This window comes from Bactrocera tryoni, chromosome 4 (assembly GCF_016617805.1).
Source record: "Bactrocera tryoni isolate S06 chromosome 4, CSIRO_BtryS06_freeze2, whole genome shotgun sequence".
NCBI classification, from domain to species: domain Eukaryota; kingdom Metazoa; phylum Arthropoda; class Insecta; order Diptera; family Tephritidae; genus Bactrocera; species Bactrocera tryoni.
Window position 1 is genome coordinate 11,958,385 of NC_052502.1, and position 144,179 is coordinate 12,102,563.

At 35.9% G+C, this 144,179-nt stretch overlaps 1 protein-coding gene, 4 non-coding genes and 1 pseudogene across 10 annotated transcripts; 4 read left to right on the forward strand and 2 right to left on the reverse strand.

Moving 5' to 3' along the window:
- Positions 1 to 4,521: 4,521 nt before the first annotated feature.
- Positions 4,522 to 103,698, reverse strand: LOC120773792 (cytosolic purine 5'-nucleotidase). Of its 6 annotated transcripts, none has more exons than XM_040102892.1 (10): positions 103,162 to 103,250; positions 100,452 to 100,776; positions 97,019 to 97,104; positions 11,906 to 11,979; positions 9,795 to 10,008; positions 9,566 to 9,712; positions 7,036 to 7,156; positions 6,412 to 6,965; positions 5,900 to 6,344; positions 4,522 to 5,044 (listed from the first exon to the last, which is right to left on the reverse strand). In XM_040102892.1, the coding sequence occupies exons 2-10, from the start codon at positions 100,494 to 100,496 to the stop codon at positions 4,886 to 4,888; spliced, it is 1,845 nt and encodes a 614-aa protein (XP_039958826.1). In that variant the 5' UTR covers positions 100,497 to 100,776; positions 103,162 to 103,250; the 3' UTR covers positions 4,522 to 4,885. The 6 variants fall into 6 exon arrangements, with proteins under 6 accessions (XP_039958826.1, XP_039958827.1, XP_039958825.1 ...); XM_040102893.1 differs by having other exon boundaries at positions 100,452 to 100,827; positions 103,162 to 103,249; XM_040102891.1 differs by lacking the exon at positions 100,452 to 100,776 and having other exon boundaries at positions 103,162 to 103,698.
- Positions 93,465 to 96,342, reverse strand: LOC120773517 (annotated as a pseudogene).
- Positions 103,699 to 120,535: 16,837 nt separating the features above from the next.
- Positions 120,536 to 120,607, forward strand: Trnae-uuc. The gene has a single exon. It is a non-coding gene; the product is annotated as a tRNA-Glu (tRNA).
- A 383-nt stretch (positions 120,608 to 120,990) lies between these two features.
- Trnae-uuc lies at positions 120,991 to 121,062 on the forward strand. The gene has a single exon. It is a non-coding gene; the product is annotated as a tRNA-Glu (tRNA).
- Positions 121,063 to 121,442: 380 nt separating this feature from the next.
- Positions 121,443 to 121,514, forward strand: Trnae-uuc. Its single transcript has one exon. It is a non-coding gene; the product is annotated as a tRNA-Glu (tRNA).
- Positions 121,515 to 121,862: 348 nt separating this feature from the next.
- On the forward strand, positions 121,863 to 121,934 carry Trnae-uuc. The gene has a single exon. It is a non-coding gene; the product is annotated as a tRNA-Glu (tRNA).
- Positions 121,935 to 144,179: the final 22,245 nt, after the last annotated feature.

Here is a 144,179-nt window from a genome sequence, read left to right on the forward strand (position 1 = left end):
ATGTTTCCACCTCGTCTTCCTCCGTACAGTTTCTGCAGCTGACGTTCGGTAAAGTTTTTCAACCTTACAGCATGGACGCCGATAGGGCAATGACCTGTTAGAATCCCGACAAACAAGGAGAGGCTAGCCTTACAGAGAGCAAAAGCTCGCAGGATCTCTTACGATCGATTTAGGGCGAAAAACTAGGGAGAGGCTAGCTCTAAAGAGTGAAAGAGCTCGTTGGATCTCTTACGAACGATCTTGGCACAGCGTATGGTCCGACGGTAGCCCAGTCCTGATCAAGCAGTCGCGAAGCCCTACTATCCGGTAGTCGAACACACGAGGAGAGAGGTGCACCGAACCGTTCCCATTCTATTGATAGCGAAGCTAGGATAACTTTCTTTGACAGCTCGTCAGCTTAACAGTTACCTACGATCCGCTGTTGTCTGGCACCCATACTAGTCTTATCATAAAAACTGGCTCGATGCTATTGTTAACGAGGTTAAGCATTCCTTAACCAGCCCTACACCCACGGTTAGTAAGCTCAATGCTAGTATCGCCGTCCTGCTATCAGAAAAGATAGTGAAAGAGACTGCACTCCGGAGCAGTAAATCTACCGCTACCTTAATGACCGCAACCTCCGCTTGAAACTACGAAGTTTTGTTTTGTTATTAATAATCTCAAAAAAACTACGAGATATTTTTAGGAAATTTTTCGAGTCTTTATTTTTAATATTTTCTTATAAATTAGTATATGAAGTAAAGTTAATTGATTATAGCATTGTGAATCAAATTTATACTTATGTATATCACATACAAGTAAGAACGCTTAACTCATTCTAACGACTAAAAAGCAGCAAATTGCTTTAATATTTTATAACAATTTGTTTTTTTTTTCTAAATAATGAGAAAAAAGCAAGTATTATTGAGCTTTTTCATCTATGAGCAAAATATAGTAAGACTTTTTAATTTGCATTTCGCGTGAAAAACATTCATCGAAATTGTTTTTTTCTAGGTTGGTATAACTATCAGCGATATCTGTGCCAAATTTGACTTCAAAATAATCACTAGTGTTGGGTATACGCTTGTGTTTCTGAAGTACATAAAGTACCTTCGACGACTTTTCGATGAGTGAAATTATTCAACACAGATAACAGAAGTTCCATTAAATTTTGTATGCGGAACCAAATTTCTGGTGACGAAACATTCAGAATGTTGGAGAAGCCCTTCGGTAATAATTGTTTGTCGCGAGCAAGTGGTTTTGATTGGTACAAACTATTCACAGAAGGTCGAGAACGCGTTGACGACGAACCACGTTCAGGACGGCCATCAACATCAGCTGATGAGCAACAAGTCAATAAAATAAAGCAATTCTTACTTGAGAATCGACCATTAGCAGTCAGAGATCTTACTGGCAACGTTGGAATATCGAAAGGATCAGTGAAAACCATTTTGAAAGATCATTTCGGTCTAAAAAAATTTGAAGCAAGATGTGTTCCAAAACCACCCAATTTTTTCGAAAAATAGCGTCACGTTAACGTCTGTGAAACATTGCTTTCCGGTTACCAGGATGTCATGAAACGTTTTATTACTGGCGTTGAGTCTTGGAACTATACCTACGACCCAGAAACAGATGATAAAACGGCCAAATATCGTGGCAAAGGTGAGCCGAAGCCGAAAAAAACACGTTAAAGCGGGTCAAAAACCAAGGTTATGTTGACAGTTTTCTGGGATTATCGAGATCCGGTGCACTCCGAATTCCTTCTGACCGACCAAACTGTCAACAAGGAACACTTTTTGAGTGTTATGCGTCAGTTGCGCAAAGATAATCGTAAAAAGAGTGCGGTGTTATGAGCCAACAACTCATGGTTTTTGCACCACGATAATGCACCGTCGCATACTGCATTGAGACTTCGTGAGTTTTTCGTCAAATTTTCAATCAAAATCGTGCCGCAACCACCGTATGCGCCTGATTTAGCTCCGTGTGACTTCTGACTATCCAGCAAACTCAAATGACCGCTCTGGGGAAACAGTTTTGAATCAATTGAAGACATTAAACGTGAATCCCTACGCGCATTGAAGACTATTCCGGAAATTGACTTTAATAACTGTTTCGAGAATTGGAAAAAAATGTTGGCACAAGCGTATTGGGGCCAAGGGAGGATTACATTGAAGGGAAAGACATAGATTTTGAAGAATGAACTAAGAATTTTAAAATTATGAACACAGTCTTACTATTTTTTGCTCATAGTAATATTTAGTATATGTGACCTGGTCTACGGAAAGGGGGCTTAGGTGTCAAAAAATCAATTTTCACGTTTTAGTTGATTCGGATGGAAGGTCGGCGGTTCGACGGTTTCCCAGAAAACTAGTTTTCGCACGTTAGCTCCCTTTTCGTAGACCAGGTCGCATATAGGGAACTCTTTTAATTATATGAGAACAGTATAATTTATTTTAAACACCAACGCACCTAGTATTATACAATTATATGGATAAATCCAAATGGCTAATTATTAATTTTTTGATTATTTTCTTTGTTTTCGAAAGAAATAACGTCGACTTGTTTGTATGAAAGTTTTTTGAAAAATTCGTACGACTCTAATTACTACCAAATATATAAAATATACGTACACATGCATACATACAAGTATGTACATATTTCTTATGTTAACCTCTATATCATATGCAAATTTTTTATGCACTAATTTATTTAAATATGTATGCTCTGTGAGAAAACATTTTTATTTTTTCTTTAATTGCTTAGGAATGAAAAAAAAGTTGAATGAACAAATTTTTTAGTTTGGTTATGTCATTTTCGAAATATCGTCATATAATAGTTCTTAATTAAGGAAATAACTGAATTAAAAAATTTTACTATGTTGCTTTTGTTGTTGTAACGTTTATCAAGTCCCTGTTAACGTAGTAAGGTTCAGGTAAGTTGTCATTGTGGGAGGCCCAGGAAACTGGCTGTTTCGACGGGGTCGGACCATAGTGAGGGTTAGTTGGGCATGCAAAGAGTTAGTTAGAGTCAAGCGAGGACTCGTTGCATGCTGGATATACTTATATTTGGTATGTCGGGATCGATGCTGGATAAATAGGAGGCGCACATTTTAAACTTAAACATGGCTCACTCTCAATTCTCGCGGCAACTCCAGCTCTTCGTCTGCAATGGGTGATGGTTTGACTCTAAGTACGCCAGTCATTTAGAGGGAGTCGGTGAAGGCTTTTACGTCTCCACTGTGCATGGCGGTTAGTGCATGTCCGAAGTTGGTTGTGTCGCCAATGTAGTTGAGGAAGGACCTCTTGTTGCCCTTAGGAGGCGATTCCGTTTCAAGCACCGCAGCAGAAAATGCTTGGAGAGAAGTTCATTATGCCCTTTAACTGGGAGCATACGGGCCTCATCGTGCAGATGTTCGATGGGAGACATCAAGAGGCATACCGTTGTAGGCGGTTAGCGGCTTGAGGATTTTGTTGCGGTTCTGTACTTTGGCAAAAATCGCGCTGGTCTAAGGAGTGAAGAAGCACAGGCTGTCGAGTGTCACACCTAAAACCTTTGGGTTATTGACAGTCAGAATTTATTATTGTTATTTTTCGTGCAGCGAGGAAATTCGGCGAGATAACCGTTCACTTTTGAGCGCATATCATCGATTCCATTGCTCGACGTCATTATCGTGCAATCATCAGCATACGAGGTGAAAGAAGTTCCCTCTGGTGGTTGAGGGAGTTTCAAAATGTAGAAGTTAAACAGTAGTGGGTGAGGACATCACCCTGCGGAAGCCCCTGTTTAATTCTTATCAATTTAGAATTTTTCCTCGCAACAATACTGATGATTGTCGACCACTCAGGTAGTCCTCTTTAACCCTGGAGAGAGTTCCTTTTTCCTAACGGTGCATTGAGCTAACGGCATTTTATATTCTTTTGCTTTTGGAATGTAGAGTTTACAATTTTAAACCCCTTTAACCTGCCATGATTGAAAAAAAGAAAATTTGATAATGTAATCATGTGATTAAGTGTCGGTTTGAACATAGTATTAGACTAAAATCTGTGGAGATTTAACTATGTTGGCATTGACATGTTCCAAACTTCGATCTGATGAAAATTCACTAAAACTAAATTGAACACTGGAACCCGATTTTACAACCGACTAACGTTATTTGGTCCCTAAAATGAAATCCTAAAAAACTTTTTCTTTTTTTTTTGTTTTACTTTCTAAGCCGAATCGGAATATATAAAATGCCTGAGCAAGAATTTCTTTAAATTCGATTATGAAAAATATAACCGAAACGTTCTAACCTGCAAGGAATTACTATAATTGACGCGATGTTGGCTTCTCATATGTAGGACCTAAAAAGGTATATATGAACTATAACGGGTGATCCAAGTAGGGGTACTTTTTTCAATAGCCTTTTTTGGCAGATTTATTAACATTTGGAAGCCAAACATTTCTGAAAGTTCCTATGAAATTTTGTTTTTTTAGTTCAAATTTGTGTTTATTGAAATTCGTTGTCGCAGAAACTACTTCAAATCGAATTAAAAATGAGTGTGAAATGTGTTAAATGTTGTTTATTTTATTTTATCCAATTATGGTTTATCTAAAACAATATAATTAACATAAAAAAATGGTTTTGCGTACGAAACTAAAACAAAGGTACATTAGTTATACTAAATAAACAATTACAAATTAAATTCTCAGGTTGTGTAAAAAAGGAAAATCATTTATAAAATCGTCGCATTGAATGAAAAATCTCTGTCATATGTAACAATGGATCGCAGAAATGCGTTCAAAGCTGCAGCATTTGTCATCACCCTAAATATATATATTTTTTATTTTTTTCTTTTTGCTTCACTGCAGCGTCCAAACTGTCAATATTGAATTAGTGTTATGCCAGCCAAATACATTTCCGACTCTAGTCGGTGTCGTCCTGCTGTCGCTGGCACGAACACTTTGGATACTGATCGGATTCTTCCTCCGAGTAGTCTTCGTCGTGTGTGTGCGTCACCGTTTGCGGCGTTGGCGGACGTGTATGTGGCACTGTGGAGTTGGTTGAACCGGCTGAATTCATGGACTGCAAGAGAGAGTATGGATTAGTGAAATATATGCAATAGGTGGCTGATGTGTTTTTTTTGTGACGAAAATGTTATGTTATAACTGCTTTTAAATGTCACTTTGGCAACCAATTTCAACGTTTTTAGACAGTTGGCAACTCTCCTTAAAAATTTTTCAATTGCAATCCTTTTAAATATCTTCATTTTGATACTAACATAGTATTGTTTCTTTATCTTATACTTGTGTTACTTAAATATTTCACACAAGTGGCAACACCGCTTAAAAATATTTTCCACAGTTATTTTCAAAGACGTATTTATTTTGATGTTTTTATTGTAATAAATAATAAATTTACTTACTAATTTTATTTTTATTTCATTCAATTAAAATTTTTCATGATATGGCAATGTTGTTCAATGTATGAACATATGCAAATATGTATGTATGTTCAGTTGCTAGTATGTATTCCAGAAATTTCTTTAGTTTGTTACAAATATTGTAATCATTATTTCATTTTATCTATTTCAATATATTAAAAAATATTAATCAGCTGGCAACCCTTCTGGAAAAATATTTTAATTTTAAGCTTTCCCAACCTTATTCATTTTGACATTCGTATAGTAACTTTTTTTATTCAATATTTTTCGTCAACCCAAAATTGCAAACAGGTGGCAACCCTATTACTTTTGTCTTCTACGAATCCGATTTAACACCGAAAAATCCGGAAATATTAATCAAATTGGTTTAGTCCTTAGAACGGTGGCGTAGTAAAAGTTATGAGCGTGACGGATTTCCGTTGCGTAACACAATTTCGTTGCAGTCATTTGTTTTAATCACTTAAATTAATTTCGCTTTGAAAAAATAGTTAGCTCACCTTAATTTCCTCGGTTAATTTTTCGATTTCCTCTTCCTTGCCCTCGCTGCGCTCAATGTTCGCTATGGCCTCCTGCGCCTTCTCGGTCGGCGATGAAATCGTACTTAACGCGCCATCTACGCTTTCATTCTTGCTGCGCGAGCGCTGTATTGACGGGGTCTCCATGTGGAAGCGTTGTTCGTGTGTCACCGTCGATTCGTGCGGCAGCAGCATGGCCGGTGCACGGAACATATACGAGAAGGGATAATAGTAGAGGTTGAGGAAGGTGGCCGCATACAAATCGGCATAACGGGATACTTGACTGGAGAAGAATGTCTGCCGTGAACCGGAACGGAAGAGCGAACCCATCATGCCGTAGGCCATGTCCATTTTATGTGTGACATCACGTATGCTGGAGCGTAATTTTGAGATATCTGGTTTCTCCTTGGCGCTCGAGTCCAAATTTCTAACGTGTAAATATTAACGGTTAATCATATGGACGTACATTTTGGTATGAAATATGATTTACTTACTTATACATATCACCGAGCATCACATCCAAATGCTGCAACTCTGCAAAATACTGACACTTGTCCGTCCACACATGCAGCTCCTGCACGAGTTCGGGCACAATCAGGAATGTACGCCAACCACGTATCTTTTTCGACTTCAATATATCACCGAATATGTGATCACCAACGTAGAGCACATCCTTGCCTTTGGCATTGATGAAGTTGGTGAAGACCTCACACGAACCACCCGAGTACACTTTGCCCGGTTGCAGTGGTCCCATGTGTGTGCCGATCTTCAAGGCGCCCGTCTTTGTATCGACTTGGCGGAGTATGGTACCTTCACCGAAGAACAGTGGCTTCGCCGCATCCACCACAATCACATCGAAGTAGGTCTTCCAATTGCGGTGTGGCTCGTCGGGTCGCGCGCCATGCTCGAAATCGAACAAATACGACATCAATATGTCGGTGTATTTGTATTCGCTGTTGGTGAGCAAAAAGACTTTAGCGCCGGATTCACGTATACGCGACAGCACCATAGGCAGGCGTGGGTCCTTCTTGACGTAGTAATCCAAGTTCTAGAGAGTTTTGAAGGAATCAGTGAATTTTCGAACAGAAATGTTTTGGAATGAAAAAGTTTTGAAATACCTCGATTGTCTTCTGTTTAAGATTGCCCTTTATGTGTACGAAGTCGATGGCACGTCGCACGTCCTGGAAAATCGACCTGAAGGACATGAAGAGCTCGCCCGCCTTGACACCAGTCTTTTCGCTAAAAGGGATGAAGAAAAAAAGTTGATAATGTTTGCAAGTTGTAGTTGTTTGTGTCAAAAAATACTATGCAAATGTAAACAAAGAAAACATTTTTCGCGCTTTAACAGCGTAAAGCTCGCCAGTTGGAAAAGTGCTATATTTCGTCGTTAAACTTTTGAACTAAAACAGTTAACAGTTTTCAAGCTGGCGAAGATTTACGTTTGCCACCTGCAGTTCGCAGCACTTTTCTCTTACAGATTTTTAATGTGATTTATTATACTTTTTGATTAATTAAGCAGCGCAGAGCTTCGTTTGGTGGAAGCTCGTTTGTGAGCTTTAGCTCATTTCGCTTACGAAGGTTTTACTTCGTTTAGTATACTTCAGCTTAGCTAGTGTCTTATTGAATATTTAATTAACGCTATAAATTATTTACGATTTTAGCGATTCCACCTCTGAAAACAAGTATTGAATAAAAACTCAAAAGGTTTTATTAACTTTACAAAAACTTAATTGAGCCAATTAGTAATTGTTGGAAAATGTACCTATTTGGATAATTATATAGTTGGTGACATTAAGTGGTAGTCGGGAACGTATATCATTTAACAAAAAATATATATATGTATGTATGTATATTTAGAGTTTTTAAGAATCGGAATGCAAAAGTTCATAAACTCGAGTTTAATATTGTGGGTTTAAGAACCTCGAAAATTCATTTCATATTTCCTGTATATTTTAAAAATAAATGTATAGAGTTTGTATGAATTGGAATGTAATAGTTCATAAACTCGAGTTTAATATATTGAGTTTAAGAAACTCTGAAATTAATTTCACATTTGTTGCATATTTTTCAACACAAAAAATAAATATGTGTTATTTTAAATGCAATAATACATAAACTCGAGTTTAAGATTGTGAGTTTAAGAAACTCCGAAATTAATTTCACATTTGTTGTATACTTTTCAAAACAAAAAATGGATATGTCTTACTCTGAATGTAATAATCCATAACTCGAGTTTAAGAAACTCCGAAATTAATTTCACATTTTTGGTGTACTGTAAAAAGTTTATATAAATCGGAATTTATAAGTTTATAACCTCGAGTTTACGAAAAAGGATCTAAAATGTATTATTTTTTAATAAAATTGCACACGTATTGTTCTCAATATAATAAGGTTTTGAGATTAAGAAATGCCAAAAATGAAAATGTTTTCTGAATGTAATAATTCATAAACTCAAGTTTAAGATTGTGAGTTTAAGAAACTCTAATATTAATTTAATTTTTTTTTGCATATTTTCAAAAAGAATTGTATATAAATTGGAATTTACTAGTTCATAAACTCGAGTTTGGGAATAGAATCTAAAATTTATTTGAAAAATTTACTATTTTTCAATTGTTGTTGCTATATTGTTCTCAATATAATAGGATTTTGAGGTTAAGAAACTCTAGAACTAAACTCACATTTTTTGTATACTTCTAAAAAAATTTTTAGAGTTATGGACTATAAACTCGAGTTTAATAATTTGAGTTCAATCCTAAAACCCTAAAATCAATTTCACTTCTTCTATGTACTTTAAAAACGAAGAAGAGGGGTTTGTATAATTAGAATGCATCAGTTTCTAAGCTCTAGCTTAAGTATTTGAGTCTTATTCAAACATTATTTTTCAAAAAAAAAACAGTGTTTGATTTTAATCTTTAGTGCTAAACACCAAAATAGTTAATAAACTCGAGTTTAAGTATTTCCGTTTTAAATTAATTTAATTTATTGCATATAGTATGCACATTACGTCAAGTTTTTTGCATGTCAGGGCATAAACTCTAAATAAAAATGGTGTTTAAGACGAGTTAAAGGAAAAGTTTAGTGCTAAACACCAAAGTAGTTAATAAACTCGAGTTTTCGGCGTATCATGAACAATGTAGTCAAGCTTTAGATAATGTCGAAAGTATATACATATTATTCCTTTAAATCTTGGAAGAATGTCGGAATGTCTAATAACACTTTGTCTAATGCGCTGTAGACAAAATCACAGCAGTAACTACATTCGAGACTATACTCTTTTGTAATTTATTTATTAGATGCATGTGTATATACATACTTATATGCAGATGATAATTACAATAAATGTATTTAGTTTTACAACGCCGCCATTCATCAATAAAAGTTGTTTTGTCGCTTTGATTTTATTGTGCAATAAACATTTTTTACTGCCACCGTCATGTAGTTAATAATTGTTGAAGCAATGCAGTTGGAATGTAAGTACATATGTAACTCATATATAGAAGTAAATAGTAAATAAAAGCAACACACTCAAGATACTTAAGAAAAAATTTTAAATTTATTTAAAAAAACGAAACTTTAGCTTCAATTTAACTATTCCCAAAAAAAATCTAAAATTTAAATCTTTAATCCCCAAATATGTAAAAAACTCACCTTATATACTCCGAGCTGTTGGTGAAGAAATCAACGAGGCATGCCAACAAATAGGTCTCAGGCAGATTGAACAAAGTGTTCAACACATAGACGCGCTTCTCGTCCAATTTCAAAAATTTGTTGGGATACAATTCATATACTTGATGGCTAAACGTTGAAGAAAAGGAAGTAAGATGAAAATAAATTGAATATTTTAGTATATTGTGGAGTTTATATGGTATTTACTTACTGTTTGAGAAATTCGAAGCCACGCACGCACACCAAGATGTTGCCGTAGGCGTCCACTTTCAGGAGATTACCGTAGAGTGTGTCAAACCACAGGCCACGCACCGGAAACGAGGGATCATATTCGAATTGTAAAATCTCTTTGGGATAACCGTCATTGACAAGGCACTCCTTGGCCAAATCGAAGCCGAGTTGTTCATATTGTGGCGATTTGTATTCTAAAAAGTTGAAAGTTACCAAATTAGTTGAAAGAATTTAAGAGTCTATTTATTCACTAAACGGGGTATATCAAGTTTGCCAAGATGTTTGGAATATTCAAAAGGAACTTTTGGAGAATCTATAAAGAATATATATAAATGATAAGTGGGACGAGCTGAGTCGATGCCGGTCTGTCTACCCGTCAGTTTGTCTGTATATGGTATACGCGAACTATTTTCTCAGTTTTGGAGATCGATCGGAAATTTTGTACATGTTCTTTTATTTTCAAGAAGCTGCAATGTCGGAACTGTCATATTCAAACCATTATACGGTATGGCTGCCTTACCTACTGATCGATCAAATTCAAGTCCTTGTAAGAAAAACTGAACATAAATCTTTACGAAATTTGACACATTTAGAAAACTAAAGCATATATCTGTCATAGGAACTGAACGATGAATAACAAGTCCATGTATGGATAGTATACTGAGCTCTATTAGAATAGATTTGTAACGACAATGAGGTTAGCAATGATTTTTTCGGAAAATCATCGCATTTTCATCTCGCAAAAGAAAAATTAAAAGTGATCGTCAAGCAACCAAGTAATTCTCATTGCGTTATACTTGTACACTAGAACTTGGTCCATGTTTCGTCAAAAATGCTACTAGAGAAGATATTTCAGTCAATGGTGAGAGCTAAAGAAATAGGTTAAGCCATAAATAGTTTGATTGGACTTTGTTTTTAAGAGGATGGTATCTAGTTCAGTAATCGGGTTACTATTAGCCTTTGCGAGGTTAATTTGGTTTTGACTTCTCGACTTCGGCGAATGATCGAAAAAAGCATCAAATATCTGGACTCCAAACGTGAATATAGAGCAAGCCATACTTGAGATGGAGCTAGCAAGTGAATTAAAAGGTCACTGTAAAACCGGCTGAGCTGTGTTGCATAAATGACAATAGGTTCCAAAAAAGATGGAACGAGAAACCACTGCAAGGACGAGCTTGTAGCACTATATAAATACTTAGAATAGAATGTAAGTCAGCGAAAGAACAAAGAGCTCTTCTCTATATTAAAATTTTTCAGGGTTTTAGGATAATTCTCTTCTACTTATATTACTTGAATAAAAATATTTCTAGGATTTCTAGGTTAGGTCTCTTTCTTACTATGAAAAAATGTTTTTTAGAATAGCTCCCACCAAATTTTGCCAGCGATACCTTACACTAAATTGACTGAAAGGAATTCTGCCGCTACAACAACAACTACTAAATTGCCTTTAAGCGATGGTGGTCAAAAGAAGAGTTCTTTGGCTTCTATAGGATGGACCAGGTTATGATTTAAGCAATTTGTTTTTTGAATTTAAGGAAAATATTAATTTCTTCAATCTATAACACTTCAGATTATTTGTCTGAGATTTGGTTTATTTAAATCTTTAAGTCTGTATCAGGTCTTCCGATTTTCATTTAAGAATTCTTGAGTTTAAATAGAAGATGAAATTTTCAATCTGTACCAGTTCAGATTATTGGTCCGAGACTAGGTGTATCGAAGTCAGTAGAAAGACCTGCCGTTCATTTAAGTATTTTTGAGGTTCAGGAGAGTTTTTTTTTAATTTTGTTCCACTTTAGATTATTGGTCAAAGGATAGGTTTATCATTTTAATTATATACAATTATTTTAAATTTATTACTCCGTGATTTCTCTCTAATATTAAACTAGTTTAGAACTGCCTTTTTTCATTTTTTATTTTTGTGTTCGAAATACACTCGGGAAATTAGGCGGTAAGGTTGAGTTGTCGAGTTCAACCCCTACTGTTAATTTCTTAGTAATTTCGCTTACAATAATGAAGACAAAATTCCGCTTATTTCCGCGCGAGCAACACTCTGCATGCAATTAAGAACTAATTAATAGCGGAGACACTTACCCGCCAAAGTGTAGTCCATATCGAAGCCATAGAATTTAATATTCTCCAAGTGCAGCGATCTGTTCACGAAAATTCTGCAAATAGAAGCGCAAAAAGCGAGCAAAAATTAGTGATGTATTATTATAATAAATGATTAGCTGTCTTTTAATTAAGTTGTGGTCATTTTTTGCAATTAACTGTGCATTCACAATTTTCCACACTCACAATGAATTCAATTAGCAAGCTTAATAGGGAGCTCCGTCGCGTCAAATTGCTTTTTTTAGCATACGAGTGTGTGTGGGCATGTGTGAGTTTGCAAAATTAGTAAAAATAATTTTGGGCACATTGGGAGCCGGACCATATGTGTTGCATCCGAGCAAATAAGCCGAGCGTGGGCATGAGGAAAAATGTGTAAAAATAAATGAAAGTGGTGGTGAGGCTCGAAGGCATGCTGCCCAGTGGTATACTCGTGTCTCTTAAAATAAAATTAAATAATTTGTTAACAAAGTATTTTCGCATGGACACTCTGCGGCAGCTCAAACGCGTGAATGACCAACATTTATTTGGCTGAAAATATTGGGAGACCGGCGCTCAAGTGGAAGAGTGACGCCAAATTGGTCACTCAACACGTGCGTCAGCTAAGCTGCTTTATACGAAGAGTTCGTGAAATAATTCGCGATTTATAAATATCTCGGAAAATTTTCCCTTTCGATTTTTTGCGATAAAAAAATCTTCAGATATAAAATGTAAGCCCATCAGAGGCAGCTTTAAACTGATATATCTACTATAAACAAGCGAGAATTTTAACTTCGTTACACTGAAGCTAAAATACCCTCCACAGGTGCATTTTTATTGTATAAAAATGTATTTATTCCGAGTTTGATCGTTCACTTTGTATGACAGCTATTTGATATAGTAGCTCGATCTAGAAAACTTATTCAGATATTATAGCATTGTCTTAGACAATAATCCCTTCCAAATTTCCTGACGATATCTTTTCAGATAAAAATGTTTTAAAACAAGAGCTTGATTTTGATTGTTCAGTTAGTATTGCAGCTATATGTTATAGTTGTGGAATTTTTAGCAGTATCTTGAAAATAATATAAGCGTAAGGCTTTATTCATTCCTCGTCAATTCATTGATAGTTAATGAGCTGTTCACAGTATATGTAGATGTCACTGAGTTCTCTCAGCCTAGTACAATTTACGACTCGTTCCTGGAATCTTCTTATGTAGTAAAAACTTGAGATCAAACAGTTTTCTAGTAGTCAACCGACAGTTTATGTTATCGGTTATCCAAATTCGATACCTTGGAAACTACCGATTACACCCCAGCGGGTCACTGGAGATAAGAGTTTACGCCGAATAAAATTCACTATGTCTTATATCAGGGCTTTACTTTCAGGGATAGTTTAGTCAGAAAAGAGTGTTACATATATTATTCAGCTTGAACTGAAATGATAACACTTAGAGTGAGATTCTTACTAACGAAATGACATTAAAGCTAAAATGTCACCAGTCATGAGCCGAATGTGGGCTCAACAGGAAGTAGCTCCCGTTACGAGGTCACATCAGCGATTTAATTCTGGTATGACGGAGAACAGTAGGCCCTTGGAGTTTGCTTTAATCTGCTGCTCAATGCGCTCTTTCCTTAGGGGAGAATCGTGGTGTTTGGGGTTTAAACCCAAATATGGAGAGAGCTGATCTTGGCACAGTTCAATGTGAAGTCTCATTGTGGCCGGCTGCTGAACCCAGCGTTCGGCAGAGATTTTAGGTGGACCACGAACCCGACCACAGCGGAATAGGTATTGATTACACCTTACCAATAACCACATGATGCTCTCCATGTTTGGTGCGCTGATGAAGGCATTGTTTTGATCCGATGTGTTTTTAAGCATCGTGGCGTTAGACTGTAACACGACAGGTACTCACGTAAAACACGACAGATGTTAGCCATCAAGTCAGTCAGTGCCTCAGATAGGGCAGTGATACGCCAAGAACAACTCCAAGTATTCTACTTTCTCACTTACTGGTTCAAATAGGGTAAGATAATTGATATAACAGTTCTTGGGCGGAAAAAATTCGGGTAACTTTGAATTGGCTGTTGTGGGAACTGAGTTTATAATTCTCTGTAGATCCGGTAGAATAATATCGGCTTAATACAAAACATGTTTTAAGGTTGACGAAACGTTAGCGAATTATCCTTTTTTGTTCCCAATTTTTAGCCTCTGATGATATAGGTATATAATTTAAAAATTTCTAGTCATGAAAGTTAAAATTTGAAGTGGAAACATCAGAAATTATCTTTGATATGTTTTCTACTGATTAGGTGGAATTTTATCAGATGAACAAGGAGCTAATGAGTTCAGTGCCTTATACTCTAATAAGATTTCTTCTAAGGTTTTGATACTCTTTTTCATCCCATAGGCAATAGCTTGAGATATTTAATAGAACTAGTTGCAATGGAAGGTACATTGGTACGTATGAGAAAGGTCCTTTATTTTACCTGCGCGCTGAAATGTAGGCAATTAATTTATTTATCTAAGTGCAGGTAAGTGTATAGAATATATGTTCATATATATAAACAATTTTTTTTTTTGGTTGGACCATTTTACTCCCTCAAATCTTTCTTTGTTTTCAATTAATGGAAATCGCTGCGTGAAAACTATCAGGTCCGTCGTAAATCTTGCCACAAAAGACTTTGACTTAACCAAAAATATTTTGGTAGAGTGGCACGTGCCTTCTTAGCGTCTATACCCGCAGTTTATAAATATTTTTTGGCTGCGCAAAAAAGCTACAATCTAACAAAGTAGACCTTAAAAGCAGTAAAGATTGGAGCCAACGCACCCAACTGAAGCAAGTTGTGCGCCGATGACGTCCTTTATATTATTATTATTGTTGTTGTCGCTTACGGATGGCTGAATATTGTTAAAATGTAAACAATTTTGAGTTTTGTCTACGCCGCGTCAACCGTGTTTTTTCGTTTTGCAAAAACAACACATTTACCACACAAATACAAATCCCAGCCATGGAAATTATATTTAGCAGCGCGTGTGTGTAAGTAAAACGTTGGAGCCGGGTTGACAGTATTGCTGTTCGATGCGTATGACGTGTGTCGATTTCAATATTTCAATATTTGGTATTTGCATTCAATATTTTGCGCAATATTTATAGATGCTAGTGGGCCAGACGTGCAGCAAGGGTGAGAGGTGCATTTAAAGTTGATTAAAATTGTTATTAAGTGAATAACAGCAAATCTTAAACACGTGTGTGACTATGTATGCATGTATTTGTGTATGTATAGATTCATGTATGTATGTGTGTATGTATGTGAGTACATGAATTGTTTTTGAGCCTATATATAGAATTGCAAATGTGATGGGGTTATCAGCTACCGTTATCTATTACTAAATTAGATGCATATGAAATGTGTTACAACACTAACAACAACATGCATACACATTTATGTAATGATTGTAACTAGTTTGCGCCACAACCAGCAATTTTCAATTTCCTTCGAGCTTTACTCAATAAATTAGTTCTAAAAAAGTTGCACGAAGGCAAGTTTCTTAGATGCCGCCCTATTAAAAAATCATCAATTATTATTAAATGAAAATTGCCACCTTCAGCACACATACTTGCCACATTACACGAAAAACTTGCGCCAAACTATTTAGGCAAAAGGCCCAGCAAAAAAAAAGGACGGTAACTTCGGTTGCAAAGAAGCTATGCCCTTCACAAATGAAAAAGTATAACTTGATTGTGATCGATCAGTTTTTATGGCAGCTATATGATATAGTGATCCGATCTTAAACATTTTTTCAGAGATTGTAACGGTGACTGAAATAATTATTTACGTAAAATGTCGTGAGGATACCTTGTCATATATAAAATTTTTCCTATAAGGACTCGATGTTGTTCGTCAGTTTGTATGGCAGCTATATGTTATAGTGATCCGATCTCAAACACTTTTTCAGAGATTATAACGCTGACTGGAATAATAATCTATGTCAAATTTCGTGACGATACCTTGTCAAATAAAAAAAATTTTCATACATGGATTTGATGTTGTTCGTCAGTTTGTATGGCAGCTATATAACATAGTAATCCGATCAGTAAAGTTTGTTGAGATGTTATAGTGTAGTACTTGAAAATATTCTATGCCAAATTTCGTGAAGATATCTCGTCATATAAAAAAGTTTTCCATACAAGGACTTGATATTGTTCGTCAGTTTGTATGGCAGCTATATGATATAGTGATCTGATCTCAAACATCTTTTCGGAGATTGTAACGGTGACTGAAATAATAATTTACGTAAAATGTCGTGACGATATCTTGTCATATATAAAATTTTTCCTATAAGGACTCGATGTTGTTCGTCAGTTTGTATGGCAGCTATATGATATAGTCGTCCGATAAGAACAATTTCTTCGGATATTATTCCGTGGCCTTGTAGAATAATCCATACCAAATTTCGTGAAGATACCTTGTCAAATGAAAAAGTTTTTCATACAAAGATTTGGTGTTGTTCGTCAGTTTGTATGGCAGCTATATAACATAGTAATCCGATCAGAAAAATGTGTTAAGAAATTTTAGTGTTTGTAGTTGAAAATATTCTACGCCGAATTTCGTGAAGATATCTTGTCAAATAAAAAAGTTTTCCATACAACGATTTGATTCTGATCGTTCTGTTTGTAAGGAATCTATATGCTAAAGTGGTCCGATCTAAAAAATTTTCTCGGATATAGTAGCTTTGCTTAAGACAATGATCTACGCTAAATTTCGTAAAAATATCTTGTCATATGAAAAAGTTTTCCATACAAGGACTTCAGTTTGATCGGTTAGTTTATTTGGTAGCTATGTGTTATGGTAGTCCGATCCGAATAGTTTCCTTGAGAATTGTAGCGATGCTTTGAAAAATGATCTGTGCTGAATTTCGTAAAAATATCTCGTCAAATAAAAAAGTTTTTCTTACAAAGATTTCAGTTGAATCGGTCCGTTTCTAAGACAGCTATAAGCTAAAGTTGTTCGATATCGGCGATTCCGACAAATGAGCAGACTCGTGATGAGTAAAGGACGTAAACAAAATTTTTGATCATCAGCTATAAAACTGAGGGACCAGTTCACCTATATACGGACAGGTGAGCATGGCTTCCGTTGATCAATTACGCTGATCATTTATATATTTACTTTATAAGATCTCAATTTGGGTATTACAAACGTTGTGCCTGTTAAGGGCATAAAAAACCGAAAAATAAGCACAAAACTATCGAAAAATTACCAGCAGCGCGCACAAAAAGGTTAGAGAACTCTTCAATTGCCGTTTAGGTTAGGTGCTGCCACCGACGCCGCCATTATAACGGACCGTTGGGTAGTTGCCTCTAGCGCCTTGTTAGAGTGGCCACTGATTTGTTGCTGGCAGCACGCCAAATATTGATTCTCGAGCAAACTCGCAAAGCTTTAAAATTTGGCAGCTAACTCACTGCCATGAAGCCATGAATATCCTGCTGATGCCGAGCGTTTGAAAGTGTCATGAATTTTTATTTGGAAGCTTACCGAAAAAGGGTTTGGCTTTGAGACATTGCTGAGGAAAGCGAAAATTGTGCAAGAATATGAGAATTGTTGTATGTGCTTTTTGCTTTTGCAAATGCAAAATAGATTGCTTACACATTTAATTTATATTAAAGAGTGCACTGATGTGGGGCAGTTTATAAATTGATTGAATTTGGCTTTGGTATACATAGTTAATACCAAAAGTGAGTTCACGTGCTTAGAAATTTAAGGATGTAATCAGTTTTTAGTGGGTGCACAGGTTTTCGGGGTTTCGGATTAGTTTCGTCAGCCCAGCCAAATATTGGATAAGAATATATAAACAAATAACAGTACAACTGAACTCTATTCGAAGAGCAAATTTTGTACTGATATCAAAACGTCTTTCTTTTAAAGCTTACCTTCGCCTTAAATAAATTATTTTTGTTATTGTTTGAACTTACGGTTTTTGGTAAATTTCGACCTGGGCCTTATTGGACTATCCGGCTCCTAGAAGTCTGACCAATATTTTCCCAATCATTCCCTTATGTTGGACTGCTTTGTATGCATCCTCAGAAGTAGGTGAATGGGTAATACAACGGACATTGCTAATGAAGTACCTGGCGGTAGGTATAAAACGCTAAGGGTAGAGACTACCGAATCAAAAATTCAACATGGAGAACAAGAAAGCAACGAAACGAATTGGGATACCAGTCCAAACGTAGGTGGGAGACGAGGCTGCTTCTTCCACTCCACTGCAACGGGAGCAGGTTGCTGTGGTTGTAGTACTAATACCAAACCAGCTTTACAGCGCACGGACGCCTCGGTTCATGAAGTCTCGTACCCAGAAAGCGCTGTAAGCATTAACGAAAAAAAGTAGGAAGAGCTTCTTCACTCTTCTGTGCAGGCGAGAAAGAGTTCCAACTATGGCAACAAGAGAGGGCTCCGGAAAAAGCCAAAAAAGAAGGGGTTGAATGCAAAAGCGAGGTGCAAGGCGGCGGTCGGAATATGCAACCATCCCGAGTCACAGTTCGCCACTCGAAACTGGTGTAATGCTTCGGATCCAGCGTATACTAATCGCATGCTGGAGCATATCGCTGGAAAGAGACAGCGTTTGACGGAGAGCGAATATTAGTAATATTTTTTTTTTTCGATAGGTGGCAACTCTCATACAAAAACGTTTCTAATCTAATTTTTTTCGGGAAGACTTGCTTAAACGTTCTTGTTAAAATTTATTTTTGGTTTTACTTTCATGGATAGGTGGCAACCTTTTTAAAAGAAATATGTCCAAAACGAAGATGCCAGTATACTTTTCATTTGCTATACATGCCGTAATTGTTTGTTTTGCTTACTTCTTTCGGATATGACAGTTTTACTTGGTCATATATATGTAGATCTAAAGTTAGGCCACCGACAGAGAACTCCCAAATTAAAAAAATAGCACCTTTAAGGAATTTTATTATATTTAAATATGAAAAAACCGCCAAAAAGTTTTGTGTTATCATAGAAGTTACCAAATATTACACATAAAACAATAAGAACAACAATTGCAGGAAGCTCTCAAGGCTCTAAAGAGTCTTCTAAATGATATACAAAATATATAATATTGTTCAATTTCAGTAAAAGTCAATATTTAAGACTTCACCTGCTTCATTAAATATTAATAAAACTTTAAACTCCAATCAAAAGTAGCACACAAGCCACACAACCAGCCGCGCAAATTACCAAACTTTAGTGATTTCTAAAACAATATTGAGAATATTTCTATTATTTTGTGAAAAGCACTCCGCAGCACCATCATAGCAGCATCTTTAAGTTCTAGCTAACATATTAAAGTATGTTAGTAGTTAAGTTTTCATTAAGTCCTGTCGCACACTTTCTTTTGTCGGTCCATTTCGAATTCTTTCATTAAATTGTTCGGCGGCAGCATGTGCGTTTGATGGCAACTCCGGCAGGATTTTACATACCGAATTGCTATGTACCAAGTGGCGAATGGAGGCGAGACATACTCACATGCTAGTTAGTAATGTTCTCTGCCAAAAGTGCGTAACTACATTTTAGTAAGTTTTGAGTTTAAACTACTTATTAGTGAAGGTTTGACAAACATATAAACAGATGATCCGATGTTCTTTTTAATTTTAGATTAAGTGTGCGTAACTACAATAAGTTCTCGCTGTTTGTTAATAGTTGGCTCCAGCAGTTAATGGTGATCGATTTTGATATATCCAAAACGTGATAAACTTAAGGTAGATATCAGAAAAAGAAACTTCATTTTCACATTAGTGACTATGTGTCGTATACTTTTGGTATATGTTGGATTTTTTGCACAATAATCGTCATTTGCGGAAAATGCTGATTTTCTTATTTAGTCAAAGAAATCGGCGGCTAAAGTCATCATCAGGAACTTCATAAAGTTTACGGAGAATTCATGATTAGGAATCACCCACCAAAGCATTTCAAAGCGATTAAATGTGCTGGAAATGATTCAGAAACAAGAAACTTTGAGAGGCACGAAAAAGTGATTCCGGAACTCCACAAAATTTACGTAGGATTCAGGATTGGGTCAAACCCGTTAAAACCGACTTGGACCGACTATTGCACCGTCCGATTATTATTTGTTCCGTTTGATGAAGCATCGTCTGAAGCAGTTCTATTTAAAAGAAGGCATCGAAAAATGCATCACAAGATGAACACTTTTACCGTAATGGTATTTGAGCTTTGCCCGTAAGCTGGCAAAAGTTGCGGTTAGCTATGGTCAATACTGTGAATAATTCATTTATAAGCATTTTCTTACAATATCGAGAACTTAGTAGCGCACTTAATACCTACATATTTGTGGGTGCTAACATTCATTGGGGGATCTTTCGTTCGATGCTGAATCTCAGGTATCATATGGTGAAAATTTCGCTTTATCTGTCTATAAGCACAAATGGTATCAATCTTAGTGAAACGCTTCCGATCGAGGTCTTTTCTATGTGGGACTGGCGATCTCGCTTGAGTGGACTCAATATTGTTATTAATCGAAGGACTAGTCAAAATTTTGTTTTTTGACAAATGACGATTCCCAAAAAAAGGCGTTTTCTGTGAAAAATTTGCTCTGCACTTGAGTGAATAAAAAAATCGAAATTATTTTCAAAGATATTCCTTCGTTTATTTTTTGACAAATATACTTTGTCTTGTCTAATCTTCTGAAAATTTCAAGTCGGTGGGTCCAGAAGTTTTGCAGAAATTTTCTTCACCGGCTCTGGAAACAGCGTTCTGAGAAAAATGCGCCTAAAGATTTGGAAGGCGATTACATTTTTTACAAATACGCGCACATCTCCTAAACTATTTGGCGGATAAGCTTAAAATTTTCGGAGTATATACTCAAATATTCCATATATATGCGATAAAAAATTTATTTTTTGAAATTCACAAATATATATAGCGTTTTAAGAGTTAACCTCCACAAATCTCGTTATCTATGTTTGCGAAAGACTCGATAAAAATATGCATCTATGAAGTTTAATTTCAAAACCAGCCCTAATGAACTTATGTACTTATTCGTATAAACACGATAGTTTGGAGGCAACATATGCACACCATTTACAGCTTATTTTGAGGCAGCTTGACTGGAACCAGCTTATTGCAAATATCACAAATTTCTTTCTCAACGAAACAGTGGCAAATTAGGCTACAGAAAACTTTAATAAACACCGACTGCCTGCTTAATGTCTGCTGTCTAGAGCGGCAAAGTGCGTAACTAGGCTGCCACAATTGCAACACACTTAAACTACTCTTATATATATTTGTATGTATGTATTTGGGTTTATATAAATGAAGATATCTCCGAAAATCTCCGCACCTAATGCTATACTTAATTCAACTCCACTGCCCATTAAGGGGAGCGATCCATGTAGCATATAACAGCATGACAACAAATGATATGTTGTCATTTGGCATTTTTATAGGCGCCATACAAACACATGCGCACTCACACACACAAGCTCAGCAGCTAAGTTGTCACAACGCGCCGCAAAACACTCGTTAATGGCCGTCCTTTGCAGAGGTGGTCAAGGCGATTTACTTAAGCACTTATACACGTGTAGAGTTGGTGGTTGATGGTGTGCGCTGGTGTGAAGTGCTACTGGAGACTTTGTATCATTTGAAATTATGCCAAAAATTGGGCTTGCCACACGGAACGCGTACTTCTTCGACATTGGTGGACAGTAAAAAGCTGTCACAGTTAGGCTTTCCGCCGATTTTTTTAATATAATTTTTTGTTATTTTTGTTATCTGTCTTCTTATGAGAAAAAGTAGCGTTATTGTTGCCACCGAAATTGCAGGCACTTGCGTTTATTTCTCAATTTGCAACTTTTAACTGCTTACACAGAAATGTTTAATATATATGCATGTAAAGGAATAGTAGGGTGGTCCCTAAGCATAAAAAAAACATTTTTTAGAGTATATTCTTCAGTCAGCAGTATGATGTCCTAAGATCTTGACAACTCGTTTCAGTTAAATTGAAATTGAAAAATAACTCGTTTCAGTTGAGTTGAAATTGAAACAACTGAAATTTAAAACAGAAATTTGACATAACCAGCGGAAATAGAAAAATTGTCAAAAAAAGTTGAGTTGTCAACGTCGTACAAATTTTTTTATGTATTTGTTTACAACTCTTGTCAAAAAAGTTGAGTTGTCAACGTCGTACAAATTTGTTTATATATTTGCTTACAACTCTTGTTAAAAAAGTTTAGTTGTCATCATCGTACAACGTTTTTTTCTATCCCCGCTTACAAGTCTTGTCAAAAAAATTGATTTGCCAACGTTGTACAACCTTTTTTCTAACTTCGTTTACAACTTTTGTCAAAAAAGTTGAATTGTCAACGTCGTACAAATTTTTTTATGGATTTGCTTACAACTCTTGTCAAAAAAGTTGAGTTGTCAACGTCGTACAACAATTTTCTCAATATTCGCTCACAACTTTTGACAAAAAAGGTGAGTCGTCAACGTCGTACAACTTTTTTTTATATATTTGCTTACAACTCTTGTCAAAAAAGTTGAGTTGCCACTGTCGTACAACTATTTTCTCTATATTCGTTTACAACTCTTGTCAAAAAAGTTGAGTTGTCAACGTCGTACAACATATTTTCTAACTTCGTTTACAAGTCTTGTCAAAAAAGGTGAGTTGTCAACGTCGTACAAGTTTTTTTATTTATTTGCTTACAACTCTTGTCAAAAAAGTTGAGTTGTTACCGCTAATATGAAATTCTAATATTTCAACTGAAATGCAGTTGAGTGCTAAACCTTAAAAGGCAGGTGAAGTTGTGTTATTGCCTATTGCACTAGTATATTAAAAAAAAAAGCTACTAGTAATGTTACTTCAAATTTGACAGCTAGAAGTTAATCTTCACTCTTTTGAAATGAGCACCGAGATGTAGGTATGCTATCTTCATCTAAGGCTTTATTTCACTTCACAATTGAGAATTACAAAATCAGTTTAAAATCCTTTCCCTAAGCACCACCCTAACGCGTTTATAGCATATTGTACTTTTGATCCTTTGCTATTTGCCCTGCTGGCAGCGGAATTACTCGCTCTTCTTTACTCTGGTAACAACTCATCTCGCAGAATCCCGTTTGGCTCGTTCAGCGCTTTGTATTGTTGTTTATGCTATTACTTTCTATCGTCTGGCACAAAGTGTTTTTTCGCCAAAAAAAAGGAAAATGTAAATATAAAAAATAACGGTAAAATCATAAATTGCTATTAATTTGAATTTCCTCCGTTTTCCGACCTGCCTCACAATTCCCACGCACAAATTCTCTACAAATATGTTTGTTGCAAAGCGCTTCTGGGTATAATGCGTCGCTGGAGAACGGTAGATATTTATATGCCATTAGCGGTGGCTTTTATGTGATTTAATAATGGGAATTGAATATTTGAACAACCGCTAAAGCAGTCAGATATTATTATTTAATTATGCTACTCGTATAAATTTGCCATTAGAAAATTTTAATCTTCCTCTGCAGATGGTGGTGGTGGTGTAGATATGTATTTGTCAACCTGCATCTGTTTGTAATGGGCAATAATTTGAAAATTTAATAATTTGGATGTTTAAAGATTTTAATTTTTAAGTTAGAGTTGTATTTAAATTGTTTAAAGAACTAATACCAGAAAAATTTCAAAACTCAAAGTTGGTGAATGTGTTGAAAAAGGCACCTTAATAAATAAATTTCATGAAATCTATGCCGCTATGTCTGAATTTGGTATCTCTGCAAAGCTAATATGGCTGTGTAAGCTGACGTTGAGCAACACCAAAAGCTCCGTCAGGATCGGGAAGGACCTTTCCGAGCCATTTGATACCAAACGAGGTTTCAGACAAGGCGACTCCCTATCGTGCGACTTCTTCAATCACTTGCTGGAGAAAATAATTCAAGCTGCAGAGCTAAATAGAGAGGGTACGATCTTCCATAAGATCATATCATCTTGGAACCAGCCCTAACACCAATTACAATATCAGCCTTGAAATACAAGGCAGAATCACACTTCCCAACAGTACTACATTGGACTGAGTACGTAATTGAGAAGTAAAGTCCCCTCCTGACAAACACAGACTAAACTCGATAAGTCACTCATCATTTCCGCCCTGCCATATGTTGCAGAGGAATGGACAATGACATCAACTCATGAGTCGGCCTTAGCAGTGTTCGAGAGAAAAGTTTTGTGAAAGATTTATGGTCTTTTGCGTATTGGCAACGAGTACCGCAGTCGATGGAACGATGAGCTGTAAATGGACATAGTTCAACGAATCAAAAGACAGCGGATGCGCTGGCTAGGTCATGTCGTCCGAATGGATGAAAACACTCCAGCTTTGAGAGTATTCAACGCAGTACCCGCCGGTAGGAGCAGAGGAAGAGGAGGACTTCCACACCGTTGGAGAGATCAGGTGGAGAAGGAGCTGGCTACACTTGGTGAAGAAGAAGTGAAATCTTTTTGAATAGGATAACTCCCAACATTTATTTGTTAGGAAAACTTTAAAAGACCTGTTATAATAAATGGATATATAAGCTTTGGTTATTTGGAAGAACCATTAGTTCGAGTTCAGGAAGATCTGTGAGAAATATGTGTCTGTAAATGCGATACTGTGGTATGAGAAACCAAAACCCTAGGGAATATCTTTATAAGTTCAAACCTCTCAAAACACAATTGAGTCAACTGAGATATTACAAGTTTTTTAGACACTTTCAGGAAGAATTGATTCGAGTTGAGTGTTCTTTTGACACTCGCTTACAAATTTAAGAGGCAATGTAAAAATGGGATATAAGATTCGTTAGAGAATAAATACATTTGGACCCATACTGATACACCTAACCGAAACAGTTCCAGAAGATGTAATGCTGAAGAACACTTTTTTAGAAAAATATAAAAAATATCTACTTAGTAATATAGTACATTCTCTTACTTGATAATCTATATATCTTACTCGAAATTTGAAACAGTTATCGGATCGGAAACCTTATAGTAACCATTAACCAATATTTGGGTAGAACTATATCAGTTTGGACCTAAGAGTGAGTATATTATTTAGCTAGTCACACTAACAATCTAGGCTCATATTTTTTGAAAATACCAATGTTACAGAAATGTTTGGCAAATCTGCTTTATCACGAACAGAAGTATTTGAGTGGAACAAAGCAGTCAGTGATAACATCGACAAAGTTCAAAATACAGGACTTGAAAATCGTCATGTGGGCATCAAAAAGATAGCAGAAGATCTCAAAATTTCTTATGAATCGAGTCAATACATTTTGGTTAATATTTTGGATATGAAGCGTGTCATTGCTACACTCGTATTAAAAGAACTGAATCTTTTGCAAAAATGATGTCGAGTAGAGGTTGCAAAACAGCCGTAACACCGTAGCTAAGAACCCTAAATTCTTCAAACGAATCATTACTGGTAACGGAACATGGGCTTATGAATATGAGGTCGAAATTGCTCAACAATATAGCGAATGGTGAAGTAGCAAAAACCAAACATTCGATGTAAGCACTGAAGGTTATCTCAGCCGAGGCTTATAACAAGTGTATGGAAAATTGGATTTGGCGTTGGCTTAGGAGCTTATTATGAGGTCGATCAATTTTTTTTTATTATTATAAAATACGTGAAAATATACTTTTTTGTCAATCCGGGATAAATTTTGATCACACGGAATTAGTGAAAGTTTACTTACTCCAGAAACTATACGTAACAATCAATAAAATTCTCCAAGCATGTTCTTGGAAATGTGGCGTTAGATTAGGTATATGGAAAGTACAAGTTCGAATAGTGGTGTGTACTATATACTACATTAGCAAATCCAATATTTGTTTCGAAATAGAGATGCCAAAAATTATTAACAACGCAATTTATTAGAAACCGCACAAAATGACACAATTAATTGAAAATTTATTGGGCGAAAATTAAAAATTTTCAAATACAAAATCGTGTTTAATTTATGTAAATAATTTGTAAAACTTGTGCACCGAAATGGAAAACTAATGTAACAGTTTACAAAAATAAACACATAAATTTGTAGAAATAACAAATAAATTAAAATGTATGGCACTATACGGGTCGTGACGAGCGCCGAGTACACAAATGACAGTCAAATGAGTGGAACGCGTCATTGCTGGCGGAGAAAATGTGCCGTCAGAGTTGTGTACAGTGGCTTTTAGGGAGGTCCTTAAATATACATGTATGAAAGTAGTTTTTAAAGTAAATTTTCTAAACGCAAAACTGATACAGTCGGAGATATCAAATATAAAATTTGCTCCCAATTGAGTTAGTTAAATTCTACCGAAATGCGACAGTCTAAAACGGCGAAAAACAAAAGAAAATGTATAAAGAATAGTTGGTAGGTAGTTAGGTAAGAGCGCAGCCCCTTCCGGCTCAATTAGCGCTGGTTGTGGCATTTTAAAACACTATCGTAGAACCTTGTAGCTTGATACCACGTTTCATTGTTCTGTTCAAATCATTTGGAGCTCCCAATTTTGCTATCTGTCGTTTGGTTATTCCCAACTGTTGTGATGTATTTGTTCAAATTGCGATTTTGGCTCTTCTTCTTGAACGTTCCTCACAGGCTCGGCATTGCTTCTGCCTCAGATTCGTCCAGAGATCCTTTCTCGCGGCATTGTCTCTGCCTCAGATTCGTTTAGACAGACTCCTGACTTGGCAAATTCGTCTACTTTTTCGTTGCTGAAAATATTCATAAATTCGGGAACCAAAAATTTGACCTGCCAGTGAGCTGAAAGCGTTTCTAAATTCGCTGGTCACACTGAAATTTATCTTCGACGACGACAACCGCCTAGCAATGCCGCCTATCTGTGTATATGGCAGCTTTTTGTATTCTCCATTATTTAGTAGAACTAACTGAGTTTGCTAGACGAATTGAGAGAGGGGGATATCAACATCGTAGGAGTATAGTATACCCACATTCCTACTCTGTCGTCCTTTTTTGAATCTGTCGGTATAGATTGAGCTAGTATTTTCTTCCTCTACTAAAACTCTTCACCATTTAAGTCCAAAGGGTATTTTCCCTTGGAAGTCACTATTGAAATCCAACCTTGGAAGGGTATAGTCTGATTTGTTAAGATTAGTTTCGAGCTGGTGCAAAATTTCGTTATGTCCACAACTTTTTCTACTAATCTACTTAATTCTTATAGCAGAAAGTGTTGCCATTTTCCATATGAAAATATTTATAGACAGTTGGTAGCGAAGTATTTTTGCCCAGAATTTCGATCGTTTTCGGCCTGGCAAAATTTGATTTTTGATCAGATCAAAACACTGGCAGGTGATTTAATGGAGAACTGTATAAAGAACTTGCAGAATATTTGATAGTGATCGGATCTTTTGCTACACGTAATCCTTGCAGCAAATTTGAAAAATACATTTTTGACAAAATGATTTTTGAAGGTATAGATCTATCGATATACCGATATATACTACTGTGCCGAAAAAATAAGGTGACATTGTATTTATTTTGAAAATTCTTTATTTATTCTTCCAAATCAATTTCATCCCCTTCAAAGTAATCCCCTCCCGATGCAATGCACTTATGCCAACGGATTTTTCAATCTTCGAAACTTTGTTGTAGTCTCTTTCCGGGATGGCCTTCAGTTCCGTCTTCGCTGCGGCTTGAATCTCCTCTATCGTATAAAAACGGTGTCCCCGGAGCGGTCTTTTGAGCTTGGTGAACAGCCAGAAGTCGTACGGCGCCAGATCAGGTGAATACGGTGGTTGCGGAACCATATGGGTTGAGTTTTTGGTGAAATTATCTGATGGTGCATTATCGTGGTGTAAAAACCAAGAGATGTCTTTCCACAATTCCGGCCTTTTTAGGCGGATAGCGTTACGCAAACGACGCATAACGTTCAAATAATATTCCTTGTTGACTGTTTCACCGGTTGGAAGGAATTCATAATGCACAACACCTCGATAATCGAAGAAAACAGTCAACATGACCTTGATTTTTGAGCGACTTTGGCGCGATTTTTTTGGTCTCGGCTCTCTTTTGGCACGACATTCGCTCGATTGATCGGTTGTTTCGGGGTCGTAAGCATAGATCCGAGTCTCATCGCCAGTTATAATGCGTTTCATGACACCCTGGTGGTCAGAAAGCATCGTTTCACACACTTCAACGCGACGCCTTTTTCCAAAAAATTCAATGTTTTCGGTACCAGTCGAGATTTGACGCGCTTGAGGCCCAAAACATCCTTCAAAATGGTATTGGCTGAGTCTTTCGATATGCCAACTTCATCAGCAAGGTTTCTAATTGTTAATCGACGGGTTTTCAACACCAAATCTTTGATTTGTTGAACGTGAGCTTCGTCGGTTGAGGTTGATGGTCGCCCTGGACGCTCTTCGTCTTCGACACGTACTTGTAAACATTTTTTTAGACATAGCCTCATCACCAAAGGCTCTCTGCACCATCCTCAACGTATCCGCAGCAGAAAATTGATTCCGTAAATAAAATTTAATGCAAATTCGTTGCTCAACAAACACTAATGAATATTTTGACATGAAATTTGACATATGTAAATGTGACTGACAGTACTACCAACCTAAAAAAAAAATAATTCTCCAAATCCTTCGATGCGCGCAGTTTAAATTCAAATGTCACCTTATTTTTTGGGCACAGTAGTATATAGAATAAAAATTTATTAGAATTTTTCAAAATTTCACATTAGGAATGATCCCTGAAAAAACTTTTCCATGGGCTTTCGACAATTATTTGAGAAGAAAATCTGCTGTTTGGAAATAAATTTTAATTTAGTTCAGTGACCAAAAAAGTGTAATAATAATAATTAAAATTTGTTAGTTGCTCTATAGAAAAACTTGAACTCTGAACCAGTGTGACAAGGATAAATCGTAATGAATTCAGAACAATATTCATAATTAATATTGTTATTCCTAGTTTTACCCATTAAAGAGTATCTGAAAAAATTTATTCGGTTTCTAAGTACCAACCTAGTTTTTTTGAACAGCTATATGCATATTATATGTATTTTTAGTTAATTATACATACATATATACATAAACAGCACATCTGTGAGTACTATAATTTGCCTCACCGCAAAATTGAAAAACATTTCGTGAACACACGAAAATAATCGCAATAAAAACTATAAATATCCACACTAAAAACACGTCAATGATATTTCAGACCAATGGCAGCCCAAAGGCTTGAAAAGAACAACAAAAAACACGGCATGTTGTAATAATTTTTCAATTAAGGGCGGTTGGCAAGCTTTTCGTGCAGCCAAAAACGCGTGTCTGAAAACACAATTATTCAATTGGCAAATGCGGATGGCATTTTGTGAATTTTAAAAGCCAAAAGAAAAACGGAAAAGGGAAATTTTCTAAATTGTTAAGCTGGCAATAAAATAAACGACAATCCACTCTTGTCAGCAGCAACAATTGTCGGCAATTCAGCCGTGCGCCGCGCTAATCGCCGCCAACAGCTGCAGTTGCCAAACTTTTTTAGCGCTGCTGGCGATGTGAAGCTGCTTAAAATTAAACAAAAAAGCAAAAAAATGAAAATTTTAATTTATAATATTCTTTTTGCTGTGTGAACTTCACAGACATAAAATAAAAACGTTTTCAAATCACTTAGCAGCACGAACGCCACGCGTTCCCCCAAATGCCGCTCACCTGCATTATTTATGTGGAAAATAGATTTTAATTTATTCAAATTTATTTCATTTTTTTTTCGTAAAGTCAAATGAATAAATGTAGCATAGTCGGCGCTTGTTAAAAATACTTTGAATTTTATGTGCTCACATTTGGGCATTTAATGGTTTCTACGCTATTGCCTCGGCGATGTTCGGTGCTGGTGGATATACATATAGTAGTATTCTAATAACGGGTGATCCAAAGAAAGGTACTTTTTTCAATAACCTTTTTTTGACAAATCACTCGTGAGTCGTTGCAGCCTTAGCTGAAAGAGTACACGAAGACCGTGGAGAGTCGATTCGGCGCCATTCGCACCAACTCGGCATGACGTATGGAACGACTTGGCGCATTTTACGTCGAAATCTTAAATGGAAAGCGTGCCAAATACAGCTTGTGCAAGAACTGCAGTCGCTCTACCTTCCCAAGCGTCATCACTCCGCGCTATGAGCACTTGAAAAGTTCCAAGAAGATTCGACGTTCTGGAGCCAAATTTGTTCAGCGAAGAGGCCCAATTCTGGCTTAATGGGTATGTAAGGAAGCGAAATTGCCACATTTGAGACAAAGAGCAACCTGAAAAGATTCAAGAGCTACCATTTCATTCAGAAAAAAACAACGGTTTGGTGTGGTTTGTGGGCCGATGAGTTCATTGGTCCATATTTTTTCAAAAATTATGTCGTTGAGAGTGCAACCGTCAATGGTGACCATTATCGCGTCATGTTAACCGACTATTTGATGCCTGAAATTGAAGCTCGGGAACTCGGCGACCTTTGGCTTCAACAAGTCGGTACCACCTCCCACACATCGCATCAAACAATGGATTTATTGAGAGAATACTCCCGTGAGCAGATAATTTCACGTTTTGGGCCAGTCGATTGGCCACCAAGATCGTGTGATATCACACTGTACTCCTGTGAGAATATGTAAAGTCTAAAGTGCGGACGATCTCGTTTCGATTCAAGCCTTGGAGCAAAACTTCACGCGTGTCATTCGCCATTACCAGTCGAAATGCCCGAACGAGTCATCGAAAATAGGACTCAACGGAAGGACCATCTGAGATGTAGCCGCGGCCAACATTTGAAAGAGATAATCTTCAAAAAATAAATGCCAAAGAATGTTCTTTCAAATGATAATAAACATTCCTTATTAAATTTGAAGTTTCAGTGTTTTTTCTTTAAAAAAGTAAGGAACCTCAAAATGTATCACCCTTTGATAGCATTCTAATATTAATAGATATAAATATGTCAATATGTATATCCATTAAAATTCGCTTATAATTGCAACGAGTTAATTTAATAATTTCACATTTAGTTTGTAGGGTAATTTCGAATATTTCGTTGGCAATTCATGATCAAGGTGAGTCAGTTGTTTTTGGCCTTAGTCCAAGGCTGAATGAAATTTGCAACGTTTTCACAAAAATTTTACAGCCAATTATTGCAATTTTGTTTATTTAAAAATACACTTTTAATTGCATTCAACAAACATATTTTTGTGTAATGAATGCTTTAAGTCACGCCAAATGTGTTCGAAAATATTTTGAATTCAAAAATACTCAAGTCAAATGCATCTACATAAATTTAAGGAATATTATGCATTTTTGACAGTTAATTACAGTTATGTGCTTGTACTGTGACAGTTTCATATTCAGAATTTATTTGGCTAAAAATAATGACAGTTTATTATTGGTTTTAGACGCGCAAAAAACGGAGAAAGTGGCGAAACGAACATGCAACTGGCATATGACACATAAAATGGCATAAATTTAATAAAGATGTTATGAATAGAAATTATAGCACTACAATTAGATAAAATTTAGTAGTCAAACCAACTGGATAACTGTAAGATGTAGTTTTTGTGAGAAGAGAGCAGATAAGGAGTATATTGAAGCAAGCAATGGCGAATCGAACACGACTATTGTTTGTTTTATGAGCATTATGAGGTTTGAAAATTACCGTACAAGATAGAAATTCATAAATTTTGATATCGTAAACAAAAGAAGTAATGAGACGCAATTATTAAGAGGATACTTTTAATGATTGCAAAAATGCTAGATATGAGTGATGTTTAAAGATGGCAAGACGGAGATTTTTCAGAGTAGGTTTCAGAATAGGTCGGTAGATAATATCAGTAACTCACAAGACGATGTTGTTTGGAAAGAAACGGATTTAGAAAAAGCGAAAGTTCGAGTTGAAAAGGAAGTCCTTGTTAAAACTTTTGGAAAATACTGATTCACAAGCAAACCCGCAAGTTTATCAGTAAGATTGGAAGAGCTCCGTCAAATTCTGAGTCTAAGTTGGCGCTGGAAAAGTGTTTAGAAAGTAGTGATATGAATACAACTAACTTTTCTAGTTTCTTAGCCAGTTATAAAAGCAACAGAAATTATGTATGTTTAATTTAAGCCAAGTTAGGTTTCGCCATACATATACTTATATGATCTGAAGTGTTCGTCATTCAGTACCACAACGTTTTTTGTGAAGTTTAAGGGAGACTTGATATCTAATTCTGATACTTCATTTAGGCTCTTGAACTGCGAAGCTCCGCGATATCTACGGCGAGTTCTAGATAATGCTGGACGGAAGCATAGGAGGTATTTCAGCGTCTCTGTCATGTTTATTTTCCCGAACTTTCTGTAGGATTAGGTTAGGTTAGATGGCTGATAAAAAATCGCGCAATCCTTTGTGAAGCCATAGAAAAGTAGAACTCCTCTGTTCGAACTTATAAATTCGCTAAAGCTTAGTAGCCAATACAAATTTGCACAGGCGTTTAATTTCCACTCCCGAAAGGTCGTTGGGATGTTTGAAAGTATGCGCTCCCAAATGTCTAAGTATTGACGTCCCAAACGTAGGACAGTCAAGAAGGAAATGTTGAGTTGTTTCCACCGAACTCTATACAACTTCCGAGATGGCGTCTGGTAAGATTGCCGACCATACAGCATGGATGACAAGAGGTCCTACCACACAACTAGGAGAGGGATCACTAGAACTCTTGCAATCGATCTTGGGTCAAAAGAATTTTGCGGCAGCGCATGTACCGATGGTGGCACAGCGCTGGCCAAGTTTCCCTGAAGCAAAGCTATCTAGTAGTAGAACACAAGAGGATACGGGAGCACCGACCCGCTCCCATTCCATTGATAGCGGTTCTGAAGCTGGAGTTGATAGAGAGCTGCTGACAGTAAACTCCTCCACCAACTTTGCCCACAAGCTTTGACCCATCCGTAAAGAAGTTCACTACTCTTCTGCTCCAACGGCTTCTTCCCACCCACGACTCCCTCGCCGGTATATGGGCAGAGTAGTAGCCGCCAGAGTTCGGTTTGGCGCCTCCATGATTCAAGTGATCCTGTACGAAGTCAAAGTGTGTGAGGCTTTCCGAGTGTTCAGTTACATGTTCTTTTGGGAACCCAGATTATCTGAGTCTGATAGCAACTTTCGCAGCCATACAACTTCCGACTATGTCTACGGGCAATATGTGCAGGATAGCGTTAAGTGCCATGGCTGGAGCGGACTTTAGTGCACCGCCGCCTATGTAACGCTTTCGGGTTGCTTTGCAAATGTGGTCTTTTCTAAAGCCCTTCATCAATCCAAAGAATACAATGGGCTTGACTATGGTGTCGTAGAACCAGTGGACTACTTTCGGTGTGAGACTCCATCTTTTATCAATGGCTCTTCTATAGTAGTTCAAGACTCTCTCTTCGATATACGGCTTTCGTGAAAGCTTCCTATACAGGATGAGACCTAGATATTTCCCTATATCGGACGGTTGTAGATGGATTTAATAAAATAAAACCATACACCCCTTGACTACAAGACAAAAAATTCTTCCTATTTTTTAGAAATTTTTACTATCATTGTCATATGAATAAGCATACAAAGCACTTCCGGCATCAATAATGGAAAATCCTTGCTAGATAATATATTCCAATTTTGGTTATCAAAATTCATCGAAACAAAACTCGCTTGAAATAATCAGCAATGTGGTTCTAACACCTGCAACGGCACACGGCTGCATCATGGCTTGTTATTTAAACCTTCAATCGAACTCAATCGGCGGCGACCTTGCGCGTATCCTTGTAGCAGACACGGGTGAATGGCAAAACACCTGCATTGAGAAACACAACAACACAGCCACAGCAGCCGCATTAATCAGAACAAAACAAAATAATTAAAAGTTATTCAAACGAGCTGCGAGCTCCGAGCGGCGATGTTGTAGGTCAGACACCGCAAACAATAATAGACTTTATTGGCCAGACATTGTTTACAACGAACGCCAGCTGAAACACACACATTCACATACAAACACACCAGCGGGTAATACAACACCATTTTGGCGGCGGACAAATGTATGACTTTCAATACCGAAGGCACTCAACAGCCACGACATGTGAGTTTAGACATTCGAGTGTGTCATTCATTTTCAGGCATTGTCTCTGCCACGCACCCACACACCCACACACACACACGCACGAGTACCTGCAACCCTATGTACACCCCCAACTTCCACACAGATCAATTGAACTTACTCATTCTGCGCTGCCGGTGGCGTCCGCAGCAAAAAGCAGTCATCATCGAAACTCGAAACCTGCGTGACGTCGTCTAACGGCGTGGATGTGTCAATGTCTGCGCTGGCAGTTGGTTGCTGCGGCTCAGCGGTCAATGCTGTTAGCAGGCGGCTGTCATTGGCCCTGGCAACAGCCTGCAGACCGATGTCGGCTTCATCACTGTCTGATGCTGAGCTGTGGCAACTGTGGCTGCTGCGGTAGCTGCTGTGGTCCATATTATGTTTTTGTTGTTGCTGTTGTGGATGGCAGCCGTGCTGCTGGAGGCTGCAGTGCCCTTCATCATCATCATTCATCTCATCATCACTCGCATCCTCTTCCTCATCGCTCAAATGCAGCGGTGGCGCAAGTGGCAGCTGCAACTGCAACGCTGGTCTCATATTAAGGCTGCAGGCGAGTGGTGTGTGTATGTGTGTTGTTGCAGTGGCTGGTGCGCTCTTATGACTTGGGCTGCTTGCCTGTAGCCTCGTTGTCAATTCGACATTCTGCCCGTCATTGCATGTCGCGCTGCTTGCTGCTGTTGTTACTGCAGCTGTTGTTGTTGCTTTTGCAGCTGTTGTTGTTGCTTTTGCTGCTGTTGTTGGTGCTTTTGCTGCTGCAGTGTCTATCCGTGCATTTGCGGCACAATCAAGGCTTTGTCTTCGCCCATAACAAGGACATTGTGCGTCAATCTCCGCCGGCATTGGGCAAATATTGGCGGTTGGCGCATCTTTGTATGCGGCGTACGCCGTGACGTATGAGCAACGTCGCGCCTCATTTCGCACATTCATTTTGTGTCAAGCGGCGGTTCACACACTTGTTCTGGCGCTGGCGGGTGGCGCGTTAATTGCTCTTTCAATTGACGTTTATTAGGGCACTTTTGATTTCGTGTTTGTTTTTGTTTTATTTATTTCACCTTTTTTTCAGTCACAATTTCATTAATCAGCGCGCGCGCCTATTTGTTGCATTAATTATGACTTTAATTGTTTGCGGCGATTTAATTGCTTTAATGTGCTTTTTTGTTGTTATTGTACATACGTACTTATGTGAGTGTATGTGTACGTTGGTTAAAGGCGATTATTTTGGCATATTTGTTTTGATTTCTATTGGAGATAAATATTTCTAAACGATAGCGTTGAGTATTCTAGGAATTTATCACCGTTGAAAGCAAATGTGCGGCTAATCAACCGAAATTAATTTTAAATTGAACAAAGAATTTCTCTCAAATTTGTTTTTCTAACAAAATTTCGTGTGCGGAATCACTGCGAACGTTGAAGAAGACTTACAGTGACTCAGTTTTATCAAAAACGCAAGCCAAAGAGTGGTACAAAGCCTTCAAAGACTGTCGAGGGATTGTTGAAGACATGCCTCGTTCAGGGCGACCTTCGACCTCTTCATCCAATGAAAATAATAAAAAAGTGAAAGATATCGTGCTTGAAAACTGTCAATCGAGAAACGATAAGAGAGCTCGACACCACTCGCTTGTCCGTTCGAATGATATTTGTGGATATTTTGGGTATGAAACGCGTTCTTGCTCGACTAGAAATTATTTTCAAAAAGTGTACCATAAACAGATCTCTTTGGACATGCTTGATCGTATGAATTCCGATCCCACATTAAGGGAGAGGAAGAAAGTGCCAATGAGACACGTGTTTATGAGTTTGACAGGCAAACAAGTCAACAGTCACCGGAATGGATGGAAAAAAGAGCAAAACCAAAAAAAAACACTCCAAAGTCGCTCAAAAGTCATGCTGAGGCTGATTGTTTTTTTCGATATTTATGGTTTGGTGTATCATGAATATGTCCCGGATGGACAGATGGTTAGTAAGAAGTTCTATTTGGCCGTATTGCGGCGTTTACGTGAGAACATCCGTCGAAAACGGCGGAAATTGTGGCAGAACTATTCATGGATATACGATGATAATGCATCATCGCATGGTGCCGCGATTGTGATCGAATTTAAAGACAAAAACGCAATGAATACGATCGACTAACTACCGTATTTACCAAATTTTGCTTGTTCCACAAACTGAAATTGCCGTGGTACACGTTTTCAGTCGAGTGAAGAGATAAAACAAAATTCGCTGAAGGAGCTGAAGGTCATACGAAAAAGTGTTTCGAGGACTGGAAAAATCGCTGGCATAAGAGTATAACATCTACTTTGAAGACGGCAAAATAAATATTGTTACTTTCAAAATATATACATATATACATATATATACAAGCACTAAACTAATAGAAACAAGAAAAAACGGCTGCACCGAAGCTAATATACCCTTCACAGGTGCATTTCTTTTAGTAACTATGTGTTCAGTTTGTATGGAAGCTATATGCTATAGTTAACCGATCTGAACAATTTCTTCGGAGATTACATTGTTGCCTTAGAAAATAATGTATATCAAATTTCGTGAATATATCTTGTCAAATGTGAAAGTTTTCCATACATGCATTTGATTCCGATCGTTCAGTTTATATGGCAGCCATATGTTATAGTGATCCGATATCGGCCGTTCCGACAAATGAGCAGCTTCTTGAACAGAAAATTACGTTTGCAAAATTTCAAAAGGATATCTTAAAAACTGAGGGACTAGTTCGTATATATACAGACGGACGGACGGACGGACGGACGGACAGACGGACATGGTTACATCGACTCAGCTCAACATATTGATCATTTATATATATACTCTATAGAGTCTCCGACGCTTCTTTCTGGGTGTTACAAACATCGTGACAAACTTAATATACCCTGTTCAGGGTATAGAAATAGTAATCTAAACTAAAAAGCTTAAATGCATACAAACATTTTTGAATAAAAATGTATGCAATCACTCACATAAATATATAAACCCATTCACTGCATATGTACATAAAAAATGTATATGTATGTACATACATATATACAATGCAGTTATATGTGTGTGTGCACACAAAAAAATTTTAAAGCTTTCATTTATTGCAGATTTGGTCGCTTACTTAACTGTGACATAGTAAAATGCTGCACAATTTGTATGCTCTCACACACACATCCCTGCATGTTTGTTTGTCTGTATTTGTGCGTATTTATGCGCACTTGGAATCGATATTCTCGATTGCCAAACAAACTGTCATTTCGCTGTCACATTGTGTTGCTGTTGCCGATGCTTGGTGCCGATAGCTGCTGCTCAAACATTCTGCCATAAAACGCAATTGTTGCGACAAGCATCAACACTAACACGAACAACAACAACGCTAGTTGTGATAACAACAAAAAACGTGTACTAAGTGATTTTGTTTGCCTTTATGCGTTCGCCGCGCCGTTTCTTTGTGAGCTTATTCGTCTTTTTCCACAGCTTTCGCCAATTTCTGGTGAGCTTCTGAGCTGCCATTTCTGCGAAATCTGACTCAATTCGATTTGCTTATCGGCCGATACCAATTTTTATGACTTCTCTCACTCGCCTTTGTCGCAGTCAGTTTTGCTTTATCAAATTGATTTTAAAAGCGCATAGCTTTGACTTTAATGCCTGCAAATGCTCCTTATTCCACTGCTGAAAAGCTATTCGTTTTTCATTGTGTATTATTGTATGGATGTACAAGGCACTTTCTAAAGTAAACAGGATTTATTGAATCTAGCGCAACCTGGTGGCGCCATCTATATGTCCACTGGTTCGTTAGAGTTTGCTACTTTATCGATTGTCCAGTGAGAATTTCAAGACATTTCATGGATTGGAAGTGAAGTTATTTGTTTTAAGTGTCAGTATGTTTGTGTTATCGGTGCGAAAATGAGCTTCGAACAATAAGCCAACATGAAATTTTGTTTTAAAATTGGTAACACTTTTACCGAAACGTTTCAATTGATGAAACAAGTTTATGGCGATGATTGCCTATCCCGTAGCAGAGTGCACGAGTAGTTTCAACGTTTTCAAAGTGATCGTGAGCACACAAATGACGATCTACATGTGGACCAATAAAAATCCATGATCACCGGAAATTCCAGCGAAACTGTGCATGAATTGAACAAAAATTAGACGAAATCTTCATTGAAATTCATGGAAATGGAATTGAACATCTCCAAAACATCGATTTATCGCATTTTGACCGAACAATTGGGCTTACGAAAGGTGTGTGTAGGGTTTGTTCCGCACAAATTGACTGACGACCAAAAATTGCTTGGAATCCAAAATTCGAAAGACCAAATATTTGACCAAAAATCACATTTTAACCATCAACCACTCCCCGTATTCACCTGATATGGCCAACGAGCTAAAACACTCGTTCGACATGCTTTTGGACCGTGCAAAAAGCTGTATTGAAGCAGACGGAGACTATTTGGAATAAAATAAATTAATTTTGCCGAAAAAACCATTTGTTCTGTTTTTTTTTTTATAAGTCCTGTTTACTTTGGAATACACCTTGTGTGTACTATATCTATTGTGCGAGCTTAAATTAAATGGAGTCCAATGAAATGTACTTAGTTTAAGAATGGAAAATATAAGGTAGAAACACACGTCTGTAGTTGGATAGCATATACAGGACGATTTTGGAAATTAAAACAAAGCTAATATATAATTTTTTTTGTAATTAAGAGGGTATATTTATACAGAAAAAAATGTAATATTTCCTGAGTTACATGAGATCTGCGACGACGCTAAAAAATAGTGTTATTTGTTATAGTAGTAATCGTTACAAAAGAAAATCCTTCGTTAAAGATCCTTTAAATTATATTTCAAAGATCTGTGTAAAATTTCATTAAGATCGGTTGAGTAGTTAGCGAGAAATCTTGACAACCGACTTTGAAAAGATGGTTTCTAGAAACACGCTTCTAAAGTTTTGAATGGCTATACTATAGCTGACCTCAAGCACGAAACTTTTCAATGCTGTATCTCAAAAACTATTCACAGATCACCTTGAGCATTTAGAACAATATTCTAGAGATGTTAAAGAATTAAAATAGCCAATATCATTTCTTTAAGCCATGAAGCCCATGTAACCCATTAAGGGGGGAGCCTGCTTTAGAGGCTAAAAAAATTGAATTTTTTTCAGGAGTTTTTTGGGAAGGAAAGAAATAATTGATTAAAGCGAAATTTCTAGGCTTTATATTTATATGTTTAAACATCATTCATAAATTTTTTTGATACGAAATCTTTGATATTCTGCCTTTGGGAAGCAATTGCCCGAAGCAACTCGCATGTGCATTTGTCGGACGGCGGGCAGGATGCAGGTCGCAATTTCTGTCGGAAACAAAAAATGCAAAGAGATTCATATTTTTTAATAATTTATGTTTTAGTTAAAATAAAAAAAATTCCAAAAAAATTGTACAATTTTAAAATTTTTTTCTAAATTGAAAAAAAGTGGTTTTTGACCAAAAAAATTTGACTTTATGTTGTTTAAAAATATGTTCAAACTTGACTTTTCTTTTAGTTTAAATAGAAGATAATTTAATGCCAAAGATAATAGTTTTTGCTCCAATTCCATGCGACGTTTAGTTTTTTTTCTATTCTGCCCACCAATTAAGAAACATCGTAAAAATTAAAACCCGAGATATCGGGCGTCAAAGTTTTCGCTTCCTGCCCAATCGCTCATATACATATGTATGTATCTGCTAGACGCTCGGTCACTATTTATCTTCTAACTTCGAAAATATTTCGAATTTCCATCTATAACTTTGGGGCCATATTCTTAGCTTATTTCTAAAGAGATTTAAGCAAAAAAAGAAATTCTATTTAATATATTGAATTTAAATTTTTTTTGCAGAAAGTGAATTTTTTCAAGAAATGCTGAGTTACAAAACAAACAATTTTCAGAATGTAATTTTGGTATTAAAAAGAATAAGTTCTTGCTATATTTGTTGTTTTTGTTACCAATATTTTTACTAATATTTGTAATATAAAATATTTAAATTTATATTTAAATTCTAAAATATTTAAAATTCTTCTTCAAAAAGTTTCAAAACAACGTGTTTTGAAAATAAGAAGAAAATATCGATTTTTCCCAGCTCCCACAAGCACACAAAGGCGAACACCCATAAATGTTAACTTTATCGAAACACAAACAGGTAATTAAGCAAGTGACGTGGTTACATAATGAATGTACTGTCGAGTGTGGAAATGCTTTTCAAAACAGAAACGTAGTAAATTTAAAATAAATAAGCAAATTCGCAACATTTTGTAGCAAAGCCATAAAATTACGTTTTATTTGTGTAAATAAATAAATATGCGCACTTGACACACACACACACATACATATAAGTTCATGTAAATATGTCAACGGAAATTTATTTAACTGACAGCTATGACAGACCATGTGCGCCATATAATACCCGACAGCCAAAAGCTAAAAAGCTCACACAGACACAAACAAACATAAAATTATTGACATTTGAGCGCTTGCCGGACCCCGCGCGGCGATGTCATTGCACGTTCATATACAAGTAAGTATGCCATGTTAAGCTATGCTATGTACATAAGTGATGTGTGTGTTACATACATATTTACAAGTAACATAAACAAATTAGTTGTGGTGTGTCGAATGTGTGGCTCTAAAATGGAATTTGCATTTGACTTCATTAGCTTCGGACCTCATATTGAGCTCCCTCCACCCCGTTCAAACAGCAAGTGTCAACTGGCAACTGGCACTCGCTGCGCGTTGCTAGCAACAACAAAGTGTGTTATCTAAATTGCAGTGATATACTCTACAAACATAAATATTAAAGTTAGTCCGCAAACGCCCAACACTCTGACCTCCCACGCATACATAAACACACACACCCACACATCCCACCCAGTTGGCAGCGATGAACTCGCAGAAGTACGTAGTAAGTCAGCAAGTTGGCAAAATAATGTTTGGCCTCAAATGCAACCATGCCAACGGTAATAAAAGTAACGGTTTTGTTTTTTTCACCTATGTGTGGACATACATACATATTTATGTTACAGGAAAACAAAAGCAAAGTGCGATTCAAAAGAATTTACAATGGATGGTGAGGCATTTCGCGGTTCCCTACTTTTTTAAAGCAAAACCACAGAAACTTCAAATTTACTTGGGAATGTTTCTTAACATCTGAAGCTTATCTTTCTTAAATGTTGGCCGCAGCTACGTCTCAGATGGTCAATTCGTTAAATCCAATTTTCCATCACTCCACTACATCAGCATTTCGATTGGAAACTGGCGTATGACACGCGTGATTTTTTGCTCCAAGGCCTGAACCGAAGCGGAATTGTCCGCATAGACTTTAGACTTTATAATGGGTTGTCAAAAAAGTCTTGCGGTATTTTTATTGATTTTTTTTTTTATTGAAATTGAAATGAATTTTTGATGACTCATGCCCAGCTCTTGACCGATGCTACGGCTGCTACTATGCCGGTCTCTTTCGATCAATTCAGCGATTTTATCGCAATTTTCGACGACAGGCCTTCCGGAGCGTGGGGCATCTTCGACCACCTCTACACCAGAACGAAAACTTTGAAACCATCGTTGTGCGGTGGAAATGGAAACTGTATCGGATCAATAAACTGCACAAATTTTATTGGCGGCTTGAGATGCATTTTTGCCTTTATCGTAGTAGTACTGTAAAATATGCCGTATTTTCTCTTTATTTTGCTCCATGTTTGCGACGCTATAACTCACGAACGATTTAAAAGAAACGACAATCAATCAAACACGTGTTAGTGCGTGAAATGAGCTTTCCAAAAAGGTATAGCATGACCCGATGCGACGAATAAAACTTTCAGCGCCAACTAACGAAAATACCGCAAAACTTTTTTGACAACCTATTACATGTATACCCACCCAAGGAAAAAGTCTAACGATTTGATATCACACGATCTTGATGACCAATCGTGAAATTATTTACTCACTGAAGTGTTCTTTAAACCATTGATTTATGCGATGTGTGGTAAGTGGCGCCGTGTTGTTGAAACCAAATGTCGCCGAGATCACGAGCTTCAATTTCAGTGATCAAATAGTCGGTTATCATGGCGCGACAACGGTCGTCACTGACGTTTAAGACCTCACCGGCATTATTTTTGAAGAAATATGGACCGACGACTTCACCGGCCCACAAACCACACCAAACCGTTTTTTTCTAGTTGAAATCGCAGCTTTTGAATCTCTTCGGGTTTTTCTTCGGCAAATGCGGCAATTTTGCTTTTTGACATACTCATTGAGCCAGAACGGGCTTCATGGCTAAACAAAATTTGGCTCGAAAATGTCGGATCTTCTTGGAACTTTTCAAGAGCACATAGAGCAAAGCGATGTCGCTTGAGGAGGTCGAGCGGCTTCAATTCTAACACAAGCTGTATTTTGTACGCCTTTACGCTTTCCATTTAAGATAATGACGTAAAATACGCCAAGTCGTTCCATATGTCAGTCCGATCTGCAGCGAACGGCGCCGAATGATCACTACCTACTTGGATCACCCGCATATATATATATTATAATTATATTGAACTAAAAAAAAAATTATTTTTTCAAAAAAGGTCGCTTTCATGCAAAAAGCCTGCGTATTAACTAACCACCTTGGTAAGTAAAACATCAAGAGTGTCGGGCTCAGCTCGTAATAAAATTATCATTATAATGTAATGACAATAAAATCAAACCATTCAAGCTTAATGCCAATTATCGATTTTATTGGACTATATATTAAACAAATAGGCTCTGTCACACTTATACATATATGTATGTTCATACATACATATACTCGTCCGTGTGTCTAAGCATGAATGGCTGCCACTCAAGCATTTTGTTAGCATGAAGTAGATTTCTGCCAGAGCTTTAATTTTTTTCACTGCCGCTACTCGCTGGAGATTAACACTATCAGATGCCGCTGGCAGTTACTGCCATAAAAATTAAGACACACAACATAGTAGGTTCATACATACATACTTATATACATACATACTTATATACTACTTTATTCTATCTTTCTTGGATTTGACTGAGCTGGCTTGTCGCTGCCGGCGAATGCAAACGGCAAATTGACAAGCAAACAACTTTTTTGTTGTTATTGTTGCTTTAGCTGCTGCTGTCATTCCTAGAACGGGTGTTGTAACTGTAATTGTCATCACTTGCGGCTGTATTCGGAATGAACTAATGAATGTCAAGGTTCTACTTTTTCGCCAGCGCTACTACTGCCCTCACCGGGCTACTCACGCATTTGTATGGCTGAAGCAAACGCGGCGAGATAGCGATAAAGAGCATAAAAAACAGTAACAAAATTTTTTTGAATAAGGGCTAAGTTAACTTCAACGCCATTGTTAGTGGGCCAAGTTTGCGCGTGATTGCCACCAAAGGGGCGTGTTAATGCAAATGTGTTTCAGTTGCAGAAAAGACTGTCTTCGCAGTGGCGACTGGCTGTTGTTGCCACAAAAAGTGTACAATTGCACTTGACTGGCGTTAAAAGCGAGAGAAATGAAAACGCATTATTTTTTTCTTCCGATTATGGCCAAACAGGCTATTGTTTATCATTTTGTATAACCTCATTATGGTCGCTGGACTTATTATCGAGTGCACAGCTGGTTGCAAGGACAATGTTGTGGCTAAGTTTTGTAGTCGACGTAAAATATAAATATTGCTTTCTGTTTTTTGTTTACAAAATGGAGTTAAGGTGCCACCTGCTTGCGACAAGCTTATGATAATGACAAATAAAACAATGGCTGCAAGTAACAAAGCCTTCAACGTGCTGATTGTGGTCGAAAACAGATGAATTTCCGTTATTTTTGTCTCAAAAATAGTATGCACAAAAAATTGAAGTTTTAAATGAAGTTTCATTGTTAAATAGACTGTAAAGATGTATATTGACTGTCAATGCTTGCCACAGTCTAGGCTATAAAAAGAGATTTCCTTAAACAAAATCATTTATCTTTGTTTTAAATCTTTGAAAAGATATTTTTTACACTTTTTAATCATTAATTTTTTTATAGTTTTTTAAATCTTTGAAAATAATATTTTTTTATAATTTTTTTTTTTTAAATCTTTGAAATTAATTTTTTTTTGATTTTTTATAAATCTTTGAAAATGTTTTTGTTTAAAAAGAGTTGAGTGACAAAATTTCTGATTGTTCGGTTCGTTAACAGTTTTGAGTAAAAAAATTTTAAGACAAAAATCGCTATGTCTATTAGAGTGAAGATGTTTAAAAAATTTGTAGGTGAAAAATTTTTTTTAGATTAGAGTTGCCATATGATTTAAAATTTTAGTTTAATAGAATTGAAAATCAAGTAATGTTTGTAATATAAACATCAATATAATAAGTGTTGAGAAATTTTTGATGGCAAAACTTTTTTGTTGAGGGTTGCCACCTATTATGAAATTTTAATCAATTAAATTGAAAAGCAACAATGATCAACAGTCTGATGAGTTTTTAGAATTGTTGGAGCTTTTAATATTTTTGATTAGGGTTGCCACCTTTTAAGAAATTTTAATAAATTAAATTGAAAATCAACAAATTTTCGAAATATGATCAACAGTCTATTGAGTTTTTTGAATTTTTGGTTTTTTTAATATTTTTGATTAGAGTTGCCAATTAAAAAAAAAATATTAAATGAACGTACAAACATCAATCTAATGAATTGCAAGAAATTTTTGATAGCAAAATTATTTTTTTGAAGGTTGCCGCTTATTAAGAAATTTTTTTAATTTGCTATTTTTGATAGGGTTGCCAACTGGTTAAAGAATTTCAGTTAATAAAATTAAAAATCAGCGAATTTTCGTAATATGAACACAAAACTAAAGAGTTCTTAGAAATTTTGGAGCATATAATATTTTCGACTAGGGTTGCCAATTTTATTAAAATAAAATAAAATGGTTTGATAAATTGGATTGATTTTTTTACTATGGATATAAAACAGATGATATTTAGGAGGTTCGATTAAGTTTACGCTTGTAAATATTCTTTTCGAGGGTTGCCACCTGAAATTTGTATTTTAATAAAACTGAAAGTGAATAAAATTTTACAATATGTAAATTTACACTTGAAACCAATGGTTAAGAGTTGCCACCTGTCATTTTAATTTGAATAAAATTTAAAACCAATAAATTTTTAATGTGTAAATTTACACTTGAAAATATTTTTTAAAGGTTGCCACCTGAAATTTTTATTTCAATAAAATTGAATATCAATAAATTTCCACAATGTTTAAATCCACCTAAGGAGGCTTCAGACATTTTTTTCAAAGGTTACCACCTGCTTGAAAATGTTATTCCAAAAAAATTAACAATCAGGAGGTTTCAAAAAGTTTGAATATTATAAAATTATTTGAAAATATTTTTCGCAGTGTTTCTACCGTTTTAAAAAGCGATTTCCATTAAAATCTAAAATAAATAAAATGTGGCAATGCGAATACATTTAGTGAATTTATCAATTATGTGAAAAAGCCACCATTTGAAACTAGAAAATACGCTGCCAATTCGCTGCAATTTAAATTTATTTGAGGAATTAATTTTTGAATTCTCAAGTGTTTTCGGAATTTTTACTTCCACATTTTTAAACTTTTCTCGAATTGTTATTATTATTTTTAGGAAAAATTATATATTTTCAAATTCAAATAAATTCATCATTTTATATACATACATATCTATTATTTAATTCATATTTATTAATTTATCATTTGATAGCCTGCGATTTTCCTTAAACAGCTCTTTCCATCTTAACCTGCCTGCAGTTTTCGAACCCCTGGAGTTTGAATAAACAAACTATTAGTCAAACATAACTGTAAGACTCTAAGATAAACACGATTTAACATGATTTATGAAGTCAACAGTTACAGTGCTTACATATGCTGCTTCTTTCCACTGCAAGTCACTGTATCTAGTAAAAGTTGCTCATACGCCAAGTATAACCACAACGCAAGACAAATGAACTGAGCGAAGATTTTTCATTCATGATTTTTTGTACACAGCAGCTATATTATATACAAGAAACATTTAAGATGTATAACAAAATGAATTTAAATTTCAAAAATTCAATGCGAAAGCAAGCGCAAATTGCAAAAATTGCTGCAGGTCAAGTAGTAAGCAAGGCACCTGAGATTACGAGCACAACTATTGATATGTAAGAAGGCAAGTTGAAAGTGTTTGTTGTAATAGAGTATGCTTAGCAAATATTTTTTGTAACAATATTGACTTATTACGCCTGCGTGTGAAGCTACATACATAAATACATATATATACACACAAACATATTGAAAGGTAGATATTTTTATTCTTTGAAGATAAATATACGTTAGAACAACTAAGTATTTGTGTGTCTGTGCATACTTTATGAGAAAATTTGCTAACTCACTTTTATTTGCTTCGAGTTATATGCAATTTAAAGTAAATTTACTTATAGATTAAGTGCTTCGGTATTGATTTTAGTAATATGGAAAGTGTGTATAGCAGCTGTTTATACGCAAATATGCAAAAAAGACTAGGGACATACAAAAAAATGCACAAAAACAATATTGAAAATAAATTAAAAAAATGTTCGATATATGATTTTTATCATCAGAGGTGTATTAAAACCCTTTAGAAACTGCCATAGAAATCATTCCAACAATAACCACCACATAATACTGAAAGGACCTTGACGCAAAATTTCTGCTTTGATGACTGACGATAAATCGTTGAAAGGAAATCAATAAACGTGGAAAATTCAAAGCAAAATTGTTTGCTACAAACGAAGAAAGCACCGAGCACACATACACATAAAAAATAGTTGTGGAAAGGTTATGTAATTAAATTCAGCAACACAAAATATATTAAGAGAAATATTTAAATTTTTTTTGTAATTCTTGCAAGGACCAAACACTACACTGCACTACGCTGTCAAAACATTTTCGATTGGAAATTTTGAATTACATTTTTTTTTTTAAATACATTTTTTTACATTTTTTTGTCTTAAATTGTTTATATTTTTTTTTTAATTTTTTAATAATATTTCTTCACTTTCAAAACATTTTCAATTACAATTTTTTATTTACATATATATTTTTTAAATATTAATTTTTTAGTATTTTTTTCATAAATTTTTTTCAATGTTTTTATAATATTTTTTTGCTGTCAAAATTTTTATTTAAATTTTTTTTTTTAATAATTTTTTAATTATTTTTTTTATGATTTTCTAACCATATTTTAACACTCTGAAACTTTCACTTCACACTACTCACACACAAATCTCACTTATCGCTCCGTTATCGTTTAAGTGCGTCTGTTTGTCACTTCGTCTCGAGACAGACTAACACGCCCGTTTGCTGTGTTGAGGCGCTAATCTTCAATAAAATTTGTTCTAAGCCATTCATTTGAGAATTTTCGAATAATTTGCATTGACTGCCGCTGGTGTGAGCGCCGCTTTAATTCACTTAAATTGCCACCGTTGTTGTGCCGCAAATAAAGTGATTTTATTAATTTACAAACATTATAAACGGAAAACTAAGGCACTCGAAGGATACGTTGCGGAAATATCATCTCTTGTACTAATTATCGATTTTACGGTGTGTTTAAAAAATTAACATAACCTCAAAGAAGATATGTGTGGACTAAAATGATAAAACACTTAGAAATAGATGGTGTATTGGGTTTTTAAGTAAAAATGAAAAGAAAAGGTTTTATCTTGTAAAAATAAAAAAAAAATTTCATATAAGTACTTCTAAGGGATAGCTGAATTTGTATGGCAGCTATGTATGTATGTATATGTTATAGTGATCCGATCTGCACAATTTGTTCGCATATTGTAGCGCCATCTCTGATAACACTTCATGCCAAATTTAGTGAAGATATCTCGTCAAATAAAAAGTTTTCCATACAAGGACTTCATTTTGGTCGGTTAGTTTGTATGGTAGCTATATGCTATAGTTGTCCGATCTGAACAATTTCTTCGGAGATTATTCCGTTGCTTTGTAGAATAACCCGTGTAAAATTTCCTGAAGATATCTCGTCAAATAAAAAAGTTTTCCATACAAGGACTTTATTTGGGTCCTTCAGTTTGTATGGCAGCTATATGATATAGTGATCCGATCTGAACAATTCGTTGGGAGATTGTAGCGTTACTTTAGTCGATAATCCATGCTAAATTTTGTGAAGATATTTCGTCAAATTAAAAAGTTTCCATATAAGTACTTCATTTGGCTCGTTGGGTTTGTATGGCATCTATATGCTATAGTGGTTCGATCTGAACAATTTTTACAAAGCTTGTAGCGCTGCCTTGGATAATAAACCATTTAAATTTTCGTGAAGATATATCGTCAAATAAAAAAGTTTTCCAAACAAGAACTTGATTTTGATAGGTCAGTTTGTATGACAGCTATACGATATAGTGGTCTGATAACGTCAATTCCTACAAATGAGCAGATGCTTGATGAGGAAAGGACGTGTACAAAATTTTAGATCGATATGTCAAAAACTGAGCTTACCTAGCTACTTTAGCTAAAGTCGACTTATGCTTTTTTTTAACACATTTTCATCTAAGACAACCTCAAAACTGCTTTACGGGCAAGAAAGTTGATCGAAATTGAAAATCGCACGCAAAGCAAAGAAATAATCAATTTATGCCTTTTCAGCGATATTTTTCTGCGAATTATGTCTCGTAATTTAAATTACAACAAAAACCAACATAGTTGAAAAGTTGTTTCTTGACGTGTAGGCTTCGAACAAAAAATTGTTGTTGTAATTGCAAGGCGCTTGGCTGTAGGACTCAAGTGATTTGTGCTGTGAAAGCATGCGAAATGAAAACAAGTCTACTTACATACATACATCGATATGTGCGTACTTATAAATATGTATGTTGCTGTAGCATGTCTGTCACTTTAATAAATGTCTAATTATCAGTAAATGTGGGCAGTATGAAGTGCGTTTTCATATACTTGTAATGCTATATTTTCATGCTTTAGCAATTTAGCGAAAATACAGTGAAGCCTGGATATGTGAACTTTTCGAATTTTTTTAATTTTTGGCTTGTTATATAAAAAATACTTTTTTTATGATAATATAAAAGTACATTTTAGCAATCTAGAAAGATACAGTGAAGCATGGATATATAAATTTTTAGAATTTTTTTTTCACTTACTGCTTGAAATATTAAAAAATATTTTTTGTTAGCTCAACAAATCCGCATATGATAAGCTAAAACTACATTTTAGCAATTTTTCCAAAACACAGTGAAGCCTGAATATATAAATTTTTAGAAAATTTATTTTTTTTAATATTTTCTGCTTGAAATAATAAAAAAATATTTTTTTTTTATGATAATATAAGACTATATTTTAGGAATCTGGAAAAATACAGTGAAACCTGGATATACTGATTTTAAAAAAATATTATTTTTTCACTTACTGCTTGAACTATTAAAAAATATTTTTTAGCTCAAAAAAGCCGCATATGATAAGCTAAAACTATATTTTAGCAATTTTTCCAAAATACAGTGAAGCCTGGATATATACATTTTTAGAAAACTTTTTTTTTTTTAATTTTCGGTTTGAAATATAAATTTTATTTTTCTGTCCAACAAAGCCGCATGTGATAAGCTAAGACAGCGCAACTAGGCCGCAAAGCGACGGGAGGTGACTTAAAAAGCGCTTATTAAATGTTGTATATATTTAAGTTACTTGCTCCAGATTAATACCAAAAATTAGAACAATGACTCTAAAGTGAGCAAAAAATGAAATTCATTATCTCACAATCATAATTTAAAGACTCGCTTCCTTATATCCGCGTTGTTAAAAATAGCTTGTGACAAAATTTCTTATCTAAGCAGCAGACGCATGAAGCTGAAACGGTCAAGCGCATGAATTTCAAAAAAAAAAAAAAATTATTTCGAGCAAGTCAAGTCATTAGTGTTGTGGCAGCGCCGCTTGTGCCTTATCAGCGCTGTGGATGCCCGTTAACTAGCAGGGTTGGAAACTAAAAGTGGTTGCTGTTGTTGTAATGACAACAAAATATGCGCGCATTTGCTCGTTGTTGTTGTTTATTTATTTTTGTACTTTTTATTAATAAATATCGCGGCGCGCACATTTTCGCCCACAAATTCTTGTCCATTTTAGCAGCAGAACGTGCGTGATTTTAAATAAATCGAAAAAATTAAATTATATTGTCGCTGGCCGGCGAGCGTGCCCTACTACGCGATTAGACTACAAAAAGCTCGTTAAGGCTGCGAATTAGTATGAATTTTGGCGATTAATCAGCTAATTTTGGGTGTGTGTGTGCATGAGTTGGCGGACATGTGCTGCCAGCACTTGGAATAGTTTCGGAGCTGACACGTTCCACTAACTATGGTTATGGTTAGTGTAATAAAAACAAATAAATTTGGGTATACGAGAGAGATATCAAATATGTATGTTTGTATGTATGTATGTACTTATGTGCGGACTGAAAATTGTGTATGTTAGAGACTCCATACTTGAAAATTGAAAGTGACGCAGATTTCATATCTTAAATCTATAATTTCCCTCAAAATTCCTTACAAGAACTCGATGCCGATTGTTCAGTTTCTATGGCAGCTATATGCCATGGTTGTCTAATCTCAACAATTTCTTCGTAGACTATTTTTGAGAATAAGCTTTACCAAATTTTGTGAATATATCTCGTCAAATAAAAGAATTTCCTCCACAAGAACTCGATTCCAATCGTTCAGTTTGTATGGCAGCTATATGCTATAGTGGTGCGATTTTAGCGGTTCCGACAAATGAACAGCTTCTTGGGAAGTAAAGAACGTGTGCATAATTTCAGTTGGATATCTCAAAAACTATATGATTATCCGCCTGAAGAACAACAAAGCAGCAGGTGCCGATGGATTATCGGCCGACAGATGCAAATCGTTGGTGAAGAATTGACAAGGTAAAACATCAGCTTCTTTGTAAAATATGGTTGGATGAAAGAATGCCCAAATCTGATGAATGAACCTAAGTGTGCTCTGCCCAATCCAAAGAAAGGGTACCCCACTAGCTGCGCAGATTATAGTGGGATAAGCTTCCTTAATATCGCATATAAGATCTTATCGATGGTAGCGTGTGAAAGACTGAAGCCGACCGTCAGCAAAGTGATTGGACCTTATCAGTGTTGCTTTAAATCTGGAAAATCTATTATCGACCAGATTTTCAGCATGCGACTAGTCTTGGACCCGTAAAGGGAAAATCGACACGCGCCACCTCTTTGTCGATTTTAAAGCCGCCTTCGATACCACGAAGGGGAACCGCCTCTATGACGCTATGTTTGAGTTACGTAGCCCCGCAAAGCTAATATGGCTATATAACGTTGAGCAACGCCAAAAACTCCGCCAGGTTCGGGAAGGACCTCTCCGTGGCGTTCGATACCAAGCAAAGTGCTACAGCTTCTTGATATCATTGACCTTAACAACCGCACCGTTAGTTCTGCTTTCTCCGCCCTGCTATATTGTGTAGACACATCATCAGTTTTGTGGAAGATTTATGGTCTGCGCATTGGCAACGGCGAGCACCACGGTTTATGGATGCGATCTAGGTCCACATTGTTTATAATTATTTTTTTTTTAGTTATTCTCTTATACGGTTATTGCATATGTTATCTAACTGTTGCCATACATTTCAAAGGATCATGAAGCTTTCTTAAACAAGCAGTTTTGTTAATTGACAAATTGCTATTTTATTGTGCGGTTTCTAAAGAACATATTATATAAACGGACTTATAAAAGTGCATATCTTAGATATGGGATATACATATGTAGTTAGAAGAATATGTATTTTTTTAACTCATTCATTCAGTAAGCGACACAATCGATCAATCAAATATATTCAAAATAATTTTTTTTTTAGTTTTATATAGTTACCAAATATGTCTGATATTCACCAACTTTCATATACTTTTTGACCAGATTATTTTTTACATACCTGTAAATAAAAAAATGGAAATTGTTAGGAAAAAATGTTGAATAAAATTATTTATAAATAATTAATAATTAATTAATAGAATTTTTATAGAAAATCGGTTTTTTGTTTCATAAATTCTTAGGAAAAATATTAAAAAATTTATATGCAAGATTTTAAATGAAATTTCTGACTTGTTCTATTGTTATAAGCATTTCAAGTGAGTAGCTCTCTTTCAGGCACTTTCCAGGCAAGATTTCAGGTACTGTTGTTTGTAACACCTAAAACCTACTGAGTTAGATATACTTGTATATGGTAGTCACATTCATTAAACTAGTCAAGAAAACGAGTTGGGTTGAGTTCAAACATCGGGCCATTTACGCACCCACAAAATGCCGCTAATCGGAAACCTCAAAAGTACCATAACTAAATCAAATTAAGATATCGAACTGTAATTTGGTACAGGGCGAAGTAGGAAGAGCATCTCACAAGCCAATACAGCCATGTTAACCAAACTCCTCAAACAGTGTGGAAATCGATAAAATCAGATGATAGCCATGCGCAGGATGGACAAAGGTTATGTTGAAAGCTATTAAAATTAAATTCCAGTTTCTTTGTTAATGTTTAGATTTAGAAAAATACGAAAGAACTTTAGGCATCGGATGAGTCGAAATCCGGGTTACTGTCTGCCCGTACTTCCGTCCGTGCAGGTTGTAATTTGTGTAAAAATTGAGATATCTTGATGAAACATCACATGCGCGTTCCTTAGTAAGAAAATACGAGTTGACGGGCATAATCGGACTTCTCCCAGGCCCACAAACGCCAGTAACCGAAAGCCTATAAAGTGCCATAACTAAGCAATTTATTAAGATATAAAACTCATAATTGGCATACGGGATCGCAGCAGAAAGAGGCACGTAAAAAATTTTGAAAAAGTAGGCGTGGCACAGCCTTCTAATAAGTTTAATGTATATATCACTTGACCACCAAAGCTACAACAACCAAATTCACTTAACGCAAATAGTAAAAGATCTCCTAAAGACAGTGTGAAAATGGATGAAACCAGCTGATAACCCCGCTTACCTGCTCCTCATTTAACGGTACGGTTAAAAACTACTTAAAGCGCGATAAATCAATAATTGAATGCGTCACAGATATAAATTATTACAGCGAGATGGTATAACAGGGCTTTAATATTATTAGAGCCGGTGTCAAAACTGGACTATAGGCGAGTCAACGCTCACTTTTAGATGAAAACACTTATCTCGAGACCCGACTGACGAATTTGAACCAAATATGGTATGTGACATTCCTGTGATATTCTTATGTTATATCGCGAAAATTGGTGAAAACGAACTACAACCACGCCTTCTTTCCATATAACACAATTTTAAATTCCATCTGATTCTTTCCTTTCGAGTGTACAAATCAAGAAACAATTTGAAGAATGGGATACAACTTTGCATAATGTGAATAATGCCTTTATAGTATGCCGCATTAAGGGCAAACATTTTCCAAATCCCACCAAAACTGTTTAAGCCCCTAGGTACCGAATATTTGAACCCTAGCACCTACAGTTGACTTTTTACCGAAAATGTCGGTCAATGTGTCAGGTTTAATAATTGAAATTCAAAGGGAATTCTTTCCTGATAGTAATATGTCCGTGTATTACAAATGGTTTGATTCGGGTCAATACTTCTTTTAGCACCCATATACCTAATATAAAGATTTTCGAACTACCGGCTGACTTTATACTGCATATATCGGTCAACATGTGAGTTATCTTAATAAAATTTTGATAGCGTGTTTTTCTTATAACGGTGCATATTTGTGCTGAGAATGAATAGAATCGGGTGAAAACTCGCCCTGGACTCCATATAACCAATAGGCTTTATGTACTTGAAGGTACTTCCCCGGCTTTAATCTTTGCAAGTTGCAAGAGTATGAAATGTTCGGTTATACCCGAACTTAGCTCTTTCTTACTTTTTATACTCTCGCAACAAAGTTGCTAAGGAGAGTATTATAGTTTTGTTCACATAGCGGTTGTTTGTAAGTCCTAAAACTAAAAGAGTCAGATATAGGGTTATATATACCAAAGTAATCAGGGTGACGAGTAGAGTTGAAATCCGGATGTCTGTCTGTCCGTCCGCCCACAAAATGGCGAAAACCGAAAACCTATAAAGTGTCATAACTAAGCCATAAATAAAGCTATTAAAGTGAAATTTGACATAAAGGATCGCATTAGGGAGGGGCATATGTGGACGTAATTTTTTTGGAAAAGTGGGAGTGGCCCCGCCCCCAACTAAGTTTTTTGTACATATCTCGGAAACTACTATAACTATGTCAACCCAACTCTACAGAGTCGTTTCCTTCAGGCATTTCCATATACAGTTCAAAAATGGAAGAAATCGGATAATAACCACGCCCACCTCCCATACAAAGGTTATGTTGAAAATCACTAAAAGTGCGTTAACCGACTAACAAAAAACGTCAGAAACACTAAATTTTACGGAAGAAATGGCAGAAGGAAGCTGCACCCAGGATTTTTTTTTAAATTGAAAATGGGAGTGGCGTCGCCCACTTATGGACCAAAAACCATATCTCAGGAACTACTTGACCGATTTCAATGAAATTCGGTATATAATATTTCCTTAACACCCTGATGACATGTACGAAATATGGGTGAAATCGGTTCACAACTACGCCTTCTTCCAAATAACGCTATCTGGAATTCCATCTGATGCCTTTTCTGTATAATACGAGTATATACATTAGGAACCAATGATGAAGCAGAATAAAACTTTACACAAATACGGTATTTGAAAAATATGTAAATGACGGATAATGAAATCTCGATTATCACTTTATCATGCGAGAGTATAAAATGTTCGGTGACACCCGGACATAGCACTTCCTGACTTGTTCATTTCCATTTCAATAATAGATGCGTTAATTTATATTCACCGCCACTGTAGCACATTTGCTTCTAAGCATTCCTAGTTCGACCTGTGATGCTTGCCCTGCGAAAGCTTCGAGTGTATAATTTTGTAATTGAAATAAGTACCGCACGCCTAGCATAGATCACTCATGCACACACACACACACATACATATACACACACATGTATGCATTATACACTTTATACAAAATATGTTTATCTTTATGATCTGATTTATTAGCGCGTTTCTGGGTAATTTAGACTTTATTGTTGCATTCGCGTACTGTGCATCTGTATGTATATATATGTATACATATATAAGTATATATATTAAATGTGGCTGCTCAGTACAAAGACTTGATTCAGATTTAATTTACATGCCGAAATTATTTGTTGTGGTCAGTGGCTCATCAAGGCGGCAACAATAAATTGAGCTATTTGCTTGCTGTTGAAAGCTATGCGCGCCCGTGTGTATGTATGTGTATGTTGTTGACAGCGGATGACAGCCGGTGGCGGCCCATGACATTGAATAGATGCGCTAATGAATGCCCACCAAGATAAATGCCGCGGTTGTTGACAAAGAAAGGCCGATTGCAGGTTCGTACAAATTTATGGTGTGTGAGTGTGTATATATTTCATTTGTTGTGATAATTTTAATGCGCAAGCAATTAAATAATTGCTTGGCTAATTCTGACAACTTTAACCCATAGTTGGTTGCTTGGTGTATGAACAAATTGAATTTTGAAAATAGAAAAGTGGAATTTTGGCATTTTTGCTACTAAAAAAAATAAAAAAAAAACTTTACTACGTAGAAAATTAGTTGAAATTCATAATTAGAGATTATTTGCCTCTAAGTGCTTTTTGTACGTTTGTGAAGACCAAGTCTAAACGGAAATATTTTTCAGAAATTTAATAAAAGAAATAATCTAAAAAATCTTCAAAAATTTTCATTTAATTTGGCAAATTTTGATTTTTGTTGAATCTAATCGATTTATTCTCCGAATGCTTAATTGGAAAACTGAATAGTATTTCAAGAAGCTAATAGTAGTGCATTTATCAAATTTTAAAAATATAATTTTATCTATTTTAACAACAGTTACTGAATATTTTTCGCTGTCATCGAAATATTAGATGTCTTTTAAACCCATTTACCACTCTTTAGGTTATTATTATTATATAACATTTTGTATTAAAGTTTTCCATACAAGAATTCGATTTCGATCATATAGTTTGTATGGCAGATATGTTGCAAGTATAGTGGTCCGATATCGGCGATTCCGGCAAATGAGCAGCATCTTGGGGAAAAATATTATCTTATAAACACTCTCATGGCTAAATCACCTCAGCTCGTCAAGTTGATCATACATTTTTTAAAGAAAAAAACAGAAACTTCAAATTTAATTGGGGAATTGTTAATATCATTAGAAAGAACATTCTGTGGCATTTATTTTTTTAGGATTATCTCTTTCATATATTGGCCGTGGCTACGTCTCAGATGGTCTATCCGTTGAGTTCAATTTTCGATGACTCGTTCGAGCATTTCGACTGGTAACTGGCGAATGACACGAATGATGTTTTGCTCCAAGGTCGAAATCGAAGCGGGATTGTCCGCATAGACTTTATACTTTACATATCCCCACAAGAAAAAGTCTAAGGTATATTGGATGCTAATCGCTCATCCCAAAACGTGAAATTTTCTGCTCACCGAAGTGTTCTCTCAATAAATCTATTGATTGATGTGATCTGGTGGAAGTGGCGCCGTCTTGTTGTAATCAAATTTCGCTGAGATCACGAGCTTCAATTTCACGTATGAAAAAATCGGTTATTATGGCGCGATAACGGTCGCCATTGACGGTAGCGTTCTCACCGCCATCATTCTTGAAGAAATACGGTCCACAAACCACACCAACCGCGGTTTTTTTTTGCATTAAATGGCAGCTCTGGAATCCCTTCATCTTTTCTTCTTCCCAAATGCGGCAATTTTGTTTGTTTATATACCCATTGACCTTGATACATAGATCTTTTCGCTGAACAAAATTTTGTTCGAAAACATCGAATCATCTTGAAATTTTTCAAGAGCCCAAAGAGCGAAGCGCTGTTGCTTACAAAAGTCCAGCGGCTTCAGTTCTAGCACAAGCTGTATTTTATATACTTTCAATTGAAGATCTCGACGTAGAAATGCGCTAATTCGGTTCATACGCCAGTCCGAGTTGCAACGTACGGCGCCAAATCGACTCTCTACGGTCTCCCTGTACACACTCAGTTACGGCTGGTATGTTTTTTTCACTGCGTGTTTCACGTAGTCTATTCGATCGAATATTATTCAATAATGAATGTAGGTCTCAAGACAGATGATGTTGAGAATAGTAAGCTCAGTGGGCCGATTATGTTGAGCTTAAGTTAAGCGAAGCGCGAAACACATTCTTTACAGAACATGAGTTTTCGCAATAAAGTTGAATGATTTCTGATCATACTGAATCAAAATAATATGACAGTTTGACACATCTTGCAAGTAGTTTGTTTGCCTTTGACACATAAAATGGTAGTGTTCCAAGATTCAATCCCACAAATGGACTTAAACTGTGCTAAGATATTTGAAATCCATGGCATGAGAACAACGTCAACTTGAAACAAATTTTCCAGAATGTTATCATCCATAAATGATATGCTATTGAATAGTTTCGCGTGATCTATCATCATCTATGATCAAGTACCGATTCCTCTACCGATTCTAGTGATAAACCTAGATGTTACCGGTACATGCTTAAATAGAGAAGTCTGAAAGAATTATATATACTACATACGTATATAACTATCTGACAACTTTTTCTTTGTTTCTTTCTCCCATTTGTTTTAGTCTTCCTTAAGTGTTGAACTGCTATTTACCAAATCTTCCCTTTTATATTGAAAAAATCTTTACACTCGTGTTTCCATCCGACATCTGTGCCACCTTAATTAAATCTATTTATTACGTTTTCGGCCGAACTACATTTGCAGTTATGTTGACAGCAATGTCAATTACCCTTTGACAGTTGGGCAACTAATTTGATTACTTTCCAACTGTATACAAATGTGTTGCAAATAATTGTGGTTGAGCAAAATCGAAATTTATTTAATTGCGTTCAAAAGTGATGACAGAGTATTTGAGTGAGAGGAGCTGTGAGTGCCGGAATTAGTTTGCGTTGATGGATGTATGAAATGTGTAATAAATATGAGATTTTTTTGTGTTGAAATTTCAAGAAAATTATTGTTTTTGTTTCAGCTTCTATGTATAATATATTTTATATGAACTTTTATAAATATTTACAATGTTATTTTAATAAAAACTCAAATCAATTTGTCACAAAATTCGTTTGCATGTAAGTAAATTCCAATCAAAGTTGCCATATTAAATTAAAAGTAAAATTATATAATGAAATTTGAAACTGAATTTGCATTTGCAAGAGTATAAATATATATTGAAATAAGAAAAAACGGTAATTTCGGCTGGAACGCAGCTATTATACCCTACACAAATGACAAATACAAAGAAATCCCTTCAAAACTTGATTTTGATCGGTTAGTTTGTATGGTAGATATATGCTATAGTTATCCGATTTCGACAATTTCTTTGGAGGTGATTCTGTTGCCTTCGTGAATAATCGAAACCTAATTTCGTGAAGATATCTCGTCAAATAAAAAAGTTTTTCATACAAGAACTTGATTTTGAGCGGTCAATTTGTATGGTAGCTATATGCTATAGTTGTCCGATTTGAACAATTTGTTCGTAGATAATTCCGTTGCCTTTTAGAATAACCCATACCAAATTTCTTGAAGATATCTCGTAAAATAAAAAAGCTTTCTATACAAGAACTTAATTTTGATTGGTCAGTTTGTATGGCAGCTATATGATATAGTGGCCCGATATCGGCGTTTCCGACAAATGAGCAGCTGCTTGAGAAGAAAAAGACGTGTGCAAAATTTCAAATCAATATTTTTGAAACTAACAGACCAAAAGCGTTTTCTTTTTACATTTAATAATACAAAATTTGCCACAGTAATGTATGTAAATATCGTCACCTAAAGTGCAAAACAACGTATCTTCAAAAAAATCGAAAATTCACTTTTTGGTGCTTACGATTCAATACATCATTTTACATGTATGTATGTAGCTTAAAAATGCAGCTCACGCTGTCAGTTATAACCAATATATAACCAAAAGATAACCGATACATAACCATTTTATAACCAAAACTCAAATTTTGTTGCAATATGAGTGGTTTCCATTGTAAAGTTTTTCCTTCGCTTGTTAACTTATGAAAAGTCATGTTACGTTATTTTGCATTTTAGGTGACGATCCGTACTTTTAGATAACCCGAAGGAAGAGATTTCAGCCTACTCACATTTAAAAGAAATACGCAAAGAAATCTGTAATTTTTACTCGAGAGTTTTTGATTGAAAAATACGCATTTTTTCGTTATTAGATCATATAAGAAGAAAATAAATATTTTGAATAGTATAAAAAAATTTTTGAAACATTTTGAATTTTTTTACAGTGTATTTTGGGAATTTTTGAAAATAATAAAAATTTATAAGATAAAAATAAAAACCCCAAAAACTGGTATATTGGAATTTTTCAAATAAATTTTGAGGTTATGTGAAAAAAGTCTGTGGACTGATCTTTTAAATACCTACCTTTTTTCTAAAGAACTTAAGGACAAAATAAAAATAAAAAAACCCAAAAACTGAGATATTGAAATTTTTCAAATAAATTTTGAGGTTATGTGAAAAAAATCTGTGGACAGATCTCTTCATTATCTACCTTATTTTTCTATTGGACTCGTAGTGTTGCCGGAAATCGAGATAGTTTGGTTTTTTGCCCTTAAATATTCAAGCCGCCCTCCCCTTCTTTTTCCCGACCTTAAATAGCTCGTAAACTATTTTTGCTTTAATATTTGTGATTTTTTCTTTCGTTTTCGGTAGCTTTCATCTTATCATGATTATTTTAGTTTTCAAAAATTAACTAGCCTGGTCTATATAGACTCCCAACGTATTTCTGTGTATTAAAAACTTCATGGCCCACTTAATATACCCTGTTTAGGGTATAAATATTATATTATATGTTTATGCATAATTTAATAGAGCGACGTATTTCGGATATTTGTGAAACTTCTCTGGCATCCATGGCATGCAAATTGGCAGCAGAATAAATCAAATATTTCAAATATTTGCTTTATTCGGAGACATTTAAGGCTCCGCCTACAGAATGAGAGAAAGCAGGAGAGAGAGTGGGCTGCTGTTAAATTGCAGAAAATTTATCATTTAGACTAAAAGCCAGAGTAGTTAGGTGAATATTTATATTAAGTTGCATTGAGAAGTTTGATAGAGATTAATATGACATTTAAAAGCCATTAGAAAGCCGTTAAGAGCACAAAATTCCGAATTATTTTATCTTTTAAAGACATACAAGTATAGTAATAATTTCAACGGGAGTATGAGAAGGTCATATTGCGAAAATCTATGTTTCATTATTATTTAAATATATTATAAATGTGATTGAAATTTATGATTCCCAAGTTTTGTTGCGAAAGTTTATGATTATAGCTTCCAGTAAACTATTGCTTTAAGGCGCCTCGGTGAGAAAACTAATAATGAAAGGATTCATTGAAATGCTCTTAAATCCACTTTAAGAAAAAAATATATATATATATTTTTTTGTTCGCCTTGCATTCTCCTTATTTTCTTCAATTCATATATTTTCCACAAAGCACCTGCACCTTATCCATCTTTCTCAGCTTAAATGACTAGTGCATCCTGCCTTAAAGCAAAGCGCTTCAACTTCATTATCGCTGAAGAGAAAGAGTTGCAAAGACAAAGCAAAGTTCACCGCAAATGAGGCTAATGTAATTTTCATTTTCCAACTTGGAAAATCAGATTATACACAAAGAATTTTCAGGTGAAACATTCGCATTGAAATTCTTTACAAATAGTACAGTGTGGTTTGCGGCATGTATATGACAATTGTTGCTGAGATTTAATATTATAACGTGTATGTGTGCATATAATTTATGCAATATCGCTGCAGGGGCCGCTTAGAGATATGTAAGCAATTTCCCATCCAACAAAAAAGTTTTCGTGATTTAAAAACTAGTTCGTTTGTAACTAGTCGGTAACTAGTTTAAACAAAAGTGTATTTATTGCTATTTGTTTATTGTGATAAAGTTGGTATTGACTTTTTTTATTGAACAAAAACGTTTTCGTGATTTGAAACTAGTTTGTTTGTAACTAGTCGGTAACTAGTTTAAACAAAAGTGTATTTAATGCTATTTATTTATTGTGATAAAGTTGATATCGACTTTTTTTAATTGAACAAAAAGTTTTCGTGATTTAAAACTAGTCCGTTAGTAACTAGTCGGTAGCTAGTTCACACAAAACTAGAGTTAATGCTCTTTATTTACTGCGATAAAGTTGGTGGTATCGACTTTTTTCTATCAAGTTTTGAATATTTGTCCTGAAAATATACCTTCTCATTTTCTCACTTTTGGGAGGATACAATTTTAACATATATTTTTGTGACTTAATGTATATTTTAACTCGAGAAAACATATATTTAGTAAAAGAACTGTTTGAAAATATTATTTCTCATAAAGATATACATTTTATATATTTGAGACTTAGGCCTGGCTGTCCCTAAGATAGACCTAGTAAATAATGAGGCAGCGGTTGGAAATAATGCTGTGATATTTATTGTTCAAATCACTGTTCCCTTAAATATTTCACTTCATAGTTCAATAAAGTTTAAACCATTTCTGGGTCTAAAATTTTCTTCATAAAACTTTCTGATCTCAAAAATTAATGGTAATTACTAAGCAAGAGTACCTTATATGTTAGCCACACAAAGCATAAAATATGGTATATTACATTCAATCAGGAACAGACAGAAACTCTTTGATCCTTTAACTGCAGTCCTTAAACCGAGAACCTGGCATCGTAGTAGTCGTTTCTGGTTTCTGTTTTTCTGCTCACATACTGGCGAGAGATATGGGAACAGGGAGAAGTCACTAGAGAGGAGTCGCATTGAACTTTTTCACGGATGGCTCGAAGCTAGAAGAGAAGGTTGTTGGACGAGTTTTTTGTACGGACCTTTTCGTCAAGCTACGATTTAGCTACCGGATCACCGTAGTGCTTCAGGCAGAAGCGGCGTGCTTTTTAGCGGTAGACGTATTGCTCCGAAGTAAAGCCTTTTTCTGAGTGGTTAGTATTCACTCAGACAGCACAACGACAATACTAGCGTTGAGCTCGCTAACTGCGAGTTCAAAATTAGTTAAGGAGTGTCTCTTCATATTAGAAATAGCATATGGGAGTTGCAAAGCCCATGAACTAGCAAAAACCCTTCTCCGTTTACAACATAACGGGAATGACTGGAATCTTCGTAGTCATCTTGAGGCCTAACACTGAATGTATGAAGCTTGCGTGAATTTAGCAGAGTTGGTCGACGACCAGTTTCTGTACGACTGCGAGATCCTTTTGGACGCAGGAGATCTACTGAACTACTTGCACTTAGCAAAGTTCATCCTGCCGCAATCATAGAGGTTCCATTCATGCTAAAAGGCTAAGAATCTTTACGAACGCAAGTTGTCAAATTTGTATGGAAGAAAGAGAGGTAGAAACATCCCTTCATCTCCATTATTGACCAGATTTTATAAGTCTGTAGTTGAAACATATCGGCAGTCATGCCGTTGGCAAACCAGGAGATCTGATCGTAACCGGCAATATCCGCCTCAACAAAATAATGAAACGTTTACGGTATATACACATGCAGATGGATTGATAGATAGGAAACTTGAGGCTTTGCACTGCGACCATATGTGATATAGAGGAGGGCACAATAGATCAAAGGTGCCCTCCTCTATATCACATATGGTCCAGCATTCTGAACAATTCTAGGAACCTGCTGGGCGCGACTAAGGTGATGTTATCCCTGTTCACGTAGCCTAGGGCCGTGAGTCTGCTTCTACAAATTGCTAGGCTATCCAGAATCTTGTCTTCTGGAATTTCCTTGCTCATATTGGACAAGTGCTACCTGAGCGAGCAGCACCTTTATAGCGTGGGATCCCACTGCAATGCATGGTTTTGGCCTCATCCCCCTGGACGCTGCCACAGAGTGGGCTAGTTAGTCGGCTAGCTCATTGTCCGTTGCTAGAGGGCGAGTGGTGTGTCTTCCCTAGAGCCTTCATTTGTTGAGATGACCTTATCTTCCCTTTGCCGAAACCCTCTGCTGCCATGAGCAGCATGGTATGTTACGCTACCTGTTTGATCACTAGATGCAGAGATGTGAGCTCCAGCATGACTTGAAGTGCTGCGATTGGGCAAGTGCGCATTGCCCCTGAAGCAGACACAAAGGCTTGGAGCTTCGATAGTTGAAGCCCTACCGAAGACTGACTTGTCTTAGATGCCCAAGCAGCTGCTCCATAAGTGACAATAGGCCTTACGATCATGGTATGCAGCTATCTTTTAATACATAGCTTTCAGCCCCAGGATCTGCCGGCTAGGCGTCTGTATATCTTGCTAACAAAGATAAAAAGCTTAAATGAAGTCTTCTACTGGGAACTTTGTTACAAAACTAGATTATTTTCAACTAGTCACAGGAGTACCAGTTTGAAACCAGCCCACATATCGTAAACAAAACCCGCCACGAGAGGCTACATAAATGTTCTCATGTACGCCAACCAAAGAGGGGGCGACAGAATATGCAGGTAGCAGGATAATGAATGTCAGTAGTAACGGGAAGTTTTCAAAAATATGTCCGTACGTAATTCTTCATTTGCGTTGCAAATATTTCGCATTGTATTTACAAGTGAACATGTACTTTTCACACACACTGTGCGGCAAGCACAGATGGTTGGTATAATTGTGACAACGGTGTTGGCGGGTTGGCTGCACAGACCGAAGAATTGTCGCACAGGTAAAGCAATTAAGCAATGACATGCAAGCGACGGAGGGACCCAGCTACACACAAATGTACATACTTAAATACCGCTATAAAGATCTGCATGTAATTACAGTTGTGTGGTATATGCAAGGCTTCATACAAATACATCTGATAAAAGTAAGGAAAATTGATACCCCGTAGCCCTCTCGATGTGAAGCTTTAATCGTAACTACAAACACCTCTTTACCGCCGCCCGAAGGTGTACCCCTGTACTACACGCACAAATGAAAGAAGATTTATTCAAGCCAGCGTCAGCTTGAGCGACTTTACAGTGACGCTGTTGCATGCCACACCATTACATGTACCCGCATTTGCTGCAATGTTTGCGTGTCGTGTCGGGCATTGCATGCTACAAGCAGGTGTCATCCTTCATTTTCATGCATTCCTGAGCTGTAAATTTTCCGGAAAATTTTTGAGTGGCCCGCCTCGTGTGTACCGTAATTGATTGCGAATTCTTTGTACTCACGACGAGGCGCAACACGCGAAGAGCAAATGTGCAACGCCATAAGAAGAAGTGTGACTTGAAAAAGTTTACATTTCTTTCGCGCATTCAAGAAGCGTAAAAGCGTTTTTGCCGCACGTACTCAGGTGCAATTAAAAGCGGGCGAAGATAATTGAAAGCGTATGCCGTTAAAAGTGAGAAATTAAAAATAAATTAGCGAACAGGAATTCGTGAAACTGCTTTGGAATACAAAGCGGTTGTTAGTTTCCGATCATAACAAGCTTGTTATCGATGGAGTGCTTGTTTTTAAGGAACTGGTTCGATTTTAAGGATTACAAGTAGAAACATTAACTTCGGTTGCACCGAAGCTGGAATCTTTTTCTAATGGCGTAGGCGGTTATAACCCAGTTTACATCACTCCATTCGTTATTTCTATTCGCTGTTTGGCGCCAATGCAGGAAGTGTAGCCAGGTCTTTCTCCGCCTGATCCCTTCAACAGAGTGGAGCTCTTCCTCTGTTTCCCCTGCGGGTACTGCGTGTGCCCTCAGAGCTGGAGTGTTTTCATCCACTCGGACGACATGACCTAGCCTGCGTAACCGCTGTCTCTCATCGTTCCATCGACAGCGGTACTCGCCGTTTGCCAATACGGGAAAGCACCATAATTCTTCCGCGAACCTTTCTCTCGAAAACTCGAGTCACCGACTCATCAGATGTCGTTTTCGCCCATGCCTTTGCACCAAATAGCAGGACGGGTATATTGAGTGATTTATAGAGTTTGATCTTTGTTTGTCGAGAGAGACTTTACTTCTCAATTTAAAGTTCTGACTGTATTAGCATTAGCGGGGATACCAAATTCAGACATAGCGGCCAAGAGGTATGTCCTTTTCGTGCTGTCAAAAGTAGCTTTGAAATCGACGAAGATGTGTTGTGTGTGGATTGTTCTTTCACAGGTATTTTCTAAGATTAGGCGCATGGTAGACAGGGCAATGGCCAGTTTGAATACCAACAACTAGGGAGAGGCCAGCCTTACTAGTACAAATACCTCACTGGATCTCTTGCGATCGATCTTGGGCCAAAATAATTTTACGACTGTGCGGGTCAAGCTCCTGCGAAGCCCTGCCCTGCTATCTAATAGTAGAATACACGAAGAGAGTGGGGCAACGATCCGTTCCTATTCCACTGATAGCGGGGCCTTCCTTGAGAGTTAGTCATCTTTATAAAGAGCTTACTGGATCTCTTACGATCTGTGGCCTGGCACCACGTCGTTTTCTCTCAAAGTGCCATAGAGACATTGAAAATGAGGTTAGACATTTCTTAACCAGCCTTGAAGACACAGTTAGAGAGCTCATGCCTGGTATCGCCGCTCTGCTATCAGAATGGTTAGTCATTTCTTTGAAAGAGGAAGCTCTCTGGACCGCCAAAACGGAAAAACTTGATTCTAATATTTTTTAATAGCGTAAACATAATAATTTGTAAAGGTTGGAACCAGATTGGTGTCAAATTATAAGCAGTCTTCTATTCGTCAAGCGTTAGAGAGTAGCGAATCGAACATGATATACCAGCTGTTCACGAAAGTTCATAGTTTCAATGCACATTGCAGTTTTGTTGACACAATCTAGTTTTTCGAGACCTAACATATACTCTGGATCTACCAGTAGTCCTCCACAAGAGACAAAGTGATTGTCACAATCGATCTCACGAAATGGGCTGGTCGATTGGCCGAATCGGTCGTGCGATTTGACGCCGTTAGACTATTTCCTGTGCGTCTATGTCAAGTCTATGGGCTATGCCAACAAGCCAGCGACGATTGATGAACTTCATACGAATATCGAACGTGAAATTGTAGCAGTATCGGGGAATTTATGTTTCAAAACCATCGGAAATTTGGTTCAGCGTCTGGACTTCTGCAAACGTGTCCATGGTAACCATGAAAAAGAAATCAAGTTCCCTACATAATAACATCAAATGTACTTTTACAGGAATAAAGAATTTCTTTGATATCCCAAACCGTTATTGTTTCACTATAAAAAAATTTGTAGCGCTCTTATCCCGTTATATTTACTATGTATAAAATATTGCACAAATTTAGTAATTTTCAAGATCCTCACGTCCGGAAGCCATTCTTCTTTCAAGCCAATACAAACATACATTTGGCTATAAAGATACAAAGAAAGAAATGCGCAATTTGGCATTCAGCACCACAACCGGGCTTCCATGCTTCAAATTGATCCTGGAAGCCAAAAGCAGCGACCAAGCGGGCAGATTGTCAGCTTACCGCTCTGACGCACCAGCGGTTACCGCGGCAAAAGCTTTTTCCGCCACTTTCTTTCATACATTTTATTTTGATACTTTAATGCCATCCGGAATGATAAATACTTTTATATTTGCGCCGACTTCGCGTTCTGCGACAAATTTGTATGCAAACAAAGGACGACGCTCCCGCAGCCGAACAGCGCAGAAGTGCAGAAAAGAAAAGAACAAAAGCGTCGCGGCGAAGATGAGGGTGAGGCAAGCATAAAAACCGGAAGTGCAGCACGGCAAAGTGTGTACCAGAGACGTGCGCTGCCGCAGACGTGACATGCGGTGGCGCAACCGGCAAAAGCAAACTATGCTCGAGGAAAAATAAATGGCGCAAATGAACGGAAATGGCAGAAAATCCGCAAAAATGTTTGCACACCTACAGTGTGTTGCATTCTTACTTGGAGAAATCACAATATTTGCTAGCAAGCTGATTGCTGCGACGTTGTGGGTAGAGGAAGTACGGGGGCAGTGCAGCCAGAGTGGGCGTTGCTGAGAAATTGTACTTTGTTGCATAGTGTATATGTACAGTATAAGGCTCAAGGTTTTTTTACAATAATCGCGGACATGCGGTCGAAAACACTGTTTAAGTTCCATATATTAGTTTTTACGTAATACACATTCTCAACAAGTCAGGAAGGGCTAAATTCGGGTGTCACCGAACATTTTATACTCTTGCATGATGAAGTGATAATGGAGTTTTCATTATCCGTCATTTACATATTTTTCAAATACCGTATTTGTGTAAAGTTTTATTCCGCTATCATCATTGGTTCCTAATGTATATATTATATAGAGAAGGCACCAGATGGAATTCCAGATAGCGTTATTTGGAAGAAGGCGTGGTTGTGAACCGATTTCACCCATATTTCGTACATGTCATCAGGGTGTTAAGAAAATATTATATACCGAATTTCATTGAAATCGGTCAAGTAGTTCCTAATATATGGTTTTTGGTCCATAAGTAGGCGACGCCACTCCCATTTTCAATTTAAAAACAAAGCCTGGGTGCAGCTTCCTTCTGCCATTTCTTCCGTAAAATTTAGTGTTTCTGACGTTTTTCTTAGTCGGTTAACGCACTTTTAGTGATTTTCAACATAACCTTTGTATGGGAGGTGGGCGTGGTTATTATCCGATTTCTTCCATTTTTGAACTGTATATGGAAATGCCTGAAGAAAACGACTCTGTAGAGTTTGGTTGGCATAGCTATGGTAGTTTCCGAGATATGTACAAAAAACTTAGTAGGGGGCGGGGCCACGCCCACTTTTCCAAAAAAAAAATACGTCCAACTATGCCCCTCCCTAATGCGATCCTTTGTGCCAAAATTCACTTTAATATGTTTATTTATGGCTTAGTTATGACACTTTATAGGTTTTCGGTTTTCGCCATTTTGTGGGCGTGGCAGGGGGCCGATTTTGCCCATCTTCGAACTTAACCTTCTTATGGAACAAAGAAAACGTGTACCAAGTTTCATCATGATATCTCAATTTTTACTCAAGTTACAGCTTGCTCGGCCGGATTTCAACTCTACTCGTCACCCTGATCACTTTGTTATATATAACCCTATGTCTGACTCTTTTAGTTTTAGGACTTACAAACAACCGTTATGTGAACAAAACTATACTATTCTCCTTAGCAACTTTGTTGCGAGAGTATAAAAAGGGAGACAATGTGAATATTAGGGAAGAAATATCGAAAGGACTTGCTGTGTTTGAAATGTGTAGCCAGTCCTTTTCCACCTGGTCTTTCCAACGGAGTGGAGGACTTCCTCTTCCTTTGCTTGCCGCGGCGTCTGCTGCGTCGAATACTCTTAGAACTGGAGAGTTTTCATCCATTCGGACGATATTACTCAGCCAGAGTAGCCGCTTTCTCTTAATTCGTTGAACTATATCAATCTCGTAGTGCTCTTCGTTCCATCGACTGCGGTATTCGTCGTTGCCAAGGCGCAAAGGACCATAAATCTTCCGTAGAACCTTTATCTTGAGAACTCGTAACGTCGATTCATCAGATATTGTCACCGTCCATGCCTCTGTACCAAACAGCAGGACGGGAATAGTGACTGAATTGTAGAGTTTGGCCTTTGTTCGCCTAGAGAGGACTTTACTACTCAGTCCGAAGTAGCACCTGTTGGTCAGAATTATTTTGAGCTGGATTTCAAGGCTCACGTTGTTGTTGGTGTCTGGTTGGTGGATTATCACCACTTCGGAGTTATGACTGTCAACAGTGTCGTGGGAGCCAAGTCTGGAGAGCGATGACTGCTTGTTTGATGACAGGATATTTCGTTCGTTTCGTTGTTCATTGTAAGACAGAAGAAAAGGTCAGCTCGAGTTAAAGCAATGGATCAAAATAACTGTGTTGTATAGAGTATATCAAGATTGTCACGAGTTTACAACACCCAGTAGCAAATGTCGCAGATACTATAAGGTATATATAAATATATTTGGAAATACCCAATATGGCGAGCTGAGTCCATTTAGTCATGCCAGTCTTTCGATCTGAAATTTGCACAAGTTCTTTTCTGCCAAAGAAGTTACACATTTGACGGAACCACCGATATCGGTCCCTTCTGGGATATATGTAGCTGTCATACAAAATGAACGATCAAACGAATTTAGATCTTGAAAGAAAACTTGTTTATTTGACGAGAACTCTACACGAAATTTTCCGCGAATTATTGTTAAAAGGAAAACTACTATAATTGATTTTTTTGCAAGGTCGGACCACTTTAGCCATACAAATAGAGCGATCAAAGTCAAGATAAAGGTTTTCTTTACTATTTTATGCTATGAGAAATGTATAAAGCTTCTTTGCAGTCGAAGTTACGTTACTTCTTTTAAGTCTATTAAATTTGGCAACCAGGAAGAGATAAAAAGACGTTGAATGCAAACCCACTTGTGAACATTGCAATATTAGGAAACCACACAAAATCCTCTTTCAACAATTTTTTTAATTTCAAAGTATAAAATTCTTTGACACAAAACATTGAAAAGAAGGTTTTTGTGTAACTTTCAAAAAATACTTAACTACAACTTTTGTTTATGAGAAATCTTCGAGAAAAACGAATGATTCGCTTTAGGTACATATACATATGTATGTATATATGTATGTATAAGAGAGGGAGATTTGTTGCCCACAACTTGTGCAGTAAGTAATAACGGAAGATACACAAATTTTGCAACAAAACAACGGAGACCGTAAATACAAAGAGGAAAATACAATTAAAATTGAAATGAAAATTATTTTTGGTTGGATTCGTAAGCTTTCCATTCACATTGTATTATTGTGGATGCAAATTGAATTATTGCGCAATGTTTGCTTTATAAATAAATATTGTGGAAAATAATAAGAAAATATTGTGTAAAAATAGAATATGGGAAATAAAGTAGAATTTAAATGAACATGGAGTAAATGGGACAATAAGAAAGTTAAGAATGAGAGGAGCTGAGGAGCTGAGGAGCTTAATTAAGACATTATGTGGGGGACTATTATGAGAAAGAACTCATATAATCTTTATTAGCTTTATCAATGATTCCTTTTTTTATGTTCTTTTGCTTCAATTTTTACAGTTTACTTGATGGCAAAAATAAAAAAAGTTTAATACTTTTTTGTTTGTAGTTTATACCAAAATAGAGGACAGTCCACCGCAAAGCCCAAATAACGTTTCCTGAGTTGTATCTTTTGGAAAATTGTTTTGGTTTAAATACCATTTGAAGTGATTTATGGCGTTCTCAATACTGTAATATCTCAACACTAATGAAATATATGAATTTTATGCTAATTTCTCAAAGTTATTGGTACCTAAGTTAGTTCAAAATAGATAAACTTTCAAATTTGATCAAAAACTACAAAACATCAGAAGATCCAAGCAGGTTTTAGGCACCAGTTAAATTTATTTGGTTTATATATAACATCATTTTAGAATTGCTTAAAGAAATTATTAAGTAAGGTGCCAAAATTTTTTTTGAAGAAAGTCAATTGATCTGCTTTAAAGGTTCTACAAGAAACCGAGACCCAAAATCAGAAGATCCAATCAGGTTTTAGGTACCAATTAGATCTGTTCGGTTTGGATTTTATATCATTTGTGTATTGCTTAAAAAATTATTACGTAAGGTGTCAAGAAAATGTTTTTAAGAAAGTCAATTGATCCGTCTCAAAGGTTCTACAGGAAACCGAGACTCAAAATCGTCTTTAATATCGTCAGATTTTTAAAATAAGTCGTAATGTGTCAATAATTTTGCGTCTAATTGTCATTTGTAAATGGTTTATCTTTATGCCTTAGATAGAAGTCTGCAGAGATATAGCGGAGGAGGCCTATAGAAGAAGGGAACTGTAGCAGACGATGAGTCCCTCTTAATGTTTATATAGTACAGCTAAAACAAATACTTTTTATAGTATTCATAACAACAAAACTTTCTCATTGCTCCTATAGATTCAAAATAAGACCGTGGAGAGTCGATTCGGCGTCGTTCGCAGCAACTCGGACTGACTTATGGAACGAAGTGGTGCATTTTACGTCGAGATGTCAAATTGTAAGTGTACAATAATATAGCTTGTGCAAAAAACTGAAGCCACTCGACATTCACAAGCGACATCACTTCGCACTTTGGGTTCCTGAAAAGTTCCAAGAAGATCCGACGTTTTCGAGCCAAATTTTGTTCAGCGATGCGTCCCATTTCTCGCCCAATGCGTATGAAAACAAGCAAAATTGGGACGAAAAGCAACGTGAAGAGATTCAAGAGCTACCCATTCAGAAAACACAATGGTTTGGTGTGGTTTGTGAGACAGTGGAGTCGTCGGTCCATATTTCTTCAAAAATGATGCCGGTGAGAACGTAACCGTCAATGGTGACCTTTATTGTGCCATGATAACCGACTATTGAATGCCTGAAATTGAAGCTCGTGATCTCGGCGATATTTAGTTTTAACAAGGCGTCGCCACTTGCCACATAACGCATCAATGCATTTAATGAGAGAACACTTCAGATAATTTCATGTTTTGGGTCAGTCGATTGCCCACCAAAATCGTGTGACATCACGCCGTTAGACTTTTACCTGTAGGGATATGTAAAGACTATAGTCTATGCGACAAATCCCGCTTCGATTCAGGCTTTGGAGCAAAAGATCATGCCTGTCATTCGTCAGTTACCAGTCGAAATGCTCGAACAATTCGTCGAAAATTGGACTCAACGAATGGACCATCTGAGACGTAGCCGCGGCCAATATTAAAAAAAAAAATCTTCAAAAAATAAATGCCAAAGAATGTTGTTTCGAATGGTATTGAGAATTCCTCATTAAATATGAAGTTTCTGTGTTTTTTTTTTCTTTAAAACAGTGGGGAACTCGAAATGGATTACCTTATATTAAAAATCTCAAGACCGCTTTAAAGGTTGTAAAATGCAATTATATTTTAACCGATTGAAAATTACTTTAAGAAGACAAACTAGTAGCCTACAAGCGATAAAATAGTTTATTTACGCGGCTGATTGCTTTACCCGCTATCTACAATGCTCCCTGGTTTAAGATAATACCGAAGTACTTCGGAGTATTGTGCAGTCGATCGTTTAATGCGTCATTGGCGAAGATTTGAACTTGAAGTACTCGAGCCTTTAATATTTATTATCACCGCTATAGCTCATATCTGATACAGATTAGAAGCGGGTGTCAATTTTTTTGTACTCTTCAGTTTACTCAGTTTACATTTTAACGATTGATAGTGATTATATACTACACTAGGTCTATACATAATATATATGAGAAAATATAATTCTACGAGGCTCGTTAAAAAGTCGATATGATTGAAAAATGAAAGACAGAACAAGAACTGAAACCGAACCTAAATACTTTTTCATCGAGGTATTCAAAATCTAGTAAGAGTTTTCAAAATAAATCTCCCAATTAGGTAGATATGTGTGATGTCAGGAGTACGCTAGGAGATGGTTTTTCCGATTTCATAATGGTTTGTAAATGTGTAAGACTTAAAAGTATTCAGTTGAGAAAACCTAAGATGGTTACTTTCTTTAAAATCATGTTCTGTATTTTTGCGAGAATTTTTCTATTTAAAACATTTGGTGAAATAATCATCGAATTGTCAAATTAAGTTTTCTTTTCTATCAAATTTAAATTTCGTTATTTGACAGCACCAAAAGTTTTGCCACTGAAGCCACATTCTAAAGAAGTAAAAGTCATTGACTTATCAAACTCCCCAGGTAGGCACACAATCAAAATCAAATTCATTCGAGCGCGTGTCTAGGAAACAAAGAGCTTCGACACTTTAATAATGCCAGCGATAAGCTCGATTAATAATATCGTATATATTATAAGTACGTTTGAAATTTATGCAGAAGCTTATGGGGCATTATCAGCTAACTTGAGAAAAAGTCAAATTTAGCGAAATAAATCACAATCAATTGGTACTTAAGTACCTACGCAGACCCTGAACTTGAGGCTGTCAAAGTGATAGTACAGAAAAAAAACTTTCCCTGATTAGCTGCCGCAGTGCGAAGCTCACACAAATCAGAAACTTTTTAAAGTCGGCTGTGGAAGCTCGTTAGCTTTTTATGCGGTGGCAATGTAATTAAAATTAACTTGCATTTTTATCTGAGAAGTTAGTAGCAGTTACTACTCAAGTTCTGTGATAAGAGCGATAGAGTGAGTAAGGGAGACACTCAGAGTTTGGGAGATATGCAGAGGTAAGAAGGTAGAGCGAAAGACTATCCCGAACAACGTTGCGCTTCCACTTTTACTTAAGTAAACTTCGTACCGTAATTAGCAGCTGCTCCACCTGAGGCTGTCGCAAAGCGCTCTTCTTTATTAGTGAAACGGCATAACTCATTAATTTCTCTCCAATCGCTTGGCAGCTGCGACTACTTTACGAGCTCATTTCGCAAACAAATCGCAAAGTGCGCACGAAATTCGTTTGAGAGTTGCTTGATAATTATAATGCCTGGGCAGCAAGTGCGTGAAATATACGCAAAAGTAAATCCTGGGTGAGGTGTATAAGAATGTAGCGGAGAGGGAGGTGTGGCTGTGGAGCGCGTCGGTATCCTTTTGTGGGTCATTTGGCAAAAACTTGTGTAGCTTTGGGGAATTTGACAGGCAAAGTAAATAATTGAGTTTCATTAAATTTTCATTCAGCGCAACAAAAGCGAAGTTAACCGGAAGTTAAAAAGAATAAATTGTGTGTATTTTGTTTTGAACGGTCTCTTTGGTGTTGTAAGCAGGCGAATTTGTCAGCGGAAATTAATGAATTTTTAAGATTTACCGTTATTAAAAAGGAAAAGATTTCTTATAATTGATAAATGTAGATTGTGAGATTACTCTGATTGAAGAATATTGCAGTAAAAGGTGGATTTAATCAGCAAATATTTTAAGCGAATCTTTTCAAACAAATATTAAGCGGTGGAATCATCGGTCCATATTTCTTCAAAAATGATGACGGTGAGAACGTAACACTTAATGGTGGCCGTTATTGGGCCATGATAACCGACTATTTGATGCCTGAAATTGAAGTTCATGATTTCGGCAACATCTGGTTTCAAGAAGACGGTGCCCCTTCTCACACATCGCATAAATCAATGGATTTATTGAGTGAACACTTCGGTGAGCAGATAATTTTAAGTTTTGTGCCGGTCGATTGGCCACCAAGATTATGTGATATCACACCGTTAGACTTTTTCCTTTGAGAACATGTAAAGTCTAAAATCTCTCCGAACAACTCCGCTTCGATTCAGGCTGTGAAGCAAAAAAAACTTAAAAAAAAGCCAAAAAATGTTATTTCGAATCATAATAAGCATTCTCCATTAATCTTGAAGTTACAGTGTCTTTTCTTTACAAAACTAGATCTCATATGGTTCGGTGAGGAGAAACCCCCTCTAAGTAGGAGATTTTTGAATTAAGTTGAGGATACCGTTATAATTTGCTTATGTAATATGTATACTATATGGTATATTACAAGAAAACAAAAATATAACATCATCTGATTTTTCACAAATAACAAAAACTATATACCTGCGCCATATTTCACACAAAACATACATATAAATAATTGGCGAAAATTGCGTCCGTTCGATTGGCGCAAGGAGAATTTCACAAAATTTGCGTAAATTGCTTGCGCTATTGCCGAACATATGTTCGCACACGTCAGCTGTTTCGCACGTCAGTGTGGAGTAAATCATTTTGTGGGACAGGTGTGAAAACTGTGGCATTGGCGCAACTCAAAAATTAAGTGCGATACATTAGAAGTGTGATGAATCATCCTTTTAACACGTCAGAAACTATTAGCGACATAAATTATTTTATTATTTATTTACGAGTAGAAGACACTTCAAAGACTTTTTGGGGAAATTTAATAAGATTTTTAAGTGAAGATAACAAAACAAATAATAATAATAAGATAATAATAATAAAAAAATATATTTAAATATTTAAATTTGGTAGAAAAAGGAATTATTAAAAAGAACGAAACGAAGTGAAGTCGCTTGGACTTTCAGCTGAAAATATATTCGAGCAGAGTAGCCACCGGTTTAATTTTTAGCAAATTAATATTTTGTGCGAGTAAAATCTACTTCAAAGACTTTTTGTGAAACTTAATAAGATTTTGAAGTGAACTACAATAAAAAGAATATATATTGTTGCCACTTATCTGACATTTTTAATTAAATATAACTTATAAGTTAATAGAATTTTTAGAAAATGGATATCGAACTAAAGTGGTTTAAAAATAATTACAGTTTTAAATATTTTTCAGAGAGGTTGCCACCTATCTCAAATTTTTAATATAGTTAAATTGAGAAAAGAATAATAACAAAATGAAGTTTTTTATAAAAGTACAGTTTATACATTTTTTAGTAGGGTTGCCAACTGTTTCATTAAATAACTTTTTCATTAATAAATAAATTGAGTCCGTAAACGAATTATTACAAAATGATTATCAAACTAAAGTGGTTTAAAAAAATTGCAATTCAGAAATTTTTTTGTAGGGTCGCCACTGTTTGATAAAATTTTCATGAGATTAATACTGAAATCACTAAATGATAATTAAATTAAAGTTAAGAATGAGTTCTATACAATATGCAGTTTGGAAAAGGTTGCCACTAGATTGGAAATTTGATTTACACGAATAAAAGAACTACATTTTAGTTATTGTTTGGGTTATGAAGCGGGTCAATGCTAGACGCTGTAGCATTATATGGACTGGTCCGGGTCAAAATTGATCTAGAGCGGATACCAAGTCCGGGAACTCAAGGGAAAAAGGCGAAATGGTTAGAAAATATTCGACATAAATATTTTCGATTCTTCAAATAGAGGAGGAGAATATCCCCTTATTCTAGTTTAAAAATTTGAAAAACATTTAAAATTTTGTTTCATAATTCAAAAGTTTATTCAAAGGATTAAGGATTCAACATCTTTCTAAAATTAAAAATTCAAATTATTTGGGAAGTTATAGCCATTTTAATGTCGTGGCAACTTGACCGATTTAGTGAACGACAATAATATGAAATAGGCGAATAACATAAAACTATAAAAGCGTTTAAAATATTTGACAAAGTAAAAAAAGTTGTGAAAAATCGACTTTTATTTTTTAGTAGCCGCCATTTTATGAAGTAAACATTTTTTTAGGATTTGCAGCTTTTTGAGATAGCAACATTCTTAGTTACCTTGATAACTAATCATGGTTTTATTTTCCAGATGCCCACAAGGGTAAAAATTATAGCGATGAGCCAAAGGTCCCCTCTACCTTAAGGGAGCATAGTTCAAAGAAAAAAAAAAATACTAATACTATGGCAAAAAATAGTAAGAATTTGTTCACAATTTTAAAATTTTTTATTTATATTTCAAAATCCATGTTTTCCCTATCAAAGTAATCCCCCATTGGCCTCAATACTCTTGTGTCAACGATTTTCTCGAAACAGTTGTTAAAGTCAATTGCCGGAATTCTCTTTTTTGCGCATAACGATTCACGTTCAATGACTCAAAATGGTTTCCCCGGAGCGGTCGATAGACTTTGCTGAATAGCTAGAAACCACATGAAGCTATGCATATCAGGCGCATACGGTGGTTGTTGCTCGATTTTGGTTGAAAATTTTGCGAAAAACTCACGAAGAATCAATGCAGTACGCGACGGTGCATTATTGTGGTGCGAAAACCAAGAGTTATCGGCCAATAATTCCAACATATTTTATGAATATCTTCGGACAAATGACGCATAGTACTGAAATAGTAATCTTTGTCCACAGTTTGGTGGACATTACCTCGATAAAAGAACTGTCAATATAACCTTGATTCTTGACTTGCTTCGACATAGCTTTTTTGTATCGATTTCAGCCGATTGATTGCCTGTTTCCGGGTCGTGAGCATAGACCCAAGACTCATCGCCAGTAATAATACATTTTATGACATCCTGGTATTCGGAAAGCATTGTTTCACGGAAGTTAACGCGACTCTGTTTTGAAATTAGTGATTTTTTTTTAATCAACTGATTTTGGAATCAATCGTGTTTTCACTTTTCTTTGGCCAACTGATCTTTCAAAACGATTTTCACTGATCCTTCCGATATTCCAACGATGCCAATAAAATCTCTGACTGCTAATTGTCGATTCTCAAGTACCAATTCTTTTATTTTATTGACGTGTTGATCATCGGTTGATGTTGATGGCCGTCCTGGATGTGGTTCGACGTCAACCCTTGACCCTCTTTGATGAATCAAAAGTACCAGGTCGCGGCAGCAATTGCCATCGACGGACTTTACCAACTTTCTTAACTTTTCGACACCAGAAATTTGATTCTGCACACAAAATTTAATGGAAATTCTTTGTTGAATAACTTCTCTCATCGCAAAAATCGCCGAATGCACTTTATGCACTTCAAAAAGACAAGCGTATAGTAAACATTAAGATTATTTTGATGCGATATTTGACACAGATATCACTGACAGTCATACCAACCTAGAAAAAATATATTTCGACGAATGAGCTTTCGAACGAAACTTGAATAGTACTCGTATTAGTAGTATTCTCCTTAAGGAATTTTTGTTTTAATACTGTCCAATGTACTATATAAATATCTGTGTAGCTGTTTCCATTGCAAAAAGTTAGTTATCTATCAAAAAAAGGTTCACTGTCCCTCAGTTAAGTGAAATATTAAAACTTCTTACGAAATGATCATTTTTTCGTTAATTTGCGAAATACTGTTGCACTGTTGAATCACACTCATTGTTGCTGATCATACTTATACTACATAGGTGATCATATATGTATGTATGTTTATGTATGTACATATATACATAGGTAGTAAGTAAGTTTATAGGTATGTACATTATCTCAAGCACAATTTCAATTCAATTTTACGAAAACAATCAAAAATTTAATTTCTTAGAATAATCAAATCTTTTTCACAAATGAATTTTTCGTGACTCTTATTGCATTATCTTATATTTTGATGTTTTTTTTTAATTTTACCCACCCACTTGACTCACCTGTGATCCAGCTCACGCTTGTAGCCATGGTAGGACGGATCGTTTTGTGAGCCAACGTGCTGCGCCAGCTCCTGTTGGCCGGGAACGGAGAGTGTGACTGGGGTAAGGTCCGACGCTTGGACGCCAGCGCTGGCAGAATGCACATTTTTACCGTTAGCCAGCGTAGTTGCCTGGGACGCACTGCCATTTAGGCCAGCTGTGGTCAATGAAGACATTCTTGTTGGCGGCGCTGATGTTGTTGCCGTTGTAGGCAGGGGATTTTGAATCTCGAAGACGTCTTGCGACAGATCGGGCATAATCTTTTCACTAACTGTATAAGGTTTTTGCAGGTGCTGTGTTTTTAATTTTTCCAGTACACTATCGCCACTAAATTTAGCAGCAATAAAGGTGGAAATTGCTGTGACGTGCCGCCGATAAGCGATAAACGGTGTGACAATAAAGCGACTAATTTTAAATTAATTTATTTACACGCACGCAAACACACACAGAGACACAGGTTTATGTACTTAGTGTTGTTGTAGAGTGGCTTCACTTGTTTGTTTGTAAATATATTTTACTTGCAGTGTGTCGTCAGCAACTATCAGTTATATATTTATATATATACATACATTTATGTATGTATGTTTGTTTGTATGCACTGTGAGACACGCCGTTAGCCAGCGCTCTATGTATTTATATTCGTTTGCCGTATGTAAATCGACGCGTCCGTCTCTGTGGATAGGTGTGGAGTAACTGGAATTACTTTGAGTATAAACTTGGTGATTTCAAGAGTGGCAGCAAATGCTTTTACGCTTATTAAATTGAGCGTGAAAAAACTTTAAATATGTATATGTATGTATGTATGTTTGTGCGCGCTTATCAGTGAGGTGCGCTGCTTATCAAGTGGTTGCAGCAAATAAAAAGAAATAATGAACATATGGGAGCGTAGCATACAATGGTGAGCTTAAGTGAGTAGTAGGACGCCCTGCGCTTCCCACCCTTCACGCTTCCAGCTGGCAAATATAAATGCAGGTATGCATTCAAAACAAGCCACTGACAGCAGGCTGTAAACGATCATCTTTTGTACGTGCCTTCACTCATGCTCACTGCCACACAGATTGGCTCTCCCTCTCTCTCTCTCTCGATATTTAGTAGTGTTGCCATATATTTGTTAAATGTTTCTTTGACTTAATGATTTACTATACATTGGACTGTTGAATCGAAGTTTGTGGACAGAATGAAACATCAGCGACGAACGGTCCCTCTCAGTCGGTTTATATATAGTATACGCGAACTAGATTCTCAGTATTTGAGAAATCGCTCTGAAAATTGTCACACATTATTTTGTCCTCAAGAAGCTGCTCATTTGTCGGTACCACTGATATTGGACTACTATAGCATATAGCTGTCATATAAACTGAACGATCAAAATCAAGTTCTTGTATGGAAAACTTTTTTATTTGACGAGATATCTTTACGAGATTCGGCATGTATTATTTTTCAAGACAACTGTTAGCTCTCTAAAAAAATGTTTTAGATCGGACCACTATATTATATAGCTGCCATACAAATTGATCGATCAAAATCAAAATTAAGATAACAGAACTTTTTTATCTGTGAAGGGTATTAGTGCATAATAGATAACGGAATTTGTAGTTTCTAATTTGAAATTTAAAACTAACTGAATTTATTGGTTCAAATTCTAATCAGAAATAAAATTTTTGATTACTTCCGATGTTTTCAACATTCCATCAAATGTTAGTGAATTCTGTTCTAGTCTTCTTTCTTTCCAAATATTTGATAACAAAAATCGTTAAAAATTCTTAAAATACTGGAACACTAAACCTTAAGCAGACAAGTGTCAAAATTTCTCAGTTGTCGGCTGGGGAGCTATACCACAAGAAGCACAAGGTGTTTGGTATTTCAAAAAATAATCGACGAAAAGGTAAAAAAATCCACTTTGAGCGATATTCGGGTTTTACACTAAACGAAACAAATACATACTTGTAAACAGTTTTTTTAAACTCTATACCACTTAAATGAACACTAATGGACTTGAAAATATCATAAGGAGACATTTTTCACCGAATATTTGGTTATGTGAAATCTCTACGCCATGACCACACTCTAAGCTGCTTTATTCCAAGTAGGCCTACAGTGATTCAGTTTAATCTAAAACACGAGCCACGAGTGGTATAAAGCTTTCAAAGATGGTCGAGAAGTCGTTGAAGACAATCCTCGAGACCTTCGACCTCTTCCACAGTCGTCAAATCATCAGGGGGCAAGTGTTAGAGAGATGACAAAAGAGCACACCATCTTTGGCGAGTCTGTTCCAATGATTTTTTTTGGATATTTTTTGTATGAAATGCGTTCTTGCTGGACTCGTCCCGATAAAGCTGAATTGTTTTCAAAAAGAGTACTGTAAATAGGACTCTTTGAATATGCTTGATCATGCGAATTCGCACATTCATGGAGAGCATTGCGACTGCCGATGAGACATGGGTTTATGAGTTTGACATGGAAACAAGTCAACAATCATCGGAATGGAAGGAAAAAACGGTCCGAAACCCACAAACAATGCCAAAGCGGCTCAATAACTAAGGCAATGTCAATAAGAATTACTATTTGACCTAATTGAGATGTTTGCTTGAGAACATTCGTCGAAAACAGTCGGAATAGTGAAAGAACAATTCATGGATTTTACAAGATGATAATGCATCATCGCATCGAGCCAGGATTGTGACCGAATATAAAGTCAAAAATGCAATGAATACCATCTATCAACCACCGTATCCACCAGATTTGGCTCTGTGTGATGTTTTCTTTTTCTCCAAACTGAAATTGCCTCTCCGTGAAACCCGTTTTCAGTTGATCGCAGAGATGAAATAAAATTCGCTGAAGGAGCTGAAGGCCATCCCAAAAGTGCTTACGAAAAATATTTCGAGGACTGGAAGAATCGTTGGCACAAGTGTATTACATCGGGTAGGGATTACTTTGAAGGCGACAAAATAAATATTGATGAATAATTAAATATTTTGCGTTTTATTTACAATTTCCGGTCACTTTTTCTCACAATGCAGAAGAAAGTTTAGAAGAATTTGAAAACTACGTTAAAATAGTTTCCTCGAACAAAATACAGTGTGAGTAAAAAAAGTTTGAAATATAAAATCCATCACTGCTAATCTATTCTGACGCTAAATGGCAACACTGCGCTCTTCTGCTGGGGCTACTTGTGCTCTCTCACGTTTTCATTGTTTAACAACAAAAAATACAAAAAACATTAAGCGTTTTTATTTTATTTTTGAACTCGTTCACGTTGCATATTTATTGTCCGTGAGTTACTTGCAAATCTGCATTGTTTTTGTTCAGAAGTTTGTTTTGAATTTTTTTTTTAATAAAAAAAGTCAGTAATTGTTGCCTTCAGGTTATTGTTAAATACTGACATTTAAAAATAAATTGTTATTCGGAGGGGGGAAGGTATGCAAAATTCGCGAAGACTTGCGTTAGAATAAATTTGTTTCGGAATTTGCACTTTTGCTTTCATTAGCGAATTAAAGCTTTTTTCTAGCAACTTTTTGCTTTGTGAATTTTTTCCGTTTTGCTCGCTTCGCTGTTTATTTTATTATTATTCGCATCAGCACGCCACTTTATTCGCTCTTTTATTTACTTTTTGTGTGTGTGCGTGTGTGTGTGTGTAGTTTTACTTTATTTGTCCATCAGCAACATACCCAACAAAAGCAAAAAACGAAACGGAAAGATATAGAAAAGAATACAATTTTGCTTCCGCAGCTAAAAAATATAGCGCAAATGGGCACAAATACATACATATGCACATACATACATATACTTTGGAAAAAAAAATTAATTATGCGTTTCATGCGAAGACTTTTTGAAATTATTCTTTACCTATTTTTATCAAAAACAGCGATCTTAATTAATTTATATTTTTCTATTAAAAGAAATTAATTTCTTTTTTTTTATAATTTTTTTAAATTTTGTTTTATAAAGGTTTTTTAATAATTTTTTTATACTTTTTCATACATTTTTTTTATAAACGTTTTTTCTTGTAATTTTTTTTTTTTATAAAAAATATTTTTTTCTTCATAAATTTGTTTTTTTTTTTTAATGTTTTTTTCTTTATAAATTTTCTTTTTTTTATAAATTTTCTTTTTTTATAAAAGCCTCACGCATTAAACATGAAACACAAACAACGTTTTACGCGATGCTCACTGCTCCAGTTTTATAGCCGCTCATATGCTGAAATCTACAACACCGTACGGGGTAAAAAGCACAACTGATCGTGCAGAAAGAAGCAGCTCCGTCGCTCAGTAATTATTTCCACATGTAGGCAACGAGTAACCAGCAATCGGCTAGCGATCTCAAAACAACAATTGTGTGTGCTTTAATAGCATACTCAGGGAAATGTCTGAGAGCCGATTGTGGAAACTTTTGATGCGGTCAAAGAGAAAGAGCACACAGGGCGCACAGTGGTGTGAGAGTAAATTGCGAAAATTACATGACACGAGTATTGGTTACAATATTGAAAAACATACAAAAAAAAGCTAAGTTAAAAAACGCCGATATTTTTCCACTTATTCTTAAAATAATAAGAATATTGTAAACTCTTAAGACTATAAAGAATTCATATGGCATTTTTTTTTAATTCCCAAAAATTTACTAATATATACTAGGCAGACACATTAGATGTGACCCTGAGAGCATCATTAATTGCAGAATGCCTTCAAATGAGTTTGGCTTGAAAATCATCTAGGTAATGTTTTTATACAAGCGCTAGAGACTGTTATTATATCCGAAACCTTCTTACGGCATTTTGACCTATACTTTATGCTATACACTTTACCCTTTTCTATACTTTAGAAATACACTTTCAACAAAAACTCAAATGGTTAGATTTTTCGAAAAGGCTTCCATGATTGAACACTACAAATTTCAGAAGAAAATACTATATGTACATTGATCAAGTTTTGTGGCCGAAATCAGGTGCACAAAATCAAAGGAAAACCAAGCAAATAAATTGCAACTCGATATCAAAGATCTAACGGAGAAACTTAAGAAGTCTTAGACGCCGTGTAGTGGTTTTATGTTCGGTCTTCATCCAAAAATAAGCCTGTAAAGTTCCAGAAGACTAAACAAGCTTAAGGTTTCCTTCAAAGCTATCAAATACGAGGCTTGCTTTTTATATTTCGTTATTAGAAAACAAAAACAAATATTATTAGTCGAAAACTGCTTAATTGTTTTTCAAAATATTCCTCATTAAGAAGAAGACTTTTGGATGCATTTGAACCAATACGAAAAGTCATATGGCGATCTTGCAATATCAGTTTGCGCACAGCGTCGAGCGTTGAGTTTGTACGACTTACACGAAATTCGCCTTGGAGTGATCTACAACCACGATTGAATTCGCCATACCATCAAGTGAAGAAGCTTCATCGCTCAAAAATTTAATTAATTTCCTCAATGCAATGTGACTAAGTTAATCCACGTCGAAATTTGTAAAAAATAGTCGTACAACAATGTTCGTGATTTCATGCCATTTTCTGATCGAGATGAATATTTTAAGTTACCGTAAACAACACAAAAAGCGCTTACATGTCAAAAAGTTTCAAGTGTGTGTGAAAAATGTCAAACTTTACTATAAAGTTGTGAGTTTCTAAATTGCATCACTAGTGTTGCTAAATCCCGAAATATAATCTTCTATAGCGGTATCTATGACCGAAGATGCTTTCAAAAATTATCTAAATATTACAGCTCACTCTTTTTGATTGTATCTCATATAGTATAAAGTGCCACTGTGCAGTGCTCAGCAACTAGCTTTCGTTATTCAAAGATTGGTGGTGATATGCTGGGTGCAAAAACTCTTCAAATACAACTTCACTTTCATGAGAAGTTGGCTGCCAAGACATTTTCTAACGACGTCACTACCTTCGGAGAGCCACGGAGTCTATGACAGTTGATTTTTGTGTTGTTGTTGCTTGACAGTTTGAAGGGAGGTAGCTAATAGCTATAGTAGATATATACATGAATATATGTACAAACATAGGTAAGTAAAGAAGGAAAATGCCTGAGAGTTTAAAAAATCTTCTAGATTTTTGGGTAACCTATTACTGTTATCACACTTTCACAGGAAGTATTATCTCAATTTGTTCTCACGAAATCGTGTCCAATTTCATAAACCGAAAAAGTCAAACTTTTTTTAGTTGCATATGTATATATGTACATATGTATGTATGTATGTATTTCAGTACACAATTCTCATGAATGAATCAAAGCTTCGTATAATTAACCGGAAACTGAACCTTAAGTAAATCCAAAATTTAATTTTGTGAATTTACCGAAAAATTTTGAGATATTTTCAAATAATGTTTATGATTTATAACCTAATTAACACTCATATCAAATAAAACTTGGACTTTGACAGTCAGCTCATAAAATTCCATCCAAATAGTCACACAACTTTTTTATGTAAGCACTCTTTGTGTTTTATGTTCGTCTATTTATTTATATACTATTCAAGTATTTATTGTCAATTTCTTGCGTTGATTTGCCGTTTAATTACTGTTCATTTGAGGCGTTTAATTTGATTGAAGTTTAGCTGTTTAACTGACAGCTGTCATGTGTAGTTAAGTGCTTAGTGAGGAGAAAGTAACGAAATGTGACAAACCGAACTTGAGTGCGCTTTCAGCAATTTTTTAATAACTTTTTACCTATTAACGTATTTAATGCGTAAATGGTTGCCAAGTGCAGCCTACAATCAAGAAGAAACATTAAAAATATAAAAAATAAAAAAATATAAAAAATAAAAAAATAAAAAAAATAAAAATGAAAATAGAAAACATAAAAATAATAGCAATAATAACAATAAAAATAAAAACAAACATTTTTAACTATGTACATATTTCAAAAAAATTTCTCAGAACTTTTTTTCAAAAATCATAATTTCTAAAAAATATTATTAACTACCGAATTCTTCACACCCTTCTTCATTGTCAAAAAAATATTTTTTCAAAATCATAAAAATTTCTCAGAATTATTTTTTTTTAAATCATAATTTCTAAAAAAATATTATTCACTACCGAAATCTTCAAATCATTTTACATTTTCCGAAAAATATTTTTTAAAAATCCAAAAAAATTCTCAGAATTTTTGTTTCCAAAAATTATAATTTGTAATAAAAATATTATTAACTGCCGAAATCTTCAAACCATTTTTCATTTTCCAAAATATATAAAAAAAATTCAGATTTTTTTTTCAAAAATCATAATTTCTAAAAAAATATATTTTTAACTACTGAAATGTTCAAATCATTTTACATACATTTTCTAAAAAATATTTTTATCGATGCAATTTATTCAATATTATAGCTACCGAAATCTTCAAATCATTTTCCATTTTCCAAAAAATATAAAAAATTCTCAGATTTTTTTTTTCAAAAATCATAATTTCTAAAAGAAATATGTTTAACTACCGAAGTCTTCAAATCATTTTACATTTTCCGAAAAATATTTTTTAAAAATCCAAAAAAATTCTCAGAATTTTTGTTTCCAAAAATTATAATTTGTAATAAAAATATTATTAACTGCCGAAATCTTCAAACCATTTTTCATTTTCCAAAATATATAAAAAAAATTTCAGATTTTTTTTTCAAAAATCATAATTTCTAAAAAAATATATTTTTAACTACTGAAATGTTCAAATCATTTTACATACATTTTCTAAAAAATATTTTTTTATCGATGCAATTTATTCAATATTATAGCTACCGAAATCTTCAAATCATTTTCCATTTTCCAAAAAATATAAAAAATTCTCAGATTTTTTTTTTCAAAAATCATAATTTCTAAAAGAAATATGTTTAACTACCGAAGTCTTCAAATCATTTTTCATTTTCCAAAAAATATTTTTTCAAAACCATAAAAATTTCTCAGAATTTTTTTTTCAAAAACTATAGTTTGTAATAAAAATATTATTAACTACCCAAATCTTCAAAAAATTTTTCATTTTCCAAAATACATATATAAAAAATTCTCAGATTTTTTTTTTTTAATCATAATTTCCAAAAAAATATTATTCACTACCGAAATCTTCAAATCATTTTCCATTTTCCAATAAAAACACTTTTTCAAAATCAAAAAAAAATTGTCGTTTTTTTGTTTCAAAAATCATAACAATTTCTAAAAAATATTATTTTATTTTATACACATTTTTACGGCAAAAACTTTTTCTTTAAAAACGAAATTATTAGCAAATGTTGTTTTTGTTGTTTTTTTAATTCAAACAAATTTTAGAAAAATTATTCTTTCAAAACCTTTTCAGAGAATATTTTTTTTCACCACTATGCAATTTTAAAGAAAATATTTTTTAAAAATCATAATAATTTTCATGAAATTTCTTTTTAAATCACAAAAATGCTTAGGAGAATACTTTTTTAATCTAAGAACAGTTAAATATTTCAGAAAGTATGTTTTAATAGTTTCATAGAAGTTTTTTACAAATCTACAATTTATAAGTATTGTTTTTGTTTTAAATGAGAATAATTTGTATGAAAATTTTTCTAAAAATTTCTTAGAAAATATTCTTTGGTTTTTGTACAAGAATCAAAAAAATTAATAATAATTGTTTTTAATCAAAATTTCAAATAATTTCGACGTCAAAAATGTCTTTTTTAAACCAGTTTTTTACAAATCTGCCATTTATAAGAAAGTGCTGTTTTTTCTTTCAAAAGTGAGAATAATTTTTTAGATATTTTTTTTTTTTAATAATTTTAAAAAAATTTGTTTCAAGAATTTCTTAGAAAATATTCTTTTGTTTAAAGAATCAAAAAAATACAGAATAATTATTTTTTCAAAATTTCAAATAATTTCGAAGTAAAAATTACATTTTTAAATCATAAAAACCTTTAAGAAAATAGAATTTTTTTAATTCTCTAAAAAACTTTCGTGTCAGAAAAAATATTTGTGTCAGAAAAAATATACATATTCTTTTTATTATATAACAAAAATTTTAAAATAATTTAAAAAGCTTTTGTTATTTGGAGAAATCATAAAATATTTTAGGGAACATTTTGTTTTGAAATTTCTAAAACAATATTTTTTTATTTTAAAATCAATAATTTTTAAGAAAATATTTTTTGAAAAACATATATTTATAAAGAAATATTTTCAAGAAAATGATTTTAATGAATAAATATTTTTAAGATACCATTTTTTGCAATAATAAAAATTTTTAAGAAAATATTTTTTGAAAATTGTATATTTATAAAGAAATATTTTCAAGAAAATGAAGAATAAATATTTTTAAGATACCATTTTTTGCAATAATAAATAAATATTTTTTGAAGAAAATGTTTCTTTTAATGAATAAAAATTTTTAAGAATAAATATTTTTAAGAAATTTTTTGCAATAATAAAAATTTTAAGAAAATATTTTTATAAAAATTATAAATTTCGAAGAAAATGTTGTTTTAATAATAAAAACTTTTAAGAAAATTTTTTTAAGAAAATATTTATTATATTTTTTTAATAAATATTTTATAAATATTTACATAATAAAGAATTTTTAAGAAAATATTTTTGAAAAACATGTTTTTATAAAGAAATTTTTCAAGAAAATGATTTTAATGAATAAATATTTTTAAGATACCATTTTTTGCAATAATAAATTTTTAAGAAAATATTTTTTGAAAAACATATATTTATAAAGAAATATTTTCAAGAAAAATTCATTATTTTAATGAATAAATATTTTTAAGATACCATTTTTTGCAATAAAATTTTAAGAAAATATATAAAAATTTTTAAGAAAAATTTTTTGAAGAAAATATTGATTTTAAAAATTATAACATTTCGAAGAAAATATTGTTTTAATAATAAAAACTTTTAAGAAAATGTTTTTTGAAGAAAATATTCTTGGAAAAAAATATTTTTTTAATAATATATCTTTTTGAGAAAGTAGTTTTTGAAGAAAGTATTTTTTATAAAAATTTTTGTGAAACAACTTTTTGAAGAAAGCATTTTTTAATAAAAATTTTTAAGAAAATATTTTGTTTTTTAATTATTTTATAATCTAAAATCATAAAAAACAAAAAACATGAAAATAAAAAAAACATATTTTTTCAAAAATTTCTAAAATATAAAAATCACAGAACGTAGAAATTTTCTCAGAAGATAAATTCCTAAAAGATATCGTCATCTTTTGTGAAAATTACATATAAATCTTCAGTTCATTTACGTATATATTAATACAATACTTTTATTATAGTTAATAAGATCTTATTGTTAGCTATTTCTCACAGTGTTGCCATACCCAAATGTATCCATATATCGAGTTATGAATGACACACTTTTCTAATATTCAAATACGCAAGCATGCACTTGTCATTATGCACGCGTAGATATGTATGTACATACGTATATATATATATATATATACGTATATATATGTAACACATTTCTTCTATACATACGTATGTATATATACTTATGCACATATGTATGTATATGTACTCGTACTTAGATACATACATATGTAAATTCATTCCACTTAAACAACTTTTATGGCAAGAAATTCAACAATTCACTGTCGCCTAAAAAACTGCGTTGGCCGACTGATCGCTTTCCCAAATTTGAACGTGAAGATCGTAGTGTTTGCCAAGTTTATATACCCTCTTTGCAACAGTGACTTAAAGCAAATAATAATTGCTGGAGAATTTCCCCGTTTACTGATTGAAAATGGATAGGAGGACGAAAATTTAACGTCGAAACTTTCATATTAAATGAAAAAGTCGAAAAAAGAAATAATAAATTCGATGGAATAAAAGTGTTTTAAATTCGGAGAAATTTAATTTTCCAACCTGTGATGGGTATAGTTTGTATTGGAAAGCGTTAATACTACTTATAAAACTATATACAAACAAATCATAACAAATCTGACAAACTATATTTGACGCGACTAAAAATTCACGGGTATAATACCCGCTATGACATCTGTATAATACCAGTTATGACATTTGTTCTGCTTTCCGTTCGTACGTGAGTAAAATGCTTTGTCCGATTGACAATTCGCATTACAATACGGGCTGTCATAACACTCGATAGATAGTGCCTATATGTATTTATACATATTTACTACACATGTAGCCACTAATAATGCCAAGTCTATGAAGTTATGACTGTAATATTTAATTGTAAATATTTTTATGCGAACAAAATTTTTGTTTGCTAGTCAATCAGTAGTCACTCGAATCGCGCTACGCGATAAGCCGCGCTGATAACACTAGCCAAGCAACAACAACAATGTGTATGTATATTTAAACAAAGAAAAAAAAATAAAAAATAAAAGAAGCAGTAAATTATTTTGTCTTAAAATTCTTTCATAGTGATTACGGGCGAGCGAACTTTGTCATTATATAAAAACTAATGCGAAAATATTTATGTGCGGACAGTTTTACGTATTCGAGCAAGTAATAAAGCGCTTCGAAAACGAAAAAAAAGATTTATACGAAAATCACAGCATTTGTTTAGCACGTGTTTTGTCGGGCGGCCGTTTGTTGTCTCCATATGCGAAATACTCGAGCTTGGGCGTTGCGTTCGCCGTTGGAAAAATCGCTGTGTGGGCGGAATTTTTAGACGCAACACTTTAGTGGCGCTACTTGTTTACCGTTCGATCTATAAATACCTACATTATGAGTGTTTGTTTATAAAATTTCCACTGTGATGTCTTATCAAAGTAGTTTTATTTTTAAACGGTCGAAAAAAGGAGAAAATAATGATTTTAAATCGTTTTATTATGGATATGGTACTAGACGAAGCTCTATTAGACTCTGATTAGACTATTATTTAAAGCCCTAGCTGAGCCGCCTTCGACAGCACGAAAAGGAACTACCTCTATGCCGCTATACAATATCTGGACTTGGTGTCCACGCAAAGCTAATACGGCTGTGTAAGCTGACGTTGAGCAACACCAAAAGCTCTGTCAGAATCGGAAAGAATCTCTCTGAGTAGTTCGAAACAGTGGTCGTACTCACGACTTGGCTCGCACGTCACTGTGTACAACATCTGTATTGTATTTAACGTGGGATCCTGCTGTCGACAGCTTAACTCCACGGTGCTCAAAAGCACAACGGATCAATACAATGCGTCGATTAGCGCCCTGAAAACTGGGTAAACATTTTCAGTACCAATTGGCAGTGTGGCATGGACACACTAACCACCTTGGTAGGGCTCGAGGCCCATCTAAAACCTCTGCCGTACTTTGGGTCCGGCACCCGGTTGCAATGCAACTCCACATTCGACTGATAAAGTCAGTTCTTCCCGCGATTTGGGTTTTAACCACAGCCACCACGAATCTCCACAAAGGGCCAAACCCAATGAGCAGACTGGAGCGAACTCCAGGGGCTACTGTTCCCTGTGGTACCAGGTTAAAGTCTTTAGTATGACCTTGTAGCTGAAGCTACGACCAGTTGAGCTTCCATACTGCTCTGGACTGGTGGCCAGGAGTCGCCTCTTACGACAGGCATGCCTTACAGTCATAACTTTGAAGTCGTGGATAATTTCGTCTATCTTGGAACCAGTATTAACACCAACAACAATGTCAGCCTCGAAGTCTAACGTAGAATAACTCTTGCCAACAGGTGTCAATCCGGACTGAGTAGGCAATTGAAAAGTAAAGTCTGCTCCAGACGAACAAAGACCAAACTCTACAAGACCCTCATCATTCCCATCCTGCTATATGGCGCGAAGGCATGGACAATGGCATCATACGGCGGCATTGACATATTTCAGTGAATCAAGGGACAGCGGCTGAGCTGGCTGGATCATGTTGTCCGGATGGAAGAGAACACTCCAGGAGGAATTCTCTTACGAACCCGGCTATAACCGCGTAAGCGGTGTCTACGCCAGTAAAGAAGAAGAAGCCCAAAGTGTGGTCAAGAAAATATAATTTCTTAGCACATCACACATAACAGGTCAATTGAAAAGTCTACGGCCTGCCATATTAAATACATTTTTTTTCGGCAGAATTCGTTTTTTTCAACATATGTATGTAGTTCCCTTAAAGGATAATACATTGTTTATAAGGACCTTATTTTCAAGGCTGATACATTGATTATAAAGATCTTCCTTTCAAGGCTGATACGTTGATTATAGCGATCTTCCAACTTTTCGAAACTATTTTTGTAGAACGATTTGTCTTTTGGTTCAAAAAAGGCCTCAGATTCGTCTGTCACCTCTTCATGGGACAAAAACTGCTTCCCAGCTAGCATTCTTTTGAGATCTGAGAACAGAACATAGTCATTTTGAATCAGATCTGCAAAATACGGTGGATGTGGAAGCAATTCGAAGCCCAACTCATGGAGTTTTGCCAACGTTTTCACTGACTTGTGACACTGTGCACTGTCTTGGTGAAACAGGACTTTCTTTTTCTTCTAATGCGGCCGTTTTTCGTCCTTCAAACGGACCAATAATGCAATGTAATAGTCACTCTCTTTCCTTTCTAAGGTAGTCAAAAAAAATTATTCTGTGCGCGTTCCAAAATACAGACGCTATAATCTTTCCAGCCAACTGTCGCATCTTTCCACGCTTTGGATCGGGTTCATTTTGTGCACTCCACTTGGTTGACTGTCGATTGGATTTTGTATTGGTATATGGGGTATATGGATCTTATTCGATTATTTTTAACAGTAAGGAATCTTATTATCATGAAATCTTCAAAAGACCTTGCACTGGTCAACCGTCGGGATCCGACTAAAAGTTTATAAAAGAAATAGGAAGATCCCCGAATTACAACTTTCGTCGATTTGGGATTGTGGACTACAACGGTTTTTATATAAGGCCACTTTGCAATACCACAAACAACTCAAATAAAAACTATGAGGAAAAAAGATAAAATCGGTCTATATTTTCGCTCTTCCCCACACTACCTTCATAAGAGTCTCTGTTCTTCCGGTTGACGGAAGAATGTGAAATATCTTCAGAAAATTAAGTAGAGATCTTTCGTCCAACATAATAAGATCCAGCTTCAAAAAACAACAACGATGCATACCTTCACAGTACTGAAATGCAAAATCTGTGACTTTTACTGAGTCCATAAAAAATGCATCGAGAATGATGATAAAAAATGCAATTAATTTTTACGTGGGCGCCGGTAAAATATTTGATAACAAGGCATCATGTTCTCGTTATTAAAATGTTTTTAAATTAATCAAAAACTCATAATTTAGGCGACGTGATGCGCAAAAAACAACAAACAAATACAGAAATAGACGAACGCATCTAGATCTGTACGTAAATCCATCGGAACAAAATTAAAAAAATCAAAATCAAAGCAAAGTCATTGGCAGCGAGCTCGCTAGATGTCAGCACAAATATGAGCATCAAAGCTATTGATAGAAAATGTGATAGGCATTGTTTTGACAGTCCAATGGTCCAACGACCCTACACCTCAAAGCAGCATAATATGGATCGAGCGACTGTGTGTAGAATTAACGGTAATCCCGCGGGGGACTCGAGTGTGCCCATTGGCGTCAAGCCAGCCAAGCGTTGAGCAACAAACACAGGTTGATGACGGTAATTTATGCTGTGATTGCAGCAGCACTGTTGCCATATTCTTCTGGTACCAGTGGAACTGGACTCTCAGTCCTCCCTCCCACACTCGTCCCACAGAATTTGCAATTGAAATTTCTAATTTTCTAAAACAAAAAGTGAAGTCGATATCATTTACATGCGACTCTTTTTTTTGCTCCAATTGAATCGTTTATTGACTTAATAACTCACGACTCCCTCGATCATTTACACTCGACATTTACATAGTCTCTCTTGCCCTCGCCATCAATGCATGCTAATCAAGGCGACAGCATTCGTTCGACGCTCTTGATAAGATGCACTGGCTTCTGACTTTGTATTCTCCCAAGATTATTTTCAATTTTATTTTCGAGGTGTATAAATTCGAGTTGTTATTGTTGGCATTTTGTTTTGCCTACGAAAGCAATGACAATGGCATTGGAGGGGGTGTGGCGTGGTGTGTTGGAGGTTGGGGGTTTATGAGGTCAGCGCACCTCGTTGGCATTTGTTTATAGAGTCTTCATTATATAGTCAGCGACTTTGTTTTTCTTAAAAACAAAACCAAAATAAACAACAAGAATAAAAATTAAGGAACACACAAATTGGAAATAAAAAACAATTGGTAGATAGCGGTGTGCTTAAAGATTGTGTTTGCTACTTTTTGTTGGGAGTGTGCTTGAAATGTATTATTTTTATGAAATTTTCAAAAGCAAAGGAATGAGAGAAAATCGATTCGAAAATTCATTGATGTGTATGTTTTATTTATACATAGCTATAAGCACATAAATATATTTATTACATAGCATTTACCTTTGTTCAAATGTACATATATTGTGATAAAAAAGTACCCGGAAATTGTAAATAAATATTTGATTATTCATTAATATTTATTTTGTCGCTTTCAAAGTAATTTCCACCAGATGCAATACACTTATGCCAACGACTTTTCCAGTCCTCGAAACACTTTTCATAAGCACATTTTGGGATGGCCTTCAGTTCCTTCAGCGAATTTTGTTTTATCTCTACGATCGACTGAGCGGCATTTTCAATTTGTGGAACAAGAAAAAATCACACGAAGCCAAATCTGGTGAATTCGGTGGTTGATCAATGGTATTCATTTCGTTTTTGGCTTTAAATTCGGTCACAATCGCGGTTCGACAGGACGGTGCATAATCATCGTGTAAAATCCATGAATTGTTCTTCCACAATTCCGACCGTTTTCGACGGATTTTCTCACGCAAATGCCTTAATACGCTAAAATATAACTCCTTATTTACCGGGACAGACGGTACAAATTCATGATACACCAAACCACGAACATCGAAAAAAAATTAGCGTCACCTTGGCTTTTGAGCGGCTTTGGCGTGGTTTTTTTTTGGTTTCGGCTCGTTTTTTTCCCTCCATTCCCATGATTGTTGACTAGTTTGCATATTAAACTCATAAGTCCACGTTTCATCGGCAATTATAATGCTCTCCATGAATGTAGAATTGGAGTTCGCAAGATCAAGCTTGTCGAAGGAGACCTCTTTACGGTACTCTTTTTGAAAAAAAATCAGCTTTTTTGGGTCGAGTCGAGCAAGAACGTGTTTCATACCCAAAATATCCACCAAAAACATTCCAACGAACTCGCGAGAGATGTCGAGCTCTCTTGCCATATCTCTAACACTTGTCTGACAATTTTCAACCACCATAGAGGTCGAAGATCGTCGAACGAAGGGTGTTTTCAACGATTTCTCGATCTCGACTTTGTACCACGCGTCGGTTTGTGTTTTTGATTGAATTTTTTTTGATTGAATCAAGGTAAGCCTTTTCCAACAAAACAACAACAAAATTTGGTTAGAAATATAAAATTTGTAAAATTCGTAACACACTACTGGGGTGTACCGACTTAAGCAGCTGCCTTAAATAAACTAGTTGATAGATCGCGCTCTTACTTGGCTTAGTAATTAAGGACAGTCCTACCAACTTAGCACAATATATTACATCTTTTTGAAACCGACCCGGCGAATTTAAATTACAATTTCCGGGTACTTTTTTTGTCACAATATACATATATACTAAAGTTTTTGCAAGAATAATATAAAAAAATCGTCCGAAATAAGTTAAAAAGTTAGCCCTAAAGAATCGTTCATGATCAGCTGCTCTCAGTACCTCACGCTCATATGTACATATGTATGTACATATACATATGTGTATACCATAGAGAGTGAAATAATTTATGCTCAAGCATAGATAAGGTGTGTGGGGGAGCGCTTGCTGTGAAGAGTTTAAATAAATTCATTATTTGTTGCTAATGGAAGAATCAACAATTGACAGAAAAAAATTCCACTACGTAAGAATTTACTTGTTATATTTAATGTGCCCAACGAACGCAGTGTAGATGATTATCTCTTCATTTTCACATTCTCTTGAGGTTTCCAAATATTAAAGGCTCGACGGTGGTTAGAAACAGAGAAGACGGTTGAGGTATTGTAGTTGAGGTAATTTCAGGACCAATTGGTGCAATTTTTTTCAACGGATTTAGCAGCCATTTAAAAGTTACATCTAGGTACAACCAATAATGGTCTTTTATCGGAATGGTAGAAATTTACATAATAATACCTAAAAATTATATGTTTACAAATAAGAACAAGTGGAAAGTTACCATCAATTAAACTATTGATAATATTGATACATGTTTTTGAATGACGAAATACACCTACATATGTATATGTATACTAATCTTGCCTATATTTATATTACATAGTATATATGCCTATATCAGAATTACATTAATATCAAACGTAATGAACCTCATTGACCCTAAACTTGACTCGAAAAAAATGTGCGTCAAGAGCGTTATTTTTAGACTCGAGTAATCTATTGATATGCTGTTACAATTTCGGACGATAAGTAATTGTTTTCAGAAATATTTTCGGATCCCGATGCTGAATGCACAAACATATCCACTGAGGAAATAAATTAAATGTGGGTTAATTATGTAGCTGCTGTTTATTAAAGCGAAAAACAAAAATATTATTGTCAAAATATTTTTAATAGTCGCTCACTTAACAGACTTTAATCACATTTCGACTAATGAGGATTCACTAGTATTAAAACATAACCTGTTAACTAACCTAAACCATTACAAATCATGGTTTATATTTGAGGCTAAAATACCAAAAAAGTAAGTCCATAAGCAGAGATAAGCTTATTCTGAAAGTAAATTAAGTCGATACTTAATTCCTGATTTGATTTTGGAGACCTTATAAGCACCCAGATATACCCGAATTTCACCCGGTTTAGCAAAAATAAAAACACATTTTTACGAATTTTAATACAAACCATAATTACTGCGCTCAAAATAGACTCTAGGATACAAGCATGTCAAGGCTTAATCCAATTTTTCAAACACCTGTTATAAGTCTCGACTGTGATGGCCTTCAGTGCCTTCAGCGAATTTTGGTTTATTCGGTTTCAGCTCATTTTTGAGACGCTATTCGATAGATTCTTTCGACGTCATATTCATGAACCCTCGTCGCCAGTGATAAAGTGTCTTATGGATGTAGTGTCCTCAGCTACGTTATCAAGTATATCTTTGACGACCTCAACTCGACGTCATTTCTTTAATTATTTTCGATGTGATCATCATTAACAACGGTGAAAGGACGACTTACATGAGGTAAGATTTCAATGACTTTCCAGGTTTTTTACTGAATGTCTTGTGCCACTCAAATACTTGAGTTCCTGATAAAATATACTGTTCGAACATTTCTGTAATATTTTCAACGATTTGACAGCCGTGATTTCATTGGAAATAAAAAATTTCGAGCAAACTCATTGTTCAATTGTTCAAGGTAAAAATCACCAGACCAAACTTTTCACGACGTAAAGAAATATGTAGCTTTTAAACGTACAGTCATTGACAAAAGGAAATCAAAATTCACACGAATATAAAAAATATTGTGTCAATCCAAAAAAAAAATGTATGGAGTCAATTTTGGGGCGCGGCATAAGTGGACCAGTCTGGGTCAAATTTGATCAGATAGTACTTTTCTGTCTTACTAAATTCTACAACACCTCTGGAATATTGTCCTAAATTTTCAAGTTGATCCGAGTAATAGTTTCGGAGATACAGCCTTGGAACTTGTGCGCTCGAGGCTAGCTAGGCTAAGTGCGCCATCTTTAAACCGTGTTTTTGAAGTCGCGGGCGCATCTTTTTTGAGAGCGGTCACCGGAAATGCGTCGCATGGGCACGAGGAAGCCCATGTAAACCCTTAATTGACACCCAAAAGGCTACTAGGGATGAACTACAAAGACGTTTAGGCCAATTTCAGATTTTATGTAAACCGGGACTTCAAATGTTTTACATAAAAATAGGAATCTTATTCGTTAGTACTTTACTTCAGGCAACCTTACTCGTTAGTTTAAATCTAAATTGCACTCACCTATTACTGGCTTTGCGGTAGTATTTCTTCTCCGCTGACCGTGGCGTCATAAGGTCAACAGCGTTATCAATTTCCTCCGCCATTGGCTGAAAAGAGGAAGAGCAACGGAAGCAATTTATTTGAGATGAAGTAATGATTCAAAAGAAAAGAAAAGAAATAATCCAAAATTAGCCAAAGTAACTACAAATAATTTTAATTTAAAATAAAGTTGAAGAAGAAACGGAGAAATAAAAATAATAAATGCTAAATAAATAAAAGAGATAAAACTGCGAATGCAACAGAGCGAATTTGGCACAGAACCCCGATAAGAGACTGGAGTTGGTGAATATTGAGGTTAGAAAAAAATAATAAAAAATGATGATAAAAAGGCAACTAAAATCAACCAAAATCATAAAACTGGAACAACGAACGCAATCAAGCTGGCGCTTATGACCCAAAGCGAGACTAGATAAGGACCCCAATGCGAAGGTGGCTGGGCAGCAGTGCCGCACACAATGCAAGCAATCGTAATTCTACGTCACGCTGCGGATGACAAATACCGTTGTATGCGCAATTCACCGTTTCCTTTGTTTCCTTTGGATGCTTTGAATATTGCCTTGGTGAGATTGCTAGTTGGTGGCAAACAAAGCGAAACTGCAAGTTCCAAATTGGAACTTCCAATGAAGCCAGCAGCGTGCAGCGCCGTGTGATGGAGTGCACAGTGCGCAATGTGCAACATGCGGCACGTGGCATACATACGGCGCTCGTGTTACGAGCTATTTTCAAATGTTCGTTTGTATGTTTGTATGTAGTTTTGTGTGTCAATGGGAGTGGTAACGTGACACAATGAGGACGCGTATAAACTAACTGTGCCAGTTGGAGTATGAAATTGAAATTTTCAGTTATATTTTTAAGTTAACTGACGCTGTTGGCATTGTTTTGGTTTTTCCATGCGAAATTTCATACAGAAAAATTGTAATTTTCGTTTGGTCGAGCTTTGACTCTAATTTATTATGGACTTCATTGTTATTAGGAGCCATTCATTTCAGAAGCTAGAAGGCGGTTACAAAAGTTCGCAGAAGAGTAAAGCAACCGCTCTATAAGTGACAATAGGCCTTACGATATTGGTCTACAGCCATCTTATGATACCTGGCTTGCAGCCTCTGGTTCTGTCGGCTAGGCGTCTGCATATCATGAGTGCCTTGGTGGCTTTGGACAGTGTTAAATTCAAATAACTATTCCACCGTAAGTTTGGTCTAATGTGAGACCAAGAAATTTGCCACCTTTAGACAACTCCAACTTCCTGCCACTCCGCCCGGAAGAGATCTTCGCTTTGTAAAAGGGCAAACGGTTGTTTTTCGGTGTCTACTCTACTGAACCTGACTTTTCCATTGCTCCAGAGAGAATCGGTCACGAGTAGTTGAAATTGATTTGACAGACTTTTGCGTTCTGTGGTAGCAGATGAAGCCCACATTCCACCAAAGTTTGGGACTGCCAATTGACTATATGGACTTTGCAAGTTAGATATTTCCGAGGAACGGGTATCATATTTTTACAGCAAAAGAGTTGTTCTCTTAGTAGGGTTGTGGGAAACAGAAACATTGGAAGATGTGGTCAAGGCAGATACTAAGTAACGGGTCATTTTAGATTCTTTCAACGGAATACATGACAGTGGACCTAAAATTCATTGGATGAGAGGTTGTGAACCGCCTCGGTGTCAAAGTCAACTCGGCTCAGATTAGGGGTCATTGATTGATACGTGTTCAGGCTCGAACGACTTTGAAAAGAGAAATAGGTATTGAGGCTCGAAATATCGTTCGAAAGAGTTTTGAATACAGAAATAGGTTTTCAGAGTGGAACGTCTCTTCGAAAGAGTTTTGAAAAGAGAAATAGGTGTTCCGGCTCACGCGACTGTTTTGAAAAAATAATTACGGAACTGGCGTGTTTGAAGAAAACATTTCTAGATGTGGACCCCAGAGTTAAAATTATAAGCTCTGTGGATGTCTTATGATAAAAGACCAACGTAATCAAAATTACTTAGAAGAATGACTGGTGAAATTATTATGTGAACATTTGGAACGCACGCAAGTTGACGTTTTGTGAGGTCAACAATAAATATTTTGAGGTTAGTTAGAGCTTTTAGTACGAGCAAACAAGATATAACATTATTTTTTTGATAGAAATGTTCAGGATCCGACTATTTGAAAGAGTTCAGAATATGGAAATACGGAACTGTAGCTTTTGGGGAGAAAAAATTATGAAGATCTTACAAATTAAGCGCCGGAGAATATTTTACACTATTATAGCAACGTCATTAATGATGATTCTTCTTCTTTATCAGCGTAGACACTACTTTCGCGGTTAAAGCTGAGTTTACAACAGAAAGTTGTTTTTTTTCATTGGGGGTGTTTTTTTTTTTAGAGGCGGATTCCAAACCAATCGCACAACCCTGGGGAGGAATGTTTCGTCTTCTCACTTTAGCTTGCCTTCAAACGCATGTTCTTTGGCTTCCCAAAGGATACTTGATATAAGACCGGAAGTCGTGAGCTGCTTGAACCATTTGTAAAAGAATCGTTTTTGGCCACTCCCAAGTGAATTGCGCTCAGAGAACTTTCCTCACTTGCGTGAACTTCTATACATGGCTCCATCTTTGACGATAATTGGACGAATGAATTTTTGAAACTATTATATGAACATTTGGAACGGACGCAAGTTGGTTCTACTTTTGTCACAAAAAATATGATTTTAAAAGCATTAATGGCAGTTCGAATTCTAGCAATTCAAGAGGACTCCCTCGGGGAAGGTGATATGAAAAGAAACAAATATTGATAATACTAAATGTGATGTGAAGATGTACATATATATTACATTGAGATTAATAATTAGACGTAAAATATAATATTTAGGAGATGGGCGCTACACTTACTAAAATTTCAACTCAGTTACAAACTGTGACCAATCAATGAATTTTAATATTTTCAATATAAATGTGTATGAAAAAGGTATGAATGAAAGAAGAGAGAACATCAAGCAAAATTATAAGCTCCCTCCGTGTAATAATATGAGAGAAAGGTCAAGGTCGATTAGTTCGGCATAAAATACAGGCATTTGGGCACTACACAGACTCAGTTACCAAGAAATAAATATTTAATGCTGAGCAGATTCGAGAAAATAAATTTTGTACTTAAGCAGTCATTGACTTATGCAACTGAGCGCGTGGACTTCGAAGTACGAAGCAACGAAGCTATGGAACTTTAGATAACTTTTGCTCTTACTACAAAATGAAATTTAAATTGCATGTAGAGGCACTAATTAAAAGGCAATAAGATTCAAGTAAAAGCAAAAACTAAAGCAATAAAGAATTTTTAAAAAATATTTTTAACGAGTCAAAAGCCGAAAAGAAGTAAAAAGCAAGTAGAATGACTCAACTGAAGCGCCAAAAGCGCATACTTACCAGTGCAGCTGCATTGACGACCGACGATTGCTCGAAACTAGACATTTTCGCTTTGTACGCTTGAAGTCGCTGAAAACTACTGGCGGCTGCTGCAGTGGCTCGCGCCCGACGGAGTGCTGCAGTTAATGACTTGCTTATAGACACTTTGCCTGTTGCGCTCAAAGCCCCTCACACCGTGCTTGTTGGTTTTTATTCTGTTTTTTTTTTTTTTGTTTTATTATAATTTTTATTGTTGTTGTTTGTTTGTAAAAATGCGCTTATCAGCAAATCTTAGAACTGTTTATTATCAAAAAGATCTTTTCTTGTTTGCAAAGTTTCGGCGTGTCTGCAATTTTAATGAGCTGCTAAATTGTGTGGCTCCAAAATATTGCGAATTCTGCGAAAACCCAAAAGCAGAGTAGAGCAGAAAATGCAAACTGCAGTTAATTAAAAAAAATTAGTTTTGACAGTTGAGCAACATTTGCTGTCCAGAAAGTGAAATTGTGCGTTTTTATGTGTGTGTAAGTACAAACATAAGCTCTTCTGCACCGTTAGACAGTAAAAGCCGCTTAACTTAAGTTTGTTGTTATTGGTTTCGTAAGCCATACACATACTAACATATTTATATTTGTGTTTTGGAGCGTCTACTTCAAAGCTATGCACTTCAAATGCAACTTTTTAGCGTTCAGCCTGTATGTATGCTAAAAATTTTGTACGTACATAAGTACGGCACAGGGTGTTAACTGTTGTCTGGTTATGAAGCTAGTTATTTCTAAATGGTTTTAATGGCTTACATATCTACATATGTATGTGGAAATGTGTGTAAATAAATTTTACTTATTTTCAAACAATTTCAGAAATTATTTGAAAAAGTACAATTTTTTTAATACAAAAAGCTCATATAGTACACATGTATAAAACAAATCCTACATGCTAGAATTAGATCTAAATTCTATATGGGAAATTTCACTTGAAGAGCCTAGCTTTTAGGGTGGTCCTTAAAAAATCAAAAAGGCAGATATATTGTCAAATAAAAAAGTTTACTTCGCAAGAACATGATTTTGACTGTTTGTATCGTACCTATATGCTATAGTGTTCCGATTTCAGCGGTTCCGATATCTAAAAAACCAAGGAATAAATTCGCGTATAACCCGCGAATAGACAGACGGACGTGACCGTTCCCGTGACAGTCCGGTCTACGTAACCGAAACGGACGAACAGTTTTATGCGGCCAAGAACTGTCAAATCGGCAGTATTCCTCCAAATTACTACAACAACAAGGAAACAAGACGGACATGACAAAATCAAGTTGTGTGGAGTAACGCTGTAATAAGAGTTCTTCCCAGTAAATTGTTCAGCTTACTCATATTACCTTGAAGTTTCACGCTATTTGTGGAAAGATCCTTTCATGGATTCATTATTAGATGGAGCTGTGACATTATTGAGGAATTAAAAAACAATTATGGGTTTCATCGATAATATACATAAATATATTTGATCAAGAAGTTGCGGGAATAGCACCAATTTACCGCTCCCACTATAGTCGGGTTGACGTAACCGGAACGGACCCGAAATTTTATGCGGCCAAGGGCTTTGAAATAGGCAGTATTTCTACATATTAATTTACGTATGTTTTCTACAGATACAACAACAGCAACAGATATGGATTTAAAATAATCAACAAGAGAGAGCGGTGTCTTACAAAGCCTCAAATAATAATATTTTTCACATTACTTAAATATAATGATACATTTTTGACACAAACACAGCACTGTACAAAATTCACTGTCGGCATATGAGAACAACACAAATAATATTATTTTTTTTTTTTAATATTTACCCAAAATATCAACCAATTTTCCTACTTAATAACTGTTTTATATATAGAAAATATATTTTGGCTAATTTTCTGTAATATCTAGCACTGTGCGCTTATTGTACATACGTACATACACATACTATACAATATATTGATGGAATAATTTTGTGCTCAACTGACTACGAAAACACAAAAACACCTTAATGAAGCACTTCATAGATAAACTCAGGCACATGCCAGTAGCAAATACTTATGGATGTATGTATCTAATATGTACATTTGTATGACTTCACTAAACAAACTAAATTACCATATTTATCTACAATATACAAGTATGTATACATAAATATGTATGGACAAGCACATATGCCGCTAAACGAGAATACTAAAATAGGAAATTGTGGAAATGCGTGGAAAAACCCCAAAGAAGCGCAGAAGGTGAACCCAAAAATGCGAGGATACTATGCGCTGCATAAACATGCTGAAATCACAGCAAAGAATTTGGCATAAACAAAGGAGAAAGACGTGGACAGCATGGATATTGTCATATAACCCCAAACGCTCCCACACAAAAAGGCACATATGATGCTTAGATACATATGTACATATGTATATACATACATAAGTACATGGTATGTATTTCTTCCCGAACAAATAATCGAAGGGGGGTTATTATATGCGCAGCAGTCAAGCAACTACACAGCAGGAGGCAGAAAATTATGGAAACATTAAAATTATTCAGACCCATAAACGCCAAATGGAAAAATTGTGAAACCTTTTATGCTGATAAGGTTTACAAATACGATTTGCGAAGTAAATATGTGTTATCTCTATTAGTACGTTCTCACAAACTTAGTATGTAATGTGTTAGAGGCTTGTTGACGGATGTGATTAGTGTTTATGATTGTGTACCTTTCTAGTGTAAGCAGTTGCGGCGGCAGAAAGGCGTTGCGCTTTCTTTGTTAAATGCCGTAGCGAGCAGAAAAGCCGCATAAATCAGTTCCAATAGTTTTTCCTGCTAACGCTTTGTGGGGGGCGTGCTGAATTTTCCGCACACAATTGAATGATGACGCACAGATTTGTGTACACCAAGCGGCTGCTTTCTTTCAATGTGAACACACTTCCAGGGCGGCGTGGACGCGTTGCGTTGAACAACTTGCGTAATTTCTGCGTTTTCTCACACACAAAAGATTGAACAAATTTACGGCTGAAAATTTTCACTGGAACTTGTCACGTTTGCCGGCACACTTGCTTTGAGGACCCGCACAACTTTTCGGAAAAACTCACGGAAATTATTATTATTTTCTGTTTCTTAATTATGCTCACGATTATTTATGTGAATTAAACGTTTTGAAAAGCACAGAAATATAGTCAAAACACTTTCCAATTTGTCGGCAAATGCAAATTTCCTAACGCACAGCGATTTATCCAATTGATTCTTCGGCTTTTCACTTGTGTTCTTTGCATTTGCACAATTTGACATTTGCGGCGCAGTCGCAATCGTTCTCTGCTGAAACGTCAGAACTCATCTGTTTTTTGTTGTACGTGAAAGAATTGAAGCGAAAAGCGCATGATGCGAAAAGAAATGAAATTGTGATAATAACAAAAATACAAATAGCAAAAACAAAAACAACAGCAGCGGCAGCCGGCTGCCGTGTATTATAATCAACGTTCTCTGCCGGCTGAACAAGCAAACACAAAACAAAAACACCACAGAAGTGGAAACAATAACAACACAAATCAGTGTGTCAGATCTTGTTTGTAAACAAAATACTTTTGTCACGAAAGCTTGAAGTGAGGCAGGTACCCAGTACGAAATGGAAACATGTGTTAATAGTTTGTCAATGAAAAAATTGCAATTTGAACTACGTTCTTATAATGTTATTTAAATAATACTTATAGTAATAATTTTTAATACGAACAGAACAGAACGGATTTTTATTCGGTCATGGACTATAAGCTCGGTAGCATTCCTCCAAATTAGGCCAGTTATGTTTTCTCTCGTTACAACAACAACAGAAGATTAGCAGAATAAGACGGATATACAGTAGAGGCCCGCTAATCCGGATCAATTAAAACCGGCCCCTATCCGGAATAGAAGGAAATCCGGATTACCAAAGACATATCAGAATTATGTATGTATTATGAAAAAATATTTATAAATTTCTGTTTGTTTATTATAACAAATAACACACATGTTCCAAAAAAACAAAAAAAATTTAAACCAATAAAGCATAAAAGCGAATGTAGTGAATAATAAACATGTGATCCGGATTAGAGAATACGGATAGAGAATGTCGATCCGAATTACAAGGGACATAATAGAAATTTTGAGTTTTTTAACCCTGTCCGGATTACAGTGGAATCCGGATTAGGCCATGTCCGGATTAGCGGGCCTCTACTGTATCTCTGAAAGCTTCCTCACTTAAACTCGAAATGATATTTAGTTCCGGGATCTACTGACTGCAGTTGTACCCAATAAAACATCTTGTAGACTAATGGATAATTAAATAAAAAGAAGAAGAAAACGTTAGTTTCTGCTATAATACCCTTCACAAATTAAAAAGTTTGCAAAAACTTGATCGTTCAGTTTGTGTGGGTGCTATAGGTCATAGCGATCCGATATTGGCGGTTGCCGACAACAAAAAGCTTCAAAAACCGAGGGATGATATAGGGCCTCCGACGTTTCCTTAGACAACCATTTAAACTTAGAGCTCCAGTGAAAGGCATGCTTAGGCGATTCATAAAAGCTTCTGCTAAGAAATATAAGAAAAGCTGGTAATTACTTGAAAACCAAAAAAACGTAAGGTTTGCTTTTAAAATCCTTGGTTCACGAAGGTCGGAGAAATAAGAGTCCAACTGATATCCAAAATTTAAAAAAATATGTTAGCTATGCCTAAGTTAAAAGCATAAGTTAGGGCTTTAAGGGCTTTCGGGACTCTGCTCAGCATATTCCGATAAGGAATAAAGTATACTGAAATTTCTCAGATGTTAGATGGGGTTTCGAAATATACTTTATGTAGATATTTCCTTCAAGTTTTAATCTGACTCCGAGCAACTGTTAACCTGTCTGTCTGTCTGGTACCCAAAAAAAAGAGCATTTTGGTCCCGTATTGGAACATATTCGACTGCGGATTTTCGATAGCAGACTTTCCGAAGGTGTTTTAGACACTGAAACCTCTTCTTCTCCACTCCATTCCTCACTTTTGACAAACCAGTTGTACTGCGCTCCAAGTTCCACATTGCGGAGAGCTAAAAATAAAGCATCAACTGCGCTCCACCTGTGTAACTGTATTTAGCTCCGAACTTATTATTAAATTTCTGGGTAATTTAGCTTAATTGACAGCCTCAATTTCATGAAACGCTCTGAAAAATGCTTTTAACGCATTCGACCTCCACTTAAAAGCTCACTTAAATGAATTACTACGTTCCGTGGTGGCTGTGTGAACCGTAAGAATTTACGTAGAAAATAAAATTAAAACATAAACAAGAAGCAATAAAACACTTAATTTTATGACACCGGCGACCAGGCGGTGGGCTTTCATGGCGGGCAGGCGGGGAGCCGGCGTGTCGCGCACTTAAGACGCGCCATTAAAATAACAATTTGTCCAACGGAATTTCCTTAGTGTTTTTTGTTGTCGCCATTAGTTGTTGTTGTTGTTCTTGTTAGCGCATACGCAATTTACCTGTAATTAAAGTATTTATTGCGCTGCTTAAGTATTTTCAGGAGCTGAGCGGAGCTAAAGAAGTTTCGATTAAAAAACAGAGTCAAGAGAGTGAGAATGTGAGAAGAGAAGGAGGAAGAGCAATTTTGTAGCGAAACTAAAAATACCAGAGCTGCGCGTATTACTTAAGTTGCAATTGAAATTTTTTGTTTACCTCTCTTGTTCGTAATTTTTAACTTTTTAATTGCTTTCGTGTACAATTAGCAATTAATTTCTTTAGTTTTGAGATTTTTTGTTGTTTTCTCTTGGCCTCTGTTCGCCAAAGTTGAACTTCTACGGCAGCAGCGCTGCAGCTGAGAGGCTCAATGCAGGCTCAATACTACAATGCATATACGCCCACCACGCCTACGTAGCAACAGCAACAACAGAAACTATTAATACAACAACAACAACAACCATACTAATAACAAAAACTCCAACTTTTATAGGAGCGACAACGTATTACATTGAATAGGTAACAACAACTCCAAAATTGCAAAAACTACAATAGCTATACAACAACAAGAAGAGTGACAGTGTGACATAAAGTACAACAACAACAACAATAGTGGCAGTGTCATAAAATTACAACAACAATGCATTAATTAATGCAAAAACAACAAAAATTATAATAACAACGTATTACATTGAATATGTAATTACAACAACAACTCCAATTTGTACAAACTACGATAGCATTACAACAGCAACAAAAAATACAAGTACGACAAAATTATGACAAAAATTAATGCAACAACAACTACAAAATTATAACAACGTACTTTGCATAGGTAATTACAACAACTCCAAAAACTAAAATACAAGAGCATTACAACAACAACAAAAATGTCAGTATGGCATTATTACAACAACTCTAAAACTGCAGAAACTATGTACATCATTACAAAAACAACAAGTATACCAGTATGAAAAATTAGAACAACAACCAAACATACAACAAGAACAACAGCAACAAAATTCACAACAACAACGAAAATATTGCAACAATTATGAGATTACAACTACAATAATAAAATTACAACAATCAAATTACAACAACAACTGAATTACAACAACAACAAAAACAAAAACCTCAGCAGCAATAAAATTGGCAACAATAACTATGAAATCACAACAATTTAATAACAACAGCAACAACAACAACTTGATTACAACAACAACACAAATCGTACAACAATAGTGGCAGCAGCAGTACTTCGTTACAAATGTTTTGACTTGCAACATGACTTTCCGACCGCCTCTTCTGCTGCCGGCGTTAAGCACGAATTTCAATACAACAACAACAACATGCATACTTAGTAGGCGTAGATGTGTCTTAACATAAATCTCTTTGCATTAAATTGTCTAAAAGCAAATTAATATCCGCAATCATCTTGACAAGCAGACAGACATGACTGCCATAAATTGTATGCACACACATATTTATAAACATTTATAAGCAGATCCATTGTTCTTTAATTTGAGTGAACACCGGCTTTACGTACCTATAAATAAATGCTAATAATACTACACATACATATCTTCTGCCATAATCGCATTGCTTCTGCTCGTTAAACATTGTAGTTTATATTAGACCAAACATTTATTCGAAGCCGCGAAGGTGTGTCCGCCTAAACTCGCTAATAAATACAGCGTGTCTAACTACCTACATTTGTACAAACAGACAAACGTAGAATTCGCTGATTTAATTTTGATTTCACATTTAGACAGACTGCGGAGGCTTTTCGAATAAATACGCGCACAAGCCCCTTTTCTATAGTCGTTTTTGGTTGCTGGGAATATATTGTGGGCAAATGCGAAATGCCACGAGAATTTAGCTTAATTTCCATTGTTAAGCGCAGGTGGGGCTTGTAGATTTGTCTAATGCCAATGTCAGTGCTTTAATAAAGACTGACGTGGCGAGCAAGCACTGCTGACACGCCCAAATTTGATTTGCTTTAAGCTGCTTTAAAATGTATGGAATATAACTGCAATAGATATATAAAGAATAACCAAATATACATATGTACATTTATATAAAGTGAGGTTATCTATTGTAAGCATCTGATCCAACAAGAGCTGCACGGAAAATAACGGAGAGCTGAAGACGTAAGCAAGAAAAAATTATGGTCTTACACAAAAAATTTGACCGAAATATAGTATGTTGAGTGGGAAGATACGAAGAACCCCGGCAAATTTTTACCAAAAAACACTAGTCTTATAATCGAATATTAGCCAATAATGATCTTTGTCAAATAAAGGCTATTGAAAAATGTACCTCTACAGAGATCGCACGTAACTATTGAGCATTCAAAAGCGATCTGTCTACTGAGCTTAATTAAGTTTTGGAAGGAAAGCTTCTCATCATAGTCTTCCATTTCAGTCCCTGATTGCTGGAGGTAACTTGGAAATAATCAAGAATGACAGTGAGAAGTTTGCGATATAAAACTACGATGACTTGGAAGTAGTGAACTGTCAAACTTCTATAGTAATTATAAACAGAACCCTCTCTTCCCTTCGTACATGACGCCATGAACATCTTTCAAAAAGAAACTCAGGTACAACATTGGAAAAATCAAGTGTAAAGGCTTCTGAACGACAAAGGCCATTGCACTGGAATATTTTACTCAGAGAAAGTTACTCACAATGGTTTCTACTCCAAATAATAGGAAGAGACAACATTTCTTTACAAAGTATGCCCAAAAGAGCAAGTTTTTGGTGCAAAAGATAAGAGATTTGGGCCTAAGTAGTTTAGATACTACCTAAATTAAACAGAATTGGAGAAAATCAAGGTATAAAACAGCGTTTTGACAAATCTTTCAGTTGATACTCTCGGAGGTAACTTTCTATAAATACTTTCAGGTAAGATAATGTGGATATTCAAAATATCATCTCTGCATTTTAATTAAACAAATATTTTTCCTACGAATACTACTGATATTCAAGAGCTTTTATCATAGAAGAAACTACTATGCCAAAGAAATAGTGTTGCAAGGGTTAGCATCATTAGCGAGGATCACAAAACACCCATGGGCTCGGTTGTAGAATCATTTAAATTCTATCTAACCTTGATTTCGTGTCAAAGAAATATGAACAGTGAACGAGAAATTTAACGAAGCGATAAATATATGCTAATTTATATAAGATCTCTGACAACGTTATAGAGATGTTTGTAAAAAACCTATGACTGTCATTTGTCATTCTGTCATTTAAAATGAAATAAACAACTCCGTCATATGACAGCTCTTTATGATGTTACTTCCTACTACTATCTGAATGAACGATATAAAATCTAGGACTGTTAAGATCCTCATTGAGTGGAAAACTTGACTCTTCGACAATTCAAGTGTCTAATAAACGTCAGGTTGGGTCTTCAGCGAGCGAAAACTAGTATGTATATGTCCACATTTGAATCTGCAACGATTCCTTATAAGTTCAAAAATAGCAGGGCAAAAGTCAGTATATTTCTGAAAATCGGGTGGCTAGGTTGGGTTAGGTTAGGTTATTCTTGTGAACAATGAGCTACAAATGGATCAGTTTTGGTCCTTTGCGAAACCAGATGGAGTTCCGTTAGTAGGCCATGAGTTCATTCTTTAGGATTCCTGCGCTTGACCCGAATTTCAACAGACTCTGGGCTCATATCGATACCTCTTCCAGTATATCAAATTGTGGGAAATAATGCGGGACAAGCGCACAAGAGATACGCCATTGTTTCCCTGGTGCCTTGCTCTAGACATTTCCAGCAGCCTTCCCTATCTACCATTCTGCCGGCGTGTATCGTCACCTGACTAGTGGTTAATAAGATAGAAATCCAACGCGATTACCGATTAATTCTTCAACTCAATGGTTTCATAAAAACTTCGGATTTCGATTTGACTGAATTCGGTGCGACCACTTGACTTCAAGTGCTTTGGTACTTGAGATGATTTGTGATTCGAGAACCACTGAACTAAAGTCCGAAATACGTTGAATGAATCATCGAAGACTGCACTGGCTTTGGAGTTATTTTCTTTTTCATCTAGCTTTATCCTTCCCTGGTTTGTTGAAGCGTAGAGGCGCCAGACCGCAGGCGGTCGCTCTTAGAACAAGACTAGGCCAATAATTGTTTTTCCAAACCAGCTGTTCAATGTATTTTAAGTTGGAATATCGGAAACGGCGCATGATATCTCAACTGAACCAGTTGAAAGCTGGGGATTAAAAAAAGTTAATGTTGAAGGTCTCATCTTCTTTTGTGCCTGCTTTGCATTCCGAAGGATGTTAGAGGTAGATGACCTGTGATGACGCCTTCATTAATATTTAGTTCTCTTCTACCTAAAAGTGGAAGCTTTTTGATCTGTTCAGTATCAACACTGCCTCAAAGTACTTTTGTGGTATACCCTGTGTTGCTAGTGTTCCGCTAGAGTCCACCTTCTTCAAGCAACCCTTAAAGAGCTGAATGGTCTAGAACAGCTAAGGAAAATTGATTTTCTCGAGCGGGCCAACTCATCAGCCTTTTTGTTTCTTTCTATTTCGATATGAGTGTGTAATTTATTTTCTGCTGAAAGTCTAGTTAGTGTCTCCTTGCATTACTTTACGTAGTAATACTTAATAAAGGCGCTACGGATGGTCTTAACCTTTCAGGACGGGGGTTTGAGACCAGTTATGGCAGAGTTCGGTTCATACTTTGGTATATAAGGTTTATAACACTTCAATTCAGAAAAAAGGGGTTGTGATTAGCAGTACATGGTACATGAGAAATACCAAGTATAAAGGTGCATCGTTTCAAAGCCAGGTTGGCGGAGCGAAATGCGCCACCTCAAGTAAATGATAATGTCCTCTTATGTAATTAAATCAAGCGTGTCTACGGATTAATGTCGAATCGAGGAAAAAATGTGTGACATGACAGCCTCATTAGTATGTGACAACGTTTGTAACACGAACAAAACGAAGCACTGCGAACAAATTCCGAGAGTTATCGTCATTAATCATGTATTGTTAAAACAAGCAATTAATCTCCATTATAACTGCATGTCAATAAATTTAAGCGCTCAACTCGTGTGATTAACTTATCAGTGCGATAAAGAGATAAGAGGGTGCGACCAGAGAGCGCTGGGGTATGTATGGACCAATGGCAGCATGAGCAATGAGAAGATGAATGATTGTGCATGTGTGCATGCCAGCGTGTAGCCATAATTCGAGTGACACAAAGGATGCTCGTTGTAAAACGAATTATGCGCGCCGCTTCGATGTGGCATGCAACGCACGCTCCGCACGCAGCCTGCCGCACGCTACTTGCAGTTAATCAGCGACTGTCAGTAGAATTTTGAAAATTTTCGCATAAATGCAGCAATTAATTTAAGCATTCACCGACGTTTCGTGCGCTTACGAGCGCCATGGGCAACAATAAACTGAAAAATCATTAGCCACCGGAGTTGGACGGCCCAGTCCGTTCGACGCGGGCAGCATGCGGCCCACAGGCAGTCACAGCTGGCTGAGGTCTTAATCAAAGTCATAAAGTGCGTACGCATTAACCGCAGCGTGAAATATGCCGCGCGGCCGCAGACTGCGCCACAAATACAGTCGCGGCGTTCCGGCGACCGGCGCGTCGAAATTGAGTTGTGAACACGCGTTCGAGTTGCGGCGCACGTGGAAAAAATCTCGGCTTACATAAGCGCGATTTCGTTCAATCCATATACATACGGACAGCTACGCATAGCTACTTTTATGCATATGCAACAGCTTCGGTGGGAAACTTTTTTGCGCTTCTAGCGTGTGGCATGTGGCAAATTATCGTTGGGTACGCACGCCACACACGTCCCTGCCGCACTACGCCACGTCACGCCAACAGAAAGTGTGCATACAGAAGATTTCGTAATTTTATGCCATAATTGAAATATATGCCGGCGGCCATACGAAGGTGACCAACAGTTCGGTTCACTTATTTCGTGCCACTTTAACCACTAAGTATTTGTTGCAATTGCTGGTTGCGCCCAGCGCTGTACGGCTCACTTACATAATTGCGTATATTGCCACGGGTGAGGAAACGATTAAATTTATTATTATTAATTATTTTAAAAATTTCGAGGAACTTTGGAAGTTTCAATTTGGTATTAAAGTGGTAGCACGTGGCTGAACTTAAAGTCGTTAATATTTTTGAAGCAAAAGAATATTGAGAAGAGTGATGATATGTGCAATTAGTTTCGCATAGTTGTCGCGAAACAGATGTTTACATAAAAAAAAAACACACCATCTCGTAAGTCCCTTATCTAGATTTTTTTACTCTGTGGGGTTTTATGTTTTAGAAAGTCAAATTTTTACTTCAACGAAGACGCTTTGAGTCGATTGAGATCATTAAAAATAAATTCTATCTAGAGGAATCGTAGTTCGTGTAGGTTGACTCAATTCAAAATTTTTTTTTTGAAGTCGAACGCATTTCAGTCGGTATTTATGTAGAATTGTTAAAAAATTTATAAGAAAATAGAAATAATATTATAATCATGGTCGTATCCGTTCTTTCTGTAACTCTCTGGAACCTTTTTATGTCAAAAATATTGCTGGTTCCTTCGCCAGGTTAACATTCCACGGTGATTTTCTAAATTTCGTAAAGCATATATAAAAACTACAAACTATAGATAAGATGCAGTAGTCGACCAAAAGCCGCCGGTCCTTTAACACGATTTTTTGGTGCCCAGTGGCGTATTATGTTTCAGATACTCAATTTTTTTACCCAACGAAGATGCCTTGAGTCAATTGAGACCATAAAAAATAAATTCTATCGAGGGGATTTGTAGTTGGTGTGGGTTGACTTAAGTGGAAAATTTGATTTGTTGAAAACCAAAAATAATTTGGTTGTTGGTTATGTATTATTAAAAGATTTGTAAGAAAATAAAAGTTATATTACGATCATGTTCGTATCCGTTCTTTATGGAACTCTCTGGAACCTTTTTATGCAAAAAATATTGCTGGTTCCTTCGCCACGTTAACATTCCACGGTGGTTTTCTAAATTTCTTAAAGCATATATAAAAACTACAAACCATAGACATGATACAGTAGTCCACCAAAAACCGCAGGTCCTTTAAAACGATTTTTTGGTGCCCAGTGTCGTTTTATGTTTCAGATACTCAATTTTTTACTCAACGAAGACGCCTTGTCTGGGTTGACTCAAGTGGAAAAACTTGATTTGTTGAAAACCAAAAAGAATTTGGTTGGTAGTTATCTGTTTCTGGAACTTTCTGAAAACTTTTTATACAAAAAATTGCTAATACAAAATTTTGTTTTATAAACAATCTTCACACCGATAGTGGTTTTCTAATTTCCGTTAAGCATAGATAAGATCCTGTAATACAACCAAAAGACGCTGTTAAGGATAAAAATATCAAGATTTCAAGAATGGGTTAAAAATATTGTTCCAGGATTTTGACCATACCAAAGATGTGTTTTAAACTTAAGTAAACCCGAATTTATGGGTAAATATCAAACAATGTATTATCCGAAGTCCAGTTGTTTGACATGTGAGTAGACTCTTAGCTGGAGGAATTAAAAATATTCAAAAGAGATAACTTTACGTAAACATTTGAATGATGAAATCGTGAAAAAACGGTGCAATTTGAAAAAGAACCAAGTTAGGAACTAGCTTACGATCTTTGTTTTGTTCTTATTCCTCGAGAATGCATGTTGAAAGGAAATCTAGCGACAAAGAAGAAATAATCGCCGAGACTGATGACAGTACTATGGATTTGGGTTGAACAACTGAACTCTTTGACTTCAACTCGTTATTTTTAAGTTAGAAACAAAAAAGGATTGACTTTTTAGAAGCCTCTACAGGGTTTGTCCTGGAAGTAGTAGGACTGAGTCGATTTAAACAAATTTATTGAACCAACCGTTACCAGCACGATTCCAAAGCATTGAAGGCGTCACTGAAGGCATCTTTTAGAATAGCCTTGTGGGCCGAGGTGCATGTTGCTTAGACCCCTTCTGTCATCCCAAAATGCTTGCCTCTCATCGGCCTTTTCAGGCAAGGAAACGCGGCGGAAGAAAATCAGTCTTATTACTTTCCGGACAAACCTTGTATTGTGATATTGATTCTCACCTTACGTCTGCTTATACTGCCAATGAATTCTAGTTCTATATTGTACTCTCTAATCTCATGGAAATCAATCGTTCTTTAACAAACTACTCTCAACTTCTTCTCTGTACATGTTTCTAACGTGTTAAAAAGTCTTTGCTCTTGGCAGGTCACACTCCAGTCAATATTTTTTATACCGGTTTTTTTCTTATCTGTTGAATATTTGTAAAGTTGAACCCTCACATCCTTCATAAGCTTATCTTCTTCTGTTGCGTACCCACCCTACTTTATACCCTCTATATAAACATTACCTATCCAGCAGCACTTTTACTTATGACATTATCTTTCATTATATTTCTATTATGTATCCTTCTCCACTTTAACCTAATCTAACTTATTTCTGTCTTTTATAATTTCGAAAGTGCATTTACTTTGAATTCGCTACACTGGGTGCACTGTTCTAAGAAAGCAGCTTCATTGCACACGCCAAAACACACACTGTCGTCGAGTGCAATAATTTATTAAAGCATACTTTTGTGCGCGCAGCGTTGTAAATATTTATGCGCCATTTTCCCTCCGGTTTTTGTGAATGCAACCATAACAATGTTTAACTTTATGCTAACTTTGTGCTACACTCTGTGCAACTGAGCAGCATTTTATGAGTATGTTAACAGAAAGCGATGAGCGACACAAAAACAAAAACAACAAGTCTAACGACAACAACAAAAATATAAATAGCTGTAGAAAATGTGGCAAGAATGTGTGTGCGTTGCGTGTTTTGTTGCAAAGTTGACGGCAGTTAACGCACCAAGTCGACGCTCGACTGAACGGCGGAGTCTTGGGAGAGTGCATCGAAGAGCATAAACATAAACATAAACAACACTTGCACAAATACGCGCCAGCGGCTGCGAAGCGGCACAGCTGTGCATAGCGATTCCAGCAAAAGAATATGCTCGTAGATAAACGCGTGCGAAAGAGGCATGGCAAGGAGTCACGAAGCGTGCGTGTCTTTCGACGCATACTAATGTGTAGCTGCCTGTGTGTGAATGAGGGTGCATGTATGTGTGGGTGCATATGCAAGCAACAATATTGGAAAAAGCCAAGCACAACAAAGCGCACTGCAAAAAGTGCAAAGAAAGTAAAAAAAAGTTAAAATAAAAAAAGTTACGTATACGCATTGTTGGCTCGCTGCATTGCACCGCTTTCCGCTTGGATGCCGACGTGATTGCACCACCAGCGCGGCTGGAGTTTATGCACAGCATTTCGGTAATAGACTGTATGGCATTCGTATGCACTAACGGTACCTGCATTTGCCGGCGGGGAAGTGGAGCGTTGCCTTACGTTGCGTTTGTTCACGCGCTCTTTCGTGCGGAAATTGTGTGTGCACCAGTCAAAGTAGATCAATAATGGCGTGTAGAAAAAATAAAGATTGCAAAAATAAAAAAAATGAAGTTTTTAAAGCGCAGCGTAGCATTTAAAAACCGAAAAATAGCATGCACCCACACAGCAAGTGCTGAAATTCGCCAGTGACTAAAGGAAATTGAAAGCTGCTGCTTTGCTTTGTTTTGCCGCGCTCAGCGGCAGTCATTTCCTTTGTTGCGTGTAAGCCAACTAAAATGCTTCTCCGCACTCGGTTACTTCGAGTTATTTTGGCTTAAAATTTTTTCACGCAACTGTCGAAATCGAAAAGCTGAATTTTCGCAAAGGAAGTGATGGGTGGAACATGTTGTGAGTGTGGTTGCCGGCTATTTTAAAATTTTTGTTTGTAAATAAGAGATTTTTTGAAGTTAAGAGTAGGTTTGAAAATGTTGCCTCTTCATTGCTGTTTAAAAAAATGTACATTTTTATAAAAAGTTAAAAATATATTTCGAAAGCGTTGCCTCTTGTTTGGATATTGTACTTCTAAAATTAAAAAATAGCTTAAGAAGGATACGAATATATTTCGAAAACGTTGCTACTTGTTTGAATGTTTTAAATTGAAATTTTTAAAATTCAATTAATGAATTAATTTTTGCAAAAATTCAAAAATATATTTCGAAAGTGTTGCCACCTGTTTGGAAATTTTAATTCAAATATTTTAAAATTAATAATAATGACAAACTTTATAAAATTGTATTAAAAAGTTACAAATATATTTGAAAAGCGTTGCCACTTATTTGGGAATTGTAATTAAAAAAAATGAAAATTTAAAAATTTCTGAATATATGTAAATAGAACGAAATTAAAAAAGTTAAAAATATATTTCGAAAGTGTTGCCACTTATTTACAAACTTAAATTAAATTTTTTTTTCTCTATGTAAATAAATTTTATTAAACAAGTTGGAAACATATTTGGAAGGCGTTGTCACGTGTTTGGAAATGTTAATTTTAAAAAATTTTAAAATTTCGCTATCTGAAAAAAATATGAAAGTTAAAAAGCGTTGCCACTTGCTTAGTAATTTTGCTAATATTGGTCTTTAAAGTATACCTTTAGGATCCAAATATTATTTAATTGGTAAAATAGTGAAATGGTCGGAACAAAATATATCTTACCCAATGGCCCGTAATATCAGAACTGGGTCGGAACAAATTATATCTTAGTAGGCCAATAAGCCACGCATGGACCAGTTTTGGTTCTTTTCGATACCAGATGGAGTTCAGTTGCTAGGTCCAAGAGATGTAGTTACCCTTTAAGATGCCTGCGCGTTTGGCACATGACTTTTGCAGTTTTGCACCCAGGTAGCTCGTTTTTCGGGTTTTGATTTTTGTTGCCATGTTTCTGTAAAGATCGTCGTAAAAACAATTCATGGGTTTCCCAATGTTGATCAAATTTTCGGACGTTAGATGTACACCATTCTTGGCAATCTCGTGAATATTTCATTGCCATCGATGCCTTTGTGGTCTTGCACCCAGTACAAGTGAAGTTGCTTGCTTCTGGCAACACTTTCCACTTCCGCCCCGCTTCCCAAGAGACTTCTGGCCGATATACGATACGAGGTTACTGCATTGATTGCGGCTTGGCTGTCTACGTAGATGTTGGCTCCGGAATTGCTTGCAGGTGACGTAGAGACCAGCTCAGCGGCTTTCGCAGTAGCAAAGACCTTAGCTTGAAATACACTGCAGTGGTCCGGTAACTTAAAAGGTTGACTTATGCCTAACTCTAGAGTCTAGACGGTATATTCCCGCACCAACTCCATCGTTTATTTTCGAGCCATCCGTATAGATGTTTAGAGTGTTGCGCCTAGCTAACATGCCTTTACGCCAGTCATCTTTTTTAATATTTACTTTGAACCTTCTTTTCCAGTTGAAAAGTGGGTTTATTTGGTCGGTGTTTGCCCAACCGTCATTACCCACCGAGCTATGCCCGAGGGTTCTATATGTAAATTCTCCTGCAGCCAGTAGTCGTCCCGGCAATTTTGCTGCGCAGTTTTCAGTGAAGAGGTTTATAGCTGGCAGGTTTAGTAGCAGTTCAAGAGCTGCCGTTGGAGTTATTCTTAAAGCTGCTGTTATGCATAGCAAAGCGAGCCTCTGAATCTTTTCCATTGACTTCCAGTAGGTGGATTTAACCATTTGCCTGTTCACCATACTACTGCACCGTAGAGTAGAATTGGTCTTATATATAATAGCTGTGTAGCACCAGTTCATGAGAGAGGGAGAAAACCTCCGGGTTATTCCGAGCATCTGAAAATACGCATATAACTTCCGGCTGGCTACATACCATCTATATCGGTCAGTTGTTTTGGAAACACCTGAAAGTGTTTCCCCGACTTTGACTTTCGAAAGTCGGAAAAATATAAAATATACGGTTACACCCGAACTTAGAGTTTTTTTTCTTAGTATGCGTTGATTTTCATGATTTTTTTAAATTCAACACTTAATTTTGATTAAAAAAAATTGTGCGTGTTTATGTATATCAACATTGACTCCCATGTAAATATAAAGTATACATATGTATGTACGCACTGCATATGCCATATGCGGTTCGGTCAATATTTTACTTTAATTGCGTAAAATGCATTAATTAAGCAACATTTTTGATTTATTTCGTTTTTTTTTATAAAAATAATAAATATTTTTTGGCCGCAGTAATTAAAGCCTTTGCAATAATTAAACGACACCTCGGTGCACCGAAACTTTATATCATGGCCACTGCGCAAACATGCACACATGCACAAATAAATAGTATAAAAAGGTAAGTGTAAGTGTGCATATGCGGACGTGTGTGTGTGTGCGTGCGTTTGCAAAGTGCAAACTTACAATTTTGGCCACACCTTCGTTTGAAGTCGCTTGTTGCTGCACAAAAATCCAATTAAACCGCACAGCGTGCGCGCTTTTGGACAGACATCCGTGTACATGTGGACCTGTGTGTGTGTGTTTACATAGAATGCAGCAAACGGCCAATTGCCGCCACTCGCCTGTTCTCAAAAGGCAGGCCAATCATTTGAGTTCTTGCATCTCTTAAATGGTTTTCGCAATTACAATTAGCCTGAGCTGATATTCTGGAGCGACAAATGCGCGACAATGATTTGGCAATTAACGGCTAATATCCGATTTAATGACGCTAATCCGCATAAATGGCAGTGTTAGCGGTATTTGTTTTGGCATTAAAACTTAACCGCTTAGAAGTGGTTTATTTTCTGAAATTTTTTGAATATTCGAAACAAAAGTGCTTGGAATATTTTTTATAACCGAATCTAGAAGTCGTTAAGGATGAAAGCTCTAGAACTAGAGTAAAAATGAAGAATCCAAAGAGCTGCCTGTCGGATTCGACTTTACATTCATTCTGTTATTCTGATTGCCAAGAATACTGTACGGCTAACTTTACCGTTACTTTTCCATAGCATTATATAGGATATATGTATACAAATTTGACATTCTGTGCTTTTATATCCAGTAAGCTTTTCATACTGCTCGACGATCTCTCATAAGATCCTGGGAAACTGTTCTGAATATATGATTTTTTCTTAAAAATACTACGACGCTGGTTCTTAGAAGCCTTTTTCTCACAAAAGAAATTTTTTTGAGGCCTTATTCAGTTAAGACTGCTAAGGATGTTCTCAGGGTCGGCTCGCCTATATGGGCAAGAGGAGCAGAAAATTTGCCTAGGGCGATAAACTATCTCGGGCCGACCTTGAATGTTCTTATAATAAAAATTGTGTTTTCAGATAGTACGTGTAACTTGGTATCTTTCATAAAGAATGCCTGAAAAGAATAATGCATGTTATTGTTCCAAGTAAAGGTAATTTTATAATATATTTAAAAATCTTTTTATACCCTGAAGAGGGTATATTTAGTTTGTCACGAAGTTGGTAATACTCAGAAGGAAGCGTCGCAGACCCTATAAAGTATATACATATATACATGACCAGAGTGTTGAGCTGAGTCGATTTAGCCATGTTCGTCTGTCCGTCCATCCGTCCGTCTGCATATATACGAACTAGTATATATACGAACTAGTCTCAGTGTGAAATTTTCGAAAAAATCGATTTTTTTTTTGGTTACATTATCGGATAGTATTCACTGTCAAAAATATGCTCTCAATTTTTTAAATCGAAATACAAGTTCGCTACAATCTTTCCTCTAGAAAGGGCACAGAGTGGGGAACGGAGCAACTCTAACCTTTAAACGCGTTTTTCTCAAGATGGTGTTTTTCAAAACGGTTTCTGCTCGCAAAGGAAAGAGTTTTGAAGATATCTAGTTCCAATTTGGAGAGAAAATTTTTAACGTCATTCGCTATCGCGCTATGGAAGCTTGTTTTTTTTGTGATCTTCTTATTTTTTTCTACGTAAAACTGTAAAAAGGGGACAAATTCGATATTTTTTGTTCAAACGGGCGCCATTTTGCCAAATTTCAAAATAAAAAAAGTCTTCATAGCGCCGTAGCGATTTTCCTACAGATAGGTAATTAATATTTTTGAATTTTTATTTTAGATCAAAAGGATCGATTAGTTAATTTCAACATTAAAAAAATCGCTAAAATCAATGATTTTTTGGAGGGTCACATTGAGACGATCCCTTAATAACGGAATATTTTTAAAATATAATTAATTTAAACGTGTGACAGTGCTAAATTAATTCAATTCAATATAAAAATTTTGTAGATAGAATCGCTAGTAGCATAGCTTGAAGGCATGAAATAAGCAATTATAGAAAATTTTAAAGGTAAATACCGTACGTTTGCAAACAAAATCAAGTGCTATTCAAGACAGTTTTTAGGTTTCTTCAAACTCTTCATTATTTTTTTCCTTTACTATGTTTTCATTACTCATTTGCTTCATTTCTTCAACAAAATACAGGTGTTCATTAAAAATAGATATCATTTACATATCCACTTTATTTTCGCATCCAATAAAACTATATACTTATACATATGTATGTATGTACATAATGAAGCAGACTTATACACTTATCATACCTACATATAATAAGCAACTTTGTTTCATTGCTTCTGCTTATTGTTGTTGTTCATACTCAAAAACGTCACTCAAAACACACAGCGAACACTCAACTGCACGTGCCAAACAACTCAAGATAGCAGTTGAGCACAATATGTTGTGCCTCCCATATGGTCTAGTGGCTAGGATATCTGGCTTTCACCCAGAAGGCCCGGGTTCGATTCCCGGTATGGGAAATAGTTTTTTATAACAAAATATTTTGAAAACGGAATTTTTTATATTGATTTTGAAGATTTCTTGGTAATGAAATAATAAAGACTATTAATTGCTATATTATTGAATATTCTGTACCTTGTGTGTGTACATATGTATGTATATAATTTATTACATAATTTAGTAGCATAAAGCCAATAATAATTTTTACATACATATATATGTACCAATGAGAATACAAATTTTAAATACACAAAAATAGTATATTTCTGAAATTTAGTTCAAGATTTTACAAACTTTCAGTGACATATCCTAAATGTTTTCTATCTTAAGTTCTGAGCATGGCAGCTTCTTATAACTAACGTTCAAAGATTCAAGTATACCTTTAACGACAGCGTTGCCAACCTCCCATATGGTCTAGTGGCTAGGATATCTGGCTTTCACCCAGAAGGCCCGGGTTCGATTCCCGGTATGGGAAGATAATTTTTTATAACAAAATATTTTGAAAATCGAATTTTTTAAATTGATTTTGAAGATTTCTTGGTAATGAAATAATAAAGACTATTAATTGCTATATTGTTGAATATTCTGTACCTTGTGTGTGTACATATGTATATAATTTATTACATAATTTAGTAGCATAAAGCCAATAACAATATTTACATATGTACATATATACCTATGAAAATATAAATTTTAAATACAAAAAAATAGTATATTTCTGAAATTTAGTTCAAGATTTTACAAACTTTCAGTGACATATCCTAAATGTTCTCTATCTTAAGTTCTGAGCATGGCAGCTTCTTATAACTAACGTTCAAAGATTCAAGTATACCTTTAACGACAGCGTTGCCAACCTCCCATATGGTCTAGTGGCTAGGATATCTGGCTTTCACCCAGAAGGCCCGGGTTCGATTCCCGGTATGGGAAGTTATATTTTTGTAAATTATACAACGTTTACGATATAAAAAAATATATGCATATACTGATTATATAATATTACAAAAAATGTATTAAATTTAAGTAGAGTTATTTAAATATTTCATTCAATGCAGTTTTCTGCTTAAATTTTAAAATAAACTCATATGTTGGTTGATTCAGAATTGCTCTGCCTATACATTTTAGTAAATGAGAATCTAACACAGCTGCTGTCATGTTATACAGTTAGGAACGGATAGCATTGAAAACAGGCAACATTGTAAGGATTTATGTAGTGAAATTTGTTCAGTCAACATAGCATTTAGATAAGTGAGTATATAAAACTGGTATTGCCAACTATCCCATATGGTCTAGTGGCTAGGATATCTGGCTTTCACCCAGAAGGCCCGGGTTCGATTCCCGGTATGGGAAGTTATATTTTTTAAGATTATTTTATTTTAATAAATTCTATAAAAAATTAAAGGGTCAGAAAACTGGTAAGCCTTACATCTTGGAGAATTAAATTGTAATAGGTGATTTTAACGCAGAAACCAGTGACCATTCGCTAAGCACCAATTTATACACATTTGAAGACCGAAATAAATTTTATATTATTGACAGCTATGTACACAATTGAGTAATTAAGTTCGTTGTTGTGTCGCAATGCAATTAAAATACAATTTTATTCAAGAAATTCCCAACTAAATTTAGTTTTAGGTGCGAGTCCACAAAAAACAAACTATAATTACTTTGAAGTCCACAGCAAATGAACCATAAAAGGTGCAAGCGATACAAATCGCAGTTCGACGGACAAACAGTCCGACAGTCCGACATGCCATGGGGAACGCATGACGTCCACTACGCCTTAACAGTTTGTTGCTGTGTGCGCGTGCGTGCCTGCCCGCTTGTCTGGTGGTCAAGTGTGTCAAACGCCTATTCGATGTCCGCTTAATTTAAGGCGAAAATCAAAAGTGTAGACGTAATTGCGTGTCGCTGGAAACACTCGAACTCGTACACGACATTTGAGTGCGTCTGTTTGTTTTTACTTTTGTTTACCTAATCCATTTGCACAACAAAACTGCGTCGGTCGGTTTTTGCACGCAGTGACTCACTTTGCCGTTTGTTTCATATTTAATTTGGTCGCTTTTTGCTACGTAGGCAGGCTTGGCATGGCACATAATTCGTCTTTGGTGCGGTTAGATAACTCTTGACGTCGTTGGCTTTGCGCATGCGCGCCAATCCAATTTGGCGTGGTGCGTTGTGCCGATGCCAGTCGATATGAGTGTGGTGTGCCGACAGCAAATGATTTGACGACTATGGGATACGGTATGTCATGAAAATTGATATGTTTGCATACACATCCATTTATAATTATTGGTATTTTATGATTTAGTAATTAAATTGGTACTTTGGTAATGGCTGTGCAATTATTCATGTGATTGCAATTAAACCGCAGTAAAATTGATGGTGTAGCTTTAATTGAGATTTCAAGCTATAACAATACAAACTTACCACAAACAATTTTTTTGTAATGCCAATTTTGCAAAGTGAGGCAATGAATATTTTAAAGTAAGTAATTGAATAAGTATTTTAATATTTTGGTCAGCAAGAAGAGGCTTAGCTCTTATATCCAAAAATATATTGCAATTGTTGCTGTGGGAAACCCGAAAGTTTGCTATCAGAACTCTTTCGTGATGACAGGTCAGGTCAGGTTAGTTGGCTGATCAAAGATCGAACGTGGACTGCAATGAATTCAAGGCTAGTATCGCTGCTCTGCTATCATCTGAGTGAATGATCACTTCTCTGAAGGAGGCTGCACTCTGGAGGCTTAAAGGCTGCAAGCTCTGCTTGGAAGACAGTGCAATAGTCAGGAAAGTTGAAGTTGTAGTTGATAGACATGACAGAAACCTTCCCCCCAAGCTGTGACCCATCTGCAAAAAAGCTCACTGCTCCTCTCCTCCAACGGTTTCTTCCCACCCACAACTCCCTCGTCAGTATATGGGCAGAGAACGAGCCGCCGGAATTCGGTGTGTGGACTCTAACATCCAAGCGATTAGGAATGAATGAATGATAGAAACTTTCGCAGCCATACACACATGCTGATGAGCGTCGCCCGTTGAACGCTCTCGAGTTTTTTTGCAAGTGTGATCTTTTCTAGGGCTCTTCACCATATCAAGACTCTAGAAAACATAATAGGCTTGAGGGACTAATGGTGTCGTAGAGCCAGAGAACCAATTTCGGTGCAAGACCCCACCTTTTGCCAATGGTTGCTCTAAAGAAATATAAGGCAAACGATGCTCTCTCTTCGACATTCGGCTTCCATGAAAGCTTCCTATCCAGGATGAACCCTAGATATCTCACTTTTCGTCGAGCGCGTCCATTGCTCCATTCCGTTTCAATCACTCTGTCGCATAGAAGTCTGAAAATGAGGTGTTTAAGGCTTGATTCAAACCCAAGACCGTCCAAAGCAGTAACGACTGCTTGCGGAAGGATGTTATTGAAAGCTCCCTTAATATCAAGGAAAGCCCAACAGCGAATTCCTTAACCCTAATGGCTTCCGCAAGCCATGACACCGCTAGTATGCAGGGCGGTATCCACCGACTTGCCTTTACAATAAGCATGTTGCGCTACTGATAGATAGTCTCTCGAAATGCGCCTCCTTATGTATGTCTCTCCAGAGGTTTTAGTAAGAAGGAGGGGAGGCTGATGGACCTAAAGTCCTTGGCCGTAATGTGGGTGTGATGACAGACAACGTTAAATATCATTCTTCATTATTTTAACTGCTGTTGGGTCTCTAAAGTATGCTAATAAATGCATTTTTAGGTTAGAAAGCGATAAATTCTTACTTTCATCTCTCACAGTGTTGCTTTGATAAATAGTGATGACCAGTTAATCGACAAATTATTTGTTATTGAATATTTCATCGATAAATCGATCATTTAGTTCCCATTAATTCCAGGGTATGCTCTTTTGAAATTAAACTTACCAGTTGAAGGGAAGTATTATTTTTAATACTGTAACCATATAGAGCATAGAGTTGGCTATAACCACCTAAGCTGTGTCTACGCCAATAAAGAAGAAGAATTATATGGTTGAACCTTGTTAGTGTGATTTTGGGTTAGAAAAATTTAATTTTTGTCAGAAATCAGGGATACTAATCGGGGTTTCAGACTTGGTAACTCACTTAAGTATACGTAGTATTGTAATTTCATCTCAGGTTAAATAAATTGAGTTGTAAAACTCAATCGTTTATGGTGTAGAACAGCCGTAATAAGCAGGTGACATCAATATTTTTGGCTTGAAGAATTGTGAAAAGAGGTCTATCTTTCGTTTTCAGGATAAAGAAATGAGTGTAAGGGTTCTGCTGTTAAACATGCAGAATAACATGTTCTCTAATAATTGGGATTTTTAGAATATTCATAACCTCGTTCAGAGAATATTTTTGACATTTGTAAACGAAATGTCAGAGACAACTTCAACCAAAAATCACATTTGTCTTGAAATTGATTGTAGAATCTTAGCTAACGAAAGATACGTCTTTCAGAGTGATAATTTAGAAATTGAACACTCTAAAGAAGACCAAAAAATTAATTTATAGATTCCAGCAGTACTGTACCAACTGGTGGTAGCAGAGGAAAAGGGATCCAGACTTTATGTTTGAAGGCTAGCGAGTGCAGAGAGAATTACTAGGGAGGCGATAAGAATTAGTCCTTAAGTTAGAAAGAGTTTATGTGTATAAAAAAAATTTCGGCAGGGTTGCCACATAGTTGATAGGTATCAATTAATATAAAAATTTAATATGATGGATAATAAGTTGATAATAAAAGGAAGTAATATATAAAATAAAATTTAATTCGAATATATTATTTTACAGAGTTGCCACCTGTCTTCGAATAAGACTTTTCATGGAAATAAATTTCAATTTGAAAATTTATAGTATTGGTTCCAACTGTCAACCCTTTACAGACACAATGCATAGTGAGAATATTTTTTCTCTAAGTTAGAAAGTTGCCACGTGTATGGAATAGACGAACAGCAATTAACAAGAAAATTTTATATGATTTCATTAATATTTGAATAGAAAGAACAAAATATATTTAGGCGTCGGTTAATTCAAATATGCTATTTTACAGAGTTGCCATCTATTTTCAAAAATAAATTTTTTATTGAAAAAACTTTTAAGATGAAAACTTACGCAGAGTGTTAGTTTCAAAGCTTAAACCTTTTAAACACTCAATTTAAGTATGTATTTGAACAAGGTTGCCAACTTTGTGGAATTAGCGAATTTAATTTCTTAAAAATTTAACTAAAAATGGGGAAAACGGGTAATAAAGTTTGACTTTTGTTAGAATGTCTGGAACAAAAATATAATTCAAGTATATGCATACATAAATGTATATTTGAACAGGGTTGCCAATTTTATGGCGCTTCCGAATTGTATTATTTAAAAATTTAACAAAATATGAGATATGCGTATAATTGCGTTGTCACCTGTTTGCAATTAATTATACATTTTTTTAATATTTCTTAAAAAAACTACAATTGCATGACGTTGCCACCTGTTTAAAGTCTAAGAAAGAAATATAAAAAAAAAATTAAAAATGTAACAAAAAATGATTTATATGTATAACAGCGTTGCCACCGTTTCAAAGTTAAAAATGATATGTTATATATGTATGTAATAATATATTTTAATGGCTTGAGTTTCGGTTAATACATACAGCTATTCAAAAATTTAAAATAAATATTTTGTATTACAGGGTTGCCACCTGAATTTTAAAAAATATTTTATGGAAATAAATTTTAAGTTGAAAATTTAAACTATAGTTTCTTTAAACCTTTTAAAGACTTGTGTTTATAAATTTGAAGAGCGCTACCATACTTTTGGAATTGGCTTATTTAAAAATAAACAAAAAAGCGATGAACATACATATGTAGGTATAAAATTTTCATGTTTAAAAATGTCTAAAAATAAAAACATTATGTTTTGGTGTTGCCACCTGTCAAAAATTAATACATTTCTTTAAGAATGTCTAATAAAAAATATATATTTTTTGATGTTGCCAACTGTCAAAAATTAAATAAATTTTTAGGAATATCTTTTAGTAAAAATATAATTATATGACGTTACCACCTGTTTAACATTAAAAAAATTTGTGTATTTATATATGTGTTATCAAGTGCTTGTATTTCGGTAAATACATATCAACACTTTTGGTTCGAACGAGTACGTAGACGCGGAAATAATCGGTAACAAATAAACTTTTATAGAACACATACATACATAGCATGTATGTGTATACATATGTCTATATAGATATGTACATATGTATACGCAATAATAACGAATCATTTAATGAACCTCCCACACTTTCATAATTACTGTGCTAAAAATCGGTGTTAAACATCTAAGGATTCCCAAACGTGCCTTCCTGCGCACGCAGACTCCATTACACATGTGACAGGATGCTTCGTACAGCGCAATGTAAGGCAAAAAATCCAAAAAAAAAATAAAACAAAGAGAAAAGTAAACATTAACAACAGTAACAAAGCATTTATGAAGCCAAGTGTTGCGTGAAAATAAAACAAAATAGAGTAACAAGCGTATCCTGGCAGCGAAGGAAGCCAAACGAGAGCAAGCGTGGATAGCCACACTCGCATATAGAAGCACCACACATGCGATATTACAAGCACACACACATATGTAAACATATAGTACATAATACACGAAAAGTTGAAACAAAAAAATCAGCCAAAAAACTCATTAACCCAGGACTCCTGGTCGCCGAGGCAGCAGCGAGAAGGAAAAACCTCGCATGAAAATCGCAATTTCATTTCACTTTTGGCTCTTTGGCCTCATTTAACCTTCCTCTCGTGCGTTTTTTTTTTGCACTCCCCAACACCTTGCCTTTTATTGAATATCTTTTTTTTTTGTTTTCTCCTTCTGCTTTGCTTATCAGCTCCCTTTCTGGCTGCGTAGCTGTTGCGGTCGTTTGCTCAACTCTCCTTCGCTTAAAATACAAAAACCGAAACATTATGTATTTAATGCAATGCAACTCTGACAACAACACTAACACCAACAACAATAGCGGTAACAAACAAACACAGTTAAGTAAACAGTTGGAAGAAGGAAAATATTTTTATTTAAAAATTTTATGCACCACTAAGTTCCGATAGCGCCGAGTGCGGCGCGAACCGTAATATTAATGCAAAGGACGAGAGTTCATCCTGCGGCGCATATTAAAAGGCTCAGTTGGTATTGTGGGTGTGTATGTGTATATGTGTGTGTGTTTGGAATGGTGGCTGTGGTGCCTTCGGTTGAATTTAAAAAGAAGAGCGTGTATTATTTGCATTTACCTTTATGGCATAACGCAGAGTCATGCTTTGTCCACGGACGTAGTTGAAATACGGACACTGAACCTTCTTAGCCTGCTTTCTTTAAATGATATTTTGAAAGATTTTTATACGGAAATGAATATTCGCATTTACCTATTAACATTTAGTAGAGGCAGTAATGGCGTTTCGGTGGATCTGAGTTGCTGAAACATCGAATTGATTGCATTAAAGGCATGCCGGAAGCCTTTAAGTAATCAAATTTTTAGTGGAGTTGCCAGTTAATTAAAAAAATTAAACAATATACGTGTTTGAATTTCTCAAACAAAGAAATTAATACATTTTAGACACGCTAGCAGTGTTGAAGCAAGAAAAAATTTTGTAGTGTTGCCACTTAATTACAAAAATAAAATAAAATATGTGATTGAACCGCTTAAACATCGAAATGAGTACACTATAGAAACGCCAGAGGTCTTGAAGTAAGACAAATTTTTGTAGCGTTGCCACTTAATTACAAAAATTAAATAGTAAACGTCGTTGAGTTTTTCAAACAACGAAATGAGTACATTGTAGAAACGCCAGCAGTCTTAAGGTAAAAAATTTTGGTAATGTTGCCATTTAATTATAAAAATAAAATAATATATGAAATTGAGCCTCTTAAACGTTGAAATGATTCCTTATAGACATACCCGAAATTTTGAAATAACAAAAATTTATGTAGAAATGAAATCTTGAAGTAAGAAAAATTTATGAAGAGTTGCCACTTAATTACACAAATTAAGTAAAACATACCATTGAGTTCCAGTACATCGAAATGAGTACATTATAGATCAGCTGCAGTCTTGAATTCCGAAATATTTGTTTGATAGCGTTGCCACCTAATTACCAAAAATTTAATACAATACTATTTAAATTAAGTCTCGGAAAAATCGAAATGACTGCATTAAGAAGTTTAGAAACAAGAAATATTTTTCAGAACGTTGCCACTTAATTTTCAAAAAGTAGATTTAAAATATATGTATGTATGTATACATTGCAGTCTCTGAGAAATAAAAAAAGAGTTATTATAAGTCCTTTAGAAGTCTTGGATTAAGAAATATGTTTTTAGAGTTGCCACCTAGTCACAACATAAAAAAAATATATATATACCAACCTTTCAGAAAACTGCTTAACAAATTTTTTGAAGAAAATTAATATTTTTCGGTGTTGCCACCTTTATTTTTTATAAAAAAATTTTAATATTCGCTTTATTATTTTCATTCAAATGCCATATCTATGCACGTTTAAGCATTTTTCAATGAAAATCAAACCACAAATCTTATATTGAAAGTATTAAGGATTTTTAGTTTTCTAGACAGATTAGCTCTGAAGTACCATACTAAGCTTATAGTGTATGTTAAGCGTTTCACATTATGGTGTGAGCTCTTCTCAGTCCTTGGATAGAATAAATATATATAAATAATATTAGAGAACGCCGAACTCATTGGATGTAGAGGTCGGACAGTACTCTTGAAGTACTCTGGTAACTATAACCAAAATGCAAATGAATAATAATAATCTTGGTATAGGCACGCTTTTACCCCAATTGCTTGTTCGATTCATTACTTTCTTCATATTCTCTCGATTTAGCGAATAAAAGATCGAAGTTCAGAAGCATTAGACTTAATCATCCACTTTCTGAGCAGTGAATGTTACGAAGATATGGCTGAGAAACTGCGATCAGTGATGTTTTGGATCGGAAATATTTATTGGATAAAAGTTCAAAGACTGGTAGAGGTCGCTAAGCAGACGAACACTATATGTCTTGACAGTGTTTGATCTAGCTGGAGAAGCCTATTGCCAACAATCGCGTTCTTAATCAAGGTGAGGATTGGATTTCGTCTCGAACAAATGTGTAAATGTACACTTGTTTGGCCCTTGGAGGGCCAATATCTTACAGGATCATAAATTTTCTAAAGAGCCTTCAATCTTTCGTAAAGTCCTCGAGTTTCGCGTTAATATTCCGCTAGTAGTAACCTGTATACTTTATGAAAGACCAGATCAAGAAAAATCGTTTAGTGCAGTAAAGCGTAAAAGCTTGCGCGACTCTAATATTTATAGTTATGAGTAAAATACTTTCATAATTACAAATATGCAATGGAATTTTTCGCATTCAACTTTTTTTCAGACATTTTAATATTTAATATGAAATTGGAGCTGAAATCCACTTCTCTGAATTTATGCACCAAATGAACGGCTGAAGGGTGCATTAAAGCATAAAAAGCGATACAAGGGTGTGGAGCATTATGTGTGGGCGCGTGAGTGGGGATTGCAATGCGGAGAGTGCTTGCTCAATCGAAGTCCATATTTGTATGTGTGTATGTAAATAAAGACGTGACTGCACGCCTCAAATATTTCTAATTATTTTTGCTTTTGTAGATGTGTATGTAAGTTAGATTTGCATCTAGTATATCTACATCTGCGGATTGCCTGAAACGTGAACAGTTTTCCGAGAAAGCGAGAACAAGGCAAATTGCATTTGATAAAAAGAACGTTCAAACCTCTTTGTCGTCGTACATATGTACATAAATCATAAAATTATTGTGGAAACTCAACAATGCAATCAATTTCAGAGAACTGGTTGATGGCGGGGTATGAGTCGTTAATTCTGATAGACGAGAAGGCGTTCTATGATTCAGGAGACCTGAAAGTATTTAAAGTGGAAACTGGAGAATGGATGCAGAGTCTAATGACATTTTAAGCCGAGTGGTTTAGAGAATTATTAATGAAGATGAAGAAGAATTACAACTACATTCATCTTTCGCAAGTTTGACCTCAATGTATGCCTTATGAGAAAATATACATGGTTGGTTCGGTTGAACTCTCATTTGGTATCAAAGGATTTGTTGAGGTTTTTTTGATGGAGTGCGCGTTAGAACTCAAGGCAAATTTTCCGAAAGGGGGACTTTAACCGAAAATGGTTAGAGCGAGTGAATCCGCTTCCCTAGGATCTTTTCCAAAATACAAAAATAAATAATATTTTATGGATACAAATTCGAATCAGTTCTTTCCACTTGTCTACCGTACTATGAGCATTTCGTAGGCGTAAAATATTGCTGATAATATTGAGTCGGTGCCGGTAGGATCACATTTGCGATGTTAAGAAGTCTAAATTGATGATAGTTTGCTTGGCTTATATTATAATCCTCCTTCTGAATTGGTGAGAGTAGTGTTTAGGCATGATATTGCTGGTCAGACAATTTTTTGTCATTTTCTTTTGAGATTCTATATACTCTATGAGTACATTGGTTTATTAATATTTGTTTCATGAACTAATCTTCACTATTTCGGCACACCTTTTTTGAATTACAAAAACTTCAGAGTTGAGATCTTAATTTACGAACATATAGCATTTTCAGCTTTTGGCACTCAGGTAATATTTTACACCTTTCCTTTTTCAACTATAGATTATGTTTATCAGTGTTCTGTAAAAATGTTCACTTATTCGACGAAGAGAGATCTTTTAACCTAACTACACAAAAGTGGATCTTAGTAGTCAGGTGGCAAGAGTGTGATTACAGAGAGAGAGAGAGTCTTCTTATAGTAGGCCCATCTTGCACACCGAAAGAAAATTTGGAAATTTTTTGGTCACTTAGGTTTCTGATATTGTTTATTGTGGGATTGGTATACGTACTATTGCAGGTCAAAGACTTGGTTGCGAGATCATTCAAATATTAGAAGGGTTATATTCAAGAACGTTTACTAAACTTGACTTGAAATTAAGAGGCTTGGAAGAGAAGATTAACAAGTGAAAATTAATATTTTTTCTAAATTCTATTTCCAAAAGGAAATACTAAAGTCTTGGAATAAAACATATGTATTTTATTCAGAGTTGCCACTTAATTATAAAAATAAAATATTTTTTCAATACAAAAATATCCGCCAATCTTCCTGATAGCCAATTGATCATTTTACTTAAGTGAAGTAATATGCAAAGGAGTTGCCACCTTTTAAAAAAACATTTTTACCCATTAAAAATTCTAAGCATCAATACTATAGTTTTGAAATAAATATTGAGTATTTTTTCATTTATTTATTTTTCTGAAGTAAATAAAATTGACAGAGTTGCCACCATTTTAAATATATTTTATACATATATGTATGTATGTATGTACATACATATATTTATTTACATTTCACAGGCTAAGAAGTAAAATACTATATATTCATAGCATACTCATTAAATAATTTTTCTGAGGTAAATAGCATTGTCGTAGTTGCCACATTTGTTAAAACAAATTTTGATTTATTAAAAACTCATAAGCTATATAAGTTCATATACATTATACGTATGTAAATGAACTTAATATTATAAAAAAGTAGCATTTAATTATTGAGGAAAAGTTAAATTTTTCGGAGTTGCCACCTCTTTAAAAATTTTAAAAGATTTTTACTTATTCAAAATGCTATATTTTTGAATTAAATATTACGTAAATTGTCATATAATTATTTTTCTGAAGTTATGTAAAATTTACGTACTTGCCACATTTTTTAAAACAAATTTTGGTTTATTAAATATACATAAACTATAAAATATGTAAATAATATTAACGAACTAAACATTGTAACTTAGAATCATTTGATTATTGAGGTAAAGTAATATTTGATGGAGTTGCCACCTTTTTAAAAATATTTTAACGTGTTTAAAATTCATAAGCTATTGCATCAATATTATGTTTATGAAAAAATATTACTTACATTTTCATTTAATTATTTTATTGAAGTAAATAATATTTGGCGGAGTTGCCACCTATTTATATATATTTTTTAATTTTATATTGCATAACTTGCTGTACCAATTTCTTGACATTAAATATATTCATGAATTAAATATTGCAATATACTAAAAATTTTAATGTTTTTGTTGACACATGTGTAAATTACAACAAACACCATCTAATTAATGCTGCTAACATGGGAAAATATGTTTTGGTATGAGTACAAGTTGTTTTAACAGCTTATATAAACATGTAAACTACACACATAAATAACTGTTTTCTTACAAACATGCATACATACATATGTATATACATACATACATACAGACGAGCCAGGAGTTAAGCAGCCGCTCTTTCTCCTCGCGATTCAGACGCATTAAGTGGAAAGAAAATGAAATGCGATTGCGGCTTTTGCGGTTTCAACGGCGTATTAATATTTATATATTGATGCGTGAGCATGTGTTAGTGTGCGTGTGTGCGTTGTAGGTGCGTAAAAACACAATGCCGCAAGGGGAGTGACTTTGCTGTGGCTTGCTGCGGGAAAATCTCATTAAATTGCAGAAGTGAATAACTGAAATTACTTTCATTCCTCGCTGCCTCGTTTAGAGAGTGGATTCACACATTTTGCTCGCTCCACTTCCAAATTCAAACATTTATACATATGTATGTGAAGGATTAGATCTGTATGTATGTACTTATGTACATATTTAAGCGTGTTTATGTATTATTTCTCGCCTTTATGAAATGCGTAAATCTCATATTTGCAGTTACTAATAATTGTTTGAGCGTCTTAAAGTATTTGGGGAGTCATAATATATCACTATGCAGAAAAATAAATATACATTAGGGTGGTTCTTATTTTTCAAATTTATTGTACATGATTTAAATCGTAATTGCAACCTTTAAACAGTTGGTTTTTGGTCGAAGCAACATCTTACATTAGGGTGGTTCATATCCTATGCATATTAGTGTGCTTATTTTTTTAAATTTATTTTATTTAGTTAATATTTTTTAAATCGTAATTGTAACCTTGAAATAGTTAATTTGCTGTTCAAATTAACATTTAGCATTAGGGTGGTTCATTTTTTAACAGGTTCATTTCACTTAAATAATTTTCCCAACAAAATTTTTAAACTCAAGTCAGGTATTTTATGTGTTTGAACAGTCCATACTAAAAGTTTTCAACGAGTTAGCCTAAAAATAGTTGAATTGTAACGAATTTTTCGGTGGTATTTCTTTCGGATGCTCATAAAATGCAACCGTTAATATTTTCGTGAGCACAAAAATTAAAAAAGAAATTTACCTTAGGATATTATAATTAACTTTCTTAAATTTTTTATTTTTCAGAACCAGTGTTGCCGTATAACAATTTTCAAAAAAAATATTTTTTTTATTTTTGAAAAAAAAATTTCACTTACGGATATTCTCATTCCAAGCTGGAGCGTATATTTTTTAATTCTAATAAAATAGAAATTCTTAAAACAAAAATAAAAAATATTTTTAAGCCAAAAATAAGCACACCCCTAATGCATGCCTATTCTTAAGCCCAAATTTATATAATTTTATATTATTACATGAGTGCGCCTTCGGCATTTATGACATTTATCGCTGACAAATGTAATTTTACGCAACTATACACACATATGTACATACATACATATATACACATATTTGAATGCGTATGTGTACATGGATTTTATTTATTAGGGTGCTGACTTACGCACAGCATTTGACTTATCCATGTCTTCAGCAGTCGCACAAGGCAGTCATTTATTTCTGTTTACAATACAGTTATATGAGTTTTTATTGTTGCTGCTTGTTGTTGCTTTGTTGTTTACTCAACATTTGTGCTTGTACCAGGAAATTGCTGCTGCCAAAGTGAGCATCAAATTTTTGCTTAGATAAAAGAAATCATGTCGAGATGGAATATAACGGTAATATATGCATATCTGTGTGCATGTGTGTAGTATTGAATGTTGTTGTTGTATACTAGCCTTCAATATTGCGAGTTTTATTATTTTCTTATAGACTGTCGGTGCGTATGAGTAACTATTTAGGGCAATAAATTTTATTAGCATTTAAATTGAGTTACCTTGAAGCTGATTTGCATGGAAAATGCGCTAATTTTCCAAATTTGATTGATGAAAGTTTAACATTTATTGCTGTAATTAACCCTGGCTAAAATATTTTTATCTTTTTATTACCAAAACATTAAATTGGTTGGATTTCACATAAAACTAACTTTTCTTTCATAAAATCAAGGCAATCAAGATTATTATGAGTTTTAGTGCTGCGGTTGCTTTGGATCAGCGGAGTTGAGGTTAAAACTTTTCTGCTTCATAAAATGAAATGAAAATAATACTTCTGTAAGCTTATTGATGCTGCAGTTCAATGAGGATGGAGCAATAGGGGGAAGTTCACGCAAGTGGGGAAAGTTTTCATTCACTTGGGACTTCCCGCCTTAGACCAAGTATCCTCTGGTTAGCCAAAAAAATCCGCTTGTAGGCGAGCTAAAGTGGAAATTTTGGCTTGGGACCCGCCACAAAAACCACTTCCAATGAAAGGAAGAAAGCAGATTCGAATGAGAAAACCCCCTTGTGATGACGACCATGGCAAACGCATTACCGATTACGATTTAACGGCATACACGTGGAATGTTCGGTCCCTTAATTGGGAAGGTGCCGCTGCCCAGCTTCTTGATGTCCTTGTGAGAGTAAAGGCTGACATCACCGCCGTCCAAGGAATGTGATGGACGGAAAAAGGACTAAGGCGAGTAGCTCCTTGCGGCATTTACTACAGTGGCCATATAAAGGAGCGCAAATTCGAAGAGGGATTCGTGGTGGGAAAGAGACTTCATCGGCGAGTACTGGCATTCACCCTGGTGGAAGAACGTCTCGCCACAATCTGCATCAAAGTGAAGCTCTTCAACATTTCGCTGACTTGCGCCCACAACCCGACGGAAGAGAAGGGTGATGTGGAGTGCACCTATGAAAAGGTATCATTAGCACAATGGTCGGTAAATTCAGCCTCCATGACGAAACATCAACAAATGGGTTGAGGCGGGTCGACTCCTCCGAGGCCCGAAATATGGTTATCTGTAGTACTGGATTCTAGCAAAGAAAAATTCACCAAGCTACCTGGCTGTCTCCGAATCGAAAAGCCAGCATATTAATAATGTTGTGATAGGCGGAAGACAAGTCTCCAGTGTTTTAGAGGTTCTAACATTGACTCGGACCACTATCTTGGTGCGGCCAAGATAAGCACCCGCCTCTTTGCAACAAAAATAGGAAGGTTCGACCTCAAGAAGCTGCAATTACAACAGATAGCTGAACGATTTTCTACCCGTCTTGCACTCCTGCTCTCTTAGAGCACTCTTTAGCAATTCGGTGTAATGGAATTGTGGGACGTCATTTCAAGCTCCTTACGTACAGTAACAATTGGTTTCGAAAAGGCAAAAGAACAGCTGCTACGATGCGGTGTGCCGTGACGCAGTGGAAAGAAATTAGATTCGCAACGTTCCTTCGTTATGGGATGGATACCGAGAGTTGAGGAGGGAAGCGAGACGCATTTGCAGACAGAAAAAGGGAGAGACCGAAATGCGTGAGTACAATGAGCTTGACAAATCTACGAAATGATGCGGAGACTAACAGAAGGTTTTAAGACCGGAGCATCCCATAAAGAAGTTCGTGTAGCAATTACCTGTCAGAAGATCAACAAAGCGGCGTGGGCCGTTAGATTGCAGGCCGAGTTCAAATACGGCGGCGAAGAACTGAAAAAGAACATGCAACTTTGTAGAATATGGTCGAACGAAAGCATGACCAACAATTGGAATTTAAGTGTGCTCTGTGCATTCCACAAATTTGCGCCAACAACCGTGGGATAAGCCTCGTCAACATCGCATATAAGGTTCCGTCAACAAACTAATTGGACCTTATCTGTGTGGCTTTAGGTCTGCATACTCAGCAACTGACTGACGAAAACGGCGCATACCGCAGTCGACGAAACGATGATTTGTACGAGATATACGGCGACATTGACATAATTCAGCGATTAAGGAGACAGCTACAGCTACGTTGGCTAGGTCATGTCGTCCGAATGGATGAAAATACTCCAGCTCTGAGAGTACTCGACGCAGTACCCACCGGTGGAAGGAAGAGGAAGACCTCCGCTTCGTTGGAGACAGGTGGAATAGAACTTGGCTGCACTAGGTATCGCGAATTGGCGCAAAATTGCAAAAAGAAGAAACGACAGGCGCGCTGTTGTAAACTTAGCTATAACCGCGTAAGAGCTCTTTAAGCCAATAAAGGAGAAGGAAGAGGTGATCCCTCTGAAGTCTATTTTGAAGCAAGGAACAAATCGCAATACAAAATTGGTATCGAAAAGTTGGACGGTCGCTATAATCAGTGTATCAGCCTTGAAGGGACTCTGTGGAACAAATAATTTGAATTAAACCTCAAAAAATCCTCTAAAAATCTTTGCAACTCTTTGAGTTGTTAATAATTTCAATTTCCATGAGTTCACAATAAAAAATATTTAAATTTAATGATATCGAAGCTTCTTTGCTATACGTTTTAAATTGATAAAGCATAAAGGCCTTCACTAAAAACTGTTTATATATATCACATATCTATCTACATACATAATTATATCTTAATTTTACTTTCGCTCATTGTTCCCACTTGACCCGATTTCGCTGCGCGCCACATTCTCCGCTGCCATTTACTGCTAATGTAATGACATTTAGTTTTCTTCGCTGCGCCACTAGTGCGACACCAGTTTATATATATGTATATACATATATATTAATAATATGTTATTGCTGTTGCTTCCCTTCGCACTCATTTTGCTAAACATAATAAATCAATTATGCGTGGCGTTCGCTTAAAAGGTTCCTACAACAATAATAAGCGCGAGAACCCTCACCCGCAGCTCTGAGTAAAGCGTATCCGCGACGCAGTTGTGCCCAACTTCGCGCTTTGAGTGCTTGTTTGCGTTGCGAATGTGTCAATGATGTTATAATATGTCATTTGGTCCAACCCCCTGCCACGTCCCCGCGGCCACAGTTGCCTTGTAAGTATGTATGTATGTATAAGTGGGGATGTGCGTTAGAGCTTGAAAGAGTGTAAGACTGCTGTGACAGCAGAAGCTAGTTGGAAGCGCAATTTCTACGTATCTCATTTATGAAATTGAAATTAGCACTCTGAAGTTGGTTTAAGGGCGTGAGCAATTGAAGACGGCTAATGGCTGTCGCCCACAAGAGCCTACATACTTGTATATGAAATAAGTGTGCATGAAAGCTTAATAGACTGGCATTGTCTACGGAATGATTATGAACTACTTCCTGATAACTCCTTGGTATTTATTTCTCAGAAAAGTATAGCATCAGAAGCCGCAAAACGTGGCTCTCTGTTGGGTATACTCCAATGGTCTTTGCAGGTTATAAAATTCCTTGAAATTGTATTTCAATGATGGGGTCTTGAAGCTACCAGGTACGTCATTTTGAAATTGAAAAAAAAAATCAGGACTTTACATGGCTCATCGCGTGCCGAAAGCGTTAACTGTCACTCTGTGGATGCGTTGACAACCTTCTCTCTCTCTCTAATCCTAAACATTCCACTCGAAAGCCTTATCCATTATATTCGGCATACAGAATGTCTTTTAAGAAGTTGGTTAATCGAACTGGAACTGACCACCATGGACTTATGTGGTCAGTGCAATGCGATCTTTTTCTCAGAGGCCACTGCTTCAATTAAATATTACAATAATAAGTTGACTATAACTGTGTTTAGGGCAGTCAACTTAGGTTCTCTGGTTAACTTCCAGATAGGTATCAACTGAGATTGTATATCAAGCAGCGACGAAGTTTAGTCGTCTTATTCCTCATCAAATTTGTGGAGCGTTACGAATTATACTTACTTACGTTACGAATATGTCTTACTGTGTATAGCATCGGCCGTGAAAGCTGTCCTCAGACTCAGAGAATTTGGGCACTTAGATGACTGTGAGCCTTGGTACTCTAGAATCCTTACCCAACTTCATTTCATTCCAAATAACTTGGATACCAGATTACCGAGCCTAACCTGGGCTGTCACTTCTCTGCGCACATACCTTCGAGAGAGGTTTGGAAAGGAAGCACTCGCTGAATGGGAGTGCCGTTGAGCTTTTTTACTGATGGATCAAAGCTTGAGGGGAGCTTTGGTGGTTTGTACACTTGTACACTGTCGGGAACTTTCCGTCAGCTCCAGTTTTAGGTTTTAGTACACTGTTGGGAACTTTTCATTTGCTCCAGTTTTAGGCTTCTTGACCACAGCAACGTACTCCAAGCGAAGGTGGCTGCAATACAGGTAGCAGTAGATGAAGTGCTTATAGCGCAATCTCCTTCAGACTGTTGACCATTCACTCCGACAACAAGTCAGCGATACTCGTAGAAGACTTGACTTTGCTGACTTTGCGCTCAAGACTAATGATAATGCCTAGACTCCTTATCTCTGACATCGAATTATTTTATGAGTATATTGGTTTCGGAACCTGACCACGTTGCAGAAAACTGTAATACTGATGAGCTCAGGTACTTCACTAGACGCAACAACTGCGGGAAAGGAAGAGATAAGAGCTCTGTTGGATTATTGTGGTTCACTTCTGGACTGTTGAATCAGTTCAGCAAGCGTTGCTCAACTACCAGCAGCTGTGCAGTTGCAAGGTCCTTCTGACTGAGCGTAAATCATAAGAGGACTAGGACTCTTTGCTCTTAGCAAGATCCACCTTTCAAGGGTTCTAGGAGCTCTAACCGAACACTTCAATCGGAACTCATGCGGTACGATTAAAAATCTTACCTTACGTCAGCTGCTCCAGTTATTTAGAAGGAGATGAGTTCAAATCATCTTAATACTTACTCCTCAAATGTGCCGCTTTTGCTAGATTGAAGTAACAACAAAAAACAGGAGTTTGTCGTCTGTCTAAATGTGATCTCATGTCATTCCAAGGAATCAGTCATCTAACCAGAATCGCTAAGTTCAGGTGAATCTCTGCTATCCATTAGTAGACCGTAAGAAGGCAGGGGAGCTTTAACTTCGTCTCATTCTGATAATCGTGAGCAGCAACTCCCTTCCATGGAAGCTCAACAGTTCTTCTATTCCCTTCAAGTCCAACATGGCCTAATAGTAATTGGAGTCAATAGCCGTATACCCGGATTAGCCTTATCTTCAAACTTTGCAACTTCAGTTCTTTCATTCATTCCATAGCTTCATAAATTTAATTGAATCAAAAGTGTCAAGCAAAATAGATTGCTAAGTGAAGTGCTTTACAAAGTTGCATTGACCAGACATATAAATCTCGAAATGATTGCTTAGAAAAAGCGCATAAATTGTGCATAACTGTTACGCACACAACCGTTTTGAGCCGAAAATATGCAATGCCTCGCAATTAGCTAAATTGCAATCAAAGCGCTGTGGACGGACCCAACCCTAAAGCGAACTCCACACTACACAAACATATTTGCTGGTAAATGGTCAGGCGGAAAATGCTACGCCAAGAATGGTGCGGCACGCATGGCCTGCCCGACAAAAGCCGTCAACCAAGAGCACCGACGACGCTAGCAGCTTACCGAAATCGGAGCCTGACGACAGGGCGACCAAATGCTTGGACCGCCAGTGTGACAATCACGCCTCAACGGCAAGCTTGTGGGAGGCGGTGCTGGTTGGGAAGCTGGCGAGCATGCATGCGGCCAACTTTGCATGGAGATTAACGTGGCGACCAAGTAAGTCATGGAGCGAAGGAGCGGCGGCACAGCAACCGGTTTACCTTCACTTTTGCGGCATGCAATTGTTAATGCCTTTGAGCGGTGTTGTTGTCGGCGCAGTTGTTGTGTCGTGTTAACAACGCGTATTTGCTCTAATTTATGCCCAAGCTGCAAACGGTTCAGTGCGTTAATGGCAAACGCAGGCAGTTAGCCAGTTAGGCCAGGCAATCGAAGCGGCTGCTGCTGCTGATGGCTATCATGATGGCAATGGTGTGGTGCGACAAACGCTTGCCGCACATTCGCAATTATTACGAATGCCGTTTCGGCACTTTGCTAGCGCTTACTGCGCTTGTTGTTACAGTTATGGCTAGCAGCAGCTGTGCCGACAGCCCATTGTGGCGCGCGCTCATAGCCAAGGCAACGCGCTAACGCACTCCTAACCTCCTTTTATGTGCAACCGGAGTAGTGCCTCCGCCGCCGAAAAGTGCTTTTATGCGAAATGCGCTGCGTCTATAAGCGTAAACGTGTGCATGTGGGTTTGGCTGCAATCGCAATTGTTGATTTGCCCTAATTTGATTCCATGCGCTCAGCGCTTTGCTCTGGCTTTTGCTGAATGAAATGTGAGGCGCTCGTTTGACGCTTCCGCAAGTAGGTAGAGAGTAATGAATGAAAGTGAAAACAACTGGATCGTTGTCATCGAACGCAAGTTGTGTAAGCTACCGAGCCACCACATATTTATTGGTTGTTGTTTAGGGTTAGGGTTGTCGTTCCAGGTTTAAATCGTTTTCGGTAGCTTTACTCCTTTTGGATATGATCAGCGAGAAGATCAGGTTGTTTTCTTCGATTATGGCCATAGGGAACGTAGACATTCGAGTTTCACAAGACCTTTCTTGAAATTTTATAAGGTCTTCTTCTTAATTGGCGTAGACACCGCTTACGCGATTATGGCCGAGTTAACAACAGCGCGCCAGTCCTTTCTTATTTTCGCTACGTGGCGCCAATTGGATATTCCAAGCTAAGCCAGGTCCTTCTCCACGTAGTCCTTCCCACGGAGTGGAGGTCTTCCTCTTCCTCTGCTTCCCCCTGGCGGGTACAGCGTCGAATACTTTCAGAGCTGGAGTGTTTTCGTCCATCCGGACAACATGACCTAGCCAGCGTAGCCGCTGTCTTTTAATCGCTGAACTAAGTCGATGTCGTCGTACATCTCGTACAGCTCATCGTTCCATCGAATGCGATATTCGCCGTGGCCAATGCGCAAAGGACCATAAATCTTTCGCAGAACTTTTCTCTCGAAAACTCGTAGCGTCGACTCATCGGTTGCGGTCATCGCCCAAGCCTCTGCACCATATAGCAGGACGGGAATTATGAGCGACTTATAGAGTTGGCTTCTGTTCGTCGAGAGAGGACTTTACTTTTCAATTGCCTACACAGTCCGAAGTAGCACCTGGCTGACATTGTTGGTGGTGTTAATACTGGTTTCTAAATAGACGAAATTATCTAAAATTTCAAAGTTATGACTGTCAACAGTGACGTGAGAGCCAAGTCGCGAGTGCGACGACTGTTTGTCTGATGACAGGAGATATTTCGTCTTGCCCTTTTTCACTGCCAAACCCATTTTCTCTGCTTCCTTGTCCAGCATGGAGAAAGCAGAACTAACGGCGCGGGTGTTGAGGCTAACGATATCAATATCATCGGCATACGCCAGCAGCTGTACACTCTTATAAAAGATTGTACCTGCTCGATTACGTTCTGCAGCTCGAATAATTTTCTCCAGCAGCAGATTGAAGAAGTCGATTATAAGGTCTACATCATAATTTTTCCAGAGTTTCAGGTTACTGCCTTTTGGGTGTGATCGATGAGAAGATCAGTTTCTTCGATTATGGCCATACTGACGTAGAGATTCGAGTTTATATCAAATCATGACGCTCGGAATTTCAATGACTTTGCCGGAAACTTTAAAAGATTTTCATTGTATTTTTGTCAGAGTTAGAGGTAATCGACAGCGGTATGTGAGGTTGTGACATGTGGAAGCATCGTGTGCGTGAACTAGAAAGCTTCAAGTCCCGTGCGTTACTCTTGCTGGACCTTCCAGTTTAAGACTCTCTATTTGTTGACTATTAAAAAGAAAATCTGCGATTCTTCAAAATTATGATAGACATTGTATGGAATCGTGCTATTAATGTGTAATGATTTGGAGCTCCAGTGCTCAAATTATTTGACAGCTTTTTTAATCTTGAAACATGAAATTCTGTTAGTCCAAAATTTTATGCGACAGTTTAAGGAAGAAATCCCGGTAATTGATTTTCTATGCCGACAGACCGCTGAAAGGTGGTCTCTATAAAGTACCTTACGAATTTTGGCATTTAAAGTGGAAACCTTCTGATGACCAGCGGAACTTTGCAGTTCTTCGTAAGAAATTTCAAGATCTCCGTAGATCTCCAATTTTTGCTTTTCTAAGAACGGACTGCTGAAAAGAAGTCTGGATAAAGAATCTCACGAGTTTGGAACTTAATGTGGGAACCTTCTGATGACCTGTGGAACTTTGCAGTTCTTCGTAAGAAGTTGTAAGATCTGCGGAGATCCCTAATATGTGATTTTCTAAACACAAACCGCTAAAAGATAGTCAGTATGAAGAATCTTACGAATTTTGGCATTTAAAGTGGAAACTTTCTGATGGCCAGTGGAACTTTGAAGATCTTCCTAGGAAGTTTCGAGATCTCTGGAGACCCCCAGTACGGGGTTATCTAAGCACAGACTGCTGAAAGGTAGTCAGTATACAGAATCTTACGAATTTCGGCACTTAATGTGGAAACCTTTTGAAGACCAGTGAAATTTTGCCATAAGAAGTGTCAAGATCTCCGGAGATGATATTTTTTTTGCTGAGTAAAAGTGCTTTTTCGCAACTAGCTAACCACCCTAGTGCATATGTCGACTACGTCTTCTAACGTTTCAATTTTTTATTGTTGTCGCCGAACAAAAACTGTTGCCAGGCAGCATTCATTGATTCGCCGATGACAACAAAACTCAAAAACATACAAACATACTCGTACTTATGGACATTCCTCATCTGCTTATAACAGTTTTGTCGTTGTTTACGTTTGAGTTTTTGTTCCCCACTTGCTGGCTGGTTGGCTGGCTCGCGGTCTGACTTGTCATCATCGAGAAGGCAAACTGGGAAATGAGCGCAGTCTAGCTTAGGCCGATCGCCCCACTTGTCCGTCCATCACAAAGCCACCGCCACTCTGCTATGACAAACCATTGGATTTTGCAACTACTGTTACATATACTGTATGTAGTTATATGTGGATCGCTGTAATGCTATTTGGCTTTTTAAATGATTTCACAAAAGGAGCTCACTGCTTGTACTTCCATACATATGTATGTACATGATGATACATACATATAAGTATATAGCTGTAACTATCTACCTGTTTGTCTGCAGTCTTCAATTCGTTGCATTGAAAGCGATCATTGTTTATGACGGCATTAATTTGATTTGGCTATGACAAATGACAAGTTGTAGAATTCGTTCGAAAACAATGTCAGCGGCCGGGAAGCGGAAGGCATTGCTAATGGAAAACAACGAAAAGTCGTACAAACTGTAAAATAATAATACTTGAAATTAGTTTTACGAATAGTTGTGGAATATATGAAATATATCTCGAAAAATATGTCTAGAAGTGAAGTCATCTTAAGAGTTTTCCATATTCCATGAAACCATTACATATATGGAGATGGCTTAAAACGCCTAGTCTAAATCGAATTTGACCTTAGCTGAATAGGTTGAAAGAACTACCGAATGGTGGACGAAAACTTTAAGATTCGATCATTGATTGAAGACTGCATTGA

What these genes read in the sequence shown, in the direction of transcription:
- LOC120773792 (XM_040102887.1), bottom strand. Translation starts at nt 34,920, where the DNA reads ATGAATGTGCGAAATGAGGCGCGACGTTGCTCATACGTCACGGCGTAC. An exon ending in TATGGACTACACTTTGGCGG is followed by an intron (nt 10,009 to 11,905) that starts GTAAGTGTCTCC and finishes TCAACTTTTTAG; the next exon opens with AATACAAATCGCCACAATAT. An exon ending in ATGCTCGGTGATATGTATAA is followed by an intron (nt 6,345 to 6,411) that starts GTAAGTAAATCA and finishes TTTACACGTTAG; the next exon opens with AAATTTGGACTCGAGCGCCA.